At 37.6% G+C, this 111,855-nt stretch overlaps 7 protein-coding genes and 4 long non-coding RNA genes across 14 annotated transcripts in view; 4 read left to right on the top strand and 7 right to left on the bottom strand.

Moving 5' to 3' along the window:
- Positions 1 to 7,807: 7,807 nt before the first annotated feature.
- Positions 7,808 to 14,567, bottom strand: LOC149040350 (solute carrier family 49 member 4-like). The gene is made up of 3 exons (XM_089182335.1): positions 14,143 to 14,567; positions 10,171 to 10,855; positions 7,808 to 9,075 (listed from the first exon to the last, which is right to left on the bottom strand). Exons 1-3 carry the CDS (start codon positions 14,462 to 14,464, stop codon positions 8,667 to 8,669), a joined length of 1,416 nt encoding a protein of 471 aa, XP_089038461.1. The 5' UTR covers positions 14,465 to 14,567; the 3' UTR covers positions 7,808 to 8,666.
- Positions 14,568 to 17,111: 2,544 nt separating this feature from the next.
- Positions 17,112 to 19,241, bottom strand: LOC149040349 (uncharacterized). Its single transcript, XR_016179565.1, has 3 exons — positions 19,006 to 19,241; positions 17,883 to 17,951; positions 17,112 to 17,381 (listed from the first exon to the last, which is right to left on the bottom strand). It is a non-coding gene; the product is annotated as an uncharacterized LOC149040349 (long non-coding RNA).
- A 1,371-nt stretch (positions 19,242 to 20,612) lies between these two features.
- On the bottom strand, positions 20,613 to 22,801 carry LOC113665428 (uncharacterized). Its single transcript, XM_027181112.2, has one exon. The coding sequence runs from the start codon at positions 22,663 to 22,665 to the stop codon at positions 22,000 to 22,002; it is 666 nt and encodes a 221-aa protein (XP_027036913.2). The 5' UTR covers positions 22,666 to 22,801; the 3' UTR covers positions 20,613 to 21,999.
- A 1,820-nt stretch (positions 22,802 to 24,621) lies between these two features.
- LOC113665403 (uncharacterized) lies at positions 24,622 to 34,935 on the bottom strand. Of its 2 annotated transcripts, none has more exons than XM_089182334.1 (6): positions 34,837 to 34,935; positions 30,501 to 30,603; positions 29,200 to 29,395; positions 28,633 to 28,687; positions 28,128 to 28,209; positions 24,622 to 27,715 (listed from the first exon to the last, which is right to left on the bottom strand). In XM_089182334.1, exons 2-6 carry the CDS (start codon positions 30,540 to 30,542, stop codon positions 25,826 to 25,828), a joined length of 2,265 nt encoding a protein of 754 aa, XP_089038460.1. In that variant the 5' UTR covers positions 30,543 to 30,603; positions 34,837 to 34,935; the 3' UTR covers positions 24,622 to 25,825. The 2 variants fall into 2 exon arrangements, with proteins under 2 accessions (XP_089038460.1, XP_089038459.1); XM_089182333.1 differs by having other exon boundaries at positions 28,128 to 28,212; positions 34,837 to 34,934.
- A 4,599-nt stretch (positions 34,936 to 39,534) lies between these two features.
- Positions 39,535 to 41,963, bottom strand: LOC149040348 (uncharacterized). The gene is made up of 3 exons (XR_016179738.1): positions 41,821 to 41,963; positions 40,404 to 40,574; positions 39,535 to 40,019 (listed from the first exon to the last, which is right to left on the bottom strand). It is a non-coding gene; the product is annotated as an uncharacterized LOC149040348 (long non-coding RNA).
- Positions 41,964 to 44,295: 2,332 nt separating this feature from the next.
- LOC113665430 (uncharacterized) lies at positions 44,296 to 60,684 on the top strand. 3 transcript variants are annotated; one of them, XM_089182332.1, is made up of 9 exons: positions 44,296 to 44,360; positions 53,498 to 53,571; positions 53,970 to 54,006; positions 54,484 to 54,583; positions 54,743 to 54,938; positions 55,598 to 55,745; positions 56,465 to 56,540; positions 57,529 to 57,594; positions 57,750 to 60,684. In XM_089182332.1, the coding sequence occupies exons 1-9, from the start codon at positions 44,311 to 44,313 to the stop codon at positions 59,658 to 59,660; spliced, it is 2,658 nt and encodes an 885-aa protein (XP_089038458.1). In that variant the 5' UTR covers positions 44,296 to 44,310; the 3' UTR covers positions 59,661 to 60,684. The 3 variants fall into 3 exon arrangements, with proteins under 3 accessions (XP_089038458.1, XP_027036914.2, XP_089038457.1); XM_027181113.2 differs by lacking the exon at positions 44,296 to 44,360 and adding an exon at positions 50,184 to 50,279; XM_089182331.1 differs by lacking the exon at positions 44,296 to 44,360 and adding an exon at positions 52,268 to 52,282.
- Positions 60,685 to 61,253: 569 nt separating this feature from the next.
- On the bottom strand, positions 61,254 to 70,296 carry LOC113665431 (peptidyl-prolyl cis-trans isomerase G-like). The gene is made up of 12 exons (XM_027181114.2): positions 70,205 to 70,296; positions 69,394 to 69,468; positions 68,149 to 68,256; positions 67,864 to 67,908; positions 67,308 to 67,395; positions 66,428 to 66,457; positions 65,881 to 66,026; positions 65,046 to 65,277; positions 64,521 to 64,673; positions 64,057 to 64,105; positions 63,079 to 63,120; positions 61,254 to 62,889 (listed from the first exon to the last, which is right to left on the bottom strand). Exons 1-12 carry the CDS (start codon positions 70,272 to 70,274, stop codon positions 61,885 to 61,887), a joined length of 2,043 nt encoding a protein of 680 aa, XP_027036915.2. The 5' UTR covers positions 70,275 to 70,296; the 3' UTR covers positions 61,254 to 61,884.
- A 39-nt stretch (positions 70,297 to 70,335) lies between these two features.
- On the top strand, positions 70,336 to 90,780 carry LOC113665432 (vacuolar protein sorting-associated protein 16 homolog). The gene is made up of 25 exons (XM_089182330.1): positions 70,336 to 70,539; positions 71,036 to 71,124; positions 72,233 to 72,339; positions 73,305 to 73,433; positions 73,699 to 73,843; positions 76,035 to 76,150; positions 77,047 to 77,169; positions 77,987 to 78,042; positions 78,577 to 78,656; positions 79,561 to 79,650; positions 80,945 to 81,021; positions 81,437 to 81,562; positions 82,060 to 82,187; positions 82,675 to 82,710; positions 83,178 to 83,286; positions 84,072 to 84,206; positions 84,563 to 84,671; positions 85,355 to 85,452; positions 86,169 to 86,273; positions 86,880 to 86,957; positions 87,659 to 87,760; positions 88,218 to 88,285; positions 88,755 to 88,851; positions 89,208 to 89,311; positions 90,021 to 90,780. Exons 1-25 carry the CDS (start codon positions 70,490 to 70,492, stop codon positions 90,163 to 90,165), a joined length of 2,502 nt encoding a protein of 833 aa, XP_089038456.1. The 5' UTR covers positions 70,336 to 70,489; the 3' UTR covers positions 90,166 to 90,780.
- Positions 90,781 to 91,935: 1,155 nt separating this feature from the next.
- Positions 91,936 to 99,670, top strand: LOC149040346 (uncharacterized). The gene is made up of 3 exons (XR_016179737.1): positions 91,936 to 92,075; positions 93,397 to 93,500; positions 99,332 to 99,670. It is a non-coding gene; the product is annotated as an uncharacterized LOC149040346 (long non-coding RNA).
- Positions 94,501 to 95,568, top strand: LOC149040347 (uncharacterized). The gene is made up of 2 exons (XR_016180054.1): positions 94,501 to 94,677; positions 94,786 to 95,568. It is a non-coding gene; the product is annotated as an uncharacterized LOC149040347 (long non-coding RNA).
- Positions 99,671 to 109,515: 9,845 nt separating the features above from the next.
- The window catches only part of LOC113665404 (semaphorin-5A), a 14,862-nt gene continuing 12,522 nt past the window's right edge, over positions 109,516 to 111,855 (bottom strand). Inside the window, exons 21-23 of the mRNA XM_089182208.1 lie at positions 111,394 to 111,540; positions 110,700 to 110,873; positions 109,516 to 109,800 (exon numbers count right to left, since the gene is read on the bottom strand). Of these exons, the coding sequence (XP_089038334.1) occupies positions 109,637 to 109,800; positions 110,700 to 110,873; positions 111,394 to 111,540 (485 nt within the window). The 3' untranslated portion in view covers positions 109,516 to 109,636. The remainder of the gene's footprint in view (positions 109,801 to 110,699; positions 110,874 to 111,393; positions 111,541 to 111,855) is intronic.

Here is a 111,855-nt window from a genome sequence, read left to right as displayed (position 1 = left end):
AGGATTGCTTGCTCACCACTGGAGGAAGAAAAGAAAGTTTTTTTACATCAATTTTGCAGAAGGGGCTTGGCGAAATCGTCATTTACATTTGAACCTTTTGTCGATCGGGACCCGAAGAGTCTCAGTGTTCGAGATCGTCTTTGCTTTGTATCTTTTCCTTTGATGTCTTCGACCCAAGCGTGTCTGTCGCTCAACTCAAAATTGACCTTATACTTCCTGAACATCATTCCTTTTTTCTTTTTGGGAAACTCTTTTGCGGCACCGTCTTTCGGGTCTTGCACTCCTTCGCTTTGAGGGTTGCCACAAGAGATCTCACAATTCTCTTTGACGATATCCAAGTCGCTGAAATCGAAGAAAGTATTTCTTTCCAAGAAATAAGTACCCTTTAGGTTTTCAACTTTGTTTTTCTTCAAAGGGTGAGCTCTGACCCAATTATTTGCTCTCTGAACTGTGTTCATCCACAGGCCGTGAAGAAATAGCTGGAAAAGGAGCGACGCCCTGTGTAAATCATCCGCCATGCTCATTCGTTTTACTCAGTGCTGAATCCGTCGTGCATGCGTAACAAACGTATTTTCATGACGTACCAGCAAATAAACGATTTACTGCGCGTGCATGTATGGGCCTCGCGCTGAAAAGAGGAATTCGAGTCTCGAGTATCTCTTTAAGCAATAGACCGCACTTTCCTTCCGTTTGCCATCGTAATAGCCCACGCAAGATGTTTTGAGAACACGAGAAAAGTTTTTAAATCATACGTAAGCCAAAGGTAAGTGATTTTAAAAGATTTTCGAGTGTTTACAGACACTGTCGACATCCAAACTCCTTTATTTCACGGGAAAGTCATAACCCAGGTACTTGAATTTATGTGCTCGTCAGCTAATGAGCAGATAGTTCAAAACATGAAACAATTTACGACTACAGTGCGATTGAAACAGCAGTAAAAAGCAGAGCTAGACGAGAGGAAAACATTAGAGCCTCGATGGCGCTCAAATCCCCCCGTGTCTCCACCCCCCGAATGCATAAACCGGACGCGGATGTCTCCCCCTAATGCCACGAGGCTTGATTGTTTCTACTGGCTCAACTGGATATTAAAGGGACTCGAAGTGACACTAACGTAGCTGTAAGGCTCCAGGGACAATATTTTAATCCTTTTATTATTTTGGTCATAATGTGTGCGAACGACTTGACTGTAGTGAAAGGAATGTCAGTTATTAAATCTTTTCTCTGTCTCACTGAGCATTTTCTCTTAAAGGCGACCATAGGATGGAGGTACCAGAGAGATCTTCATCAACGTATTGGAAATGGCACTAACAAAAAGAATCTAGGTACAGCCAAATATGGACAACTTTACCTTTATTGAACCTAATCTGTAAACAAATATTTTTTTTTTGTCAAAGATATTATTACTGACATGAACTATGGGACGCTTTTTGAACATTTGTGTCAAATTATTTGCACTGCATTTAAGTTAATGTGTTATAATGAAAATTACTCTGCAGAAATTTTGAATCGGTTCATCCAATTCATATTTCCTCTGGGATTTTGCTTCACTGCTTAAAACGGTCTCTTTTCGTCCCTTTCTTCACGGAGTAGACGTACTTTTTCCTGAAAATAATCAAAAGCGTGAACGTAAATCGTAATTGTGCTTGTAATAAGTAAAAGAAATCGCATGATGCGGATGCATTTCATAATCTACTGACCCGAGTGTTGTCTATGAAGTTAAATAACACCAAGTAATAGTAGTTATCGTAACAGTAGTAGCACTCGCCGTGGAGCAATCTGAAATAATCTTTTAACATAACAGTGAACTCAGACCACAAGAAAGATTCACGGGCAGTTCTAATGATACTTTATTCTTTAAAGGGGGTCCTCCAGCATATTACTCGGAAAACATTTCATTCAGCCTTAAGGCACTTTTCAACTACACGTGTAGTTTAGCAATGTGGTTTTCTCTTCTTCTCGTAAGACTGACCCAACCCAGACTTGTAACCATCTGTTCGGTAGACAAATGTGCAGTATTCAAGACTATTCTACCACCTCGTCTTTGTAGGCATTCTAGGTATTCTAGGCCTTTTTCATTCCCTCTACCACATCCATAGAAAACAGCACCACAATAATCCAAAATTGGACGAAAACGAAATTGGTTAAAACAACTTTTAAAATGCTAGTGGGTAATAACTAGTTTTTTTCTTGTTTTTATGTGTTTCAGTAAGTTCCTGCCTAAACCATCCGCTCAAAGGAACGTAAACTTGTTATCCTTATATGATAACGAGAAGTCTGTTTCTGGTTTTGAGAGAGAAGCTGTAGCCCTGAGCCGTTCGGCATGCGAGGGATCAGGGTCCAAAGATAACAATGAGTGGATAAATTTTCTAACAAGACGAGTTGTACTGAATTGAGATTTATGGTCACTTCGCCTAAAAGAATTTTTTAAGTGAAAGTTTTGAATATATAAATATATCATGTGGGTTTCAATGGGGATAACCGTTAGCCGTAAAAAGGCAAACAAATTTAGCCGTCAGGCATAAAGATTGACATATTTTGACGGTAGCCGCAAAATGGAAAAAAATGTAACCGTTAGCCGTAAAAGCTATTACCCTATTGAGACACTTATCAAACAATGTTTGACACTTTCTTGCACACATGAATACCAGTAGAGTATAACATAGACACTTCCACGGACCCAGCTTAGCCCAAAATGTATGTAATTATTTCGTAGATTTGATTGAGTGTTTCATGGAAATTTCCATGGCTCTGTTTTTGACAAGAATATTCTCTAATATTTTGAAAACTTGGATGACTATTACATGGAAATTTCCATAAACCCGTTTTGGAAAAGAATTCCTTACACCCTTTTTTTTTTCCGCATGAGTCAGTATTAAATAGAAAATTCAATACACCCATTTTAGCCGAAAAAAGGTGGTTTTTGTTTTCTTTTTTGCATGAAATAGTATTACATAGATATTTCCATGTATCCGTTTTGGGTTAGAGATGTTTGATACTGCTTTGTATACGTGAATGAGTATTACGTGGAAATTTCCATGGATCGTTTTGGTGAGGCGCTATCACATTGAAATCGTAAAAGTATACTACATAAAAATTTCCTTGTACCCGCGTTTAAATTGTACACGAATGTTCGAAGCTACTTTTTGTACGCGTAAATGAGTATTACATGAATATTTCCAAGTACCCGTTTTGATTAAGAATGTTTGATCATCAAACATTGGCCAAAACACTCTTTGCCAAGAGTGTTTGATTCTATTATTTTAACGTGTAAACGGCTATTACATGGAAGTTTCCATGTACCCGTTTAATTTGTTCAATAATGATTCATATTATTTTGTATGCGTGAAAAAGTATTACATGGAAAGTACTATGGATCTTTTTGGTGTGGCACTATTATATTGAGATCGTAAATACCGCTGACAAGTTTTCCTTTATCAAAAACTCGTCGACTTTTTTAATAGCTTAGTGGACCATTTGAGAGATATATGTGTTGCTGTTTGCGCAAGTTATCATAATATTAGAGCGCCGTTCACCACCTATAACTGGAAAAGTAGACGCTACCACACTCATTTTTTACTGTTAAGCAACAGGTTGACTGAAAAAATGAAAATGTTTTGAATAAACTGAAATAAACATAATTCGTGATAGCCGATCGAATCATTGAAACCGTTGATTGAGCCTTAAGTCTTCGTTGATAGTCTGCCGATTGGTGACTTTTACGGTTTTTTGCTTTTACATTATCAATTTTATCATAGCAAAGTTTGACTTTCTTCCAGATTTGTTACTTCAGAAAATCTGTTCTTAATAAATTACGTGTTTTGGGGAAATAACACGATGGAGGAAATTTTGGGCCATGTTATACTGTTCAAGAGAGTGTCTTTCTGCAACAGAGGTAACAGTCAAAGGAAGTTTTAATGTCAGAAATGAAATAGCTGGCCTTAAGTCAAATCGTAGTTAACAGTGAAAAAGTCATAATGTGTAATTATCGATCAGTGGCACACTTTGATCTTTTTCAAGTACTTGAGGTAACTTTTCGCCCCGTTACAAAAAACTGCACTGTCACTTGTGGACACCGAAAGGAAGACCGGTATTGTTCTAGCCTTTGGCTTCCTCGGCCGTTAAATGAAACGTTAACAGCTCTTTGCCTCCATTGGCACAGGGCTTTGAGGACAGCATTTTATTTAATATTTCGGTCACACTACTTCAGTGCATACTTTCTGCTTTTATTTGTTCAAAACTTTGTTCAAACGTCATTTGAATCTGTAGACAGGGTTTGTTTTGCGTCATTACAAGTTATGGAGGGTACATTAATGGGGGGTATCATAAGCTGAAATGAAGTTGACTTTAAGTTTCGTGGTTACAAGTAGATCGTAGGTGAACTCAACAGGGATGGATTAAAGGTATCGTCGGACTGTGTTTCTGGTCGTAAAAATTCAGTTTTGGTGGTATTGCTTGCTCACCACTGGAGGAAGAGAAGAAAGCTTGTTTACATCAATTTTGCAGAAGCGGCCTGGTGAAATCGTCATTTACATTTGAACCTTTGGTCGATCGGGACCCGAAGATTCTCAGTGTTCGAGATCGTCTTTGCTTTGTATCTTTTCCTTTGATGTCTTCGTCCCAAGCGTGTCTGTCATTCACCTCAAAATTGACCTTATATTTTCTGAACATCATTCCTTTTTTCTTTTTGGGAAACTCTTTTACGGCACCGTCTTTCGGGTCTTGCACTCCTTCGCTTTGAGGGTTGCCACAAGAGATCTTACAATTCACTTTGCCGATTTCCAAGTCGCTTAAATCGAAGAAAGTATTTCTTTCCGAGAAGTAAGTACCCTTTAGGTTTTCAACTTTGTTTTTCTTCAAAGGGTGAGCTCTGATCCAATTATTTGCGCTCTGAACTGTGTTCATCCACAGGCCGTGAAGAAAGAGCTGGAAAAGGAGCGACGCTCTGTGTAAATCATCAGCCATGCTCATTCGTTTTACTCAGTGCTGAATCCGTCGTGCATGCGTAACAAACGTATTTTCATGACGTACCAGCAAATAAACGATTTACTGCGCGTGCATGTATGGGCCTCGCGCTGAAAAGAGGAATTCCAGTCTCGAGTATCTCTTTAAGCAATAGACCGCACTTTCTTTCCGTTTGCCATTGTAATTACCCATGCAAGATGTTTTGAGAACACGAGAAAAGTTAGTAAACCAGGCGTAAGCCAAAGGTAAGTGATTTTAAAAGATTTTCGAGTGTTCACAGACACTGTCCACATCCAAACTCCTTTATTTCACGAGAAAATCATAAAACAGGTACTTGAATTTATGTGCTCGTCAGCTAATTAGCAGATAGTTCAAAAGATGAAACAATTACCAAGAACAGTGAGATTGAAACAGCAGTAAAAAGCAGAGCTAGACAAGAGGAAAACATTAGAGCCTCGACGGCGCTCAAATCCCCCCGTGTCTCCACCCCCCGAATGTATCAACCGGACGCGGATGTCTCCGCCTAATACCACGAGGCTTGATTGTTTCTACTGGCTCAACTGGATATAAAGGGACTCGAAGTCACACTAACGTAGCTGTAAGGCTCCAGGGACAATATTTTAATCCTTTTATTATTTTGTTCATAATTTCTGCGAACGTTGTGCAGTATTCAAGACTATTCTATCACCTCGTCTTTGTAGGCATTCTAGGTATTCTCGGCCTTGTTCATTCCCTCTACCACATCCATGGAAAACAGCACCACAATAATCCAAAACTGGACTAAAACGAAATTGGTTAAAACAACTTTTAGAATGCGAGTGGGTAATAACTAGTTTTTTTCTTGTTTTTATGTGTTTCAGTAAGTTCCTGCCTAAACCATCCGCTCAAAGGAACGTAAACTTACTATCCTTATATGATAACGAGAAGCCTGTTTCTGGTTTTTAGGAGAGAAGCTGTAGCCCTGAGCCGTACGGCATGTAAGGGATCAGGGTCCAAAGATAACAATGAGTGGATAAATTTTCTAACAAAACGAGTTGTACTGAATTGAGATTTATGGTCACTTCGCTAAAAAGAATCTTTAAAGTGAAAATTTTGAATATATAAATATATCATGAGGGTTTCAATGGGGATAACTGTTAGCCGTAAAAGCCATTACCCTATTGAGACACTTATCAAAGAATTCCTTAACTGACGTGATCTGTTGTAGGACAGTGAAAAGCGGCGCCAGAAAAGGGAAAAAGAACTTGCCGACGATGAACAAAAGATGGCCAACGAACAATTCATAAAAGTATGTTTCTACATTGTTGCATGAACTGCAAGAAAAAGAAATTCCTTTCTCGCTCATATCCTGTCGCCAAATTAACGATTTCTTTCTTTTTCGTTTTCCGAAAAGTATGCTACTGAAACATACAGAATGTGTTTCACGATAAGTGTGGTCCTTTTTAAACCAGTTAACCCCTTAGAATGGTTAGTTAAATAATCACCAACTTAAAAAGCTCTTGGTTCGTAGACAAATTATCCTTATAGTACCATAGAAATCTCCTAGAGCACGGAATGCACAATATGCATACCTATATTCAAATAGTAAAGCTGCTTCTGACGAATGAGCTCCAGCCCTCTGCCGTGATTATTTTAAACTTCTCGTCTCGTTTACTTATTTTTCGCTGATTCAGTCATTTCGCTTCTTTGTGTGAATGTTTGATGTATCTCTTCTCTTCCACAGATTCGCCGTGCTCGACTTAAAAAGTTGTTAACAGAGGAAAATATCCAATACGAGAAAGAGCTCAATGGTTTTGGAAAAGCGTTCTACAAGAACAGAACTTAAGCCTACTTTAGCGTTATTAAAAATATTCTGCGCAGCTTTGGCTTATAAGTAAGACCTATCATCAATCGTCTTATTTCTACATGTCATTAGATCATTAGATAGCTTCCAAGTAAATAACCGAGATTTTTCTCTCACCCGTAAGACGAAAACGAACCAGAGTATTATGGTTTATTGAGAATCTTAACGGTCAAATCCAGAGGTCAACATATCTCCGAAGGGCTTCCTTGCGAAAAGACTATTAACCGACTGTTCCTCCCTCATCAAAGAGCGACACCTCTTCAATATGCAACAAGAAGCGGACGAGAGGTTGTTTCTCTGGCGTGAAGTGTGACCCAGCCCCTTCTCGTCATTCCACACCATGTGTTTGCCCACCCCCCTCCTCCCTTACGTTATTAGGACCGTGCGGAAAAAAATAATACCGTTGCTAATCGATTGAGAATGGCTTCTTTATCTGACTTTCGCTGCAGGTTGTGTTACATGATTGCATGATTGACAGCCAGGTTTCCTTCTGCTGCTGATTAAATTAAGTCCCCATGAATAAAGGATTGTCAAGTGCCAAATGCATTGGGCAGGAAAGGGGAGGAGGGTTGTACTACTGATGCTTGACCAGACCAGACCACTCTGCACCACTAACGGATGTATCGAGATGCAGCAGAGGAGATCGCAAGGTTCTACAAACATGGGCATATGCAGTGTCATGAGTAATAGTAGATACCACACTGATAAATAACGCTTTTCGAACACCTTGATTGGCTAGTTTGGAAGTGAATAACAAGCACTTTTCACCTCCAAGCTGAAGATGAGACAAAATTGGGCATAAGGAGTAAAATTTCTGACCATTTTTTTTTTTGTAAAGGAAAGAAATAAACTGATATTTTGGTATCTTTGTGATATAAAACATTACAACTATACACCTCAATGTTGGTGAATAATTGGTAAATATAAAGTACACCATATACAACTGCAGCAAACATAATCCTAATGACAGTTTCTACCTGACTTATAAGACAATACACAACCTTTATTTACCTTGTTTGTCTGCCCATTTTAATGTCTCCAACATACCAACTTAATTGTCTTTTAAACAAAACATGATTTTACAATCTAAAAGTTTTTTTTATTTTTCCTGGTACAGTTGGTTTAACCATGTTGGTATTTTTCTGTTTTTAAACTTCCTTGTACTTAATAAGTACCAAAAATTGAAAATATTCCTAAATAGATCAACCAAATCTCTGGGTACTTTGTACCTTCCATCATGCATTTAAGTGACCAAAAAAGAAAAAAAAAATCAAAATACTTGCCCATAGATTAACTCTACCAAGTTGTTTTATGTGGAAACTCAATTTTCAACTTTTCAACCTAAGGTGAAATATCGAAAAATAGTTATTAATATATAAATACATTTTTGTTCCCAAACTCACTTGTACTTAGTAAGTATCAAAAATTGAAAATATTCCTAAAAAATATCAACCAAATCTCTGGGTACTTTGCACCTTCCATCATAAGTCTAAGTGACCCAAAAGAAAAAAATTTAAAATTTTTGCCTATGGGTTAACTCTACCAAGTTGTTTTATGTGAAAACTCAATTTTCAACTTTTCCACCCTAAGATCTTCATTAAATATTGAGAAATATATTGTAATGTATAAAATACTTTTAACCACTCTAAAATGATCAAAGCAGCTTCTGAGTGGAAGACAGTAGACTATGAACAATCCTTCTTTTTCCCTTTTTTATGGTAAGTCGAAAAAAAAAAATTAAAAAATTTAAGGCATGCATCTCACGTCCAAAGTTCCAAGTGCTGCCCCAACATCAATTATTTGCACAATGGATTTCCTAAAAAGGAGGAACTGATTATAGTTTAGGATGATGGTGGTTCATTCAATCAGTGTCCACATCAAGCCTTCGATATTGACTCTTATAGGCTAGAAGCAGAGGAACACAAACTGCAATGCCACCTACACTAACCCAGTTCATCCATTGGACATTAGACATGGGAAACATGAAGGCTGCATCAAACACAAATATCACTGTATTACCCAGAACAAGGCCTATGCCGGCAGATGTCCCTTCCCCCACAGGGTAAACACACTCCATAATAAGCTCAAACAGAAGTGGAATTGTACAGTTAAACAACAACCCACTGCAGATAATTGAAGCAAATAAAAGCTCCTGGGAAAAGGGTAAGATTCGTGAACAGGTCAGAGTGAAGATCAGCTGCATTATAGTGGTGCCAGTGAAAAGACCCACAAGGATTTCCTTAGTCCACCACTTTACGATATCTGCCGACCTGACAACAAAGGAAAGAGACTTGTGACAAAAGATAACCAATTGTAATAATTAACTTCTTTGTTACCGACTTAGTTACTACCCAAGAACCGTACAAAAATGACCAAGGGCCAATATTACCCTGTACAGCTAGAGCAAACGAGATAAGGAAGTATCTAATTATATGACACAAGTAGCAAACTTGTTTCTTTTGAATTTTCTGGCTTTTAACAACAAATGTAGAAGGCTTATGACTGTTTCCTGGCTTATATTTGGTCCAAATGAAAAAATCCCAACCAAGTAAAAACCACTCAGAATGTTCAGATTCACCTCAGGACTCTATTGCCATATTATGATAAGCATTATAAACCTTTGGGTTAACTCCCAGAAGTGATTAACATGTAACTTCTCCCTATGATATCCATGTGTTTTCTAGTAAACAGTTAATGAGAATACTAAAACTCATCAGGTTCAAGTTTTTATCTTGATCCTACATCATATTCTTGTAACTAATTCACAGGGAATTGTGTAGCAGCAAGAGGGGAGAATTAACAATCAGACCTTGGAGTTAGAGGGTTAAACATAAAGAGATTCCAACCCCCCTGTTGTACCATTAAAAAAGTGATAAGGGGTGAAAATCTTTGGGAGTGCAAGATTTCTTTTCTTTATCAACCTAAGATTAAAAATATTTCTTCAAAATTTACTAGGACTTTTTTTTTGGATTTTACTCTACCAGCCTTTCACCCCTTCCCACCCCGATGACACTTGCTACTGGTTCTATCCCTTACTATATGGTATTTGAACCTAGTCTAATGCAAGTCTCTTACTGAGAGGATGCATGGCAGCATGGAATGTAAAGGTTGTTATATGCTCAACTCATAATGTAGTATTTTAACAGATTATGAGGGCTTTTCCTGAAATGTGTCTTTTTGTTTATATGTTAAGAACGAAAAGGCACAATCATGGACAATCTTTAAAGTTTGTGGAAAATGCAGTACAAGGAAACATGTAACAGTGTTGTGGTGCGGTCAGGTTGAAAGGATTGAGATTAGCAAATAGCAGAACCAGAATAACCTGTAAATAATAAAATATAACCTTACAAAAACAAGGTTTTTACCTTGCAATAATAATTCCAGAAACAATTCCAGCTAAACTTCCACCAGTTCCCAGCAATCCAGAAGTTTTCTCATCAATTTTAAAAGGCTGAACAGCAAGGTCTAAAACTGATGACCAACCAAAATAGATGCCAAATGATGCTGCAAAAACAAAGATCAACAACCAATAGGACCAATTGGTTATCAGCATTTTTATTCCTTCTACATATCCAATTTTGGTTTGTTTTCTTGTTAATTGTGTTATACTCGGAGGAAGAGGTGGTTTAGAAGGAAAATAGATGGTAACACACAAAAAAAGAAATGCTGCAATTTCAATCTGTACATAGAAGTAATCCATGAGTCTGCCCTCAATGAACTTAACATCCTTGTCTGTCAAAGTATGCTTGTTACCCTCAAAGGTATCATTTGTCTCGGGTATCATTGTGGGTCCAATAAAGAAAGCCAAGGCAGCTCCGAAATTAGCGGCCAGGGCACCAATGGCTGTAGCAGTTGTGCGTTCATTTGGAGGAAACCAAGCTGTTGACACCAAGGGTGGGGCTCCATTTGGTATAAAGCTTGGCAGCATTGCTATAAGATGGCCAATGAAAATTACAACAGTTCTTACTGTGAGGTCTTGAAAAGGAATCACTTGAATTACTTTTCCAACCAGAAGCATTGCAGATGTGACCTGAACAGATAACCTTAATCCTGCAAAGAAGGAAGACATAATAACAATCAAATTTGATAAAATAATGAATTGTACAGAATTAACAGAAATGCATTTAGGGGAATGTACTTTTCACAAGGCTTAAACCTTTGTCCTGACTTAGAGTGACTGGCACCTAATTTCTCCTTTTAATATAGTAACCCCAAATCGTACATTAAGGTCACAAGGATAAGGAAAATTGATCACCAACTAAAGAAGCTCTCTACAATAAAACATATTCTTGTTGTCAGCACCTTAAGAGATGTATGTAGAAAAGTAAGGAGAATATGTATACTGATGTTAGGGTGTAAAGGGTTTAAGAACTGCTAAAAAAGAAATGTAACACTTGAGGTAGAGGAACAAATTTTCTACAATGAAAATAATTTGTGGAGAGTTGAGAGAGAGAACCTGACATGGTCTAGGCCCCCTTTTTTCTTAAGCCTGTCAACTTCTCATTCAACATTAGTTCAATTAGGTTCTTTTGTCCAGAAAATGCCAATACATGGATACCTGTGTTGAGAATCAATAAAATCCTCATCTGATCAAAATCAATAAATAGGAAAAGAGATTTAAATAATTATTTTGCTGAGTAACAAAACTGATATGGAGATTCCCTGAGAATAATTGATATTTTCCTATTTGCCAATAACAAGCATCAATTTTACAAAAATTATCACAATGACAGTAGACATACATAAAAGGTTTGAAAAGGAAAGACAGATGCTGTTTTCAAAGGACTCCTACTGATACCAATGTCATTACACTGACCAGGTCATCCTGCGGCATTCTTTGATGTGAGGGTTAGTCACCCTAGTTCTGACTCATAACGGAACATGGAACCCCAACAGGTCTATCAAATACATGAGAAAGAGAAGAAGCAGTAGTATTCTGGAAGAGTACTTGATGTGGAACAGGGAACATTCACCCCACTGGTTTTTAAGACAATGGGTGAGATGGGGAAAGAATGCCTCAGGTTTCATTGTAGATTACTGGTAGCAGAACTCATTGCCTCATAGAAAGAAGAGCAATATTCCACAGCCATCTCCTGGGTAACAGCTCAAGTTTCATTTGTGCTTTTGCAATCTGCTCTCTTCAGTTTAAGAGGCTCCAGGAACATTAAAAAAGTTCAGTGTGACATTAAGAACAATGACATTGATATTGACATTTCTGAGGGAGCCATACACTTTCACAAACTTGAGGACAAAACTCTTTTAAACTCGGTTATGTACTCACCAAAATTGTCACAGAAGTAAATGAGCAATGAATGAGTTGCCAGTAATCAGATCCTTGTGTTTACGTACAGATTTCTGGGATCACCATGGGGCAAACATAGCAACTCACTAAAAGGTGATGATTGATGTCCAAAAAAACGATTTTAGTGAGAGATTTTTTGCTTTTTCGCAGCTCCTTTATCAGAAATGGATTTAGGTAATGCTAATACAAGGGAAATGTAAGTTTTTTTTTAAGTCCACAGTTTCTGACAGAGTTCCCATGATCTTGCTTTTCCTGACAAGATCTTCCTAGGAGTTCGAGGAGAAAAGTTGCAGCTCAAAGACCTTTGGATTTTTCTCAGACAAACTATCACTTGAACGAGGGATTTCCTTATGCTTTTCATCGCTTATCTCATCCTTTCAGAGAACAGTCAGGTAAAAATAATTTCCATCTCCATGGACAACGACTTCTCTCCTCAAAGGAGGTATACTTTCAAACATCATAATTTGTTCCTTAAATACGTTTACAAGCATGAAAACAGGCTATACTTATATAAATACAACTGAAAAGACTTAAATGAGTTATTTCCAAGCGATTCCTGGCTAATTTTGTAATATTTCGAGACCATTACATGATGACGATTTCACAATAGACTTTACACAAAGAGAGAGTTTTTCGGTACTTTTTATAACACGTATCAAGGTAATTTCAACAAAAACTTACACTTCCCTCGTGCCAACGTATCTTTATCCATGTATGATAAAACTGTGGCAAAAAAGCCATAATCTCTCGCAAAGATTGCTTTATTGGGCATCAAAGCAACCTTTCGCCTTATGTTCCTTTAAAGCGAGTTACAATGTTTGCCCCGTGGCGATCCCAGAACTCTTTTCGCAAACGCAAGGATCCAATTACTGGCAACTTATGCCCTCTTCAAACATTACAAAAGGGATTCTAACATTCATAAATACATTAAATCCTTTCACGGTTTTAGCGGCCATATTGGTTGGGGGTCAAACAAAACCTCTTTGCTAGGCAACAAGCCATAGAATCTCTTATGATAATAAGACTTGCATCGCAACCCTCGTTTAATTTTTGCTTTGTTCAGGAACAAGAATCAATATCCATCACTAAAAAAGATAAGACATTGATAAATGTGAGTGACATTTTTTCTCTCTAGGCGAAAAACTTTTTCTTATCTGCGTTTTATGGGAACACTGGGATCGTTTTCTTAGAACGTGACCTCACGGCTGGTATAATGCCAGAAGGTCACAGTACTGCTTTTTCGAAAGACTCTTTGTAATTAAGTAACTTAATTGGGCAGAGGAAAAATTGAAATAAATATGTTTACGTGCTCTTAAAACTTTTTCGTCCAGACAGGCTAACATACTATTGAAAAACAATTAACTCGGCAAAGAGAAACCCTTGGCTAAATGGGTTTTGGAGATAAGTGTTGTGTCGGCGGCTGTAACAACGGCAGAAGATATCCGAAAGAATGGGTCATCCACTCGCATGTAGAGAAGTTATCGTTCCACAAGCCCAAGCAATCGTTGATTGAAGCATGGTCTCGACAGGTTCAGAAGGGAACAAAAGATTTCTCAATAGGAAAGTCAAGGGAGAGTGTTGTCGCCTGCTCTAATCATTTTCGAGACAGGAAGCCTTCTGTAAGCAACCCTATACCTACTCTTTTTTTTATTCCTTTTGAGCATTCAAATAGTAAGTCACCCAAAAAGCGGCGTCGATTAAAGTATCAAAAGAAGACTGCAACGTCAGTTGTAACCAAGTCAGGTTTTGTTTGACCCCCAAACAATATGGCCGCTATAAACCGTGGAAGGATCTAATAAACATAATTTTCAGCTTTTATGTCGGGTTAGTCTTGCTTGGCATTTCGATGATTTTCCCCTATTATCTCAAATTAAATATCTTGTTCCTTGGTAAACGATGAAAGGATTATAACACCTCTACATGTGGGCGCAAGATTGTAAACAATTCATACGAAAACACAGGTTTGCAACTTCTTGACCGCTGAAGGTTTCTTCTATTGAATTTTTAATTGCATATAATTTAAGGAGCAAAATACCTTTCGTATCCATCAGCCACGTTGAAGGAAAAGCACCCATGATAGGACCGATCGCCCCCAGCGACGACAGCAATAGAACTGTCCATTTTTCCCAACCGAACACAAGCCGACATGATCTTTGGATAGGACCCCAAGTGTTCCACATCATGTTCGATACCATCGAGGTCACCGTGAACACGAAAAGCACATACCATCGCCTCTTGTATACTTTGCATGTCCTTTCGTTCGATGATGATATTTCTTTGTTTTCAATATCCGTCTGCCAATCAGGACTGACAATATTATCATCGTGCAAAAGCCTCTTGCTTTCGCTGTCCTTCATTTTTGCACACCCGGTGATTTGTTTTTTCTCGCGCAAGTAACAAAAATGTTCCCTTCCCTGTCCCCATCCAATCGCACTTCAACCAGTCGGGGGAGGTGAGTATAAAATTGTAAATAAATCATCAGAAGGCTTGGTTACTCAATTGAGCCTGGTATCTAAGCTCCTTCAGAAAGTGATCCCCAAAAAAATTTCTGCCGGTGGGGAATCTCGTTCCAAGAGGTCACGCTCCCCTGATCCCACGCAGGGCAGGCGGTGTGCGCACTCTAATTGCGTTGCATCATGGTCGTAAAACCAAAACTAAGTCATTTGCATCCTGTCGTGGTCGAGTGAACATCTCTGATAGCAGCAAGATCGCGTGAATAAACGTTGAATTTAATGGAACTTCACTGTCTGCTGCCGTTCCTTCGAAAGTTAAAAAGTGTTTGCGGGCCTGTGCGACTCCTATAATTCCTCCTTGACAAATCCGTTGTTAGGAGGCAATTGAAGAGATTCAGAAAGAATCGAAACTGCAGTTTTGCCCGAGAATCTATTTATTTGACAGCAGTTATGTATTTATGTTATGCAAGTTATGTATTTTCTGTGCCATAGTGCGGTTACTGAATTCCTGAAGGAATTGAAAAGTAGCGAGTAAGTCACAGTTATCTCCAGTTAAAACAACTTTTAGGAATACCAATGGGTAATAACTAGTTTGTTTCTAGTTTTTATGTGTTTCAGTAAATTCCTGCCTAAAACCATCCGTTCAACTTAACATAAATTCTTTATCCGTATATGATAACGAGAGACCTGTTTCTTGTTTTAGGAGAGAAGCTGTAGCCGTGAACCGTTTGGCATGCGAGGGGTCAGGGCCCAAAGATAACGACGGGTATATATATTTCCTAGCAAGACGAGTTGTACCGGATGGAGATTTAGGATCACTTCGTCGAAAGACTTGTTTAAGTGAAAGTTTTTAATTTATCAATATATCTATAGGGTTTCAATGGGGTTAAACGTTAGGTAACAGTCAAAAGGACTTTTTAATGTCAGAGATGGAACAGCTGGTCTTTAATCTAAGAAAAATAGTCATAATATATGATTATCGATCAGTGGCACACTTTCATCTTTTTCAAGTATTTGAGGTAACTTTTCGCCCCGTTACAAAAAACTGCACTGTCACTAGTGGACACCGAAAGAAAGGCCGGTATTGTTCTAGCCTTAGGCTTCCTCGGCCGTTAAATGAAACGTTCACATCCCTTTGCCTTCATTGGCACAGGGCTTTGAGGATGGATTAAAGGTATCGTCGGACTGTGTTTCTGGTCATAAAAATTCAGTTTTGGTGGTATTGCTTGCTCTCCACTGGAGGAAGGAAAGAAAGCTTGTTTACATCAATTTTGCAGAAGGGGCTTGGCGAAATCGTCATTTACATTTGAACCTTTTGTCGATCGGGACCCGAAGAGTCTCAGCGTTCGAGATCGTCTTTGCTTTGTATCTTTTCCTTTGATATCTTTGTTCCAAGCGTGTCTGTCGCTCAACTCAGAATTGACCTTATATTTCCTGAACATCATTCCTTTTTTCTTTTTGGGAAACTCTTTTGCGGCACCGCCTTTCGGGTCTTGAACTCCTTCGCTTTGAGGGTTGCCACAAGAGATCTCACAATTCTCTTTGCCGATTTCCAAGTCGCTGAAATCGAAGAAAGTATTTCTTTCCGAGAAGTAAGTACCCTTTAGGTTTTCAACTTTGTTTTTCTTCAAAGGGTGAGCTCTGACCCAATTATTTGCTCTCTGAATTGTATTCATCCACAGGCCGTGAAGAAAGAGCTGGAAAAGGAGCGACGCTCTGTGTAAATCATTCGCCATGCTCATTCGTTTTACTCGCTGCTGAATCCGTCATGCATGCGTAACAAACGTATTTTCATGACGTACCAGCAAATAAACGATTTACTGCGCGTGCATGTATGGGCCTCGCGCTGAAAAGAGGAATTCCAGTCTCGAGTATCTCTTTATGCATTAGACCGCACTTTCTTTCCGTTTGCCATCGTAATAACCCACGCAAGATGTTTTGAGAACACGAGAAAAGTTTTTTGCAAATCAGGCGTAAGCCAAAGGTAAGTGATTTTAAAAGATCTTCGAGTGTTCACAGACACTGTCGACATCCAAACTCCTTTATTTAACGAGAAAGTCATAACACAGGTATTTGAATTTATGTGCTCGTCAGCTAATGAGCAGATAGTTCAAAACATGAAACAATTTACAAGTACAGTGCGATTGAAATATTAGTAAAAAAGCAGAGCTAGACAAGAGGAAAACATTAGAGCCTCGACGGCGCTCAAATCCCCCCGTGTCTCCACCCCCCGAATGTATCAACTGGACGCGGATGTCTCCGCCTAATGCCACGAGGCTTGATTGTTTCCAATGGCTAAACTGGATATAGAGGGACTCGAAGTCACACTAACGTAGCTGTAAGGCTCCAAGGACAATATTTTAATCCTTTTATTATTTGGGTCATAATGTTTGCCAACGACTTGACTACACTGAAAGGAATGTCAGTTATTAAATCTTTCCTCTATCTCACTGAGCATCTTTTCTTAAAGGCGACCATAGGATGGGGTGCCAAAGATCTTCATAAACGTATTGGAAATGGCACTAACAAAAAGAATCTAAGGACAGCCAAATATGGACAACTTTATCTTTATTGAACCTAATCTGTAAACAAAGAGTTTTTTTTTTGTCAACGATATTATTACTGACATGAACTATAGAGCGCTTTTTGAACATATGTGTCAAATTATTTGTACCGCATTTAAGTTAATGTGTTATAACGAAAATAGCTCTGCAGACATTTTGAATCCGTTCATCCAACTGATATTTCCTCTGGGATTTTGCTTCACTGCTTAAAACCATCTCTTTTCATCCCTTTCTTCACGGAGTAAACGTAGTTTTTCCTGAAAATAATCAAAGCGTGAGCGCAAATCGTAATTATGCTTTTAATAAGTAAAAGAAATCGCATGATGCGGATGCATTTCATAATTTACTGACCCGAGTGTTGTTTTGGAAGTTTAATAATATTAAATAATATTAGTTATCGTAACAGTAGTAGCACTCACCGTGGAACAATCTGAAAAATCTTTTTACATAACAGTGAACTCAGACCAAAAGAAAAATTCACGGGCAGTTCTAACCATACTTTATTCGTTGAAGGGGTCCTCTGGCATATTACTCAGAAAACATTTCATCAGCTTTGAAAATGCTCGGATGTTTTCTTTAAATTAAAAATGAAAGTGCAAGGGAAGTGCAGATTTACAAGAATGGTGATAATAATGATTATCAACAGTATCATTATTATCATCATTATTATTATTATTGCTATTAAAGTTATCATAGTGATCACAATTTTGATTGGAATTATGACAATTTCTTACTTAAGTTTAAAGGAACTTACTTACCAAGAGTGGTACTTCTCTTTTTCTTCCAAATTCCAATGGCGGAATATAAGGAGGTTGATTTTCTTTTTCCTGAAATTTAATAGCAAGCATTATTCGATGATTAGGCCAACCACGTGATTTGATTTTGTTCAGTTAATTCTACTTTTTCTTTTAATCCATCGCCTGATTTTTATCATGTAGATCCGCAGCCTCCCCCAGCTTGATCTCTATCTGTTGACAACATCATTTTCCTGCTATTACAACAGGACGTATTTCCTCAGAAACTTGATGGGCACATGGTAGGGATGGAGAGGACCTTGGCTCGATTGCCAGCTACTGGTCGGGAATGTGGGCCCGCGCTCTTCTCAGGAAGGAGCGAAGACCGGACACGACTGAGCGACAGAAATCGAGCTTAGAGAGGATCCTGTCCTTTTTCCCGTTATGTCCCTGGTTTTTCTGAAAGTTCTCGCTCAAAGGACTGCAAAGATGGATGTGAAGTCAATCATTAAGTTTGGTTCAAACAGCTGCCATGAATAACGATGATTTTGAGGATTATTTTCGTCTTTCAAATCTAGATAAATAGTCTTGTACACGAAACTTATGATTTAATCCGTGAATAACCTCTCTCTCTCTCTCTCTCTCTCTCTCTCTCTCTCTCTCTCTCTCTCTCTCTCTCTCTCTCTCTCTGTCTCTCTCTCTCTCTCTCTCTCTCTCTGTCTCTCTCTCTGTCTCTCTCTCTGTCTCTCTCACTCTCTCTCCTCGAATACTCTTTAAGTTAAATTCGTAGTTTGAACTTAAGGTACTCCTACAATAAACCTATAGAGGTCTGAAGTCTTGAGACATTTAGACATCTTTAACTATCTTTTGAGATTTACTTGCACAAAAGTGCAAAAAAAAAAAACATCATTGCTATCATCATTTGAGGCGACGTGTGAAATCTATTTCCACTGTGAACAACATTACAAACTGTTATTTTGGTTACAAAACTGAAAAATGGAAAATGGAAAAAACTGAACATAAAATTGATGAATTTGCTAAAGGATAGAAGAAAATAGACACGAATTGGAAGAGGGGCTAAATTTTTTAAAGACGTGCCAAAAATATGGTAGCTTCTTTGAATCAAAGTAATAAAATTTGCCGTTACCTCAAATCTTTTTACATCTGAATCGACAGATGTATAGCTTAGTCGCCCATTATCTGGATGTGGAGATTCGAGAAGTCCACATACATAGGTGAAACATGAAAACCATACCAGATATTTCATGTCTAACGAGAATCTCTTCTTGTTCTGTGCCACTCTAACTCTCTAAGTATACTTTTTTCAACCACCAGCTTTATATATATTCAGAGGATTCAGCTAATTTTTCCTACGCTGCTAGACATAATGGCTGTCCGCGTGGTCTTCTATTAACTTAACAAGGAAATATATTTTCAATGAAACCTCAAGAACCACTGAAACTTATAAACCACTTCTTACTATAAGTGCTTTCTTTTATTTTGACTGAAGCGGACAAATACAGACTTGATGCAATCAGTTTTAATAACGGACAACTATAATAAGACCTCTACCACGCTGGTGACAAATGAATATGAGTTATTTCTTTATACTAGGTCGCTATTTATTTGATGAACGACATGTTTACAAGATGAGTTTATTTTTTCAACTTCTGTCCTCATTGTTGTGTTAACTTAAAAATGAAAATTTTCATTAAATATAGTAATTTTGGTAGGCAATTCCATTTCCTTTGGATTAAAAAGGAAATCAACTCTAGTGCAGGAAGTGGGCGTTACAACTCAAGAGTGTTCCGGTACAGTTGTTTCCTGAGAGTAATAATTATTCAACTTTACCTTATTGAAACTAATAAACGATGAAATGGATATGTTTCCGGCGGAGGAAATTTCGAACTTGATGAGCTAAAAGTGACAGTTATGTCGATAATCTAACTAGGACGATGGAGCTTGAGGGAAAGTTCTGTAAATCCACGCAAAAAAAAAAAAGAAAACAGACAAACAAACAAACGGCGAATCCAAGCCTACAAGTTTGAACTTGCCTCAGACTACCACCAATTTTAATTTCCGCTTGGCTTTTTCCTGGCGTTTCGACTCTCCCTTTTTTCGTCTTATAATGAGTAGCCCGATATTCGGCCGTGTCCGATATTTGTTGATTTTCATCGGTTGTAGGAGATAAGAGCTATCTGTTTAGATCATCTTAAGATACTCGTTTGCTCGTAAATATGTTTTGTGAAAAAAGAAATTCACCAAATAAAGTCCATGACTTGCAGAGGCGATGGTAGCTTTAAAGTAGTAAGGGAGGGGTAGCTTTAAAGTAGTAAGGGAGGGAGGGAGGGAGGGGTTTATTGTATATTAGGCCAAGCACATACCGCATTCATTTTCCGTAAAATTTCTTGCAATGCGAGTTAGTTCGAATAAGGAAATATCTTGGCTATTCACAATAAACCCGCGTAACTCATTTTTTCTTTGAGCTCGATCTTGATGAAAAGATTGTGGGACTGAGTATTTAGCCAAGCTAAAATATTTATTCCGCGTTGACATTTGCAATGGGAGGGGGGGGTGGGGGGAGGGTGGACTAGAGGGAGGAAGAGACTGAAACCTCACCCCCTCCCCAATCCCCTTGCTCCGCTGGGTAAGGCTTCAATAATCAATTTGATCAAATAATCAATCACTTAATTGATTATCTAAATATTATCAATGAGGCGGGAAGCTCTTAGAAATAAATGTGGACTTCAAACATTTGGAAGGATGAAATAAACTTTAATCGTGGGAAAGAGTATTTGTGATGGCAGATCAACAAAGGTCAACATTTCCGGTGTAGAGCTAAGCATGTAGTAACTGACTATATTTCTACAACGTGAAACCAGTGGGGTTCACTATTAACCCTTAAACTCTTATGAGTGACCAAGAGAGAATTTCTCCTTACAACATCTTTACAACATCAAGCATAGACGTGATGAGAATAAAATAAAATATCAATTAGCGATTATTCATTGATCCAATGCCAAATTCTCCAAACTGACATTATAAGAATTGAATGGCAGACGGTAAGGAGAATTACTAATGAGATCTTGGGAATTAAAGGGTTAACCTGAGAAAAGAGAAGAGAAACGATCCGCTGGGTTTCGTTTAAAAAGGTCTGTGGATACATCTTACGGTTTGCATGTGATATTTCATCCTCCTTACTCGTAATTTCATCCGTATGTGTTTCTTTCGGATACCGAAGGCATTTTCGCCCTTGATTTGATAAGAAAGTCGGAAGGACTGTTTTTTTTTTTGCATTAAAATGCGACAGCAGGCCCTTTTGAAAATGATATTCTGAGGTTTGCGTCATCCATAGACGGGTGGTCACTGTTTAAAAACAATCTTTGCGTGTTTCGGTTTAACCAGAATGTAAACACAGGTTTTAAGACGTTGTAAAATGTGACTACGTGATTCTTTTGTCTTTAAACTTGCAAGGCCGTTTTAATGTCGGCGTTAACCTTTCCGAAATATCAAACAATGAAACGCTGTCCAACGAAAGAATTAGAGAAAATCCTTACATCAGAGGATTATCGACACAAACTTTTTAATTCTCTGTAATTCAGTGTCTCAAATCAGTGAGGCCTCAAGCTACAGTGTTGAAAATAAGCTTGCAAGCTTTCGCCGATGATATCGCCAACTGATACATGGATCAGACTCATTGGTACAACTATAATGCAACTGATAGGCAACATGCAATTGTTTGTGCCACTGTTTTCTCCATGGCCTAAACTGCACCGAAGCGGAAAACCCTTCACTTCGGAATTTTTTTTGAACAATTTACTCGTTCCGTAGGAATGCTTTACCACACCAACACAAGCAAACATATCCTACGCTTTGTCATCCAATCTACATATTTACAAGAATAGTGTTTGCGCAAAATTTATTGTATGCACTACAACCGACGCAAAGAATAACTGAAAATGAAATGCTTAATCTCGTTGAGCTGATCAAAAGTTCAACCATACTTGATAAATTTTCTTGTCGTAAAGAACTCAAATTATATAAAGCTATCTCAGATCGTGAGAGAAATTGGCATCCCTCGGTCATAGTTACAGGGAATTATCTCCTAGGTTGAAAAGTGCCTTGTTATATCAGCTCACATTCATTCCAACTCGATATCACTCTCAGAATTGGATTTTATAACAATTCCTCCATCATCCTGGCCGTACGTTTGACCTTCTGATATCTCGTTCAGTTCTAATCCTGCACGGTTTCCATTCTCATCACCGTCGTATTCGTGGGCGTCAACGCATTTTAAGCTTTGGAAATATTCGGCTACTGTACACGCCAGTCGTTTCGCCTCACTTTTTGTCTCGCACAAGAAGGCTTGCGTTAAGAAAACCTCGCTTTCTTCTCCCTCCAGATGATGATAATTGAACACCAGAATCTTTCGCCGTTTGCTGTCAACTCCGCAATAAATAATTCGGCTGAAATCATAAACAATCTTCGTACCTTGATCCTCGCCTTCGTTAAAGCAAAGTTCAAAGCAATTGTCTTTGATCTGTAAAGTTTGTTTTGGAAGCAATTTCTGCTTCAGTTTCGCCTTACAGTTCTCAAATATCTCCTCCACAGAACCGCAAATTCCTTCGCCAATAGGGCACAATATCTGCACGCTTCCGAGGTAGATAACTGAAAAATTGTCTTGCCGTTCACGCCTATCTCTTCGCCAAGAGAGGCTTATATTTCGTAGTGTCGAATACGCCATTCTGGTACGCCCAGGAATCAAATTAGAAAGCGAATATTGCCGTGCATTCCCGTGTTCCCACATCTGTAAGCTGAATAGCCTTCCTTAACCTTTAAGTAAATTCCGTCAACTAACGATATCAACTACTTTGACTGAAGTCGATTAACATGCAACGGGAACTGCGCAAACATAGCAGATATGAAAACAAAATATTTGTTTTATGATATTGTTACGAGTGATATATACGTCAATGGGACATTAAAACAGCTCCATCCAATTGGCTGTTTCTCTGTAAGTAAATGTTAAAAAAAAGAATAGTTTATACTCAGCACTGGTAATTATCCTTCGCGGTAATCATTTCAGGAAGCACTACTTCAGTTAGCTATGGTGAATATGGAATGTTGTATTGTTTGCGCGCTAACAATCTTTCATGCGATCAGTCGACTGGCTTTGCAAGACACCATCTCCTGCTTTGCATCCTAATTACATAATTCAATTTCCTAAAATAAAGAGTTGGTCTTCATGGAATTCTACGTTACGGATATACAAACAAAGGAAAGTTTTGAAAAGCTGTAAGCTTGTATCTATTTATGAATGACATTTTTAGTTCTTTAGCAAAGCTATAGACCTCTATAATCACGTATAGCCTTTCTTTAATTGGCCCCCCTAAAGAAATACTGCAGCGGAGAAGAATAACAAGGAGTCTTGAATTTTAGATTTTGATAACATCCGGTAGCTCCCAAGGAAAACGCTTAGAGGAAAATGTGGTGATGTATGGTAAATAATACCACAGGCGGCCCAAGCTCCAGCTGTGGGATTATCATCTTGCGAAATAAGAGTCATGGCGAAATTATAAGAGTTTGTATGGGAATATTTACGACCGCTCTTGGGAAGGAAAAAATCAGTCAAATTCTCAATAAAAATAATCACCTTACTTCCACAGTACATCGCTTGTTATCTGACCGCTTACTATGTTGAAAAGAACCCATTTTAGCGAGTTATCCATTTCTAGGTTTATTGCATAAGATCGGGCGTTCGGAAATGGAGTGTGCAGCCTTAGGCTTCTCTTATGATTTTGCCATGACTCTGATTTATTTTGCAAGATGATCATCTCACAGCTGGAGTTTGGGCCGCCTGTGATAATACAAGGACTGTGGTACCAAACATAGGCCATACAAAAGACACTGTGCTACATTTTAAGTCTTCTGAGATTTACAGGATGAAAATTGCCGACATGGCGAGTATAAAGCTTAGAATGATATTTTGTTAGGTAAGAATATGGACAGATGTAGGTAAAGAAGATTGAAATGACCGGGTTGAAAACGTTTGTCAAACAAAATAGAATGGAAACATATATCAAAGCATGCGTGATGTGACCTTTAGTACGGTATCTCTGTGAAGCATGGCACCGGAGGGAAAGGGGCAAGGATGGGGGGGGGGGTGGGTGGAAAGGAGAATGTGGGGGTCTGAATCTTTCTAGATTTACACCTCCTGTGATTAAGCAAATCTATTACGTCGTCCCCCAAATTTGAGATTCATGTAACTTCACAAACGTTCATGTCTGACAATCCAAGAAGTTTCTCAGGGTAAGATTGGTATTTAAGCTGCCTTAAACATAATTCTAAAAGATCTCACAGAGTAACGAATGCTGATGATTTATTTTGACGAATTGTATATTGTACTCGCCCAGCTTTGAAGTTTATAAAAATGTTGTCTTAATCTTAGCCAAAGGATAATTTTGCAATTCAAAGCAATTTTACTCGACATTTCAATGACAAATCGTTGAATCGTTACTAAAGCATTCATGTTTTTTTTTCCTTTCATTAAATCTTAGCCCATCTCTTGAAATAAATTCAGCTTTGAGCTGTCCCATTTTTTCGTTTAACCTCTCCATGGTCTCAAAATAGGATAATCGGTTAAATATATTATCAACAAATTTACGATACCGATAGTTTTATCGTGGTTTTGCCTTTTGAGCGCAGCTCCGTGTTACAAGAAATTGGGTCGAGACGTGTGTTGCACCAAGGGTGAAAACGGGCCTTTAAGACAGAACACATCTTTATTTTCCGCTCAGTAGCTTCGTATTACAAGCTAATGTCAGTAAATAAGCAAGAGAACTATTTTCTCTCGCAGTAGGCTATGAATTTAAAGTGTTTCTGCACTTATATCAGAAACAAGAGGGTAAAATTAATTCTTTAAAACAAACATGAAGCAAACTAGACGTAAAATGAAAACCTAAAATAAATGAAAATCAGGCTCATAAACTCCTTGCTTTATTCAACGCATGCGCAAGGATCGGGGATCCCCTGATGTCCTGTAAACTAAAAAAAGTCTAACAGTGATATCCTAATCCATGATTCACGTAAATTTTCTTTCTTTGAGCTAAACAAAGCATTAACTTTTTCAATCTGCACACGAATAATTAAGAAAAAAGTAAATTCATGGTCCTTGAATGAATAAACTAAAAAACTCTAGCCTTCGAAAAAAGTCTAAATTGATTCTAAAATTAGCACAGCATAATACAATAGAAAAATGAATTGATAAATTCAATGCGATTAAGCAATCGAGGTTCAGAACGGTCTAATGAGAGATTTTGTTTACCGTTCCACAACTGTCTACTATCCATAGCATTGAATTATCGGAACCTAATATTGCTATTGGCCATAAATGTTGTTTACTAAATTTTTTTTTCTGTGCGTGCACAGCCGATTAGTCTTTACGAGCGCACAGCTTAGTTCTGTAGCCTCTCCTTACTTAAGATTATTTCGAGTAACTAAATTACTGTCGTCTAAACATTAAACAAGGTTTTTCGCGGCTATAGACACCACTGAGCTAACCGATTAGTCTTTACGGGCGCACAGCTTATTTCTGTTGCCTATCCCAACTTAAGTTTATTTCGAATAACTGAATTACTGTCGTCTATCCAACAAACAAGGTTCTTCGCAGCTGTAAACACTACTGAACTAGTAGTTGAAATAAGAACTGAAAAAAATTCAGGCCCGTGCGGGATTTGAACCCATGACTTCTGCGATACCGGTGCAGCGCTCTACCGCAGAGGTCATGGGTTAAAATCCCCTACGAGCCTAAAATTTTTTTCATATCTTATTTCAACTACTAGTTCAGTAGTGCTTATAGCTGCGAGGATCTCTTATATTCGTTTCTTCACCGCACTGCACATATATGATTTTCATATATCTACAATCATTATTTAAACAAGGTTTTGTTTTGAATTACCTCGTTGTATTTACGTCTTAAGCGAATGTTTGATACTTCTAACATCTATAACAATATTTGCGGCAACACAAAAGGCGATTGTGAAGAAAATGGCCCAGAAACTAATCTTGAGGTACTTTAACAATAAATGTCGATCTTTTTTATGTCCTCTGCCGTTCGTGAAATCCTTCACCAGCGTTACACCTTTCTTCTTGCAAATTTTCTCCACAGTTTCGGCGATTTCTGGCCTACCCACAAAGTAACAGCAAGATTTCTTAGTTGTAGACTTGAGGGCTTTTTCAAAATCTATCCTACCTTTAATGAGCTGAAACTGGCTTTCGGCTGCATTTTCTTCGCTCGTTTCTTCCTCTGGACTGGTGACATAAAAGCGGAAGTTTATGGAAGCAACATTCTTCTCTCTGATCTTTTCCAGGAGTTCGTCTATAGGTTTCCGAAGGAAATGGTACAACGCTTTACAGCGGACTGAGTAGAAGATATCGATCCTCTTCTCTTCTCCTATTTCGTTTCCTCTGAGACGCGCTTCTGTTTTGTGGGCTAGACAGCTCAGAACATCTAATACGTAGCCACAGCCAGACCCGGTTGCGAACAGAACGTAGTGAGAAGGCGAGGGCACGTTTGACACTAGCTGCTGGTACAACTTTGAGACAGATGAGCGATAAGGTCCCCACGTACGGAAAGTGACGTCTCCAGTACTATAGGCGAGCCAATGAGTCCAAGGGAGGCAGAGCTGGTCATCGTCCTCCATAATCGATATCACGAAACCAATGTCCCAGGTTGAATTTTTTGCCATGTTAGCAAAGGTGGTGAAGGGATGAGACCGTTGTGGCGCTATTCCAGTGCTTCCTTTCGGTTGGTGCAGAAGATAGTAAACGTCACCGACAGTATATTTCACGTCTTTGTCGAGTTTGACATACAGAATGACGTAATCTTTACCAATGACTTCTTTTTCAACAATGTGACCGTCGTGGCGTCGATAAAAGTAAATGGAGACCAACCTGTCAACGCACCAGATAATGAGTATTGGAAGGTTGGTAACATGGGCCAGTCCATGAGTGATCTTCCGAATGTTGTCGATAGCGTACCAGATACCGGCAAAGATATGCAGGGCCATTGCCAAAGAGTAGCTTCTTTGATTGGCGTAGTTGGATCTGCTGAGGGGAAAGAAGAAGCAGAAAAGAACGATCATCAGCACAAAACGGTAGATCTCGTCTGAAGTTAGATGAACTCCTTTGTGGTCGTTAAAAGTCCAGCCTTCCACAGCTGCTGGGTCCCAGGGTTTCGTCCAGTTTAAGTGATCCGGAGACGTGCTATAGTTAAAGGTGCTTGGTGGATAATATTTCAGCTCGGTTCCGTCAATTAGGGGTGGTACAAATATTACGAGAACATGGGCAAGGGACGGAACGGCAATCAGGAATATCCCAGCAAAAGTATGCATTCTTGAATGAACCTCGCGGATTCCATCCACAGTGATCCAGTTTGGAGTGACCTCACTGATGAAATTTGGCAAACACCACATCATCGTATAGAACATCAAGTTCTGAGAGGTTATAATCAGTCGAGCAGTGACAGCCCACACCACATTGGTTAAAGTTTCTCCTATGTTGGTTCCCCAGATGCGTTTTGGGAGTTTACCACTTCTTCCGAGCACCACATCACCATTGAATATAAAGTGATCCACGATACACAACGTTGTCACCAGCAGAAACACGGCCCAGACTATAGCTTCGTATGTAATGGAAAATCGCTTCCAACGTTGGCGGACGAGAGAGGTGGTCTTGTTGAAGGTCACCACTTGATCCTCTTGACCGTCAGGAACTTCAATGAAAAATCCAGGTGACTGTTTTGAACTTTCGCCCCTTTTTGAAGGTTGCTCTGTTTCTTCATGGCCGTATTCCACCTCCTTTTAAAATGGAAAATGAAAAAAAACAATAATTAACATGATAAAACTGCGTGTGGTCTGAACGTTACTTCAATGACATGTGCTAGCGAAACGGGTCACTCTTCATCCCACTCAGAAAATGTCTGAGAAGACGTTGTAGAATAAAATATTCTTTTATCTTGATTCATGAATAACGCTTGAATCTTTTTTAGCCCCAGACCTGCGCTACACGAAAAGTTTTTCCTCAAAAAAAGTGCAAGGTTGAAGTCTATTCTGAGCTAAGTTTAACGATAATGTCTCTGGAGATTTAAGACATGATTTTATCACAAACTTTGATGAATCCCTTAGAGAGGTTAAATTCTTTCTTTTTTTTTCCATTCTTGACTTTAAAATCACCGATGCTTGTTTGAAGCTTTTAGTACAAGCGTCTCACCTTTAAATCCTCTTTGCCTTTGCCTGGGGTGCTAAGAGGCTGAAAAACTTTTCTTCCTTGTAATTGTGTGTCATCCATCCCACTGCTTCAGACATATAATATATAAATAAATATTTTCTTATGTGTTTCTTTTTCTTTTAATCTTTACCGTTGGCAATGAATAATGAAATGATCTCCTCTCACTTACAAGTGAACTAAATTTGGAGAAAATCCCAAGAAAGAAGTGGCCTGAAAATATTCATACACCGACAAGATTCGAACCCGTGGCAGCAGGTGCCCAATTAGTATCTAGGGGGAAACTGAGCCCTGCAACTGCATTTTGAGAGGGAAGTAACTCTGTTGATCGATCTGATTTGAAATAGGCACTTAATCAAACTCTCAGAAGACAAATTGTGACGTGAGGGCAGAGACAAAATTTGACGAAATTTTTAAATTTTCTGAGCTTCGGAAATGATCTCCCGATGGCAACAAAAGTTAAGTCAGAGAAAATCCAGAAAACTCTTACCTGTTCGGTAATTGAGAAGGAGAGCTGTCCTTCAGTGATGCTTCCTTATGTGGATCTGTAGGAATATTTTGAGGTAAAGCAGAAGTCTTAGCTTCCAAGAAATGAGGGAGAAGGACCTATTAATGAGGCTATTGCTGCACTGTACTACGATATAACGGAATCTTCCCTTTAACCCTTTAACTCCCAAGATCTCATAAGTGATTCTCCTTACTGTCTGCCAAATGATTCTCATTATGTTAGTTTGGAGAATTTGGTATCGGATCAATCAGTAATCCCACAACTGATATTTTTTTATATTCTCATTACTTGCCTGCATGATATTTTATAAATATAGTAAGGAGAAATTCTATCTCGGTCACTCACGGTATTCAAAGGGTTAAAGTTCATTTATCGTATGTGGTCGGATTTTCAGGGATACGCATTGACTCAACAGGGAGAGCTAAAGAGCGTCTCTCAGGGTCTGCACGGAACGGAAATGCTTCAGCAAAGTTTGAATGCAGATTTGACTCTCTCGGTTACTACCATGTGCATATCATTTGCCAAGTCAGGTCTAACAAAATAAATTACCAGTTTCAGCATCATGGAGGAACTTTGACCAATTGCAGACTTCAGGATTGTCATGATCGCGGTAAAAACTCAGAATTTCTTCCACTTGTTCATCAGTTAGAAGATCCTGAAATGCATCCGTGAAAACTTTTTTGAAATCACTGGGACTGACATTTCCCGTCCTCAGCGGATCATATTCATAGAAATGGTCTTCTGCCTTTAAATGAAAACTGAATATCAGTGGATGATTCACGTCCCGTAACGAACATGTTGAGCATGCGCGCACATTTACCGGAGCACTGCACTGATATCGCTGAGGTCATGGGCTCAAATCCCGTAAAGGTGAGTTTTTTTTCCAGGCGCTATTTTCACTGCTGCTCAGGTAATGTTCATTACTGCGAAGATTGCTTCATAATCACTACTTTATCCGCAGTTCACATGTACAATTTTCATTTATTTACAGTCATTTATACATCAAATGTTGTTACGCACGACAACAGAAGCAATCTCAACACGTCAATTGATCAGTACCACTATAACAAGTTGTTAGGGCATACACCCTCAGCCAACTGGATGTTTGAACCAAGTCAATCACTTTGCTTTTTCGTGCTACTAGACAATAACCACTCCTTTCCGCGTTAATAATGCGTTATTCTGAAATCGAAACACAATGGCTGGTAAACGCGCCTTTCTAGGTATTGCAAAAGACACAGGGAAGACGATCGACAAATAAAGTATTTTTAATTTTAATTTGGCTCTGTTTGCGTCGTTGAACTTTTTCATGCCTTGATCAGGCAATAAACCATTCGAATTTCAATGTTTTTATTTAAAAATGTTAAAATCACTTCGAACGTTTTGTTCAAAGACAATTATTTCTTTCAATCTCGATAAAAAGTACCACAATATTCAACTCAATTTTAAAGCATCTAACGCTGAAAATAAAGCATGATGGAGTCTCTACAATACAGTGTAATCTGGAATTGTCTTACTAATTTTATCCTCTCAGCGTTTCAAAAATTCCGTTGGACGAAAATGTGCCAAAATAGAGAAAGATGTTTTTCGTCTTGTCAACTCAGAAATTTTTCTCTTTGTCCCACGCTCTCCCCAGTCTTTTTTTCTTTGTCCCACGCTCGTGACATGACAAAAAACATCTTTCTCTATTTCTATGCCGAGCTCAAAACTTACCATCTGTCTTATTCTCTTTACAAATCACGGTGTTAAAATGTAGGAAAAGCGTCCGCGAACTTCTCAACTTTTACTCAAGACAGTAATAAATTTATAAATGGCAATGATAATTAGCACAAAAAGTTTCAGAAACTCACCATAACTCCCTTTTCCCGAACAAATTTCCTGACTTTATCCATCAGTTCTTCAAATTGGGAAAACTCTAAACTTGTACAAGACGTTGCCTCCGATGACTGTTGGCTGCAATGAGGTTTTTTTTATTATTTAATCAATTAACATATATATTGAATATTATGATGGACTGGTACATGGACGATTCTGCTATGAGAAGGTCTGCTTTTGGCCATTTTGCGGCTAACGGTTAATTTCTTTCGGTTACGGTTAAAACAAAAATGTTTAAAATAAACTTTTTTTTCACGACTAACAGTTAAAATTTGTCAATTTTTACGCCTAAAGACTATATTTTTTTCCGTGTTAAGGCTAACAGTTAAACCAGTTGAGACCCTCTTCTGATGACAATAGGACTGAAGGACTATTCTTTCGACAAAAAAACGTTTCAACTATTTCCCTAAAACAACGACACTTTTCTTTTATAACTCGGTAAATATATTTCGTTTTCGAATCGTTTATTCTTTAAAGTACAAATTTGCAACGACTGTTATACTAACGTGACTTGCAAGCCAAGCTCGCACTGTTTACACAGAGGAGGAGTCATGGAGTCATTTAACAACAGCGGCGAGTGATGCTTTTTGTAACAAAATTTTGTTTGGTATAGAGGGCCAGCAAAGAGAGATTCCAACAGGACACAAAACAAATAAAAATGAACGAACAAAACAGACAAAAGAAAATGAAACATCTCGGGAATTCTAGATATTGTTCGTGATTTGACAGGAGGGAGGGACATGCCCCTGTGACCAGCCATGTCTGACCATCGATTTCCATGCAGTGTTATACGTTTTTCAGTTTGAATAATAAGTATATTCTATCAAAACTTTTCAAGAAGAGAGTTTTCAAACGAACAATGTATTTTTTCCTTTTTTCATAGCTAGCCGCTCGAAATGGAGTCATTTAACAACAGCGGCGAGTGATACTTTTTGTAGCAAAATTTTTTTTGGTATAGAGGGCCAGCAAAGAGAGATTCCAACAGGACACAAAACAAATAAAAATGAACGAACAAAACAGACAAAAGAAAATGAAACATCTCGGGAATTCTAGATATTGTTCGTGATTTGACGATGTCGTAAATGAGTGCCGATCATGCGAGTCTCATTGAGGTTAACCGATATTTAGCCTTAAGACGGCCTGAAAATTTAGCCGTTAGATTGTTAAAAACGACGAATTTTAACTGATAGTCGTAAAAGAAGTTAACCATAAAAAAAATTCTAATGATTAGAACGAACAAATATATTTACTGTTAACCGCAAAATTGCCAAAATTTTAACCTTTAGCTGTAAAAGCCATCTAGCCATTGAGACCATTGGCTCCAGGCTGCCTACTGTTTATAGAAGAGTGTGTTCACCTTGAAGCGATAACACACGTTAATTGCTCCACTTCATCGTCTCTTGGACGCGAGCATAAGTTTTTTTCTCTAAAGGAAGTCTATCCAACAGCGAGGAGAAAATATCTTTAAAATTTTTTGTGTGATAAACGTGGCTCTTAACTGCTCAGTTCCACACACATCGATAGAGAATGGGAAGCATCTTATTTTGCTGTAATATTCAGTTGTCAGAAGGAATCTCTTTCGTTAAAGGAAAGCGTATCTAGCCATTGAGACCACTGGCCCCAGACTGCCTATTGGTTGTAGAAGAGCGTGTTGACCTTGACGCATTAACACACGTTAATTGCTCCACTTCATCGTCTCTTGGACGCGAGCATAAGTTTTTTTTTGACCTCTCACCTGCATGACACGGCTAAACAATAGCCGCGAAAGAGACTATTCTTCAAGTGAGACACGGGAAAATGACTTCATCTGTTAACTATTAATGTTTCCAAGAATTCGTTTTGTTTTCCATATATCTTAGTAAGGTACATCTTGACAATTTTAGGAATCAATTTTTTTGGAATTTTTGGAATCGAAACTAAGCGTTTACCTATGTAAATCATTTTAGGACGTAAGCAGGGACAATGGTAAGACCAGGAAATTGTTTTTCTACCTTGCAACTTCACTAAAAACATTTTTTTTTTAATTTTATGGCAGTTTTATATCACAAACGTAATTCAGGGTTGTCTTTGCCTTTCCCTCACTTTTTGTAACGATCAGATCCTCGACAGAGGTTTTTTAACTGAGAAGAATATTTGTACACATAGAGCAATCGTTTAAAAAGAGGTATTGGGTCATTTAAGTTGCGTTTGGAAAACACTTTATGTGAGAAGAGTAGTAAACAAAGCGAAGCAAGCTCCTCTGACAGACCCTCAATTTGATTTACGTACGTCAAAATCGAAGTCACATATGCGCTCGAGATGTACTTGAAAACGTAAAAGCGGGTCAAATTACTCAGTCGTAAATCTTACCATCCGTTTTCATGCGGTCATACACCCTTTGCCGTTTGAATCATGAATTTTTCCTCTTCCAACTTTTTCAAGAATGAAGTTTTTAAACAGATTTTCAATTTTTCATTTCAGTAATTGCTTATCACCTCGACGAAATTTGTTGTAGATATCCGTTCTTAACATTACGACTTCAACACGGACAAAGTGTGTAATTTATTAAGAATTCTGGTTTTAATCGACACATGCGCAATGAGGTGCTAGAATTACCTAGGGACACTGGACACCACTAAGTATCCTAGCGACCGATTGCAGATTCATCAAAACAAGTTAACCGGCTTTATCGATCGCAAACCTGTTTTGATCGCATGAGTTAAACGCACAGTTGAATAAAAACGTGATGGCGCTTCCACAAACTGTGGGCTTCAAAGCTGAAGCAGTCGATGAAGAAAGAGTTTGGTGTGCCTGCACTGTTGAAGAAGTAGACGATGATTATGTGATCGCTTCCTTTGACGGCTGGAATGCGGAGTAGAATCGCCGCGTCTGTGATTCACGAGAGATCAGGGATCGAACATTGCTTAATCGGAAAAGAAAGCGAAGAAACCTTTCCCTTCAGCGAACAATGTCTTCGCTTCAAGAAGACCGACTTTTACTTTTAAATATAACCCAAACTTATGTCAACAAAAAGTTCAAATTACGGTTCGCTTCAATTTTAGGCGTAAATTTGCATAATCTTTCATGGACGAAATCTTTATGACTTTCAAAGATCAAAACTGTTTTCTAAAGTACATCTGCTTTATCTTTATCCACTTAGCAAACAAAGCAATTTTTAGGGCAGATCGAATTGGTAGTATAGCATCCATTGTTTGATGAAAAATTAAATAACAATTCATGGTTACTTCCAACAGATGCTTGAACGTGACTTTGCTAAGTTCTACAACATTCGTTGATGGTACAAAGATTCTTTAAAAAAAATTGCATGAGTGGGGCTGCGTAAACGTAATTTTTGCCTGGGAGGGCGGGAGATCAGACGAATAAATGTTCAAAAGTTCAAATGCCCGGGGGTTGCATAAGGCGAGCATTCTAGGCAGCTGTACACGCGCAAACGCAGACTTTGAGATCAAATAATTACTATTTCTTGATCTAGAAACTTAAGCAGGCGATAGTATAGCAAAATAAAATGGCTTCGAATTCACTGGAGACCAGATATACTGATGTGGAGAAGAACCGAAAGAACAGCTACTAGACTCGCCTCTATAGCTTCCTGAGAAATTTCCATACTATTTGGCGAAGAAGCGACACAGATTTACCGAAACTGTCATCACTGAGGAAGCCATGTGACACGGCGAAGGTACAAGGAAATCGTCGATCATGACCATGTGATGAAACAAACACTGAACGCGCTTGCCACTTCAAACTACAAGGAAATTTCACTCGGCATTCATCTTTACAGCGTACATATCTCAAGAAGCTAGAATTTTCGCAACTGTTGAAAATTTTTCTGAACTTTGCATGTTTCGCGATAGTTTTTCTAGTTTTAGTTTTGTTGACAAGGTAGTTGATTATATCAATTTCCATAGTGTTTGTCACTTCGCTTGATTGTTCATACTTGGAAACGATCGATTCTGTAACACATCTTCCTTCGACGGAAGCAACACCCATATACGGTATACTTAAGTAACTGACTTTCTCCATTTCCTCAAAGTTTTCAGCCATTATAGGAACAAACATGGGCTTTGTTGGAATAAGTTGGACATTTTGAATATAAATATACAGTCCTCCTAAGCTTACGATATCTCAATTCTGAAACAAATTAGACTTGGTATTCAATGACCTATCATTGTTCGTGGTAAGCGATGACTAATCCGTTAAAAAAAAAGTTTTTTAAAGAAAATGTCACTTTAAAATTATAGGTCGTCTTAAAAGGAGGTTAAAAAAACGATTTTTTAAAGGTAATGAAGTATAAAATAATTAAATGTGACTAACCTAGAACGGGCTACCTCTCTCGATCTTTTCCCTGTCGTGTTCAAGACAACCACTGAACGAAATGCAACAGAATGTGGAAGTCACTGAATATATATGCAAGAGGGCGGACACGAACAAAATAAATTTGGTCAGGTGAGTATTTATGCTTCAGCGTTTCGGTTACCTCCGGCTTATTGTTGCAATGTAGACAAAATTTAAAAATAGCTTGTTTTTCTGCAATTGAAGAGTCTGATATAATATAGTTATGTGAATGATACACGTTATAAGAGAAATGGTTTTGATTTCGAAGATGAAATTTTTCTTCGAATTGCACTTCCAAGGAGTTCTGGCAATTTCTTAACAATTCCGAAAAATATCTGTATCTGTAAAAATCAACATGAAGTATTTACGGTACTAAGTTGACCGATATGTGACACTTTTCAGTTTACTCAGTAAACTTGACAGGTTGTCAAACCAATGGCTGTCGCCTGAGGTATGTTAGCAATGTCTAGAAGCCAATTGATCCGTTGAAAGTGAAAATAACAGTCCTCCTCTGTCAGTGCTACTCAACAAGACAAAACTCAGTTCTTTCTGAAAATCTTTTTTTAGCGTGATGAGAACAGCTTTGTAAAATGAGTACTCAAGATAGACTGTGTTCGTGATTACAGATAAGAAAGACAACATTCCATTGAAAATTAAATCATGAGACTGAATAATAGAGAAGAACAACAGAACAATGATATAACAGAACAATGATATAACGTCACATCCCCTAATAACACACCAAACTTGTACAAAATTCTCTGAAAGCAATCTTGGAGAGACTTCATTTATCCTTATCTGTTAAACTGATATGAAGAAGAAGAAAAAAGAAGAAACAGCTTAAATTATGCTAAACTTTTGAACCCTCATTACCTTTTGAAGCTTAAATTCACTTATTTACATAATTACTGCACTTCTACAGGGCGGCACTCCTCGAAGAAGAATCAATTGTATATCTTGTTATGTTTTGCGCTAAGATTTCGCGTGGTTAAAAATGAAACCTTAACCCTAACCCTGGATAATGATTTGCGGGCTCACCATAAATTCAAACAACCTAGATGACTAAAAATATGCGATCATAGCTGGATGAAATAAGCTATACGTGAGCTGATTATGAAATAATGAAAACAAAATATCATTAAAACATTTTCCGTGATTTATGAGCGTCAACTGCACCGATTTCAAAGAGTTTTTGTTTCCGTCAAGTTTGATGGGGTAATAACGCCTGCCTTCCTTGAGAGACTTTGAAAAATGTGCTCACAAGGTGTGAAATCTTTTCAGGGAAGTTAGTTCGTGTTGTAATGCGGAGGAATAGAGAATCTTTTAATAGTTTAGCTGTACAGCGGCTTTATGGTTCTGTAGTTGATGCAAGAACGACGAATTTCTATCATGTTCGTTGATATACACTGTACCATCAACCTATAGGTGCTTTCCTAAACCAGCCTTCACGCAACCCGCTCAGTTGAAAAGACGGACGCCGGAAAACATATTATTCATATTTCTAAGTGCATGTAGAAAGCAAGCTCGGAGGTACGCTGACTTCATCAAGAAAACTGCCGAACTAATTTGTATTATGGAAAGATATTGTAAAAAATATTGTAAATTCGTGTGTTCGGCAGTTCCTTTCAACATCAGCAAAGATAAACGTGACTCAGTGAACGTCGAAGAAGCATTTTCCGTTTTAGCGATACGGCCAATGAACCTTGAACTAGGAACTACCAATTTCTGTTTATGCCCAAGTTCATATCCTTCATCAAAATGATTTTGAAATATTAAAATGTCAACGTCTGCATGGTGATAATCAGATCTGATATAGTTGGAACTGATACCCAATGAATCATTTACAGTTCCTTTGTGCTGACGGTATAAAACAAATTTAAATTAAACCATTTTCGACAATAACTTAGAATTATCATATGTAGCATTTATGAGCTATATAGAAATTTCGAACAATAATAATGATTTAGTTTACAAATCATCCCACAGCTGTCAAATTTCGACTAGCCCGGTTTCTCAAATATTGCTTTGATTTTAAATTGTTTTGAACGTCAGGTCATTCTATTTATGGAAGGTAAAAATTGCTAGTTCCTGTTCAGTTAGAGTTATCGACACAAATTGAGTTGTTCCTTAAAGGAACCAGTTTTCGTAATTATAAGACATTTTTTCCTACGTATCTGTATGGTGCAAGGAATAAACACTTATCACCTCTCAAGTTCGAACAACGTTGAAGAATATGGCAAACCCACAACAATGACCTCGTACATCAAGTCTTCCTGTATCTTGGAGAAAAAATTTGAATAAGATGTCTAGAAAAACAATTAATTTTGACCTCTACCAAAAACTTTTGAAAGTGAAACAAATGGTGTTATTGTAAAAAGGAGCAAAAACACTTCAGATCCATTATCTTTCAGTGCTACTGATTTCTTACAAAAGCAAACTTCTTTTCTTTTTTAGAAGGGCAAAATTACATTTTTTACATGCTGTGAAATGTTGTGGGAACCTTCACCTTATTTCTTTTTTTATTTTAACAGTAAATCCGCATAGCTTGAATACCTTTACACCTTGAATACGTAGTTTTGCTTTGTTTAAAACTTTCTGTGGACAAAAGATTTCATGACGCAAAAAAAAATTCCACTTCTGAGCTAACCTCGTAGTCACGATTTCATTTCCCTAACCAGCAGTAGTCACGATTTCATTTCCCTCAGGGAAATGCGCATTTGTGGTGCGCATTGAAATAAAAACGAAACTGCACTCAGTGGAACTGACTCAATTTAGTCGACGCGGAAGTAAACTTAACTTCTATTTCCATCCAAAAAAAGATATAAGTACAGCAACGAAGTGAAAAGGTATGAAGCTGCGAGTGAAAAGAATTGTCTACTTGTTGACGGTGTGAAAAATCACAATGCCTCTAAGTTCTCCCTCATAGCTTCTGGCCCAGTAGAGGTATAATACCGAGGATGATTGAGCTCGACAAATTTCTCAAATTTCATAGTTTCCGTGACGTTGAAATTTTTAGAGTACGGACAACTCTATTAACAGGCTTTGCTCCAGGAGAGCGAGGAATTCGGCAAAACACGCATCTAATCTTTTCGATAAAAGTAAATTAAACAGCAAAAGGAATTGAACAAGTTTAACTTAAATGTTAAATTTCTTTAATTGTTTAGTTTACTTTGAAATAGTCATACTAAATGGAAATAATTCAGAGTCACACGCAATGCCATCGAAGATAAATCTTAGGAACAAGAACTCTTCGATGTCCTTGAAAATATCCAAGTGGCGGTACTTATCATGACATCAAGGGAATTTTATGTATTAAAATAACAAAATACCTTTTCTTCCATAACTCCGTAATCTACGCTGTCGCAATATAGCTCTATTTATCGTACCCATAAAATATATTTTTAAGTCTTCAAAATCAAGCCTCAAAAAGGAAAGCAAAAAGGGAGAACTCGTGCTCAGACCTTATTCAACATCAGGGGAAAAAACCGATTTTTTTGGCAGTTCAGATATGTATTTTTCCTAATTTCAAGACAACTCTACCCAGTTGACAAACCTCGCTAAATGCAGGAGTAAAAAACATTTATTCCATCACTTCCTTGCCTGCATTCAGCAATTTCCATGCAAAAGTATGAAAATGTTTTTGGAAAAATATCTTTCCTTTAGGAAGGTCCTTCACCCTTTTTAAGTTTAAATGGATATTTTTGCGAGAAACACGCAGATTTAAAAATGGATTTTTGTGATTCCCGATTCTTAAAGAGAACTATTATGTTAAAAATACAGCTCACCTTCTCACTCCTCACTTCAGCCGATTGGACTGTTGCTGGAACGGACTGACCCGTGATTTGAGTTAAGAGCTGAGAGATCTTCTGTGATATATGGGCCCGATGCAGAATATGAATTAGTCACCAGATACAAAAATGTAACCCAGAGCTATAATTAGATACCGCGATGCACAAAAAAGGCTTTCAGTGGGCTTTCAGTGGTTGAGACGTTCAAAACAAATCACGAGTTATGGGCAAATATCACGCAAATATCATGAACCAGCTGACGCAAGCAGAGCGCTTAGTTTATAGCTGCAGGGAACCTTTAAGTGTTCAGCTGACAGGAAAGTTCTAAATTTACTGGAGCCCAATACACACGTGCGCGTATAAGCGTTGAGTGCAAAATGTCTTAGCTTTGTAGATCAGCTTAATTTAACGATTGGCATCGCTCCTCATTCATATATTTATGCGACCTAGGGAGGTCTGGGAATAAAACGCTGGTTATTGAAGTGAGGGCCGAATGGTTTTTTGCAAGAACTAATTTATGTCTAAAACTCCAAAACAAGGAGAGCAAAAAAAATTTTTGTGTGGCTTAAAAGCGGGGAATCTCAACCGGACGGATGTGGTGTCGTAAAGGAGGTTGTTGTTTTTTTAGTAACTCACCAAAACAAGTAAAATTTAAATAAGGAAATCAAACGAGATTCTAGCGATGCGATTGATAAAATCGAATAGCAAGCGAGCGCAGAAGGGTCAAGGGAAAAGCGAATGAGAAACGAAAAATGTTGTACTCCCCATTTTTATTACGTATTTCCCCGATTGTCAATACTGCCGGTTATTTGAGGCAGTGGTGGGTAGGGTTGTTATCAGAGAAGCCAGTGCGAGACAAAATAATTAGGAAAAATGACAAGACATCAAACACAAGGCGAAAAATCGTTTTTATTGTTACAATTTGTTGTATACGACCACACAGTTGTATCAGTAGGCTTCACACTGTTCCTCGATGAAATATACAAATTTTCCTATTGTCACTCGGGGCTGTTACTTTAAATAATCCTTGCAAACATAAAAAAATATCCGGAATAGGTAAAGGAAGAGGAAAACTGATGGAGTATTTTAAACTCATACGTTGAATAAAGAAAGATGCTCATCCAGGGTCTAGAGCATGGGACAAAAAAATAACTTTGAGTTCCTTTCGAGAACTCAAACCTCAGAATCTCGGATTATTTGTTCCAGTGAGGTACAGAGAAAGCGTTAATGAGCTGAAAACATAACCTCTCTCTTTAATTAATTAATTCGGCCTTGCTGATACTATCGAAAGGCCTGAGTTCCCTTCAGCTCAGTGTGAAGTACTCCACACGACCGTGAGCTGATGGCCCATGATCATACTTGTTCCACGAACGTCTGGAAATGAATAACATCTTTCGTTACATATACAATTTCATAATATATATACACTAGCGTTCCATAACAGATGCTACGATCTGCAACAGTGCGTGAAGAGGGAAGCCTAACCTAACACTGTGTGGTTATAAACAAAATGAAATTAACCACGCATGAACCCGTCTTGTTGTTGAGATTTGAACGGCTAGAGGATTTTTACTTCTGACAAGTAGAATATTTTCGAGCGTACAGGCTAAATCTTACATTGAAGACTGGCTGAAATGCGTTACGGATGCAGTAGCTAAACAAATTTACAAAGCCGATTTGTAATAACATCGAAAGTACGAAATAGCATACGCTGAAAAAAAAAACTTGATTATGTCTGAAATCAGCATGTCAGCCTACCTGAGAATATTGCAGTATCAAAGTAGTCGTAAATTGTTGGGGCTCAGGCAGCTGAATAGGCGACTACAGATGGTAACTGGCAATCAGTGTTTTAATCGTGATGATGAATTTGAAATTTTGCATTTGTTAATTCCGTACCAGGAAGTGAAATCGCGAACCAAATTAGGCAACCTATACAAAAATATATCTGTATTACAATACAAGGTGGCTGCGGAATGGAAAGATTGTATCGATATTAGCCTCAAATTTCCTTAAGTTGACATTTTTGGAGTTTCAAAACTTGACAGCAAATATGCAATTACGAGTGTCGTTATATTTGTTTTTAAGGAAACAAAGCAACTAGTTGGACGCAGTTTAATTTTCCTTGAACTCATAAATAGCAAACGTTAAGCAACGAGAAGGAGATGAGGAGAATGCACTGGTGACGTTAAGGACACTGGTGGATTTCAAATTACCATTCAAACCACACGAATCATTTTATTTCAACTTCCTGATGGAACGCCGTACAATTGTAATTAACATAATTTATCGTTAAATCGAATCAGTAGGAGACAATAACGACTGAGTCAGTGGAGGAATGCGAGTGGTTTCGACAAATAAAGAATACTAGCCCAAATCTAGAGCTTTAATTTCAAACTTGAGGGAAATTTAATGAAAGAAAGGCATCTGATATGGTATTTTGGGTAGAATCAGTAACGCTTAAAGGCGCCCACGTGGAGGCGTCAGTCAGACATCATTTACGTCTAAGGCTGGAAACCACATACTCAAGATGTGAAGTGAATTCGATTTCGACATAAAAGCTATTTGAAAAGCTGTGATTTATGTTAACACTCCTACATAATCTCTCAGTGTTTTATTAGGTGCCATTTCTTCTTTTATGAGATAGCGCAATACTTTCTTAATCGCTGACTGCACGCTTCATGATTTTTTTTAAGCAGTTATGCTAGGACAAGGGGTTTTTCCCTTGAGATCATGAAGGACATGAAGCAATTAAGGATATTTTTGCATCAAAATATATTTTGCTTTCTCCTCAATCTCAACGAATTGTAGATATAAAAAGGTGTCGTTTCGACCCACCAGACATCAAAATTCATGTGTTTCTATGGGCTAAATTGACAGCAAATCCGACGCACGAGAAATTGCAAATTTCTTGCCTAATTTCGGTGGTGAATCAAAAGACTAAAAATCTTCAACATTCTCAATCAAGTTCGCATTCGCATAATTGCTCCAGTGAAATGTACTCCATTTTTATGAGGGATTTCAGAGCTCGTTCTATGTATAACATTTTGAAAGTGGTAATTTGAAGCACACTTAATGTTACAATCTTTCATTCTACGGTGCTGTAAGCAATTCAAACCATAGAAGGCATCAGAAAACAAACCTTCTCCGCCGTTCCTTACAGAAAAATATTCAATACCTTATACGGATAGCATCAACTACGTGGCGCACGTTTACGACAAAACGAAGCAGGAAGCAAGAATCTTAATCGTGTCAGTCAAGGGAGGTGGCAGATGAATCACTCAACAAGGATCGCGATGTAGGCGCTGTCAGCCCGATATTAGGCGTGGTTTTATTGCTCAAGACGTTTAAAAGTTATCATTCATTTTCAGTGTAAATCCACTCGAGCTATGGCATGATGACGCAAATCATCAACTCGTAAAAGTATTATTGATCACTGATAACTTTAAGTGTTTGCATTAGGATTGACTCGGAGGAAGAGATCGTGTGACGGAAACTAAAACCTCAAAAAAAAAAAAAAAAGAAAGAAAAGAATATAAAGGAACCGCGATGCAAATTTGCAAAAATCTCGACACTTGAACACTTACCATTTTGAAATTAAATAGACGCAGCTCGATGAATTTTTTTCAGTGCGCCGAAAAGAAATTTTTAAACCTGTTTTGGTTTATAAAAGAGAAGGGAGAACCATCGATGCTTTTTATAAACCGGTTTAAACGCCACTTTAAAAACATTATGCGCAAATACGGGAATACGGTTTTACAGAGCACACTCATGATCCAATACCAAAAGCCAAGGTATTTACCACACATGTAAAGCTTAATTTCCACGTCTATCGTGTGTAGAAAACAATCAACATTTTAAAAAATATTGCCTAACAATGTGATGCAGCGACGAGTAAAGGCAGGGACACAAAAGATTAAGTTACAAGATTCTGATCGTCCTTATCTGTTAAACATAGCCTCTTGTGATGAATCAAGTTCTACTTATGAAGTCTGCACGACAGTGTTCCTATTACGCTTGGTAATACCACAGTGTACAAATAAAATGCTAGGAAATATTATGTCTGTTTTTTATTTAATATAGCCATGCGTGAAGGTCGTGTAGGAATGGACACGAAGTAAATTCACACCTCCTGGTCCGACCTGAAAGGGTCAACTAAGCCACTTATGAAATTACAGGCTTTGCATCTCATAGATATGCTTTATTCGGACGTGCTGAGACGATTAGCAGAAAAAAACCCTTGCTTTGTTCGCAAGATTAAGTATTCAAGTCCTACTTGGCTAGAAAATAGAAAGGATTAAGTATTTAACTTCCGTTTGGCTAATAACTAGAAAGCTGTAGCTGTAATCGACGGTCAAATGTTAGCACAGGGAAAGTGGGTTTAACCTGGACTAATTTCACACACCAATCATTGCATATGCTGGAAATATTGGTATACTTTTGGAAAGCAAATACAAAAAGCTCAAGCGTTGATTAAAATGGTAGACAAACAATTTAAGAAAGTTCAATTTTTCATTTTATTATGGAAGCAGGACACCACAGTACAGATCACGATTTTGTGGTTGATACTTTTCACTGCCATACTCAGGAGCCAATGATTATTTATCACCTAGCCGGGGGTTTTCAGGTGGAACGGATCCTGCCCCCTCAATGACTGCCAATGAGGGGGTGGGATCATTAATCCTCCAACGCCCCTCCCCCCTAACCCCTCCCGCATGATAAATAATGACCGGTCCAGCATCTGCACTCGATGCAACGTGCCTAGCGGTGAAACGTCGCGAACGTTAGGTTAAAATATTTCAGACACCTAAAAACGTTACAACGATCAAACCACCAAAAATTAGTAGAATATAAGTAAATCTTTAAGTGTCAGCCAACATCGATAAACGAATTCTACCAAACAGTATTTCAGATCCGTCTGCCATCATCAAATGAACACGTCAGTTTGTCTGTTACAAAGAGTAAATGAATTAGTTAACTTTATTTGACACTAGCGGATGATATTGAGATTTTTAGATGTAGATTGTTCAAGCATGAGGTCTGATTCGACAAACACTGAAATTGGCATGTAAAAATTTTTAAATGAATCGAAAATTTTTCCTTAAAGTTCTTGCCAATATGTCGTCTGCTCAAAGTCCATTTTCGCCGCCTCTTTTCCCTCTCTTACTTATTGCTTAAGAAGTCGACCTTTGTGGCTGTCTAGGCAATAACTGAGTGAGCCTTATTAGATATGATGTTTAAGTGGACAGACCCGACATAGACCTCGACAATATTTATAACGACACGATCACATTCTATCGCAACTTGACTTAATTCTTCCCACGTGGCCCCTGTTTTAATATTTAAACCTTGCATTTTTGTACTAGAAATGCACGCGAAACACAGATAGTATTTTTTATATATTGAATACGGCATTGCAATCGTGGCAAAAATTTAGCGCCACTAAATTGGCTCTTTTGCACTGTTATACATGTCTAAGAAGCTTAATTATTCATTCCCAAAAGTTCAATTATCTTTAATTGTGACTAATCCTGGATCACCGCACAACGTTTTCATAAGTTATATTATAGAGGTGCCTCGATGTCCCGCCCATTAGGCATTTGTCCATGCTAATGTGTACCGCCCGATATTCCCTCTAAAACCAGTGAGTAGGAACGTAGACGGTCGCATGAGTGAGTCACTGTCACAGGAAGGCACTCAGCAGGATAACAAACACAGGTGAGGGCTTAACTCAGCTAAAAGCTTAAGACTCTTCATGCCCAACTAGTGCCGATTTGACGGTTTCTTAAAGATATTTTCTGTAAATATCTTGACAATATTCTTAGTTTTGGTATTGTAAGCAGCAGCTTTTTCGATTTAATCAGGCCATAAGAAGTATAAGGTAGAAAAAATCTAACTCTTGGCTATAAATTAGAGAGCATTTATAAACTTTGAACTGTATTATTATTATTAACAATGTTCTCTCTCTCTCTCTCTCTCTCTCTCTCTCTCTCTCTCTCTCGTCCACTCACATGGAATTTGTCCTCTGCACTATTTAAATCATAATTGCTTCTATTAATGATTACAACAGTAATTACAAAATAATAGTGGTGAGCTTTATTTTTAGATACAGATCTTTTATCTTAGTTACTTCGCATAATCCACCGTTTTCCCCCATGCTATATATGAAAATCTCGGGGCCAGACGCATTCTATGGTCTTCAGATTGAATAAATCTCGAGATTTGTAAACGCTTTCTAAAACAGCTGATAATTGTTGAAAATAGACGGAATAAAAACACACTACTTTGTTCACGTATTTGTTCAAACCAGTATTGGGAAAACAATTTTGGTGTGTCTAAGAGAGTTTTATATTGACATACCAAATGACTAATGGCGACCTTTACCGAAGGTGTAATTAACAAAGAACCTAGATGAGGCCTCAAATATTTCATTTAAAAAATGTGCCGTCAATTTTAATGGATTTCGTCGATCATATTTAGTGAAAAAAGAAACCCTTTTTACAATGGATGAATCGCGAAGTGGTTTTCTTTTTAACGAGAGGTACTTAACAAGGGGAATGTAATATTTTATCCGTGTATATATGGGCTTTGAAGCAACGATTCATGTCAATATTGATGTAGGGTGTTCTGCATGTCCGCCCATTTTTAGTGATGGTTAAAAAAAAAAAAAAAAAGATTTACTGAAAAAATGCTCTCGGAGAAAAAATCTTAGGAGTCTGGCGAGAACCAAACCGTGCACGGATGAGACATTGATTTCTGAAAAGGGTCAAACATCTTATGTCAACGAAATGAATCTTTCCAAGTTCCAAATGAAAGGATCATGACTTTAATTAATCCTTTTACTGTTGAGGCTTTGACGAAATACCTGATGACCCACATGTCCAAAAATTTTTTTCAAACTTTACCTTGGTTGTTGTAAAAGCGTTCGGTTTTGATAATTTACAAGACAGAAAAAAGCGGATAAAAATTACTTCAGTGATTGCGCTGATATACCATAAGGCCTTTCAAGACATCCGTGTCTCGGAAATGACTTTGACACTACTATAACTGGATTTCCTGAGCTAAATGACAAAAACGATGGATGAAAAACATTCAGTCGATGAGTCAAGAATATGGCAGTTTGATAGAAGCGTGATACAGAAACACAGAAACAACACTGCTAAGATTTACATCTCTCCATATTTCATAGATGAGCTGATCGGAAAGGCGCTTAAATAATTTTTTTAGAGACGCCGTTTTGTAATGAATCGCCATTAACGTCCCAGGACTAAATATAGCGACCTCAAGGTTTCAAAGTAACAGAAATACCTATTGCTAATTATTTTTCTTATTAAACTGATAGTTTAGCACCGGAGGTATCGTATAAACTAAAAGTTTTAATTTAGATGTAAGAATCTCTCCAAAAACCAAAATTTCAACCATTTCTTAATTAAATTTACCCCACCGAGTGCAAATGCGTGGAAGTTCAAACGCGCCTCAAACCCATACAGTTGATTTGTTTAAAAAACTGTCACATTCTAGAAGCTCGTTTGCTTTGTGAAACCTAAGAAATCGGAAGTATTAAAATACGGCTACTCATGGGAAAAGCGGCAACTACAGTTGTCAAAGGGCTAGAAATGCAATTCCAGCACTTTTGGGGAGCAAGGCAGTATTTTTAACTGAATTTTAATCGAGGCAAAAGTTCACAGATTTTAAGGTTTCGGTATGTCTATTGGCATTTCGAGCCACGTGTGAAAATGGCATCATAGGGTTTAAGAACCTAAAATGTCTTCGTTTCAAAGAGAAATATACCCCGTAAAACTGAAGGGGGAAACGAAGTTAATAACAGGCAATAACAGTAGCAAGTCGAGAGCCGTTTTAAATATGGCCAAACTTGTGTATTAAGAACTTATTATCAAAGTTACTAATCCCACTTTCTTGAAACAAGGAACTAAAATCAGTAAAAAAATTAGGAGGCTTAACCTGACAGTAAACAAACTTAGTCATAATCCAGTATAATGCCTTCTATTATCCAACACGTAACAACTCGGACAAGGAAACCTTAGAAGGAAATTCTAAAAGGAAAAACTTACAAAATATTTACTTTATTGATGCACATGCAAGCAGTAGCTACGGTATGGTCGGTAAATAAGACGCGATGTCTCCTCGTTGACTTGAGGGTCTCTTCATCCAACACGCCGTTCAAAACAATTAAAGCGCAAAATATTCCACTACAGACATTTTTATTATTTTCATGTTGTCTAGTGACGCATAACAACGACCGACATCAGAGTATCTTTATATTATCACTTGGTAAACCGCACGTGTAATCCAAATATTGACAGACATCAGTTCCGTGTTGCACTTTAATTTGCATTGGTCTGCCTCCCAATTATCAACAATAATTTATTCAAAGGCAAACGCTGAATTCAACAAGATAATTAACTTTTGGTCAGTGTGGAGGAAGTTAACTCTAACAGTGCCCCTCTCTCCTACGAGTATAGATGGTATTGGCAAACTGTTAAAGAAATTTGAGGAAATATTAGGGGAGAGAGTGTAACCTTGGATAGACTAGTATCTCGTAAAGAAGAAGTGGCGATGTTCGCAATAGCTTCGTGCTAAAATGGGTGAACAGAGACAAAAATTCAGCAATAATCAAGGAGCCACTAAGCTTTTGAGACCTCAAATAATCATATATACATAAATTAACCACTTTATCTGAATCGTAAAGAACCGTTTTCCCGGGAATGATCCAAAGAGGAAGCTCTCCCACGCAACACTCTTACAAGCGACCCTGTTTCCGGTTAGAAATGCATGTGAACGTTTTAAGCTTACAGCCTTTTGATAAAAATGATCAAATAATACTAAAAAAAACTGGAAAATAAATGGCCGTACAATTTCAAGCAATGTTCAGGCTTTACTTTTACCTCGTCCACAAACTCTGTACTTGAAAAATATCTCAAGTAGGAAAATATCAGTCACAGCTAAGTACTTCTTCCGCTTCCCGCACAGGAACTTGAATTTATATCACGGACATCACGTTAAGCTTGGAGATTCTTGAAGAATTTAGCCGTAATTTTCAAGTTTGCTGTTTTCCATCCGCGTAATCTTTCCTAGTTTATCTCTACTATACTGGTACTTTGTTGTCTTCCGATAATTAAAATACTATGCTTCCTCTATTACGGAAGTGGGGGGTCTTCTTCTTAACATTTTAGGTGGGATGGTATGTGCCCCCGATTCTCTAGAATTAGACCCGTTTTCACATCTAACATCGGTGTTCAACCTAAACAGGGGTAAAATCGTGGAAAAAATATCGGTACGGCGTTCGTCCTCTGATGTTTCAAAGTGGGTATTATCTCGTATCGGCTAAATGGCTGGATGTTACGTTGTTGATTTTTGGTAACCACGATCTTATAGTGTTTTTTCCGTGTTTTATTTTGCTCCACGGGCAACCTTTTTTTATTTGGATGACTACGATCAAAAGATTGATACTTGTTTTATCGAAAGTGATAGTGATGGTCGGTTTAGATTGCTGCATAGCCTAATTAACTCGGACTGACGTCAAACGATACAAATTGTCACACATATCATAAGTTGTTTGGCATTGCCGAACGATAGTGATGAAAATAATTAGAGCGATGACTGGTGCCAAAACTGAGGTGGGATTGATTCATTACCTTTTATGGCAATGATCTGCGATATACGAAAGCGAAACTTGTAGATCGAGCAAATTTCCGCAAAGAGTTTGACCAGGAATATAACATTTATTTGCTAGTATTTCAGTTCTACTAGCCTAGGTCATTTTAGAATAGCATGCATTTACAGAACAGCTATAGCAATGAGGGAACCACAATTAAGTTGCATGTGAACGATTCCTTTGGGAAAGAACTTTCTTCTTACTGAAAATTTTCAAAATTATTTTAAAATTCAAGACAGTTAAACATATCTTGATCTCGTTCGACTACTTTTTTATCTTCCAAAGCCAAATATTTGAACGATGTTCCAAGAACATTGCGAGCACAGAGCACATGCAAGATCAATCAACGAGCATCTTAGCGCCTTTCAGTGATCTTTCGTAATTTACAGTTACCATACTTTTGTATTACTGTTGACGGAATATTTATGTCGGTGCATCATTCAGCTCTTAGTGCAAAGAATTTTCACTCAACTTGAAACCAAATTTAAAATGAACCAAGGTCTGAAGGAAAAAAAAATGTCCCTTAAGACACCATTTGATTATTTCAAACCAACTATGAAGCTCAAATTTCCACCTAAGAAACTTAGTGGAAAAAATGGAATGGATTATTTCAAAGTTGTTTACATAATTATTTTCTGATACACCATTCCTCCAAATGAGGTGACGACGTCGCAATTTTATTCAAGTCAAGGTTTCATTTTAAAGAAATCAAACTGTTAGATTTTGTTTCATCACGCCCCATTATTTCCCCTTCTAAATCCTTCCCCTTCTGAATGCGATCTTCGCTTCGCTAAGTAAGTGATCCATATACTTTTGCAAAGAAACTTTTGTTGATTCAAAGACCTTTTCTGCTTAATTTAGAAACTGGCATAACAAGCTCATGATGACTCAGTGTTGGAAGTAAATGGTTACGTAATACATCTTTTTATTACAGTAACCAATGGTCAAAGTTCAAACCATTGCTTCCTTTAGTGCTGAAACGGAACAAGTGATATGCCAAGAACTTGTTTCAGCAACCACATTTTAAATCATAAATAGAAGTTAAACATCTTGAAATTATATACTCCACCGACGACAGCAAGTGATCACTTTCCTGGAATGCTTCGTTTCAATTTCGCGATCCCGTTTTGATGATTTTTATAGATGGCAGTTTTCAATCTTATTCGCCAACGAATACCAAAATTTCCTCATATCTACCCGAAACCGAAAGGAGCAGCCTTTTTCTACAAAAGGAAGTGTTAAGTAAGCATATGTTATGATTACTGTTCGTAATAATATTGAAAGTCAAGTTTCAGACGCCTCTACATCTTTTCCGCAAAGCCTCGATATTTGCGGAAATTCGCTCAAATAACTTCCGTAAAATCGCCATGCTGCATAATCGCTTTGGGATTAAAAATCTTTTGCTGCAGTAGCACAATCAAGGCATCGTGTCAACAGGAACATTTACTTAAACATAATCTACTGTGACATCACCAGACTTAAACGCGGTTGGTAACTCGACCCACGACCTCGAATATTCCCTCAATTGATTACCCAGATGATTAACATGCACCCTGACATCAAATTTTAGGTTGTAAAGGTTTAATTGACTCTCAAAAGTAAAACAGAATTAAATCGTGTCGACGACAGGAAGATTTAAAGTGAATGATGGAAGGGCACAGGGTTGACTTTACCCACACTGAGAGTGTAAACCAGTTGCATATGAAATTACATGTGTAACATGTCATGCCACGTGCCGCGTGTCGAACTGCCCAAAAAAGCCATTTAAGTGGCTAAAATTGAATGGGTATTAATTCTGACTTATGCAGCCACTCGTGGTGCGATTTGTTTCACTTCCGCGTCACGCCCGCGTGGTGTCACGTGACCATATAGCATAAAATAGATGGTGCTTCCTAAGCACATCACTTCTGAGGCCAAATCCGCTTTCAGGAACGAGGTCGGAGAAATTTTATGACAGAAAGGTAAGCCGTTTCTGCAAAAAATTATTACTGAGGTGAAAATATCGCTTTTAGGGAACAATTCGATTTATAAATGCCATTCAAAGGTTTTAGCTTGATCGAGCAACAATCAGCTCACGCATGTTTTCCTGTTTCCAAATGGCTTCTAAATTAGAGAATTCTTGTATAATATTAATCAGCGACCTCACGAAAATGTTATAAATTTAAAAATATATCTTTGAATATCGAACAGTCAATAAACTTGAGCAGGTTTTTTCGTTTCGCACTTAGCGCAAAATGTCGTTGCGTGAGGGAGGATATGTTACTCCGTTTGAAATATTTCTGCAACATGGCTGGGAATTTTTGTTGCAAGCTGTCCGCGCAAATCAGCGAGGTGCTAATAAACTATGATTGAAAATGGAGAAAGTTTGCACCGATTGTAAACGAATATCAAGGTCCAATTCCTCAAAATGGATATACAACCGTGCCGTTGGCTTTCATCGAGACTCTAACGCCAATCTCACGTTAGGTTAATTCTTGATATTTAGAATATTAACAAAAAGTGGAAGTCAGTTTAGAAACCTATAGAAGGAGTTATATACAAAGCATTGTGCAAATAGCCTTCCGTCTTCAAATCAGGAAATGCTCGATAATATTCGCCTTTGCCTCAAACAAGACATAAAAAGAAGATAGAAAATAGAGAATTATTTATTTATCACGGGAATCGTATACAACTGAAACGAGGAGACAACAGGTCAGTGTTTGCAAAACGACAGAATAAACCGTTCTCGGACTGAGTTAATCTTTCAGGCTAAAACAATCTCTAGAAAATCATAGGATGGTCAGTTTATTTTGTGAAGATACATCAAAGTGTGAAATGTGATTTGATCTCTTCAAATGGTGTGGATAGACTCCGAAACATGTCAGAAGTAAAGATTGCGTAATCAAGTTCGTCGAGTAACACAATGCAAAGTCTTGTGCAGGAACATTTAAGGCCCCTACTTTTCTACAAGAACAAAAACAGAAGGGAAAACCAGCGGAAGAATGTGTATTCAAGACTCATTTGACAAAAATTAATCACAAGCTTCGAAAAATGTAGCACATGTAAATTGTCTAATCGTGTATATATTTAACTCTACAATGAAGGTCATTTGATCGAAATGACAGACATGCTAGAGGCTAGATACTAAATTCGGTCAAGAACAATTGTATATGAACATTCGGGGCAAAGGCGATTTTCGTGCGGGCAAACGATATCACAAACATTTAAACAATGCGGCTTAACAAGCCAGGTTGGTTTCGGTACGCCCATTGTATCTTGAAGCGAATTTGTCAGTTCTGGATATGACTCTCAAACGTAAATTGTTAGTATTTTTTTGTGTTCTAAGCGATTTTAATCCTCGATCGTTGTGAAGAATTGTAACACTATTTAATTTCACTTCCGCCATGCCAGGTAAGCATGCTTCAATCGCGTAACTGCATGTTCAAGGCTTGATGTACTGTCAGAAAGGACTTGAGCTGTGGTGTACTTTATTGGATCACGAAGATTATGATTCGAATGTCGAGCTTTATTAAAAAATTCCGCGCATCTGTTTTAAAAAGGCTGGTACTGCATAGGCCTTTGCAATTTCTAATACAGACTTGAAAAATTGGCTTACGCTGAATTATTAAAAGGAGAATTTTAAGCATTTGTCTCAAGCATTGAGCAAAGAGATCATGCTTAATTCTCAATCAGGCTTAAAACTTGCTCAGTTCGTTTCAATCGCAGCTGGTTGCCTAATCACCTGAGAATTTAAAACACAGAGTTCGTGGTCAAAGACGTCATAAGCTAACTCAGTCCATATTTGGTAAGCGTTCTGCATTTCTCTGGCATTATAAATCACGGATGTCACAAGTATGGTTTTTGTTTCGTTAAGCTGTCGAAGACAGCTCTCATGAAAAGGGAACACGTAGAGGAAGAACTTTAAAACGAAAATGTTTTTGAAGGAAAAAAAGGAAAAAGGATTCAATTCTCTTGTAATTCTCAGGTAAACTCTCGAATGATATAGCTTTGACAGGATTCGCATAATCCGAACTGGGACGGTAGCAAGCATTTATAAAACGAGTTAGCTTTACGTGCCTAAAGCCGAGTGCTGAGCTAATTGGATGTCACATGTAATGGCAGGTATAGACTGGCAGGCGATCATCGAAAAATATATATAAACAAAATGAAATTTAAGATCTGCAGAGGTCGTAAAAAGACCGTGAGGAATGCGAAATTTTTACCCCTCAAGCGGTCTTTTCCAGGCGAGATAAAAGAGAGCTCGTCTACCATGTCCATAAGAGTAAGGGCTCTCTACGGCTAGAGAGGGCCATCTGGTTAATTCATTCAGCGCAAATGTCGTGTAGTCCTGCATAGGGCTTTCCCATCACTTACTATGGAGGATAAATACAAAGAAATTCTTTACCTTCAAAATAAATTTAAAGGCGATTATAAATACATGGGATAACTTTATAAATGGGTTTTTCCCCGATTACTTTAATTTCTGAAACATCTTCATGTCGTGATGTTCTGCAAATAGCTCTCCAGTTTCTTTAAATTAGGAATTTAGTTTGAGTAGCTTTTGAATTATTCTTTTCATCAACCTCTTTTGGTTAAAAAAGTGAGCGAGGATAACAAAAAAACAATGATGATATGCCAAATTACAGTGTAACGTAATCTTTCCAGTATGTCACAAGGACGTAACTTATGCTCACCCGCCACTTTGAGTACGTGACGCCAGAGTATCGACAAATTAAAAAACGATTGTAATTTACTTAGTTCCATCAAAGCCGCTACTTCATCACACTTGTGTCTAGCGGGAAGGAATGTTTTTTCATATATTCTCACGCAACGAAGAGAAGTTCATTAACACTCTTATAAAGCACACGCTGTCATTGACTTGTCAGGTGTGCCACAACCTGGGAAATAAAAAAATCTCTTCATTTTTGGCAATCGTACCACAGTCAATCCATCTTTCTTTCGAAGAGAATTTCCTGAAAACCTGTACGATATTTTAAATTCACCGAGGTGGAGGTGGAGGTTCTATAGTCCTGCAATTCTTCTAATTTAAGGAGGCTAAGGGAGTTAAAGTTATTGAAGTTGTCCAGTGTAAAGAAGTAGTTTATGAATAATCAAAAGAACATCATGATGATACAAAATCTTACCATAGAATTTCGAGCTAAGATTCTAAAAAGACATTTAGTATTGCCTTTTTACGCAGATCTGTACGATTTTCTAATTTTCCTGTGGAAAGCCAAGTTCAGTTGAAAATTACCACAATGTCTTTGGAAAGCGGTATGTTAATTACAAACGTTTAGTTTGCGTCATCTGATTTTTGTTTTTGTTGTTGTTGTTGTTGCTGTTTTCGCTTTTCGCTACACTTGGTTTTTCTTCCCTTTTTCTTTATCCTGTGTTTCTTTGTCTTGTGTTTCTTGTTTTGCTTTCTCTTACTTTCTCTTTAGTTATTCAATAACCTTTTTCACTGGTAAGATCTGAATGTTGATCCCCCGAGCTAGTATCATACCACTCTCTTTATCAGCTATTCGCAAGAGAATATAAACTCTTGCTATAGGTGAGAAATTATTCTTCATATCCATGAAAATGATCTTTTATCTCGCTACTTGTTGAGAATTTACCCACAGATCATTCCACTTAGTCAGAAGGTTAACAGCTGAATCTCTTTTTACTTTCAGCCTGTATCGGTCTCACAGACATGTCTGGAAATGAGGGGTATGCTTTTTCTCATAGTGCGATAGATTTTAAGATTTAAAGATTCTGTCTTAGTCTACACATGACGCTTTTGCCATTGCTGATCTTGGCAGCATTCCCAACGCTTATCACATGCGAACCAACTGCATAGCTTAACCTATCATAGAGTTCTCTTTAATTGTCGTAATTCAGTTGATAGAGAATCAAACATCAAATGGCAAGTTCTGAGGTTCTAATCCTTGTGGTAGACTTGGATCTTTTCTTTGTGCAACAGTTGTGACAAATATCCTGATAACATGACTCATAAATTCAGAAAGGAAACAGTCAGTATATCTCCCCAAAAACATTTTTGTGTGCCAATTATGGCCTGACTTTTTATCTCTATATTCTTTTCTCCCTTAATTCCTCTGTTATTCCCTCAAACCACCTTTTTTTACCAGTACAACCAAGCAACCTCCTAAGTGTGGAACAACGGACTTATTTCATTTTGCATTCCAGGAGTTTTTCTGAAGAAATGTCGTCTAGAAGTGCTGCATCCATTTCTTTTGACGATCCATTGGGTAAAGTCAAACGTTTCGTCATTGAGAAAGGACTTATGGTGAGATTTCTCAGTTTCGCTCTTAAGGAATTACTTCATTATATTTTGCAGCTTTCAAAATGCATACCGGCACGCAATGGGCCGGTCTTAGTAAGGTCAACCGAGGCTGCTGTTTCTTTGATTCCTGAGAAAATATTTTCTACGTGATTAAATTTTTAGCTCGAGGACTGTTTTCATGATTATGATCCACTGAGAAAAGGACACGTCACAGCCGGAGATTTTAAGGAAGCTCTAAAAAATTCATTTGGGGGACTTCTCACGGAAGAGCAAGTAGAAGAGATACAGACCCGGTATCGCATGGTTGATAATCTGGATTGCTACGACTGGCCAAAGTTTCTTCATGATATTGAAAAAGGTAAGGAAGATGTTTTTTTTTTAGCTGATAAAATTTGCGTATAAGTATAAAATTATATGTAAGTAAGAATCGCAGTTAGTGAATTTTTTAGTTTAAAGGCACAATCGATGTTTAAAAGCTTTTTTTCCACTGATGATCTCTCAGAATCGTGAATTGAAAAACGCGCAGCGAGCAGTAGTCAAGGCGATTTTCATTTATTAGATACTGAAAATGGTCACTTTCTCACAATTGAGAACGTCCCGGGTTCACAATTGAAACCATTTTTAACGGTTTGAGAAATGCTCATTGATTTCTTTCGATGGCCCTTTAACTCGGGGCAACCGAAAACAAGTCCAGTGAATAGCAGGCGCTAGGGCTTGAACTCAGGCCACAAGATCACGAGACCAGCGCCCTAACTATTCGGCTACACTGCCTTTATTTTGTCCATGGAGTCCATTTAATAACGTTCAAAAATATGTACGGAATAGACGATCATTATCGTATCAATGCCAGTACGCACCTACCCCTTCCCCAGACCAATTTGTAATCAGTTGACTGTTATTGGCTTAGGGGAGGTGTAAGTACACAGTTGTTCAGCTACTGACATTGATTCCTTTGTCATGAAACTTTAACTTGTTTATAGCGAGTTTACGACACTGAAATCCTGTTTTACTTTCTAGATTCAAATCAAACCTCTCCCAAGCCTCATCATAAACCCACGCGGCTTCAAAAGGAAGCTGTGCTGAAGAAAGTTGCCGCTCAGCGGATGAAAGGCAAACAGGATATTACAGATTTACTCGCTCAAGCCTCTCTTCATGATTCCAATGGGTATATAATGCTTTCTTTTTCTTTTATAGCAAGTTGAGAGGGAGAAAGTAATGTTAAAACCTAGAGAGAACTCACCCAATCAGTGATAAAAAGCGTTGATTTCTTAAACCAGCGCGAGACGGCTGTATACCACAATACGATTTTACACTCAAGCTTAGCTTTGTCTAGTCTCCTTTTGTTAGCCTGATTTCAAAGGTGCGAGAGCGAGTGCAGAAGGGTAGAACTCTAGAACTCTTTTTTGTCAATAAATCTTCAAAACATCAACAAGATCATCGGTAGTGCATGAACAGTAAACCCTAGTATATGTCATTTTAACTTTCGTCAGCGTCACTATTTTCATGTTCAAATGCAGAGCGTACAAAAGATGAAGGGGTTTCAGCAAACACGAGCAGTTCGTGCCGAGAACAAAAGAGACTGACTTACTGTTACATAGTTTTAGGTAGTACTCATGAGTACCACCTAAACTACATATTGAGGAGTATCGTGCCGTTTTTCGAAGTGGTATATTGAAAGTGCGGTGAAATCCGTCAAACTAGGATGCAAATACTTCCTGATACTTAAAAGGAAAGTACGATCAACAGTCTTACATCAACCGTTTTTTGAAACTCACCTAAAAATTAGAGAAAAATGACAAAAAATGAGTCCTATAAACGGGAGAAGGATCCATTTAAGTGTTCTGTCCTTGACAAGTATATAATCTCTATTTTCCTTTTTACAAGGAATGAGAAAATTGGCCAAAAAGAGGAAGAAGTTCTTCAGTTTCTTAAGGGGATTGCCGACAGAGAGGATTTGGAGGTAAGATCATTAACATATTCAATAGCTGCTTGTGGGTAGTGCTGAATACAGGGTTTCTTTTCTCAGTTTGGCTAAATAAAGAAACAGTACAGACGAGTCATTTGCGAAAAATAATACATGCCCAATAACACTTTTCTTTTTTTAATATTTTTTCACCTAAACATACCTTGAGAGACCTTGATGTCTTTGTGAAATAAAATCGTTCTTTACTATGCTGATTCATTTCCGTTTTACGATTTTTTTGTTTGGTTGACCTCGATAACGTTGACCGTTCACGAGCTCACCCTAAATTTGATACAGGTGAGCGTGATTGAAACATAGTATCACTGGTAATTGAGATTCTAAGACTCCATCCTCTTTGAACCAAAACATCGACACCAGCACTGTACTATGCTTTGTCTGGTTAACAAGTGCTCTTCAACAAGAGATTAGGTTTAGCTATTTCACCTTTCAAGGACACTCAACTCTGCAAATCACTTCCGTTCCTTCTGCCTTGTGCCCAGCTAAGAGGAAAAGCTTAGTTTGAAGCTCCTTTATACTTAGAAGAACTGAATAAATGATTCATTAACATGGATGAGTCAAAGTTCTCTCCGTCAACCAAACCATCTAAAAATTGTCTACGAAGTCGATTTTCCAGAGCCGTACGTTTAGGGGTGAACCTCCCGCAGGCATGGTTACTCAGCTCTATCCCTGACATCCTGTAATGAGCAGAATTGGTACACAACATAAATTAAACGAGTGGTAATCCACAGATTCATGACGATTGGGTGCTGTTAAAATACTGAAAGGCTAATGCCATGCAGAGTTGAGTGTCCTTGAAATGTGAACCATCAAGTTAGAAAATCAAAGTGATTCACTGCGGTTTTATAGTTTTCCTGAGAAAAGAAACCTCTCCGGCTTGAACACGATCAGAAAAGCTATCACATGGAAAAAAAAAACGAGGAACAAAATCTTGACCTTTTCTCAGCCTTTTTATGTTTCACCCCAGGTGATTGTTGCTGTCTACGGAGGTGAGACGAGTTTTAAGTGGCAAGAGTTTCTAAAGGATCTCCAGGTAAATATAACTTTAATATAATTTTAACATTCGCAGAGGAACCTATAACTTTTGTTCATGTTATCCGAACGTTTTATCAAAGATAGCAAAAAAAAATAATCAGGAATTGAATGTCTCACATTAATTTCGAAAATGATGTCTTTTTAATCGAACAGAAGGTGGAAGATTGTCATAAAAAAGCAAGACCGGCTTCAAGACGAAACAAGGTTTCACCACAGTCGAATGGGTTTACCATCGATATCCCAGATGAAAAAATACTGAAGACCCAAAAAGAGCGCCTATCCTTTCGTCAAACTCGCAAGCGATTTTCCATTTCCTATGAAACACTAGTTTGGATTGTTTTTGTGATTTCAACAGCCCTGTGTGTGATTGATCGCTTTGCGCTCAGAGGGGATATGATTTTAGGAAGAAGTGGAAAGTTTCCGAAGAGGCTTTGGGGAACTCACCTGGGAGAGACCACTACTAACGTTGTGTGGGCCATCACCGCAAGACTGATCATTACTTCTCAAAACTTAATGTTCTACACGATGATGAGTTGCCTCCCGAACTTAATCTGCGAGATCGCTCCAAACTGGATCACGATAGACGGAATCCGTAATGTCCATACAAGAATTCATACTTTTGCTGGAATTTTCCTTTTAGCGATACCTTCCCTTGCTCATGTTCTTATCATTTTTCTTCCGCCCCTAATCGATGGCACTCAACTGAAGTATTATCCACCAAGTACCTTCAACTACAGTGAATATCCTGATCACTTAAACTGGACGAAGTTCTGGGATCCTGCAGCAGTTCAAGGCTGGATTTTTAACGATCACAAGGGAGTTCATCTAACGTCGGACGAGATTTATCGATTCATGCTCGTTATCGTCATATTCTGCTTATTTGTCCCCCTTAGTAGATCGAATTATGCCAATAAAAGAAGCTATTCATTGGCAATGGCCTTGCACGTTTTTGCCGGGATCTGGTACGCCATTGACAACATCCGAAAGATCACCCATGGTCTGTCGCAAGTGGCTAATCTTCCCATTTTAGTTCTCTGGTGCATTGACAAAATTCTCTCCATTTTGTGCTATCGGCGCAACTGCGGCCACATTGTGAGAAGGGAAGTCCTTGGAGACAACGAATACGTAATGATGTACGTAAAACTGGACAGTGACGTTAAACACGCTGTTGGTGATGTTTACTATCTTCTTCACACAAGAAAAGAAAACACCGGAATGCTACCACAGCGGTCTCATCCCTTCACAACTTTTGCAAATATGTCACAAGATTCAACTTGGGACATTGGTTTGGTGATATCAGTAATTGAGGATGACCAGCAGATGTGCCTCCCATGGACAAAGTGGCTTGCTACCAACGACGAAAACATCACCCTCCATACATGGGGACCCTATCGGTCATCTGTATGGAAGCTTTATGAACAGATAATTGATGCATCAGATAGAAGTTCGCCTTCACATTTCGTTTTGTTCGCGACTGGATCTGGTTGTGGCTACATCTTAGATGTCCTCAGTTGTTTGGCCAACAAATATGAACCGTCACAGCATAAAAGCCAAACTAGTAAACAGATCAAAATCGACATTTTCTACTCAGTCAGATGTAGGGCATTTTACGAATTCCTGCGGGGACCCATCGAAGACCTCCTGCGGAAGATCAAAGAAAAAGACGTTGCTACTATAACGTTTCAATTTTATGTCACTGGTTCAGAAGTGGGAGATGTCGCAGATGACACAACGGAATCGCCAATTCAACTCATCCATGGCCGAATTAACTTCGAGAAAGCTTTGAAGGCTGCCAACAAGAAGTCCCGTTGTTACTTTATCGGAAGGCCTGCGATAGCCGAAGAGGTTTTAGGAATATGCCAAAAGAAAGGAATACAGCTTGTTAAAGATTACACAAACGGGCGTGGAAACCAAGAAGACCGTCGTTTACTTATAAAGTACCTTAGGATAAGTTTTTGGGTAATATTTGTCACAACCGCCGTTTGCGTTGCCATAAGTCTTGTAATTGATGTAAAATCAATCAAACACTCACTGGAAATCTTAGCAATGAATAGGACAAATTAGTTGGTCCGTGTATCAGTTAGTTTTACAAACCAGTTACGTCGTTAGTTTTTCATCTTCTAAAGGGAACAGTCGCCATTTATCGCCGAGGGTTGAGGGGGAGGGGGGAGGGGGAGGGGCTGAGGATTTTGATTGTGTCCAGCATTCTAAAATCGCTTGATTTTCATGAGAAAATTTACCTGCTCCTCCCATAGGCTCTGTGATATTCTCACGATCCTCCTTCACTGACAGTCGATTTTGTTAAGTCCCACCTCTATACTCTGTGGGTGACGATTTCCCCCCCCCCATGTTCCCCCTGAAAACAATGGGATGCCCCCTGAAAAATCCTCCAACCCCCCCTTCCTTCCCATCCCCCAGGTAATAAATAATGACAGGTTCCTCACGAGAGGCTCTTTAGGCCATTCTGCTGAGAATTAACGATAAAACCATGAAAATCAAGGTACTTGTCTTGAAAGTCTGGTTTAAAAAAATGAAACAGTTAAATATTACAGGTCATTACAAAGTAACATTTCAAAATTTACCCTTAATCTCAAAAACAATTGTGATAAGGAGATTTACGTCAACTATGGAACCCACTTTAGGTCGACTTATTCTTGAAATATGAAGCATAAAACATCGCCAACTGTTTACACGTATCCTTTACAAAAAAATTTTACCTTTGAATGTTTTTTAATGTTATATCGGGAGCAATTCCGAGTCTTTTATGCTATTTTTGCTAGGCCGAGTCACAATGCATCCAACTGTAGAATTCAAATTTTCATTTTTTACAAAATATTTATCGTGCGCTAGCTTGTTTTTTCTTCTACTATTAGAATGACGTCACTCTTAAGAAGCGTTACAAGAGGTAGTACTAAATTAACTTAACATTTTCAAGAGCGAACAGATCCCTCTTTAAATAAGATCCACTTTCCCTCAAATTGTCAGTTTTATGACTGATTTCTGATTGTTCAAAGATTTTCAGAAAATCTTGATTAGTGATAAAAGTTGGGAGCTTTCTTCAAATAAGATATTCTACTTTGAAATTGAACAGTGTGTCGAAGAGAGTGATGTACCCGTCGATAAGTTAACTCTTTAACTCTCATGAGTAACCAAGACAGAATTTCTCCTTACAATATCAATACAATATCAACCAGACAAGAGATATGAATAAGGAAAATATCAATTTGGGATAATTAGTTGATCCAATACTAAGTTCTTTGAACTAATATTATAAGAATTGTATGATTGACAGTAAGGAGAATTACAAATTAGATCTGTGAGTGAAAGGGTTAAACAATTTAAAAAATCATCTGATGGCGAGAAGAACAAAATACGAGTTATTTACCAGCGTCAACAAGGGTCGAACTTCAAAATCTGAGTTACTCGTTACGAATAAACCATCAGTGGGATTTAGTTGGTATCTAAGCCCTTCCAATCTTAACCGACCACCGCACAGATAGGTACACTCTAGTGTACTTGCGTTTAGCATGAATAAAAATTTGTTTAGCGTCATCATGGAAGCCTAGGGCACTGTTGAGAAAATTCAATTTCAGACGCAATGGGTATCTTAGACACTGACAAAATGGGCTTCTGATGAAAGTATACACAAACCTAAAGTTTACCACAGTTCAACAATTTAATATTTCATAACCTATATCTTAAACAAATATTTCATGAGGCCCTCCACTCACACACTAGTGGTTTTCAGGATGAGCCAGACTGAAATTATAAAACACGACACCCAAAAAATTGGCAGTTTTAGACTGTTTTCAACAATTTTCACACTCTACGCGAGGATCTATTAATCCTGAAGATTTATTCATTCAAAGAACAAGAAAAACGTTTGAAGTGTTCACCATAGACAGAGCCACAGAGTGAAGGCGTTTAGACAAAAGAGTCGAGTGTGAAGATTAATAACGCTAAACCTCCGTAAGATTTATGGTAAAGCAAACATTTTACTTCAGTATGCTTGTTGATACAATTCTGGTTTTCTTGGAAACCCAACTGAAGCCTTCCACTAATATCAGGCACTCAAATAACAAAGACAATTATTGCTGCAATAAAAAAACTATTTCTTGTTCCCTGCTTTTCTATATTTCAACACTAAAAACCACGCAAGAATTGATCAACTTGGTAGTTCCACCTTCTTTCGGCTACCTCAAGACTTCGAGGAGGTTGTATTTCGCGATAAGGAAATATCCCTTTAGGACATGTTATCTCTGTTATAAAGCTAACCAGCCTTGCTTTCTCATGGAGAAGCATTCCTTTCACGATGATGACGATGCCGACGATGATGATGCCGATGACGTGACTTCCGGTTTCTCTCACCGGAAGCGTCGCTATCACTATCACTACTGTGTGAACTATCACTGTTTGTATCTGATTTGTCTTCCTCATCTTGGTGCTTGTTGTGAAGAATGGAATCTCTAGTAGTCTCTCCGTATTCTTTCTTGTCTTCGTCGTGTTTATACGCGGCATTTGATCCGCCTGTGTGACCTCTCCACTCTTTCCCATCGAAAGACCTGTTTGTTTTGCTATCTTCTTCGTATTCACGAGTGGCACTCCTTGAATTTCGTCTAGAGCTGTTTGAGTGTGATTTTTCATCAAGATTGGCCCCTTTTCTCCTAAAGTGCAAATCGTTTTCATTTTCTTGTTGTTCCTCGCTGTCGCTACTACTGCTCGAATTCTGCTCTCTTTTCTTTTGTTTTTGTATTTGTTTGGGAGATTCAGTGTCAGGAGAAGTAGCGCTACGTTCTTTAATCTCTCTTTCTTTAAAGCTATTCTTACGTCGGGTTGCTGGCTCGTTATCTTCACTGTCATCATTTTTGCCTTCATCTCTTTCCCGATGTGTTCTTGTTAAGCTACTGTGGTTTGTATGATCAGGAGATGAGTGATTATTTTGTTTTGCTATTTCTTTCGGTGACGATTCCCGGTCTGCCTGAGCCTTTATCTCATGCACTGTCTGGGGAGATCCGGAGTGTCTTCGTGGAGATTTCGAGGTTCGTCGCGGAGAGTTCGACCTTCTTCGTGGAGACTTAAATCTCCTTCGCGAAGACCGAGGAGAATTGGAGCGATGACTGACTCTTCCACGTGGAGATCTTGATCGGCCTCGCGGAGACCTTGAGCGTCGGCGTGGAGATTTAGCACGTCTTGGTGGAGACCTTGATCGCCTTTGAAGGAAACGATTGCGTGGTGGGGTGATTCGTGTCACGCTACTATGAGATTCATTGGAGGGTGGAGGAGTGCGATATCGCTAAAAAAAAATGAAAAGAAAATTAAATTAAATATTAGATGTACCTGTAAGAACTAAACGGTAGATAAAAGAAATAAGTTATAGATTCCGACATTTCTTCCTTTGCAGCGTCCATGTGCAGCACAAAATGTCGCTTCCCTTTAACCCTTGGCGAGACAAACAACAATACCATTGCATATTACTCCTTACCATATTTCCTCTTCCTCGAAGAATCCTTCCAGACTGGGAAACCTACATAGAGATTATGATTTACTCGTCAAAAATGGCGCTAAAGTTCCTTAATCTTACTTTTATTTTGAGTAGCTTCTCGCAGTTGCCAAAAAAATTAAACCTTATATTCTTATATGCAAAATCAAGTATAAACTGATTGCCATAAGAAAAGGTAGCCTTCGTGTAGCCGTACCTTCCCCCACCAGGGTGAAACGGTAGCGAAGGAGTTCCCTAACTTCTGTTTCACCTTGGAGGGGGGAAGGTACGGCTACACGTAGGCTAGGGGAAAAGCAACGTATTTCCCATTTGAAATCATAACGCAATATACTTCGTAACAACTTGATCACATTTACACTCTCTCTCCTTAGGACATAACAGTTCCTATTGAATATACTTTAGCAAACATATATATATATGAAAATCTGTTAACCCCTCAAGTAAAGAGATCTAAAATTAAATTCTCCCAGCCAAAAGCCATACTTGGCTGTGGTGCTTTGTCCTAGGAATTCAGCGCAACAGAATCCCCAAATGACATTCTCCTTAATTCTCATCATCCTTTCACTCAAATACGTTTTAAAAATCGTACGGAGAATTCACCAACTGATCACTTCTGAGAATCAAAGGTTGACTGATATCCAACAAACAGTATTATTTTGGTAAAATCACGACCACATAACAAACAAGAGTGAAAGTCGAACGTTAGAAAGGACACTTCAAAATTGATAGAGATATACTCAAGATAACTGAGACAGAATCACATGCCAGAAAGGAGAGTTTTGGTGTGATGAGACGATACAAACGAATCCGCATAATCATTATCATTAAGCTTTGGCCTGAGCGTCTTTAAGCTAATTTCAATTTCCTCACTTCGCCATTTTGGATAGCAAAATCAAACAGCGTAACCTTTGACAGCATGAACTGGCCCCATTAAGATACACTGATTGCTGTGATACCTACCCTGCTCTTGCGGAAGGACGTTTTTTCTGTTGTAGGAGACTTGCTTCTTCTAAAAAGATGGATGACAGTTGGTAAATGAGATAGTAAATTGTGTTACAAGTGGTCTGATGCTGAGCTGTATCAGTAACACGTAAATTTTCATTTTTTAGTAAATCATCCCAAAGTACAGGCTCCATCATTTGAGTTTCTCAGGCAAGTGGAGGAACGCGTGAGGAGAGTGCGGAAAGAGCCCGAAGAACGAGTCACACGCGAGAGGAGGAGCGCGAAAAGAGAATACCCTGAAAGTATTCTCCTATTAGCACTGCGGAAGGTCTGTAAGGAGTCTGGGAACCCTCGTGGACCTCTCGTGCGCCCACATCGCCCGATGACTTGAATTGCGCGGGCTTCGTCGCTCATGTGACAGCACCAACGAGAGCCTGCACGTGACTTCGAAAAAATAAAACGTGGTAATTAATATAGCCAACCTTTCTTTCCCTTCTGTAATCCTCTTTTCTCTGACAGGACTGGGGGTGCGGCTTCTTCTAAACAGGAACGAGTTGTTAGGGACATCTGGGATCTCATCAGCAGCTACTGTACTAAAAGGCTCTGGGCTCTTCTGTGATTTCTCGTTATCTGAGCTATTAAATGAATCAAACATGCATGGCAAATTGCATCCAGTCCATTTTTAGTTTTAAAAAAATAACAATATAATAAAAATAATTTATAAATTCCGTAGAAACACTATAGGTGGGGGAAACATTAGTATGGTATTGGAGAAAGAAAGAGGCAATGGCTGGCCAGGCAGAATATTATTTCCTTAAACGTGAGCTATAAAGACAAGCGTCCATTACAAGGCTTTTGACCAGGATTAAGCTTTAAGAGTAGATTATACAAGCTTCTATACTCCTATATTGTTTGCATGAAGCATATTATGAAAAATCTTATGTCTCAAGGTGCAATGCACTCTGCATTAAAAATAAAATTGCAAATAGAAACTTTAGTTAACTTACCCATTTTTCATTTCCTTCATTTTCTTGTCCTTTGCCTTATTTTTCTTCCCCTTTCTTTTGGTAGAATCTTTCCGCTTTTCTGTCTTTTTCCTCTTTGACTGCTTTTTCTTTCTTTTCTCATCAGAAGAGGACTCACTCTCTGAATCAGCATCAGACTCTGAACTGGACTCCGTGGCTGTGCTGGACTCTTCCTTTTTTTTCTTCTTTTTCTTCTCAGCTTTTTTAGCCATGGCTTAAAATTAAGTGGAAAAAAAACTTGTAATAAAAAGGTAGGATGATGAATAGAAGTCGATAACTTTGTAAGAATGGAGCCTGGCTGGGTAACCCAATGTGACCTAAATTACACCAATTCTGCTCAGGGAAACCACAAAGGCATATTCTGGTTTACTTAGATTGATATAAACAGGGCTAGATTATTTGAAATTGGATCATTACATTGCTGTTGCTGCTGCTGTTACTGTACAGGGTTTGATCCAGTTAGTCCTTCTCTCAATGGGTGGGTCCATAACAGGGTAGCACCATCTCCCCTCTCAATCATTTCACATTCACTTAAAAAAGTAGACAACTTTTGTAAAAAGATATTAAAAAGTTTTTGATTTTTTTTGGAAGACTCATTAAACCCACTTAAATCTTAAACAATACACTACATGTATTATACTTATAATCAATATTTTTTCCATCATTATTTTTCTTTTTACCTTAATGTACATATTCAGAGAAGAACACCTGCCTACTCTTATACTCTGACACTAAATCATCCAAGCCACCCTTAAAGTTTGCATTTTCCAAAAAATGAAAATGAAAATTAGAGGCAAATAAGAGGATGCTTCCATACCTTTAGCCTTTGCTTTTGGAATAAGCTCTCCACAGTTGCTGATTTTGACGTCAACTAAGGGACGACTTTTGTCATCGACTTTTTGATTCTCGATTTCTGATACAATGTCCTGTCCTTGAAGCACATGGCCAAATACCACATGGATCCTGCAAGTTTTCAACCAAAGATTGAAAGATGCCAACACTGATTGCATAATTATTAAACTGAATTTAGCTTTGGAAAGTTCGTTTTTGTTTTGTTTTTTTCTTTTTGTCATCAGCCAGGTGTCAGGCCTGTACTTAAAATTACAGGTGTAGGGACTGGTTTTTTTAAACACTAATTACATGTAACCCCTAAAGTGAAAGACCACAGTGGAGTACTTCCATGCAATATCAACACATTTTCAAGCAGGTAGGCATATTCTTCATTTTGACTGATTATGAACCACACATCTAGAAAAATTAGCGTAATGGTACAGTACATACAGATACAGTAGACTATACTGTATATACACATATACAACTGTTTTGGCACCAACAGGTAATCAACAAATGACTTAAACACTTACCCATCAAGATGAGGAGTGGGTTGGGTTGTTCTGTGGGGTAAGAAAGAAACACACATCAATTTAAGTGTACTTGGCATCACTGTTATTGAATTTAAAGTTAAAATAGCATAATTCCATTTTAACAGTTTCAGATTTTAGAGTTAAACTAATGAATACATGTGGAATGAACACACATGGAACTGAAATAATTTTTTCAAGCAATTTTCAATTGCTTATCAATAGTAATCCACAAGTGTGATTGCTATTTTTTTTTTCCTTTAGTTTGCTTTGAGATTGATCTATAAAATTACACAACCTGGCCTCTTGGTAGATCAAATGCCAGAAACTACACTGATGCTACTACAACAACAGAATGGTCACCAAAGGTTTGTCAAGCAAAAATTTCAGGCTTTTCCCTCAATATCTTTTATTTGAGTTCTCACAAGCTAATCTGTGAATTGTACAATATTCCTTTGGCATATCAATTTTGTATTTTGCATCTCCTTCACCACCTGAATCACAGAGGACAGATCTACATTCTTTAAAATAGTTTTGGCCCACTTTAAGAGTGAATTGGGAAACACTTCTCTGTGCTTGTTTGTTTGTTTGTTTTTTTTGTTTTTTTTTTTTTAATATCTTTCGGCAAACTGAAGAGTTTTGCCAACAATAACTTGATTCTTGAAAAAAATGAAAGATGCCAAAACCAGCCACAAAAAAAAATACTTTGCAAGAATTAAGTTGTACACCACATGAAAAAATAAAATGAAAATTGTGAAAACTGAGAAAAAGAGCCTTACATATTATGATTAAGCCCCTTTTCCATTCAACTGGCTGTTATTAAACATATCATGCTAAAAAGAGCTTCGAAGTTAAATAACTTGATATTTCTTCTAGTACTTACATGAAGAATTGTGATCCATTGGTATTAGGGCCCCTGTTAGCCATTGATAGCAACATTGCCCTATCATGCTTAGCATGAAAAGATTCATCTGCCACACACAAAGAGGAAAGAAATTTATCTTAGAATCTCACCATAGAGATTTTTAGCTTTTACATTTGCTGTGTTGCCCTGAATAGTTCTTGGCAAAAAAGTTCAATGAAATATATTTTACCAGAGATCAAATGCACTTTTAATCACTAAATCCATGATTATTACTGGTCTTAAAATAAATCTACTGTACATGTCATTTGGCAGCAGATCACAGACCCTGCAAAAGCTTTGAGAGTTGCTAATTGTTCTCTTCCTGAAATGAATCATTTGTCCTGACAAATCAGGCAACACTTTTAAAATCTTTTCATTCCCAGGAGTGACCAAAATGAACTTATCCACACAACATCAAAACAGTTTTAAGAAGCAAGAAGATGAGAAGCTGGGAAAATATTAAGGGGATATTTCTTGATTTGATGTAAATATGCTCAGAGCTTGTGTTTGTTGTATACAATATATGTGCACTAACCATTAAACATTCCTCCATAAATAGATTCTCCTCCTGTTCCATTCCCTGTGAGGAAAATTTTCACTGAGTTACAGTTGTACAATATGGAAAAAAACAATGTTACTGAATTGATCGTTCCAACTGCAAAATGGCTGCTTTTTTTTTTAATCATTAATTAAGTTAGGAGAAACAGTGTATTTCAATATTTCCATGATTCAATGACAATTAAGCAGTAGAGTTTTTCATCAGTGTCACCATAACAATACATGTACAAAGACCATACTGCATGTATGTTTCTGAACCCACCTTTGGTGAAATCTCCTCCTTGAACCATAAAATTCTTAATAACACGGTGAAATGGTGACCCTTTGTAATGTAAAGTTTTTCCTGAAACCTTGCTTAGCCCATTTTCTCCTAGAAATAACAAGTTTTTTAAATTATATCTAGTGCATAAACAATAGGAAGATGTGCCTTATCCTTTACACCCTTAAAGAGGTAGGCATCTAATTTCCCTCTAAAGTATCACCCCTTAAATCAACTCTAAAGATCATGAGAATAAAAGAAATGATTGTGAACTCAAGAAACTCTTGATTGTTAGATAAATTCTCCTTATGAGCAATAAAGGAAGTGTAAAGAGAACAGTAAAGAGAACTTGCATACTGATTTTGGGGTGTAAATAGTTAAAAATTCATAGATGTTGAAAGCAAATAAAATATAATAATACATGTAACTTAAGCTGAATTGGTAAACTGGACCAGGCAATGAGAAATGCTAAGTCTAGCTACATCGTAAATACTTTATGCACAGAACAGAAAAAGACCTAAGACCAAGGTGGCTTATTTTCTGCTGACTCTCAGATATGTTCAAAATTAACAAGTATCAAATTTTCCTAATGATTTGAATATATCATCTGCCACATTGCAGAGAAAAAATATTGCCAAAAGTTTGTTCATTTAATATAAAACCAATTCCACCTAAATTATTTTAACAGCTCAGTGAACTTGCAGATTAAGGATTTTGTTTCAAATAACAACAAATTCTCAGTGCTTTAACCTATTCAGTCCCAAGATCTTATTTGTATTTCTCCTTACTGTTTTACAATTCTTGTGATATGAGTTTAGAAAATTTACTATTGGATCGACGAACAATCTCCTAATTGATATTTTTCTTTATTCTCTTCACTTGCCAGCCCGACAGAATGTTGGTACAGTAAGGAGAAATTCTGTCTTGGTCATTCATGAGAGTTAAAGGATTAAGTTCATGATTATCATAACATTATTCTTCTTTCATTTGCATGCAAATAAGCTTTCTTGGCCTCACTTTTGAGTGAAAATACAATTGTTTTTAGACATGTGGTCAAGGCCAGGAAGGCTACCTGGCATAAATATAAAAGAGAGTTATTAGGTGATTTATAAATGTGGTTTATAGTAGACAGTCTTCAAATCAGTTTTCATGAAGACTTCATGAAGACTGATTGGAAACAAGTTCCTATGAATGTCACAACAAATATATTGCCATTCTTAGCTTACTGTAACTGAGTGTTTCTCTCACCTGTACATAATGCTCTAAAATTATCACAAGTTTTTGGGCAAATATCAGCAAACAGTTCAAAAATAACCCTGCCAACTGGTAAGGAAAAAAAGCTTTATTTAATAGATCTAATACATAGAGGTAATAGTATACTACATGTAAGCCTTAGTATACTAAATGTAAGCCTTATCAATTTCTTCAAAAGTTTTAGATAATGCATTGAAATACCATTGGCTGACAATGAAAACGTTGGCCAAATTTTCATCAAGATATACATGTGAAATCCAAGTTAACTTTTTCAATTCTTAGGAGACACAATTCTAGTGTTTTCTTGGTTTGCAGCTGTTGAATCTCAATCATGCTCTTCAGTACCTTCTTAAGGTAATTTTACACATTGCAGGAAACTGCTAAAAACACCTAGCAAAGTTTCGATAAACTCTCATGAGTGTAATAATTGACACCTCCACGATTTTTTTCCACCTTAGACATTGACCAATAAGCAAAAAATTAATCAAATGGGCTAACTAAAGTTCCCAACAAACAGCAAGGTTTCCACATTTTTGAGTGATATGTTGAAGGCTACTGAAAAAATGGTGTAAGAAGCAGGTTTTTGCTTCTCCCCCAGAGTCACCTATAGAGGAGTCTGTTCATGTGTTAAAATAATTTAACAGGTATAGCTTCCTGCGATCATCAAAAGTATCAGGTAAGTGATGGATGTTTTCGTTGAAGACAGTGCTTACAGCCAAAATCTACCACTCTTACAAAAAAATTGCTAGCAAACAACACTTAAGGCTTAATTTTACTTGTAATTAACAGGTAGTATTTCTGTTACCTTGCGAGCCGTTAATTTCTACATCAAAAAAGCATCTAGGACGATAGCCTTTCGCCTTAGGAACCGCCATCTTGAATTTCTTTACAACCCAAATAGGTGTCTGGGATACTCTATTTTAGTGAATGACCACTGAATAAAACACTGCAGGCCTGTGAAAACAAAATGGCAGTTGCGCTGGTCACGAGAGGAGGGTTGTGTGTTTTAAATTTACCCAATGACTGCGCCATGTCAACACAAAAAAGATAATTAGGGCCATCAGGACATTTTTGTAAGCTTAAAGTGAAGATGGCGCACGTTACTGTGGACTGGATCCCCCTTGGAAAGGTGTATTACAGGTGAGGTTTTTTCCAATTGTATACTTTCGAGCTCTCTTTAATCATTTCGATTCTTGACCCTACGATTTTTAAGCGTAACGGATATATTTTTGTGGTACGTAAAATAATAGCAAAAAATGGCTTATTTCAATGGGAAACCTCATGAAACGAAATATAACGGAATGATAATTGTACGATCTCAGAGAGGGGTGGGGGGGGATCCCTCGTACGCTTCACGCATATCAAAAAGTAGAAACAACGCATCTCGAAAAATCGCTGTAACAATTTTAAGGTTCATGTATGGAAAGAAATCGAAAAATTCACTGATCATAGGGTTTTGATTTGGTATTTTCACAGGTCAAGAAAATTAAAAACTCCCAAATTTCGCACAACAGAAAAACCTCTTTCAATCCCCTCTTCACTTTACTTTCCCTAGAGTGCAGACAAGGAGAATTTGTATTTGACACCAGTTACATGAAGATTAAAAATTATGTTTCCTTTATTTTGTTGTCTGTAGAAAAATTGAGTTATATAGCATGGCCTGGCAAGAAGCTGTGGATCTTTCTAAGTTTACAATAAGTGCTGCTCCATTTGGGGGTCCAATAGGTAGGTGAAAATTTCTTTCATTTAATGGTTATTTCTGATAATTCCTAGTTTCCTTCTGTCATTTCTCTGATGATGGCCAATTACTTGTCTGGTATATAAGATCATTGTTATCTGAGGAGTGACAGGCTGAGCAACTTTAGTGTAAATTTTACTCTGTCTGAGTGTATGACATAGTAGCCTAATGGTCAGTGGGCTGGACTGTGGGTTAAAAGGTCCAGGGGCCTGTTTTGCAATGGTCCCAATAACTTGATGGGTCCACAAAGCTATTTTAATTTTTGGTCCATGTGGTAGTTTCAAAGGTTTTTAAATCAGTGCAAAAAACTATCGGTTAAAGAAACAAAAGGGACTGGTAAAGGTGCCAGGAACTGCCTCTCTATTCTTTAAATTTCAATTTTAATATATGGTTTTGGCCTGTTAAGTTACAAGGACTTTCACGAAATGGGCCTCAGTTAAGAGACCTGGCCAGGTCATTGTGGTGTATTCTTTAAGGCAAAACACTCTACTTCCACAGTGTCTCTCTTGCCTTGGAGGTTAAACAGGTACAGGTAAATTTTCAGGGAAGCCTGATGAAGTGCTGGGGGGATTACCTTGTGATGGACTGACATCCCACCAGAAATGGGGGAGTGGGGAGTAGTAATGCTCCTTGTCACTTCAAGCCATGGAAACCAGGTTAAGCTCTGGCTGGATGGGTCACTTGGCTGAAGAACAGACTTAACCCTTTAACTCTCATGATCTCATTAGTAATTCTCCTTACTCTCTGCCAAATGATTCTCATTATGTTAGTTTGGAGAATTTGGTATTGGATCAATTAATAATCCCATAATTGATATTTTTCTGTATTCTTATCACTTGTCTACATGATATCATACAGATATAGTAAGGAGAAATTCTGTCTTGGTAACTCATGGGAGTTAAGGGTTAACATACCCTCTTTCCTATATGTACTCAGCTCACTTGCTTGCCAGTTATCTTTTACAGTACTGAAGATCTCAGTGTCTATCTTAATTCCAAACAAGGGAATGATCACAGGCTAAGTTAAAAGTAAAATGAAGAATTTCATGAAGAGGGAACCCAGTACTAATTTTCATGTTGCATTAAACACTTGCAGCTCTGGTGAGAGATGATAAACATTTTGTACGAGTCCATGGATCATCTATCAACAAGCCAGTTATTCATATCTTTTCCTCTGCTGGAAAGGAACTTGCCTCTGTCAAGGTAACTTCACCTTAAGTTTGTATCTTGTTATGATTTAAATTGATTCCCTACATCACCATTTAAGTCATTTAAAAACTACTCTTCTCCATTTAAAGCTCCAAAGCATAACAGTGCCACCAAATTCAGTAGCATAATTTTTTTCTTCTATAAAAAAACTGCTTCAAATTGTAATTCTTATAACATTAACCCCTCAACTCTCAAGATCTGTTATTATTAGTAATATTGACAATAGCTAATTCCTATTCTTCCATCTAGCTGTTACAAATTTGCTTGAAAATTAGTTTAGAGAATTTGGTGTTGGATCAAAGAAACTCCTCCCTAAGAAGTTTGAATATTATCATAACCTGTTTGCTGGATGATGTGTATTTTTCCGAGATTAAAAGAGTTAGCCCTTTGACTCCCAGATCAAATTTGTAATTCTCCCTACTGTCAACCATACAAATTCTTATAATGTCAATTCAAAGAATTTAGTATTGGATCAGATAATGATCCCTAACTTGATATATTTCTTTATTCTCACCACTTATGTGGTTGATATTGTATTGATATTGTAAGGAGAAATTCTGTCTTGGTCACTTCTGAGATTGAAAGAGTTTAAGAAGTTTCCTTCCTTACCTGAGCTTGCTAGGGTAAAGAGGGAAACTTCTGACAAATCTGATAGATTAGACTCATACGTGGAAACATTTTTGTTTGCTAGTCTAAAGGCAAGAATCTTGAACTAGTTTACAGTAACTCAAAGAATTTTTCCTTTTTCCCTTTATTTTATAAAAATGCATGGCTGTTATCAACAAGGTTGAAAGTAGGAATGTCATTTGGCTTAATTAAAGAGTCCACTCTTTTTTTACATATTATGTTGTGGTTTATAAGAGATGTGTCTGTAAAGAAAAGTTTTTATGCAATAAGTTTTTACCTTTTTCTCAAAGCTGATGTATTATCTTCATGATATCATGTTTTATTCTCCTTAGTGGGATGCAGGCTCAATTGTTCAGATGGGTTGGTCTGTTACTGAAGATCTTCTGTGTGTAGCTGATGATGGTACTGTTTTGGTTTATGACATTCATGGTGCCATCAAGAAAACTTTAACCATGGGACAGGTTGGAAATATGAAAATGATTTTTGTCTCAACCACAGTGGTTTACATTTTTAGCATACAGTGTACAATAGTATTACATGTACCTTTCATGACCACTTTAAATAATTTCTTTGAATCCATGGGTCTTTTGTTTTAAGAATCTTGAAATCTGGTTTTTATGTGTATATTTTTTTAAAAAAAATTTGGAATGACTAAATTTCATGACTGATTCTTAGGATATCAGAATTTGCCTTACTAAATAGCTTACAGTACTTTCTTTTTCTTAGGATGCCAAGGAATCAAAGGTTATTGATTGTAAAATTTATAGCTTTGCTGGAAGGACAGGTATAGCAGTACTGACTGGTAGCTACCACTTTTACGTGGCCAACAATGTGGAAGAGGTACGAAGTCGACGGTTTTTTGACCCCCCAGGTAATAAATTTTACCTATCATGTTACTGCCATTTGAGTGTGTAATTGTGCAAACTTATCATCCAGGGCCAGGTTGTTCAAAGTTGGGTTAAGATAACCTAGGGTTAGTGTGAAATCTGATTTTAGATTTGGAAGCTTTAAAAGAAAATTCAATACCTTTCCTTTTGGCCACAGTTTGATGATTGGATGTCCTAAAAGGAACAGAAGAAATTATCTGAAAAAGACTTTCAAACAAAGGGAAAAAGAAATCCAGATTGAAATATAACACTAGCTTAGCACTAATTAGATTCAAACAACCGGGCACTGCCTTGTCAATAGGCGGGTACCCTGTAAAGAGGCAAAAGCCCAAGCCTCTACAGAGGTCTGAGGGCATGTGCCTCCAGGAAATTTTTAAAACATAAGTCTCCCAGAAGCACATTTTCCTGCAATCTGGAAAAGGAATCTTCTTGCAATGACACATACTCATTCTAATCATAGTAAAAAGAAATGATACTCTGGGAGAATTTGTTTATTTCACTACACAGCTATAACTACATCGAAACACTGCTGTAGTTCTCAGAGCCTCCTTTTTTCTTACAGTTACAAGCTAACTCAAACTTATAAACTGATGAAAAGTGAAACTGACAAATTTTCACCACCAGTACAGGCCGAAGCAGATTTTCACATTTGAAATTTTTGATATGTTAATGCTTTTGAATGCATTTCCTGGCTTTATCTTGAATGAAAATTGAATTGGAAAAAAGTTTTTTTCCAGTTTCCTTCACTTCATCAGAATATTTAAGCTTTGAAAGCCAACAAAATGTTGGCTTATTGAGACACACATGTCAGTTGATGAGCATCTTTTACAGCAACATTGGTCTCTTGTAGTGTATTTTATTAAGTGTTTTATGAACAGTTTAAATAATTGAAAGTACAGAAAGGATATGTAATTTTTAAAAAATCATTTCACTGACTGTAATCTAATTAAAAACTGGAAAACATAAATTTAACTTTTATTGCTCTTGACCTTTCATATGCAAATGATGCTTGCGTGTTTCGCTCCAATGAATGTGTAATTAATGTAAGTGTAAAAATGCTCAAAACTAACCTTTTGACTTCTTCTATGCAAATGACAAAAAAGAATTCAGGACTTGAGTTTTTCTTTTGCTTGCTATGCTGACACAAAGGAATGCATGTACTTTTAATCATGTCGCATGTCACATGCAAGAGTTATGTAAAAGCTAATCAGGCACTTTAAGAGGATAAGAATGCAATTATTGCACAGCACCTTCTCGTCAAAGTAAATTTTGTTTCCACGATCTGATGGCAAGTTATTGAAAACTTTGTGCAGAAAAAATTTAAACTTACAGGCAAGAGTTAATATTTCATTGAGGTTGATATTTTTTCTCTACAATTTTTTTGTCAATTTTGTACTTTAATAAGCCAGGTACTCTGTTCATAGTAGACGGGTCTGGTGCCCAGGACCCAACTTCTAATAAAAACCCTGATTTTCTAAAGTTGCCATTTGGCAACCTAAAATTGCAGATTGGTAAAAAGGCAGACAAAAAAGTTTTTCTTCTCTGGAGGAAAAAAAATAAAAGAAAAGATGGAAAAGGATGTTTACTTGCAGTATAACCTATGAGTAATAATTATTTCATGCATATCTTTGCCTTGTTTTAACTTCAGTGAGTGAACTCCTTGAGTAATAAATTGTAATAGGTAATTTGTTAGTAAAATACATGTGTAAAGATTAAATAAGTAAATTAATAATAATGATAATAATTATAGTAATAATAATATAAATAATAACAGGATTAAAGAAAAAAAAGGAATTGGCATTGTAACCACTAAAGACTAGTACTGTGAGTATTGTTACTATTGCTAGTATTGCTGTGTCCCTCCATGGTTATTAACATTATTCTAATTGTTCTTTTATTGGAAGTTGTTGTTGTACGCTTGATTGATAAAGAAGGTTTGGAAATGAAAATCTAAATAATTAAAATTATGATAAAAAGTTAAATTGTGATAGTACATTGGTTATAACTGTTAATCCCAGCTTGCCAAACTGGAAACTATGGTCGCAAATTAGATGCCAAAATTGTTGTTGTCTTACCATGGTGAGCAGAATGATTGCAGCTTGGAGTGCTGTCATCCACAATGTGACATTATGACACAGTGATGATACAAGTTTCCCTCTATTGAATTTTTGATAGGGTTGGATGCCCCACCAAGCAGCTGGGTGATAATGCCTCATGAGAGAGGTTCTTCTTTGCTTGTGGCAATTGATCATCTCCTTTACCTTACAGAAAAAAGTCAATGTAACAGACAGGTTGGTTAACCCTTAACACCCTAACATCAGTATGCATATTCTCTATACTGTTCTCTATACCTTTCCTCAGGTGCTGGCAAGGAGAATCTGTTTAACAATCAAGAGCTTTTTTAGTTGGTGATCATTTCCTTTATTCTCATGACCTTAATGTGTGATTCAGGGGGGATTTTGTAAGGAGAAATTAGATGTTAGTCACTCTTAGGGGTCAAAGGGTTGATAAATGCACATGTGCATCCTTTTTTTGGAAACAAAGTTCTAGAAAAGCCTAAGCTCCATATTTATCACTGCAAGGTAGAGAAAATGGGGGGGCCAAGTAAATCACATGGCGGCTGACTAGAAATTCACCTCCTGCTTACTAATAATGAAAAAAAAAAATGAAAAATGCATTTTTTGGGTAGGAAGGTACTTGGAAAATGTTGGTAGTGACTTCTGATTGACTGCTAGATTCCCCTTCCAGATTGTCTTGTATTTCCTTGTGGAACAGAGGGAGAATTTGATGTTGCCTCAAAAGTCACTCTGTCAGTGCTTCATTTTTTTTTCACTTAGAACACCATTTTCTTAGTAAGCCTAGAGATAGTACAAATTGTGTGCATTCTTTGTGACCCCCTACCTACTACTTTCAGTTTAATATGTAAATAAGAAAACACTAGAAATGCTTGGTACAGATTGTTAGCACATTGACTTTGCATTTTTTGCTTCAAAGGTATCTAAATGGCAAATTTAATGGTAAAAGATAAAAATAGAAAATGATTCAACAACTAGGAAAACTTTGAACAAATAATAACCAACATTTCACCCAAGTGGAGTGAAAGAGTGTATTACCTTGTAGAAATGGAACTAGGAAAAAGAAACACTTATAATACTCAATGTATGTTGTGTTTATTGTTGTCATCCAGACTGTAAATTTCAAGGAAGGACCAGTAAATTCCATTATAGAGATGGCAGTATCTTATAACTGTGAATACCTGGCAATGTTCACAGATACTGGATTGCTATGGATTGGATCTGCAGATTTGGAGGTTTTGTATTTTTACTTGTTTGTGACTGAATGAATGACTGGTTGATGGATTGATTGATTGATTGATTGATTGACTGATAAATTGATTGACTGATTGATGGATTGATTATCTAATTGATGAATTGATAAACCAATTGACTGATTGATTGATTGATTGATTGATTGACTGATAAATTGATTGACTGATTGATGGATGGATTATGTAATTGATGAACTGATAAACCAATTGACTGATTGATTGATTGATTGATCAATTGAAAGATTGATTAATGGATAAGTTAAAAGAGAGATTGTCCATAGTAGATTTTTTAATCACTCGCACTATTTTTAATTGCTATTTAAACCCCTTTTTATCTTGGAGGAATAACCTTTAAAAGTATATGTTGAAGGGGTGATGTCAAGTCATTTTGAAATGTTTTTTCTGGCATACCAAACTACCTTAAAGTTGGACTTAAATGATACTGAACATAAGTTTAAGGCAAGACTTTTTTTTAAGATTAACAAAGTCTGGCATACACTGTAGCTCTTTTTGCCCCATAACTCCAGGAGGTGATCAATGAATAACTTCTCAGTTCAATTTCAATACAATTTACAGCAATTAGATGACAAGAATACACACATTTGCTGGCTGGAACTCCCCCTCTTGAAATTACACCAAACTGTCTTGAACTGTTTTATCAGGAAATGTATAACAGCTGACAGAGAAAATTGCTATTTAGATCTTTGGAGTTAATTGTGGAGGTCTAGTCTCAAAAACCACCCAAGGCTTGTAGACAGACTCCTTAATGAACTGTGTATGTCCTTTCTGTTTGCAATAGAAAGTCTACTGTGAGTACAACACTGCTTGTCATTCAAGACCCAAACAGCTGGCATGGTAGGCTGTCTGACATATTTTAGTTTCTAGCCTGGTTGGGATGGGAAAATAGTTTAGAACTTTTATGCAATTGTGACTTCATGGAGTTAACTATATTGTATTAGGGACAACTTTGATTGGGTGAAAGAAAATGTGTGAACCATTTGTGGTAAGTGTAGAACAAAATATCCTCTAGGGAGATGCGAACCCCTGATAACCCTGATTTGACAATCAATCTTACTAATAACTGAGCAATTTTTTTTGATAACACTAGTTTTCAATGGATGAATTAGTTTATAGGAGCTGACACAATGTACTATGATACCCACCGGATAGAGATTTATCCAGAAGATAGCATTAAGCACCCTTCATGCAACTATGGCCAAATGTTGGTTACTCCAAGACTGTTCCTGGCATGTAGTTATTAAAACAGAACAAAATGGTAAATGGTGCAATAATAATGGCAGAGTGAAAAAGCAAGGAAGGCTTGGGTTTTGTTGGGCTCTTTGCCTGGAACTGCCTAATCCTCTGATCCTCAGTTTTCTTACTTCGTAGGTGTGCCATGGGTGCAGTCATCTGTTACTGGGAAGATTATTTAGATGTGATTGGACCAACAAAAGACACTGTTCGATATCCTTTAAACAAATGCTGTTTTAAGAGCACTTAGAGATTCAACTCTCTCTTGGTCAATATCTGTAAAAATGATGTTGCTAACAGCTTCAGTCCCTCCAGATGGATGTGATAAAAGCAAGAACTTTGAGATTTTACTCTTTAGCTGTTTGAAAGGATTAGTACGGTGTTCTTTTACTAAATTCTTCCAATGATTTTTATACCTTGTTATACAGACAGGCATTGATACTTACATTTATTTCCATGATAAACCATCATTGGCACATCAGTTAAATCTTAGATCCTGTGAGTTTAAGGGTTCATTGGTTACTCAACTGGGTATTTCTGTAAACATTTATAAGAAACTGTACAGCTTATACAAAATTTTAAATCTGTTTATTTAGAGTTAGAGTGCTTTTAGATCAAATATTGTAAAATCAAAACTTTCCGGTGATCACATCTAACCAGAACAGAGGTGAGCATTTGCAAAGAACAAAGGAGACCTCAAAGTAAATGTAAGTCAACAATCATAACCCTTTAACTCCCATGAGTGACCAAGACAGAATTTCTCCTTACAATATCAATACAATATCAACCAGATAAATGATGAGAATAAAGAAAAATATCAATTTGAGGATAATTAGTTGATCCAATAAGAATTCTCTGAACTAACTTTATTGTATAGTTGACAGTAAGGAGAATTACAAATTTGGTCTGGGAGTTAAAGGGTTAAATGCAGGAAAATCTGGACATCCAAGTAATTGGTTTTAGTCTTAATTGTTATACATGTATGGAATGGTAAAAGTTCTTTTAGACAAATTGCAGAGCATAGTGAAGGGAATTGATGCAGTCTTGGGTTTCTTTTGTGACTTAGAATTGAAGTTTGCTCAGTAGTTTTATGATGCATTACCTTGACAAATGCGACATATCAGATGGACAGCACAGTGCACTTGGTACAGGAAGTGGATGGAGTGAGAATTATTGGCAAAGAGACTCATGAACTGTTACAGAAAGTTCCTGGTAAGTAATGCAATGTGCTTTGATATGTTAATTTACCCTTTTGTACATTAAGTCTACTCGAGTTAACCCTTTAACTCCCATGAGTGACCAAGACAGAATTTCTCCTTACAATATTAATACAATATTAAGCAGACAAGTGATGAGAAAAAAGAAAAATATCAATTAGGGGATTATAAATTGATCCAATACCAAATTCTCCATGCTAACATCACAAGAACTGTATGGCAGACAATAAGGAGAATTACTAATGAGATCTTGGGAGTGAAAGGGTTAATAACGATTTTTCTATTCCTCTACCCCCTTTGTATTCTTCTGTATTCTCGCAGGTGATTTCACAAATTAGTCAATCACATAAAAGAACTCGAACGTTGACTCTGGAAAACCGACGTGGACACTTTTCGCGTACTTTGTTGTTTGTTTTTTCACGGAGTTAAGCTGTTTTTGAGCTTTCGTTCGCGCAAATTTTTTGCCCCTTTGTGTGGAATTTAAGAAGTTTTGGAGTTCTTATTTTAGCCAAATGTTGTGGTTCATTTAACAAGTTTAATACATATTTTCGACGGAGTTTGGGCTCAAGCCTCTTTTTTCGTAAATGGGTTTTTTACAGGCACTGTGAAAATAAAGTGTTTTTCCTTTATTCCTTATTTATGATCAGGACTCGGCCAGATCTCGTACCCAGACCTCCCGACCGGGAGTTCAGAGCAGTAACTATTCGGCGCCGCGTCTCCCACATAAAATGATACTTAAACCAAGCAAGATTTATAGCACATGACAGATCGTTTCATTGTACTTGCCTTTTACTTTGAATGTACTTTTTTGTTACCCTTTTGGCTCTAATAATTACCCAACTGCATTAAAAGGCCCTGGTTGTTTGAAGCTTATGTTAGGCTAGGCCAATTGATTCACCAGAGGGTTTGTGTTGCAAGGGTAGAACCAGAGCGAATAGCAAACTCCTTGGCCAAAATGAGGCAAGCAAATCGAACTACCCTCACGCACCTATTAACACTTCTTGGAGACCAATGCGTCGTTTGAATACTTCGCTAAAGAATGCACTTACGGGAAGGAGGAGCAAGATCAAATGGGCAAGTCAGCAACAGAGAATGCAAAGCAAAAGCTCAGTATCCCCTGCCCTCTCCTCCCCTCTCCTTTTCCTTCATTCACGCAAAGTGTATGGAGCATCTTCTTGAAATATTTAGTTCGGAAAATATGTATACAACATCATAAGAAACTTCACCTTAGCAATATCACCGACTTTTAACTTTCACTTTTTTTCATTTGTCATCCTTTCAATTGCCAGCGGCCGTGGAGCAAGTGTTCAAAATTGGTTCAATGGAACCTGGGGCCATGTTGTATGATGCATCTAAAGAATTTGAGGTAAGTGGTTACAAATTACAAGTTGATCTCACTGTGCGACATACTGTCAGTTTATTTGTTGAGTTTTTGTTCGATCGATCTCAATTTATGGTTAAGATTACGAAGTTCACTGAGCCACGTGCTAAATTTGTGGGCGTGGACGGGTTGAACACATGAATTCGATTCCTCTTTGTTAATGTCAGAGAAAGGAAAGAACGAAACAAGAAGAAAAAGCATTCCTTGATGATTTGACTTACCCTGAATATTCATTTTGTAAGCTCCTGAGAAATGCTTTTGTGGTTTTACCGTGGAACTTTGTCAAACTTCAGTCTCGAAAGACAAGAGCTGTGTTTTCACAGCTCCCCAAACTTACAAACGTATTATAGTCCCAATATTCAAGTGTCATCTCTCAAGAAACACTTTTTTATGGCTGCAGAAAAAGAGTGCTAGAGCCGAGGAGTACATTCGCATGATCAAGGATCGACTTCCAGAAGCTGTACAGCAGTGCATCCACGCAGCTGCAGGAGAGTATGAGCCTGCAGTACAAAGAGGTCTTTTGAGGGTAAATAAACTCTTAATTTTATGTTTTGATTGGAGTTATTATTAGTAGAGTTTGTAGCTCGTTGTTGCTGACCAGTTCAAGTTTTGAAATTTGTCTTGAGTGATTCTTGATACTTGTTAAACAAAAATCTGATATTTGAAAAGAACGTAGGCATAATCTATTACTCCGTGCTCAATTGATTTTCGGCGGAAAGGACAGAGAGTTTTTTTACACTCTCAACGCAGTCCTTAAGTATTTTAATTGACGCATAATGTAATCATTTAAAAAAATAGAGCTTTCAACAATTGTCACAAGCTTGTTCCGTGTTTGCAGCCGGATACTGTTTGTTCAACAAAGCTGCAGAAATCTATTTTGCGCGTGTGGTCCTATTGAAAGCTTCATTTGATACAAGCCTTTTTGTCATGAGATAGCGTGAGAGAATTGTTTGATCTAGAGTTCGATCGTCTTTGCTGTCTTTATTGTTCACTATTGTGAGCTACTTCCTTTTTGCCTTCCAGGCCGCGTCATTTGGTAAAAGCTTCTTAACTGACACGTCTCCGCAGGCATTCGTGACAATGTGTAGAACTCTGAGAGTTTTAAATGCTGTGCGGGACTACATGGTCGGTGTGCCACTCACATATGGCCAGTATCCTTTTAAAGACTTTGAAGTGATCAACAGTCAACTTCTTGCAGCAGTTTTATTACGTTACCTAGCAAAAAAGTGTTGATAATTTATCAAAGTATCAGCGGAAGGATTGGAACTTGACATAACACATTCCTGATCCCATCTTGGAAGTTAAAGGATCAAGGAATACAATGTTATGCTCATGATTCGATTGAATTCCTATTAGAAAATTTTCAGGAAAAGTTGAAGTTTGATTTGGTTTCTACCTGGTCACTGTCGCAGATTTATCTGCGTTAAAATCTAGAAAATCTTGAAGGAAACTAAGGAACGCAAAAAAATACGTACTGGAAAATGTTTAAAAGACTAAGTAAATTGCATTTGGGTAATCGTGGAAAATGATAGCTTCGCACGCAGACGTTTTTGGGCTTGCTATGCATAACATGTTGGAGGAATGCGTGACGTGTCTGTGCTCTCTTATTCCACGTTAAGACCTTAACACAGTCTGTAGACTGGAAAAGCTTATAATGAAAACCCTGATCGACAGGTAAGAATGCGGTTTCGCATTTTAAACTTTTTTGAGTTCATACCCTAAAAAATCGGCTGTGACTTGATCATATTGTTAGCGGACGTTTACGTAGCATGAAGCTATCAGATTTTTAAAATTCTTCTTTCCTTGAGGCCTTTGAAGAAGAAAAAAGTCCCGATCATTGCCTTCTGTCTCTTTAGTATGGAAATTATTGGAAAGAGGAAACTACCCTACATTTGTTTCCTTTCGTATTAAAAGTTCTTTGGTTAATAATCGTGTTTTTAAATCAGTTTATTGGCTTAAGTATTTCATTAGTTTATCATGTTAAATATTGGCTCATTTAGCTAATTTTAAGGGAATATTACATCAACTGAATTATCGGTCTTGAGAGTGTATTAAGACGTGAACTTAAGTAATAAATTTACGTCTTAATCATGTGAGTTTTATTTGGGTGAGATTATTTTACTCATTTTCTCTTCTTTTAGACTTGTTTTACGACGTCACTACTGTCTGGCCATTCGGATCTGCGATTATTTAAAGATTCCTAAAGGGGAAGGAGCCAGTCGTATTCTTGGACACTGGGCTTGTTATAAAGTATGCTTCTAATTAAGAGGCGCTTGTATTAAGGAAATCATGGTGCACACTGATTTTTCGCTGTTCTTGATTGATAATACTAAAAATGACTTAACCCTTTAACTCCCGAAATGTGTTTGTCAATTCTACACTCTAGCTGCTACACATTACCTTGTAAGTTAGTTACGATAATTTGGTGTTTGATCAAGATAACAACTTCTACCTGATAAGTTCTACTATTCTTACCACCTATTTGTTGAATAGCGTTTGTATATCATGCAGAGAAATTGCATGTTAATCACCCCTAGGAACTAAAGGGTTAAACGTAATGTTTCCCTATTTGTGGTTCAAAAGGCATTCTGTCGTAGACTAAGAATGGGTTCTTAGGATTGTTTTCTTTGTATGAAGTGTACACAGTTGCTCCACAGTTTGTTATGATTATTACGTTCACTACGTTTTTAACTTTCCATCTCTCTTTAAGTTCCACAAATCTTGACGTCTAGCATTACATTCCAATTAATCAAAGTATACCATCTAAATTCACTTGGTCAGAAAAACTGAAAAGTAGGCCTATTTCAAATCACAAAGAAAAATTCATTTGTAAAAGTAACGATTTATCAGTTACTTTCCTAGAAATTTCCTAGCAATACCTAATCAATCATTTCTCGCCTTTCCCAAGATACTTACGGTGCAAATGGTTAGAATTTTCAATGTCACCACCTCTTCAACCAAATCGTTTCAGTTTTTATGATTAAATGGTCTGTTGTTATTAACTAATTGATAAGACTCCTATCATCTTCCGTCAGGTTCAACAAGCAAATGTTGATGACGAGGAGATAGCTCGAGCCATCAATTCCAAACTCGGAGAGACCCCTGGGATATCCTACTCGGAGATCGCGTCCAAAGCAGTGGACTGTGGGAGAACCCATCTTGCTATCAAGGTTGGTCCTGCTGTTTTAACAAAATGATCAAGAAAGATTTTCTCCTCACACGCAAGATGGAAAAGTCTTGGGGTCTAAAATGCATGTAGTGTCTATTCGCTTTTTGTGCCCTGTCTTAGTGATTTCCATGTTCAGTTTTATTTATGTGTAAAGTCGAAGGAAACATCGCTGAGCTGTCAATAATGATTTCCAAAACGATGCCACCAATGAAACTCCCCAACTTGGAGCGATACTAGTGAAACTCACTGAATGAGATCAATGTGACGAGATGCAATTCCAAAGGAAAGGTTATAGAGTAGTTGCTTCACATAGCCTCAGGTTTTAAGGATCTTACAGTATATCTCTTTTTCTAACAGCTGCTGGACTATGAAGCAAAGGCTGCTGATCAAGTCCCACTGCTCATGCGTATGAATAAAGATGACTTAGCGCTTGATAAAGCGATCATGAGTGGTGACACAGACTTAGGTAAGCAATGAGCATGCGCACTGGTATCAGTAGATAGCCCTTAGGAGTTAAAAGCAACTGGTTTACTGCGATAAAACAATGTCAGTAATACTCACTTCCGTTCCCACAACTGAGAAAGTTTATTTTGTCAAACTTGCGGTTAAATTATTACTTTAAAGTGATTCCTACCCTGAGGATAAACAAGTTTGATTGATGTCACCTTTGATTTAAATTTGCTGCTATTGGAAACAAGACTCTGTAAGATTCTTAACGAAGGTTTTCTTGACAAGAATGTAATTCCAGTTTTTACTGAACCCTGTGACCCCACAGAGTGACTAGTATCTAATTTCTCCTTACATTGTCACCCCTGAATCACACATAAAGGTCTGAGAATTAAGGAAATGATCACCTGCCAAAGAGGGTTTTGATTTTAAAACAAGTTCTCCTTGTCAGCACCCTGGAAATGGTACGGAGAACAGTATGGAGAATATGCATACTGATATTAGCGAGTAAAAGGTTAAGCAAACTCCTTAATTGGATATCTTAGCCGTTTTGTTTCCATCTAACCGCAAGTCCTGTCGCAAATCCTGTGATTTAAGCGTCTTTTTAGAGCCAATTTAACTTAAAGGGAAACTTGTTGATGACTTTTTTGTGATAAGCTATGCGTGACATTTGGAGTATGTAAACATGACGTATATTTTCAGTGTACATGGTTGTGATGCATTTAAAGGACAATTTGACTTTGGGAGAGTTCCTGATGGCCATACGTCACAGGCGTGTAGCCCTCAGCCTCTACATCAAGGTGAGGGTTTTAAAAATTGAGGATCAATTGCATGATAGCACAGCGAGGTGGTCCAAGTGGTTTTTGTACCTTGGACGTGTTCAATTTTAGCAGATGTTTCCAAGGGCGTTAACATCAAGTTTCAAATTAATGTCTCATTGGCTTTAACTGAGAAATATCTCGTGAATTTACCCAAAGCTTCTGAAATTAAAATATGTTGTATGCATTGTTAATCAAATAGAATTAAGTTTGTTAAATTATTGTTACTTGACTGTGAGTGTCTAGTTTAAGCTGCGATTCAGCTGTTGGGCATGCATGATCAGAGCCTTGTTTATAGAATGCCTGAATACGTGAAATACGCCTGCAAACCTATTCTTGACGAACTGTTCCTCAGTGCATGTACACATTGCGCACCTTATGCCTTGCGTGCCATATGTACGCCTTGTGAGCCGATTTTTTTACTTTCGTTATCCGATCGTCAAGAAGGTGAGAAACCCAGGATGCATAAACGCTTTTCTTCACTGAAAATTGATACATGCAGCTTTTTGAAGACTTGTGATATGCTGACCTTTATCATCAAGACGACAGGAAAAGAAATACTGCTGTTCCAGAAATGTTTCTTGGAGTATAGATATCGAGCGTACATGTATGCTTTGCAACTTTATATCTATTTCTGTGAACCCATAAGTTCTAATCGTGTTGATATGTACGATTCGCGGACCTTTTTTCACTTGCAGTATTGTAAAGAACAAGACCGCCGCACACTCGTGGACTTGTTTTACCAGGACGATCAGTTTCTGAACAGTGGCAACGCGTTTGTTCAAGACAGCTACAGCGAAAAGGTAACGTCAGGATTTGATATTGGATACGTAAGATGCATGCCTAATTATAAGGACTGAAATGCGACGGGTTTTAGAGCACAATTAAAGTTAAAGACTGGAACTTCCATCGTAGCGCGATGAGATTGCAAAAGTTCCGTTCGTCGGAAGCTTTCACCGCGGAAAAATAAATTTGTTCATGCAAAACAACATTTAACCTATTAGAGACTACGAAAAATCAGTGTAAAGAGTGAGAGACCCGTCATTATTTATAGCCGAGGGTTGAAGGATTTTGCTTGTGTTACGATAATCATTTACCGGATCTCCCCATAAGGCTCTCTAAGATTCTTATGATACCCTCTCATTTATCAGTAAATTGTCAGTCAACTTTCTATAGTCCTCTTTTATACTCTGCCAGAGACGACTGATCCCTCCCCGCTCCGTTCCCTCCCTTCCCCCTCCCTCACGGGGAAGGTTGAAACATATTACGAATGACGTGCAAGATGCACAAAATGTGATGTAGTTCCATTGAATAAAAATAATAATGATAAGCCATGGTTATTGGTAACACTCTGTGGAAATACGGACCATCGAAAATTATGGCGAAGATTTCATTCCCCTTTCCTTTAGACGCTAGAAGCCAAGAATAAAACGTTGTCGAAGGCGCAGATGTCTTACCAGCAAGGGAACTTTACGTTTTATGCAAAGGTAAGTGTTGGTTATCTCGCGCCGTTATATCAAAGTCAATGTCTGGAATTCAATAATTCCTCGTGGGGAACTAAAGCTGTTTTTTCCAGTTTGTCACCTTCGCGAAAAAAATGTCTAAATATTTCTCTCCAGAGGTGAACAGTTTTTGATATTGTTGTAGCTGTTGTCAAAGGAAATATTTCAATGCCCTGGTCAGTGCTTGAACCATGGATAGAAGCAAACAAATTCACTCATTGATATGCGTCTTTTTTTGTTTTTTTGATTTGGATTCATTCTCAGTTTATTTATTTCCTTACGCGATGACATTTGGTCATGCTATAAGAATTTTTTTATAATAGTTTCCCTAAGTGGAGTGCAAAATAAACTTGTGGAGTATGTGAATTTTTCATGTATCTAAAATCTTCATTCACTCGGATGTTTATTTGTACCCAATTCATTGACCAGCTCCCAGTTGGCTTGTTAGCTCAATTGGTAGAGCGCTGCACCGGTATCGCAGAGGTCATGGGTTCAAATCCCGTACGGGCCTGAAATTTTTTTCAGGTCCTACTTACAACTACTAGTTTCAGTAGTGTTCTTAGCTGCGAGGATCTTCTAATTTCATCTTTCCACCGCAGTGCAAATATGTGAATTTTTCATGTATCTAAAATCTTCAAACTTGTGGAGTGTTTTGCAATCATTTCGAGGTTTTTGGTCTCATGTAGGCAACAGAAGAACACATAAAACTCATGGAATATCAAGATAAACTGACGGAAAAGTACAGAAAGACGTTCATGGAGATGTCTTTAAGTGATACCATTTACCAGGTGTGAATTCATGTAGCATCCAGACTTTAACTCCTAAGAATGACTTACTTTAAACTTCTCCTTGCGATCCAAATATGTTGCCTTGCAAACGGGTTGTAAGAATACACAAGCCTATCAGCTTGAGGTTGTTGCCTTGCTGTATCACCAAATACTCCTCCCTAATTTGCAAGGAAATGTTCGGCAGTCACTAGGGAGAATTACTAAGTAGATCCTGGTTGTTAAAGGTTCAAAGTTGTGTGATTAGATGTGATTATGGGTTCAACCCCTGTTTGGTAGGAAATGAGAGGCGTTTATATTGATAGAAGCTCTTTAGAAACAAGGTTATCGCTTTTGCAGTGTTGGAATGCTTCAGAGAAAATCGTTTTTTGTTTTTCGCTCAATAATAATTAATTCATAGACAGTCTGAACCACCGAAACATGGACAACTCTTTCTAGAGAATACGTTGTTTTGTTGCAGTGTGTACTTCTCGGAGACTTAAAGGCAGCCGAACAATTGAAGAAAGAGTTTAAAGTTCCAGACAAAAGGTTTGTTGCTGAACTGTTCTCTTCGAATACATGGTGTGAAGCGAGCGCGAGGAAAGTGCGCGGCGAGCGAGAGGAAAGCATGAAGGGTAAGTCATTCGCGAGATGAGGAGTGCTCCTCCGCTCGCGCGTGTTTCGCCCCCCGCGCTGTCCTTGCGTTCGCCTTGCGCCTACCCCGCCCATTCCCTGCCCTCGCCTCGCGCCTCGGAGCGTCCGGAGTATTAATCGGAAGGTCGTAGGTTCGACTCCTACAGGAAGCACTCGGAATTCTTTTTCTCCGAGTGTGCTTATGTCATTCTCCGAGGAACATCTTCGTTCCCTTTTCTCTTCCCTTTAATTGCTGAAATCAGAGTTTATTTTCTTGCTTGATTTATATTCTGGTGATTCCAAAGCAGTCCTACCCAAATTTCACCGAACATTCAAGTAACTTAATGATAGTTTTATTAGCCTTCTATACTTTTTTATTGCACAGGTTCTACTGGCTGAAAGTTAGGGCACTTGCTGAAAGTAAAAGTTGGTTGGAACTAGACAGGTTTTCAAAAGCGAGAAAATCTCCTATAGGATATGAGGTGAGATTTTGCGTTTCTGAAGTAAGTTTTCATAACTTGCTCTCAAACTGTGTTTCATTCCTCCTCGATCCTGTCGCTCTTAAAGCAAACTGTTGTTACTTGAGTAAATCATCTTGTTGTGAACCCTTACATTCAGTTCTTGGTATTGCCCATTTTAGTTGTGTTGTGCTGAAAACTCTCTTGTTGGTGTTGTTTTTAGTGTAAGGTCAGAATTAGTCTTTGAGAAGTAGTTTTCAACGCCTTTTCTCTAAGGGTGTTGTTTATTATTATAATTTATTGAAGTTGTTACCAAAATACTCAGTTGTGGAGAAAGGCAACATTTCTGTGATTTTAAACGTTTTTCTTCCTTCATACAGCCATTTTTCGATGCTTGCCTTGAATTCGACAGCAAAATCGAGGCAGAAAAATACGTCCCTCGGGTTCTGCCAGAGAACAAAGTGGCCTGCTTTGTCAAACTTGGGTATGAAAACCTTTCTTATATTTCATTTCCCTTCTCCAGAAACCTTATGAATTTCATCGCGTCATCAAAAAAGAACACACAAAAATTTACTTTTAAACGCATTATGAAATCCAAAGAGAGACCAAACCATGCGAAACTGTCTAAAAGTGTGCAAGAAACTCGAAGATGAATGCCTTCGTTTTGGAAACTGCTTAGCAACATCGTGGTCCTATTGGCAGTCTTTGTTTGGTTCTGTAGGAAACTTGCAATCTCGCTATCCCTACAAAAAAATATATGAGTCAAGAATGCCTCTTCTGTAGCTCCCAAATGTGCGAACAGATCACTAAGAGATAGAGAACCCAGTAACACTATGGTGAACTGTAATCATAGCATAAGCCGACCTTTTTTTCAGGTTATTCTTCAATCTTCACATTTGATTTCATTCTACTTGTTTTTGAAAGATGAAATTCATTTTGAATTTTTCTTTTGCGCATGAAAAAGCTTAGAGATATTTCTAGCATATACAGGAAGGAATAACTGACAATTTGGGAAGGTCTTTTGAAACCAGTTTGAATTTTCGCGACCTCTTTCGAAGAAAAATTAAGTCACATGGACAAAGATCGTAACTAAAATTATCTTTCGGATATTTGTCTCAAACTTTGATGGTCAGTCTCAAGACAAACTGAAATTTTATAAACCCTTAAGTAACTGGTTTTATTTCTGTTCGCAGGAAATTCGAAGATGCTGCAGAAACGGCTTTTTCTCAGAAAAGCGAGGAGGGTCTGGATCTAGTTCTTGGAAAATGCGCATCATTAAATCGAACGCTAGCCAGTCGTATTCAGGAAATGAAGGCTCATTTACGCCAGAGGCGATAACTTTTTATAGAGCGCAAGAAAGTGACCGAATATTTAATTTTAGAAGGTTTTCAATAAAATGAAGCGAAAAAATTAAAAATATTTGGGAAAATTAGATGTAAGACACAAAGGACCGGTTATTTCCACGAGATCTGTTCGAAACCGCGGTTTTACGCAATCAGTGGGCCCTACAAGGTCTACAAAAGAGGGTTGTTTTCATCAAATAATTGTGCTTTCACTGCTAGCTTTCAGCCCCATGGACTCTGTTAACAAAAATTTAATGTTCAGATGAAAGATTAAGCTAAATTCAAGATAGTTTAGTGCGTGGTTTTGTTAAACGACCTCGGACTAAACTTTGTTTAAATAACCGGCCCAAAGTGATAGCAAGGTGAAGTCGCGTCACTCAGTCAGATTGACTTGCGCTTTCTGATTGGTCGACGGTCAACTCATATCTTAATTATCACATGCGAGATGCATTTAATACTGAAAACTGCATTTTTTTCCAAATTACCGCCGTGGTATTTTTGTCTCTGTTTCTAGAGTAGTTGGTTTGATAATCACTTGAGAAACTAGAGAAAAACAACTGTGAGATTTAGTGAAACTGTATCATTAAACATTACCTAGCAAAACTTGAAACTTGCGTGAAATTAGCCTTTTGTAACTAGTGGTAATCAGAGAAAGCGAATTGCGCTCGACTCTTGTTTGTTTGGTAGTGTGTTTTTTTTTTGTCGCTGTTGTTGTTTTTGTTTGTTTGTGTGTTTGTTTGTTTGTTTTCGTTCAGAGATTTAAAGATGATTGTTCTTTTCGAGGCTGAGAACCTCTGGTATAATTTTTAGGGAATTAACCAGAAAGGACCACGACGCTTTCGTCCTATTTTGAACATTCCTATTTTTTTTTGGAATAGTTCCAATATTAAACTATTGCGTCCGGTGTTACTTGCCTCTCCTTCTTATTCATCGTCCCGGGAAGAAAGAAGGAAATCCAACATGGTGAAAAATAGAGAAAATTATCGATCTCACTTTGCCATTGAAACCTGAAAACGGGTACGGTGTCGTAGCTTCTCGACTTAAAAGCAAGTGTTTCGCTTTGGTTATATTTGCATGGAAAAAGAATGGTTGCGCGGATGCACCACGCGTACACTTTTCGCAAAAAACTGAAGAACTACAACCTTGCCAAACAAGTACTTTGAATTTGATGTAAGGATAGGCTGTTCTAAAGCTTTTATAGCCACACCTCCTCGTGCCCCGAGTATGTTTCGTACTGCACAACTGCAATGAGAGTTAGTTCAACAGCAACAAGTGACCCGAAATATATATCCACGAAAGGCGACTCGCCCTGTGATCAGTTTAAACATGGTTGTTCTTAGCTCGCCAACAGATTAACAGAACAAACTAACGTATCAGCCACGCGTTGTTATCTTACTTTAGTACCAAATTCCTCTACCTAGTTTACAAGACGAAGTGTACCAACCGGAAGGGAGAATCAGGAATAGATCTTTGCGGTTAAGAGTTGTACTCTCTTTAACTGTAGAACGTACGTTGGTGCTTAACTGCGCGCGATTCTCCTAGCCTTGCGTAGTTGGTGCGTTACGGACTAAATCGCCTATGATTTTATGGCAGGTTCCTTCCTCATTATATCGGGAAGATCATGGGAACGAGTTTGATTACATCTCCCACAACCCTTTTCGAACGTAGATGAATTCAGCCATATTGCACATGTGGATAAAATGGGAGTACTCTATGCTGGACTAAAAGTTTGGCTACTTGATTATTCGAGTTTATTTAGCGTTTTATTTGTTTGTAACTTGGCAGAGGTAGCCCCTTCATCATGTATGCTTATGGGGCGTTGGCTGAAGTGCTTTCCTTGACTGCAAGCTGCCAGGCTAGGACAATCTGCAGTGTACAGAACATTGAACTAACAATTGAATGAAGGTAAATTTATCATTTTACGTGTAATTTTTGCATTTATTTCGATGTTGTGATGGTAAAACTTAGAGTAGCCGGAAATACCATGCTCTTCCAAGACCTCTCCATTTGTTCCATGTATCTGTGCTCTGAAAAGCGATATAATCTAATTATATCAACAATCACAACTTTTATTAAAATGACGTTCAAATTAACTTGTGGCTGGGTAATCTACAGGGTAGTAAGAGTAGATTTTTCACATGATAAAACTAGATTTTTGATCATAGAGATATTTCATATCTCCACTCAATAAAAATTTAATCAGTAGCTCCAAGGTGATTTTTATGTCCCTGAGACCCTCAATGACTAGTAAATGCATGTGAAATATGAGGTCTTAAGGTGGAATATGAGGCAAACTTTATGTTTTCAGACTGCTTTTATTTTCTGGTGATTGCATGGTTACCCAACAACAACATTCTGTGCTAAATTTGAGGTTATGGGAACAATGCATTTATAAGATATAGGGGAAGGAAGTTTTGTTTCTAAGGGCTAGCTACATTTTTTTATAGCTACAGCCGTGCACCACTTTGCTTCAGGCATATTGTGCACCAAATACAAATTTACACAAACAAAGTGCAGAACACCAAAAAGACTATTAATAATGGTAGAGTCCAATTCGGTCAGCAATCATATGAGTAAGTTAACAAAATCAGATGACTGAGAAGAGGGAGTCTGATTTGATTATCACTTGTATGACTGCTGACAAAATTGGACGACACAAAGTCCTGTTACCAATTGACTAAAACTATGACCAAATTTAAGAAAGAAATTAGTCTTTGATGATGCATTTTTATGAAAAAAAAACAACAGATAACTAAGTAAAATCTGCAACAACAAGGTGTGCGCATGACACGTACTGTCCATGTACAAAGGTATGACATGTCAAGTGTCCTATTACACTTCCCAGTTACAAGCATGACACACATACAACCCTATTATCACTCAAATCGGGCTGGTAACCAATCATGTTTTAGAAATTTGTTATAGTTTTGATTAACCCTTTCACTCCCAAGATCTAATTAGTAATTCTCCTTACTATCTTCCATACAATTCTTATGATGTTAGTTCAGAGAATTTGGTATTGGATCAACTAATAATCCCATAATTGATATTCTTCTCTATTCTCATCACTTGCCTGCTTGATATTGTATTGATATTGTAAGGAGAAATTCTGTCTTGGTCACTTGTGGGAGTGAAAGGGTTAAAGCCATGATAAAAATATTCTCCAAAGTGAATCCATTTTGTACAGTGTGTAGGCTCAGTATCAATTTCTTCTTATTTTCTGAAGGTCAAATGTCTGATGGGTAAATAAGTGGGCCAACTTAAAGATTCAAGCAGATCAAACCTGATGATGTTTGCTTTCCTTTTTGATCAAGCTGTTTTATGAACCAGGTAAACAAATCCTTTTTTTTATGCCAAGTTCTGTACTGATACAATGTAGCAATTGCTTGATGCTGCCAACTTAGTACACATCAGTGTCAGTGTGTGTAGAACATAAACTTGAAATTTACAGTAGACTTGCAGTGTATTATAACATACAATGAAATAAGGTTGATTTCTTTGTCATTTTTCATGGTGTTTTGTAACAGTTGACTGTCTGATTTGTGGGTCCAATAAAGAAAACTTTACAAGATATATGTATTTGAAAGCATAAAGCTGTATTAAAGAGTAATTTAAATCTTAAAAATGGTAAATTCTAGCATAGGGAAGGCCAAAACTAAGAAACATTTAAAAAGAGAGGGCTAATTAGAGCTTCTCATATATTTTTTGGGGACTAACAAAACAATTGACTTCTGTAATGACATCAAGAGATTGGCAAGCTACCTGCCTGTATGGCTGACTGAATGGCTGACCGACGGTCTGAATATCTGTGACTGACTGACTGACTGAGTGGTTGGCTGTCTGGTGGGTTTACGGTCAACTCGCCGACGGACCAACTCGCCGACACCAACTCGCCGACGTATAAAATCGAGTAGAGACGTCGGCGAGTTGGTCGTCAATCTAATACAACTTATTAGAAGCTAAACATACAGAAAATTAAACGATATTTAGTAAAAAAACATTGGACATTGGTGAACATCAAACAGAAGCTTAAATATCGGTGAACATTGGTGAACATCACCAATGACTATAACAGCTTAAGACGCGAACGAGTTATTGTGCGACAACAACACCGTAAAGACTCATCATGTCAATCGCTCAGATTTTTTAACGAAAACTCTCTAGACGAGATCTTAAGTAAAAAGCATTTCTTTTTATTTGCAACAAAGTTTATAAGGATCTTAAGGCGAATAAAGCGAAGTAAACATCACCAACGACTCTAACAGCTTAAACACGGAGCGAACCTATAAATTGAGGCTGAGCGGCTCAGCCCGTCAATCACAAATTGGAATACTCTGCTTTGATTGGCTTATTCACCCAGGCGTGTCGTACTCCCGCGAAATTCGCACGAAGTAATTTTTCAGGCGACCGCTCAAGGGAAGGTCTTTTCGCTTGTTTGCTTCTCGGCTTTGTGGAAAGGTAAGCGAAAACAACAAGAATGGCATCTACAGAAGAAGAATTTAGACAGGTATCGTACTTAATATACATGCATTTTAACACCTTTTTTGTTGTTTCACTTGTGAAAGCATATCGATTGTTTTGGAGTTTGTTACTCAACGTAAATGCCATGTTTTAGGTTGTACTTCTAATGCCAGTGAGTGAAATGGAATCTCTGCGTTCTTTTGTGGCCTTCAGCGGCAGGGAGGTTGTCTCTGAAACCAAAGCCAGCCGAAGGAAAAGAGCAAAAATAACACGAGATAGCAATGTCCGTGAAGAGGAAGATGCTGGTAAATTTATAAATGTAGCTTGATTTACATGTCGCGTAATTTCAGCCGAGCTTGACAGAAATGTAATTCTTTGTAGATGCCCACGTTCAAACTACAATCAATCGTGAAAAATTATTCTTTATAGATGCCCACGTTCAAACTACAATCAATCGTGAAAATTATCAATGAATGTGTATTTGCATTGTTTCAGTGCATGTTTATAGCGAAATTTGCTTGAATAAAGCTTGAATTGTATTCAACACAACTCGAACACAGGGTAAATATTTGTAGTTCGCTTTCTGTTAGTGTATATAAGCTTCCATTAGTGTAGAGGTGCATTTTATCACGAGCAAAGATTTTTAGTATTCCGCTGGACTATAAAAAGTAGCTTGAGGTTTAATTCAGAAATCCATTTATACTGTTTGTAATAACAATTAATTGCCTCGATCAGTTCATTTACAATGTACCGGTATACTAGCACACACTATGCTTCACATCTGATCTTTCATGTACCGCATGCACATCAAAAGGAAAAAATTCGGTTATTTCTGCCCTCAAAAATGTGGAATGCGCTTCCAAAGTTGAAAAATTAATTTCCCAATGTAATAAATAATAAGCTATGTAGAAAAGCTGAATAAATTATGTTGTACATATATTGTAGTCTTCTTTTCTCGTTTGGTTTGTGCCAAAAAAAAACATAGTTGTAAGTTACTGGCTGGAAGTATTGTATTCTTCCTCAGACAGGGAAATCCCACATTATATTTGTCTCCTCTTCGATTACTGACTGCATACTATCAAAGTCCACAAAGTGTGCAGTTTCTAAACCATTTGCCTCGGTTTTGGCATTATGTACAAGCCAGTTGTCTACTAAAATTTCCATAAAACGAGCGTTTGCTGCAGGTACGAGTTTGTTATCCAAATGCAGCTCTTTTTTGATGGATGCAATTTTCATCTTCAGCGACCCCAGGCGGCCTTCTTCTTCTTTGTTTAACTCTATTTTGAAGTCGTACCTGACCTTTTTAGCCTTTAAAGACTCTTTCTTTTCTTTGTAGTACTCAGAATTTCGGATTTTTTTGTTCTGAATAGAACAGTTTGGAGGTGCATTTGCACTATGGCGGCCTAGTATGGTCGCAAAACGTATACATACGAACACATAACTTCTGTTTGTTTTGTTGTTTTACTTTCCCGCCGCCAAAACTCAAAGTACAAGCCTCACTATCGTACAGAACCTACAGGCATGCTCAAGTTATAGAAATAGATTATCTGTATGATTGCAGGCCCATTTTCTCAACGGAGGACATGCGTTCATCGATCTTGAGCGCCCGCGAAATTTGAATTTTCTCCGAACGGGAAGGAAGTTTCGCTCGTTTCTTGAGTTTTTTGTCTAAGAACGACATTTAAGACACTCTTGAAAAGGTGAGCAAATGGTGGGGGTTGTAAATAAATAATTTAATGTATCATTTCTTGAAAGCAGACAACAAGAGATTTAGCAGAAGATTTATAACGATAGTGACCGTTGCAGAAAGCCGCCATTATCGGTGCGAAGGAAGCCAACAAAGTGCAAACCGCTGACCTTTTATAGGATCGCTCCGTGTTTAAGACGCGAACGAGTTATTGTGTGACAACAACACCGTAAAGACTCATCATGACAATCGGTCAGATTTTAAAGGAAACTTGGCTTTCTAGTCAAGATCTTTAGTAAAAAGCAATTATTTTTATTTGCAACGAAGTTTATAAGGATCTCAAGGCGAATAAAGTAAAGTAAATATCACCAATAACTCTAACAGCTTCAAATACGAACGAGTTATTGTATGACAACAACACTGTAAAGACTCATCATGACAATCGGTCAGATTTTTTAACGAAAACTTGGCTTTCTAGACAAGATCTTTGGTAAAAAGTATTTCTTTTTATTTGCAACAAAGTTTATAAGGATCCTAAGGCGAATAAAGCGAAGTAAACCTCACCAACGACTCTAACAGCTTCAGACGCGAACGAGTTATTGTGTGACAACAACACCGTAAAGACTCATCATGTCAATCGCTCAGTTTTTTTTTAACGAAAACTTGGCTTTCTAGACAAGATCTTTCGTAAAAAGCGTTTCTTTTTATTTGCAACAAAGTTTATAAGGATCTTAAGGCGAATAAAGCGAAGTAAACCTCACCAACGACTCTAACAGCTTCAGACGCGAACGAGTTGTGTGACAACAACACCGTAAAAACTCATCATGTCAATCGCTCAGTTTTTTTCACGAAAACTTGGCTTTCTAGACAAGATCTTTAGTAAAAAGCAATTCTTTTTATTTGCAACAAAGTTTATAAGGATCGTAAGGCGAATAAAGCTAAGTAAACCTCACCAATGACTCTAACAGCTTCAGACGCGAACGAGTTATTGTGTGACAACCATAGCAACCACGCGGAACCACGTTTTTTTTTAAACTTTAAAGAAAGATTTATTCATGATCGAGAACGTTTGATTTACGATAAAAACGATAAAATTCCATTTATTATAAAGATCAGATGAACATGTGAAAGTAATGTATATCATGCAATTACTCTGCTCTTGTAGGTCCGTTTAATCTCGACATCGATTTCAATAATTGGGCCGCTGTTCTTTCACCATTTTCATATTTCTCCCATAATCCAAACACCTTACTCTGTAATTGCCTAATAAAAAGAAATACTTTTTACTAAAGATCTTGTCTAGAAAGCCAAGTTTTCGTTAAAAAAACTGAGCGATTGACATGCTGAGTCTTAACGGTGTTGTTGTCACACAATAACTCGTTCGCGTCTGAAGCTGTTAGAGTCGTTGGTGAGGTTTACTTCGCTTTATTCGCCTTAAGATCCTTATAAACTTTGTTGCAAATAAAAATAATTGCATTTTACTAAAGATCTCGTCTAGAAAGCCAAGTTTTCGTTAAAAAATCTGAGCGATTGACAAGATGAGTCTTTACGGTGTTGTTGTCGCACAATAACTCGTTCGTTATAGTCATTGGTGATGTTCACCAATGTTCACCGATGTTTAAGCTTCTGTTTGATGTTCACCAATGTTCGCCAGTGTTTTTTTACTAAATATCGTTTACTTCTCTGTATGTTTAACTTCTAATAAGTTGTATTGGATTGACGACCAACTCGCCGACGTCTTTACTCGATTTTATACGTCGGCGAGTTGGCGTCGGCGAGTTGGTCCGTCGGCGAGTTGACTGGTTACCGTCTGGTGTATGGCCAGTTACCTACATCAGGGCTCGAAATTAATAAAAATTCCAAGTTGCCTTTTGGTGATCATCAAAGACAAAATGGTCGCCAAATGCAAAAATGCAGTCACCAGATAGTACAAGAACAGAACCTCAGATTAGAGCCTCATTTAATTGGCATTGTTGTCCGGCTTCAGGTAGATTGTGGCTGTGGTTGTGGGACAGACCAAAATATTTGATCTTGAATAACTTAAAACATGAAAACATGAAAGAAAAAACCCTGGAAGACTTCTGCACGACAATCCTACCTTAAGCAGTAAGCAAACAAAGTAATAAGAACATTTCAGGGTTACTTTAGCCAGGAACAACTGCATCTGTCACATCGCATGCAAGAAATCATACAATTTTTTTTTGAAAGACCTTGAAACACTGCTTGTTTGCATACTAACAACAATCATGCTTCCTGGTAATTTCTAGACTGCAGCAAATTATGAAATTCACATTATTACAGTTGATCTATTTAGGTTATTGTTTGCATGTTAATTGTTTGAGTCATTAATAAGAATTTTGTTTGTTAATGACACTACATAGGGTATTAATTTTCTAGAATTTAATAGATTATTAAATAAATAAGTAGCGAAAAGAAACAAATCAAAATACAAAAGTTGAGAAGAAAAAGGACACAATAAAATTTTATAAAGACAAAAAAATTTCCATTTGTTCTTGAATTCCTTCTCCTTATTATGAGTGACTGCAATATATTTTTCTAGATTAATTTTTTCGTGCACAAGTGAGACAAAATCATCAAATTGGTACGTTATGGTATTTAAAGCGTTAACATATAAGAAATATTTATCCAAAATAATGAGATGGTTGAGGGCCAAACCATAGGTGTGACAGCAAATAATTCAGTAATTCAGCAGCAGTTTCATATTACTAGAGATTGAGTACCACTCCTGGAATCTATTCCAAAAAGATCTTGTGTGCATGTAGTTTATAAACAAATGTCACAGGGCCTGACAGTCAGAAGGACAAAGGGACAGGAGGGCAAGGCAACTTTTTTCAAAGTAACAAGCTATTTTTTGGTAAAATTCGGTGAATGATTTTGTATTGGAACATTATCAATTTAATTTCTCTCACAGCTTTGAATGGTAGGAGGTAAATTTTAGTCAATTTTAGTGTATTCTTCTCTTGTGATAAATAATTCATGACTTTTGGTGTAGACTCATCTCACTTAGGGAAAGCCAGTTCCTTGCAACAGAATCTGTGACAGATCGCTTTTAAATTCAGCTGCCTTTCAACAAAATGTTGCGCCTGCAATCACCATGTAGAAGCCACTGTAATGTTCTCTCAGAAGTCACAATTTGAAAGCAATTTCAACTTTTAACTTAAAGGTAAACAAACTTAATTTGCATTTCCTTTTGCAGAAAAGCAGAAATGAGACTTGTGAAATTGTTTCTCACCTTTAATCTTTTATTTATCAGAGGAACATGGTTGCCAAAGTGGCAACTAAACTCAAATTTTTAGTTGCCAAGTTAAAAGTTTTAGTTGCATTGGCAACCGTATCAGTCACGATTTTGAGCCCTGTATATGTAGTTGAGAGACTAAGTGACTTAGTGTCTATCTGGCTGACTGATAAGCTGACAGATTGGTGGGCTGACTTACTGATTGAATGATCATATGATGGACTCACTAACTGACTGACTGACTGGCTGACCAACTTTCTGATGAACAGCTGTTTACATGTAGTTCAGAGACTGACTACCAATTCGGAAGGCCTGTGCACTGACTTACCAGCTGACTGACTGACTGACTGACTGACCTAATGACTGACCAACTGACTGACCAACTGACTGGCTGGTTGATTCTCAATGACTAAATCTCTGATATCTGACTAAGTGTCTGATTGTCTGATAAATTGAATGAACAATTGTGAAACATCATTTCTTACTGACTAGCTGAATGACTGACAACTGACCAACTGAATCTTTTACTGGCTGACTGACTGACTGACTGACTGACAACTGATCAACTAAATCCTTTACTGGTTGGCTGACTGACAGACTGGTAGGCAGAATTACTGACTGGCTAGCTGGCACACAACAGAGTGACTTAAACTTACAGACTCTCTGACTGACTTACTGACCTGTGGACGTTATCAAGGCTAGCAGTGTAATATTGTTTGTCAAAATCACTCACCAAACAGTCAATGGCTTCCCTGATTGTGAAAATGTAAAATAAGAACAGACAATGAAAATTGTTGTTGTTGTTATCGTTAATCCTGTGGAGCCATGCAAATTGGGTATGGATGGAACAGTATCAAACTGAAAGTTCACTTGTAGAAACCTTAGTAATGCAACTATCATATTTGAATTTTTCATGCTCTCAGAGGAATTTTTGGTACGAAAGACAATAGTCTGTGGTGGTGTAGTAATAACCCGTCAGCTTAAGATTGAATAGTTCAGTTCTCGAACACCAAAACCAGGAAAGGTTAAATTTAACTTAAGTTTATTTCGACAACAACTTTTTTTTCATATTTTTCCGTAGTCTTCTTGAATTTTTCTTAATCCGTGTTTCTTTCTTCTCGTAATCTGTAGTCGTCAAACAAGTTTAGCGTTAGCTAATGATCAGTTTTATTTTTATTTTCTTGCAGAATGGTAACATCTCTGATGCTCCAAGCGCAAATGAAACAAGGACGTCTCTGATCCCAGTAGAAGACAGGATTTTTTTCGAAAGTTTCAACCAGGTTTAGCACATTTCTTTCTAGCATCTGGCGAGACAGGCCAGGAAGAATTTGTCAAACGTAAGCAAAAGCAAACGTTATTTCGTAATTTTATATAAAGGGCTGTTTTGAAATTTTCCCACCGAAAAAATACGGTTGCTTAAACACGCATGCGCTAATTATTTTGATGATTGCATCTCTATAACATCTGTTTGAAATTGGTTAAATTTTCCCGCCAAAAGACTTAGAAAAGCTACAGGCGCCCAAAATACGCATGCGCCGTTTTTTTTTTTTAATTTATATATATTTTACCAATAAAAAGTACTTCTTTGCTTGTGAAGTGTCTTGAGTATTTGTTTTTATAATAAAGACTCGTTGAATGAACAGTTTTCTTTGTAATCTTTATTGTCTCATAAAGCAAGTCAAATAACGATTGCGTTTCCTCTAATAAGTTTTTATTCAACTCATGTCTTAATTAGTTAATCGAATCTCCATTCAATTGATTAAAAAGATGTCATAAAAATTTTTTCGTATATATACTAAGACTTTTGGCGGGAAATTTTGGACCAATTTGCACAGACTTTCCCCTAACAACTTTCTTGGCATAAAATTAAATAGGTTTCGTTTTTCAAATTTCCCGCCAAAAATATATGAACATTACCTCGTGCAAAAAAAATTCAAGACGAAGTACTAATTTTCCTTTGTATTTTAAAAATTTTTAAGATGAAATTTCAATTTTCCTTTTTACGAAAATTAAATGGAACATAACTCTTAGAAACGTTTCGCTTCCGGATTCAAATTTTTTGCAGAGATAATGTTTTCGGCTTAAAAATACAGAGAAGCAACATACGGGGGTTTAGAGTTTCCGATGAAATATTTCATGCCCGCGAGACACTATGCTTCCCACCTGTGTTTTTTTTCCCCTAATTAACTGCGAATTCTGAGCTCAAAACCCGGCCTTCATGTTGCTTCTGAAAGAAACAAAAACAGCATTTTCTGCTGTCAGCTTTCGTTTGTAACATAGGACAAATGAAACTTAAGCGTGCAACAAAGCTTTTTAAATAACTTTGATTTATCTTCGTGGCAAATTATTTTACTAAATCTTCACCTAGTAAACGTAAATAATCCTCTTCACTTCAAAATAGTTTGTTGTTATTTGCAATTTTCTGTTCAATTTGTCATTGAATTGATCATCAGTCGTAGACACGAGGAAGTGTTACTGTTCTTTTCAAAGAAAGGCTTATAATTTGACAGCCTTGCTTGATATCTGCTAAACCGTCCAGGGAGGAGCAAATTTTGCTTTTTTCTTGTAATTCGTCTTCAACCCGTTCCACTCATTCTATTCAGTTTTTAGTCTAGTCGAAGAGTGTTTTTCTTTGCAAGACATTTACAATCAATCTCTTGGCTCGATGTTCGTTAAAGAAAATTTTTGAACGAGAAATGTTTGCGTTTTACGAGCAGTTCGTCTATGAGTTGATTCTTTTATCATGATTCCGTTCTGTTGAATTGCTCTACTCTTTTCCGTCTAGAAGTTTTGGGAGGATAAAAAATTTGGTGTTAAATTTGCTGTATAGCTGCGCAATCAAAAAGCTTTGTTTGTATTCAACAATCTTTAATGTGTCCTGGTGTCCCGTATTACAGGAAAGACAAGCGCAAAATGTTATATTTCTTTCTTTAGCTAATTACAAATTACAGTAAAACAGTGTCTGGTTTAGAAAAAAAAAAGAATCTGAATTTTACTCCCTTCTTGAAAAACGAAAGTTAAGCTTTTATATTTGAGACAGACTTAAGAATACGAAATGTTGATAATAAGTGTTTGGTCACCCTCCAATTACGGTCAGGAACTAGGATGTTACAAAGATAATTAATTGTAAATACTCGGGCAAGTAAGTCTAATTTTTTTCTCTCTTTCAATCGTTGAACTGAAAGATTTTTCTCAGACATTCTTCGACTGTTAGTTCGTTTTCTTGTAGTTCATTAATCACAACTTACATGCATTAACTGCCGCGGTTCATCAAGATCGTTCCATTTTAATTTTTTTCCAAACCAGACACTGTTGTTTATAATTAACTATAACCGACAAGAGAGCTTTAATAAAAAATAAATATTACTTGTTGCTTTTAATTCACGTTTCGATAACCTGAGAGAACTCATTGAATTTAATCGTCAATTGAAATTCACGTTCAGTTGAACGAAACATTATACGTTCTTGTTTAAAGGTATGATTAGTCAGTGATCGATCGATCGATCGATCAATCGATTTTGAGTCGGTAGTCGTGTGGACTGTACTGCCTTCGGATTTTCGATGTTATGTCGTGAATAGGTCGTTTGTAAAGCACAAGTGCAGATATCAGTGTCCTATATTGACATTTGTCCTCAGCTGTTTCAATGAAGGTTGTCGGAAAAAAGCGTAGAAGTGCACAATAACTCCGAAAGGTATTGTGGGTTCAGGTTACGGCTACTTCAGGGAAATCTGAGAAAACTTCACTGTATGGACAAGGCATAGCGGGTTTAAAGATTTGATTTTGTTCCCAAGTCTGATTTATAATTATAAACTTGGTGAAAAAAAGAACGAACTACGATGTAAACTCGACGTTGGCGAATTCGAAGCGACGCAAAAAAAAATGTCTGTTAGCCACTCTTTGAAACTTGTTAGTGCTTCTGAAAAACTGAGCAGAGTTCTAGTGAACAATGTGGTTGGTAAATCAATAGTGCACAGAAATACAATAGCTGATATTACAATGTCTGTTCCCCGTTCATGTTTAGTCAGTCTATAACAGTGACGAATGTCATAACAAAGTTATTGCTTTGGTAAACGTTGCAAAAATGTAGAGTTCACGGCATAGCCTTGCATGTGTCCAGAATGATAGATATCGTCCCGATGTAGAAGTCAGTGTTCAGTGTGTGGTAAAATTTCCGCAAAGCTCCATACCACACTATACGTTCAGTTCTCGGTCAGAGAAAACAATGACAAAAGCAATACATTGCCATTGGGAAAACAGATTTGTTTTTCAATAGTATGGGGCTGTGCGGAAATTTTACCTAGTTTGGTTCAGTGGTCTCGGTAGTTCAATGAGTAGTTCCTTCGCGTAATACTGTTAGCAAATCAAGTTTTGTGCAGCTATTCTTTAAAAAAAGCCAAATGAAAACAAAAAAAAAACCATTGTTCTCTTGCCGATTATAATTTATCACATTAAAAGCCAGAGCAAACCTATGTAATTAAGGTGGTACTGTCGACTGTACGACATAACAGCTGATGTAAAAAATCAGTCCTAATTACCGAATGATTTCACTTTGAATTAAATGAACGAAAACGGAGAAACATTTCTTTCGTCATCTACTTTCCTAAATGACACGATGAATATACTTGTGGCAAATTGACTAATTATTAAGAAAAACTTTTAGTCGAAATTTTATGTGGTAACCACTTGATGCTTTTCTCTTCAAGAAAAATTCACTTCGTAAAATGTGAACATTTTTTAGTTTACTTGCAGTGCCACCTTAAGTACACTCTTGTTGCTGTGACATGTTAGAACTAGGCAACGTAGATAACATGGTGACTTTGAGGTACTGAGTGCTTTGCATTCATGAAAGTTAGACCGAAAAAACTTCAACCAAATATTAAATCGGCAAACTCGTTGATTTTGGGTCAAAAAATGAACAACCAGGTCTTATCACAACTGAATCAATTTATGTGCTTTGCATTTTGGAAATGGAAACTAAGCGACTGAGGACATCGATTCAAATCGTACACCTGTGTTTTCTTTTGTTTCAGGAACTACCAAATTATCACAGCTGAAATTTTTTTGACCATCGCCGAGATTGTATGTTGGTCTGTAAAACATCAGGCACCTCACTTAACTTCTTCAGTCACCATTTTACTACAAATAGAAAATAATTCAAAGTTCTTATCTTTGTCGAATCTTCTCGTCATTCCAGTGGTTCCTCTTGTCCTTTCATAAGATTTTCCTCATCCTTTTTTCCTCTTCACCGAGATAGTTTCCTGAAACAAATGCAAAGCATTCTGCTGATAAGTAACGAGACAAATTTGGTTTACTGAGAAGTAATCTACGTAGTTCTCTAACTGGAAGTATATTAATGGAACGCAACCTGAACAAGTGTGCAAAGTTATTTTACCAAATTTTGCCACGATACGTAACTCTACAAGTAAAAGTGGAAGAAATTTCTGAAACACACCAGCAGATTCTACCACGACGACAATCTTTCAAGACATGAGAATAGGTTAACTGTACGCACGTGGCCAGGTCGAAGACTTGAAATACGTTCTAGGTTTTCAGGTTAAGACGCTACAATTGCCTTATAAATTCTAAATTTTCAGTACATTTAGTCTAAGTTATCGCTAAAATGTTCTGGCCTCAGTGCAGAAATGAACTGTCTCTCCATCTTGCTCTCGAATTCGAGTTTAAGCGACTTGCGCCCAAAGCCAACTACTCGCACATGGTAACCGACCAAGATAACATTTTTACAGTTAAAGTCTACTGTTTCCCAACGGGTGTACTGAATTTTACCTTTGCTGAAGAAGAGGACACATTTCTTTCTCGGTCGTGAAGCTTTCTTCAAGCGTCATCCAAATTCATTAATTTTGGTTCGTCTTCAGAACCTCGGCATTCACGTCTTCACACTTCGATGACAAGCTTGGTTTGAGTTCTTCGAATTTGCATGAAAATGGATTGGAAATAAACGCCAATCACTGACTATTATTTTGACGATTGCATCACAGATGTTGACGTGAGCACGACTTGAAGCACATTCTTAGCGGCCACCGGGCCAATCGGAGAGAAAGCTGTAACAATTGCGAACTCTCTGGTTTGCATTTCTGCACATTACAGGCCTATTAAACCAAATCGTTTTTACTTCTTATTTTTTTTTTTTTTTTAAGATCGAGGAGTAAATTTTGCAGAAAAATTTTGTGCACTTATCTTCTGAGAGAATAACAAGGCTTGAACGGCAGGTTGTTTTGTTAGTCCTTCTTAATGAGTTGGGAAAAAGCAAGGAGAGACGATTTAAACGAAATGTGGATTTGAAATGAAAAGTTTAATTATACCATAGAGACCAGGGCAAGTTTGGAAAAAAAAGAAGGAAAACAAGAAAAATTCAGAAAAAGAAAGTCACAGTATGACTTCTTACCGATCCTGTGATGACTCGATCTTAACACGATCGGTCAGCAAGCGGAGCACACAGCCACTACACAACATCACAGAATGATAACGATTGTTGCTTTTAAGTATGTTGTAGTGATGCAAAGAGACCACGAAACTATTGGACAACCAAAACTACAGTAGTTCGGAGAAATTGATCATAATGAGATACGAATAAATGGCTAAAAACAATTGTTAAAAAAGAGCGAAAGAAAGAAAGGAAACAGGAAAAAAAACCAACAACAACAAAGAAGGCACGCGTCGTGGTTCTCCACGCACCCTGAGAAACCGCTTGGCCTCCTGACAAATACACGGTACAGGAACAGCCCTTAGTAACTATTAGCTCAAGGTGACGTCAGTTGCTTGAGTCCACTCAAACCAAACCAGAGAAATTCAGCTAACCAAATAATGTAACTCCTCGCTTAAGGAAAATGCACCTTCCTTGAGTCCCACAATTCTGCACCCCTGTTCTAGTTCCGGAACATTTCGACATCGACGGCAAAAAGACAAAATATTAAATCAATATGTTTTTAAATTGCTGGTGTAGTTCGGTAACAAATCAGTAAAACCTCAAAGTCAAAAACACTTAACTCATATCTTTCTCCACACCTTCCTCCCCTCTTAAGTGCAATCTGTCAACTCTTCTTAATAATGCGTGCTCTGAGAACTGTATCCTCAAGAGAGGATTTTATTGTCGTGGATCACGGGTAGTTGTTACGGGCACAAAAAGCAGTACTCAAATGAGTTTTTGGAGGACGTAAGAAACTTTCGAGTTCCAATTGAAGAGTGCTTTAAACTCCATACACAGCGAATTCTAAAATCAAGCAGTCTAAAAATGTGTATTCAAACTCCAAATCTCCCTTCGGAGAACAATGTCAGTGAGGTTCCTTCATAGGAAAAAAAAATAAAAAATGTCATTATCGTAGAGGAGAAAGTTTCTTGTCATTTTAATACCAGTGTTACCCTCATTGAGACGAAGGTGAGACGGCGTAGAACAAAGGATTTTTACGTTCTCAAAATTACTAGCGACCACTTTTTCTCTACAAATAAACTCCCCTCAATATAATGGACACAAACAAGGATTGTCTCGTAAAGATGTAGACACAAAAAAATCAACAGAGTACAATTTTGCAGAGTGGAGTTACACGACCTCCTTCAATCTAGCTGGTCATTTTTATTTACACGTGATTCTCTACTGTAAAATTGTAATCCCTCATCTTTGCGAAAACTTTTACTGTAGATAGAATCTCCAAAAAGGAAACGAGCAAATCCATAGGATTCTCTCTCTCATCGTATACGAATAAGAATGAGAATTATTTTCTCGTTAACTCACAGATTCACTCAGCTTGCACGCAGCAAACAAACCTTTTCTTAATTCCCTTTATCCGATTCCCAGCTTAACGAAAATAAAAATTAGTTTCTTGTCAGCTACACCTTGGTTTTCGGGTAGAACAGGTTACGTGACGAGAAGATGCAAAATGGTTATTAATTCTCTAGCGTTTTATTTCTTTTATTATATAACATTCTATGCAATATACAAACAATTGGTCGTCACATATACAACTAACTAAACATGACGAAATTCAGCGAAAAATTTGGACTCTCTCCAATTCTAAAACATAAGCCGGGGTGGGTTGAGGGGACAGTTCGTCTACTTAATGTAATCATTTTTGTCACCGAAGAGTATAACTTTCAAAAAACGAAAATATCGCAGAACGACAGAAAAAAAACTTAATTTAACTGAACTCACACAGACATCATGTGATCTACTGTCTCTATTGTCGAAATAATTCTAAGTAAAAGTGAACTGCATCGGTGCCACGCTTACTGTTGTCTCCTTCGCAGCCGTTGTTTGGACTCATCACACAACGCCCTTTGTTTCTCGCTTGAGAGAGAGCGCGTTGCGTGACGAGACCAAAACACGGTTGCGAAAGAGACTACTCTTATTGCTGCTCCTTCAACAGAGAGAAAATCAAAATTATTCGTCTACAGTTAGTTACCTCAAAAATATAATTCCGCGTGATTTTACTACGAAAAGCAAACTGAAACTCTGTTTTACCTCCAATAGACCCTAACCAACGATATATTTGGCGATCAATGTATCTGTGAAGATACATTGACCAAGAGAAAGGATAATAATTAAAAGAGGGCTCCTTGATTGGTTGTTGCTTATCTGGACTTTGCCCTCTGTGTGTGAAATACGTGATAAAATGCAGGTTGTTTTACAAGGAATTAACACGCAATTGGATCAGTCCAAGGTAGCTTAAAGCGACTTTCATTCGTAGAAAAAGTCAAACGCGGGAGAATGGCGTGGAAAACTCAATATCAGTTGCATTTAGTTTCAAGTGGATTTTTTTTCGGTGGGGTTGGACAATGCGGATAAATTAGTGATAAAATGCAGGCTGTTTACAAGAAAATAAAAAGTGATAGAGTGAAGTCCAATGTGGCAAAATGGAATTTGATTGGTTGAATACAATTCAAGCACGTGAAAAATTCCTAAATCTTCATGTAGTGCAATGATCGAGTATGTTATGGTTTGACTTAAGACGTTGTTTTCACGGTAGGTGATGGAATGTAAGTTGTTTGGCGTAAGCGATGTTAATATGAGAGCGGAAAAGACACGTTTTAACTTAAAAATTTAAATGCCAACCTTTCATATGCCGATAAATCTTGACCTTAATCGACGAGGCTCTTACGAAGGCCACAAACCATTACACTTAACAGATGAGCCCAAAGTTTCTGATTACGTCATTCTTTGTGCACAGCCCCCTCACCTATGATATCATTTGCAAGAAAACAATACCCAAACGCTGTGATTGGTGTAAGATATCCAAATGCGGCAATCCGATTGATGCGAGATACATACCCTAATGCGACAATCTGATCGGTGCGAGATACATACCCTACTGCGGCGACCTGATTAGTGAGATACATATCCTAATGCGGCGATCTGATTGGTGCGAGCAACATACCACTCTACACGCTAACATAGAGTTATTTTTTTTTGTAAAAAAAAAACTAAAAAATGCCAAACGATTATTTATACAATAAATAGATGAATAAATTCTTACGTATTTATGAAACGCTGCGCATTGAACATATGTCACGAACGATATAGGATATACAATTTCTTCCCAAAGGAGAGTTGTCTTGTACGCCATTTCAGTTTAATTTTTAGCAAGAAAAGTGAAAATTGACGCCCGTTTAGAGCGGAATGAAGTCTTCCGTAGGAAAACAGCTTTAACGATCGCGCAACATCAAAATGTCATCAAACTAAATTGCTGATAAATGTTGATAAGTTTCGAAACGTATCATTCGCTCTAGCCAGTCTACAAATGAGAACGGACTCCTAAAGGTGTTAAAGAGAAAAATTGTTTACAACTGCAGGAGCCCATTACTTACACAAGTAATGGGCTCCTGACAACGGTCGACATAACATCTCCGTCTAATTCACTACGCTATTCACTTTCGCTAAGAGGAACACGCTCTTTTTTGAACTGATTGAACACTTTAAATGGTAAACGCGTTTTTCTAGAGTTTCTGCTCTTTTATTTACTTTGACTTTCTGAGGATGGATAACCTCCCGTGGATACACCTCTCTCTTTTACGACTTGCGCATATAGACAATCACTGTTTAGAGAACTACGTTAAGGAGTTTTTGGAACATCGTATGATGTCGGTTGCTCCTGCTGTTTTCGTTTGAGGTAACAATAACCCGGAACTACCAAGATGATCAGCACAACGCCGATGATCAGCACAACGCCAATTATCAGCCCGATGGCAACCGCTACCGTGTCAGTTCCGGAGACGGCTGCAATTCAAAAATGTATATAGATATATAGTTTAAATCTGTCTCACACTTGAAACGATTCGCATCAAAATTCACATTCAGATGTGCAAAACTACCACAACTATCTTTATTCAAGCTACCACCATAAATGCACGCCAACGGTTGGAAAATGATACACTGGCTGCTAACTCCACTGACTGTTAATTCTTCCCTCCAACTGCTACCAATTTCCTTGTAAATTAGTAACGAAAATTTGGTGTTATATCAAGATAGGAACTTCTACCTGATAAGTTTGGTATTCTCGTTACCTGTTTGCTGGATTATGTATTGGTATTATAGGGAGAAGTTATATTTTACTCACTACTGGGAGTTAAATGGTTAACAGTTCACTCTTCAGTAAGCGTGATCAACGCGTAAAACGACATTTCGTGATGGACTCACAATATTTACAGCATTTTTTGGTCAACCTGACCAAGGGTAAAAATCACCAGGCGTATTCTAAACGTTTTACTAGAATTCAAGACTCTTTCTCTCTCATATGTAGTTAGTCATTTCTATTGTGACGTAAATGTAAGTTGGTGTAAATAACACAGTCACTAACAACTTGAGTCTGCCTCACAGCCATTTTTTGAGATGTCACACAACACTCGCCCCTAACCCTCCAGAAATGGCGTTGCGTGACATCTCAACTACTGTTGATCTCACTCACTCGCCAAGACGAAGACTCGAAAGGTGACGAAAATTTATTCAAATCGAGTTTGGCTAGAGCAAAAACCGTGACAAACAGCGACAAAATGACTGTCGGTAGATAGGTAAAATGTCTGGAACAAGCCGTGTGGCCTGCTTCAAAAAACTTTACTTAACTTAACTCACGCTTTTGATGCAAACTTTGCGGAGACCATCTCAGATATTCAACTTACCAGTACTACAATTGCAAGTTCCGTACTGGACGGTATTAGGACATTCCACTGAGTTGGGACAGTCCCTTCGGCACTTAAGTTGCCGAGACCTGACACCACTCCCGTCAGGCAGTTTTAGATCATGATTACACTCGCACACAGACCACACGTCCCAGCTATTAGTGTCGAGTTCACCTAACCGCGAAAAAACAAAGCCTTTTAAGGAACCATCTAACACCACTATCGTCCATTTAACATTGCGCGAAACAGTCAATATGCGTTACGCAGGTAGGTAGATGCTCCAAAAGCCGCGCCTAATGAAAAAAAGATGCCTTTTGCGAGGTACCAAAGAACCATCATTTCAGTTATAGCGTTTTAAAAAACGCTGCTCCAGACCCCACACGCAGCAGCCTAATGCGAAGCGCACTGGATTCCGCTTCGAGAGGTCCAGGTTCGAGGCCTGGCCGATTCACTGTGTCAGGTTGTCGAGCAACACATTCAACACTCACAGTGCCTCTCTCTCCGCCCAAGAATACGACTGGGTGCAGGCGAATTGCCTGGGATGGGGAACAAGCATTCCATACGAGGAGTTCAACTCTCCTTGTCGCTTAATGCAGCGCATTGCGGGAGTAAGTCCAGCGGTTCAAGTCACGAGGCTATACTGCAGATCACACCGAGAATATAGTCTACGACAAAGTCAATCTTTACAGCTGACCTTTACAGTTGCTGTGTGAAGTTGGCTCACAGCTTCTTTCTTGTAACCTTTCTCCAACACAAGGCTCCACTTTACAGTCTCTTCTTCTTATTTGAAATCCTTCCCCAGAACACTGACCCCAATCGCGCCAAGCTTTCCATTCTCCCTCTAACACAGGAAAAATATCACAACTTTGCCCGAGAGCTCTTCAAATATCAGCTGCACCATGTACATAGCTTGCGTTTAAACAGACATTAGCAGTTAACTTTACTCTTCGCATGCATTCCACAAAGGTTAATTACGTGCAATAGTGTTTTTTCTTTACTCCAAGTAAACTACACCCGACCAGCCATCACACAGAAGAGGATCTCACGATTTTCCGCCTGCTATCTCGTGAAGATGTAATTTAAATTTTCATTTGTTACAACAGAACATTGCGTAAACTGAAAATGGAGCGATTTGCAACAAGAAGCGCGAACAATA

The sequence above is a fragment of the Pocillopora damicornis genome, chromosome 9, assembly GCF_964200805.1.
Source record: "Pocillopora damicornis chromosome 9, jaPocDami1.2, whole genome shotgun sequence".
NCBI lineage: Eukaryota > Metazoa > Cnidaria > Anthozoa > Scleractinia > Pocilloporidae > Pocillopora > Pocillopora damicornis.
Note: the sequence above shows the minus strand (reverse complement) of the source record. Positions and strands in the feature narration are given on the sequence as shown.

What these genes read in the sequence shown, in the direction of transcription:
- LOC113665430 (XM_089182332.1), top strand. Translation starts at nt 44,311, where the DNA reads ATGAGTGAGTCACTGTCACAGGAAGGCACTCAGCAGGATAACAAACAC. An exon ending in TCATTGAGAAAGGACTTATG is followed by an intron (nt 54,584 to 54,742) that starts GTGAGATTTCTC and finishes TTAAATTTTTAG; the next exon opens with CTCGAGGACTGTTTTCATGA. An exon ending in AGTTTCTAAAGGATCTCCAG is followed by an intron (nt 57,595 to 57,749) that starts GTAAATATAACT and finishes TTAATCGAACAG; the next exon opens with AAGGTGGAAGATTGTCATAA.
- LOC113665432 (XM_089182330.1), top strand. Translation starts at nt 70,490, where the DNA reads ATGGCGCACGTTACTGTGGACTGGATCCCCCTTGGAAAGGTGTATTAC. An exon ending in TACAAAGAGGTCTTTTGAGG is followed by an intron (nt 81,563 to 82,059) that starts GTAAATAAACTC and finishes TTTGCCTTCCAG; the next exon opens with GCCGCGTCATTTGGTAAAAG. An exon ending in GTGCCACTCACATATGGCCA is followed by an intron (nt 82,188 to 82,674) that starts GTATCCTTTTAA and finishes CACAGTCTGTAG; the next exon opens with ACTGGAAAAGCTTATAATGA.
- LOC113665403 (XM_089182333.1), bottom strand. Translation starts at nt 30,542, where the DNA reads ATGGATAAAGTCAGGAAATTTGTTCGGGAAAAGGGAGTTATG. An exon ending in TTCGGGAAAAGGGAGTTATG is followed by an intron (nt 29,396 to 30,500) that starts GTGAGTTTCTGA and finishes TTTCATTTAAAG; the next exon opens with GCAGAAGACCATTTCTATGA. An exon ending in CCTTCTCAATTACCGAACAG is followed by an intron (nt 28,213 to 28,632) that starts GTAAGAGTTTTC and finishes ATATGTCTGAAG; the next exon opens with CAGTGGGATGGATGACACAC.
- LOC113665428 (XM_027181112.2), bottom strand. Translation starts at nt 22,665, where the DNA reads ATGTGGGAACACGGGAATGCACGGCAATATTCGCTTTCTAATTTGATT.
- LOC113665431 (XM_027181114.2), bottom strand. Translation starts at nt 70,274, where the DNA reads ATGGCGGTTCCTAAGGCGAAAGGCTATCGTCCTAGATGCTTTTTTGAT. An exon ending in TCCAAAAGCAAAGGCTAAAG is followed by an intron (nt 65,278 to 65,880) that starts GTATGGAAGCAT and finishes CTTAATTTTAAG; the next exon opens with CCATGGCTAAAAAAGCTGAG. An exon ending in ATGAAGGAAATGAAAAATGG is followed by an intron (nt 64,674 to 65,045) that starts GTAAGTTAACTA and finishes TTCATTTAATAG; the next exon opens with CTCAGATAACGAGAAATCAC.
- LOC149040350 (XM_089182335.1), bottom strand. Translation starts at nt 14,464, where the DNA reads ATGAAGGACAGCGAAAGCAAGAGGCTTTTGCACGATGATAATATTGTC. An exon ending in GTGGCTGATGGATACGAAAG is followed by an intron (nt 10,856 to 14,142) that starts GTATTTTGCTCC and finishes CCTTCTTTGCAG; the next exon opens with GATTAAGGTTATCTGTTCAG. An exon ending in TCTGGAATTATTATTGCAAG is followed by an intron (nt 9,076 to 10,170) that starts GTAAAAACCTTG and finishes CTTTGTTGTCAG; the next exon opens with GTCGGCAGATATCGTAAAGT.